The 144,179-nt window shown below is 36.0% G+C and overlaps 2 protein-coding genes across 2 annotated transcripts in view; both read left to right on the forward strand.

Annotated features, from left to right (window-relative positions):
• Positions 1 to 27,416: 27,416 nt before the first annotated feature.
• LOC114360920 (lachesin) lies at positions 27,417 to 101,627 on the forward strand. The gene is made up of 11 exons (XM_028315788.1): positions 27,417 to 27,551; positions 52,582 to 52,734; positions 56,615 to 56,721; positions 70,760 to 70,967; positions 77,545 to 77,706; positions 81,825 to 81,953; positions 87,890 to 88,064; positions 90,260 to 90,369; positions 91,618 to 91,680; positions 98,420 to 98,569; positions 101,551 to 101,627. Exons 2-11 carry the CDS (start codon positions 52,662 to 52,664, stop codon positions 101,625 to 101,627), a joined length of 1,254 nt encoding a protein of 417 aa, XP_028171589.1. The 5' UTR covers positions 27,417 to 27,551; positions 52,582 to 52,661.
• A 38,592-nt stretch (positions 101,628 to 140,219) lies between these two features.
• Positions 140,220 to 144,179, forward strand: part of LOC114360918 (alpha-adducin-like) — a 9,542-nt gene continuing 5,582 nt past the window's right edge. The window contains exons 1-3 of the mRNA XM_028315784.1: positions 140,220 to 140,358; positions 142,776 to 142,938; positions 143,801 to 143,896. Coding sequence (XP_028171585.1) covers positions 142,782 to 142,938; positions 143,801 to 143,896 — 253 coding nt within the window. The 5' untranslated portion in view covers positions 140,220 to 140,358; positions 142,776 to 142,781. The remainder of the gene's footprint in view (positions 140,359 to 142,775; positions 142,939 to 143,800; positions 143,897 to 144,179) is intronic.

A 144,179-nucleotide genomic window follows, 5' to 3' on the forward strand; every position in this document is an offset into this window, starting at 1 on the left:
TTGGATCAAATGGAATAATTATAACCATTACGGAACAAAATTAACTCCACAATGGAAACGAGGTCGCAACACCATACAAACCCTATTAAGGGCGAAGCTATTACCAAAAGTCGAATGGACTTATGGACATTCGAGTCACATTCCAGGGCTATGTGATTTGAATATAATGACTCCTCAGCCTCCCTTTTAAACCGCAGGCCGTCTGGATCCTAATGATTAAGAAGATCAAAATGTAGAAGAAATTTTGGGACAAAATTGTTATTGTATAGGTACATTTAGAAACTTTACGAGTATAATTTTTGTCTTTTATTCCTAGCTTTTTGCAATGCTTTCTCTAAACACATTCTATATCTTATTTATTTGTTACATGGTTCTATTTATATCATCCTGAGTAAGTAAAAGAATAATAGAAATCTATGTCATGGTTTATGTGGGTGACCGATAAGATCTTCAAACTTGTGTGCGTACTACGTTAAACCAACGTAAAAATATGCGTACGTATTAATAATAAAAGATTTTTGACGATAAATGGTTAAGTAACACCAAAACTATAACCAAACCGGCTACCGGCGTCGTCACATAAAAAAAACTTCTCCATCTACTTACGCGTACGACAACAACAAAAAAATCCGTCAAAACAAAACAAAACACTCCATAAAAATTGACCCAAAGATTTCCAGGCAAACTCACTGCAACTATTCACTCGTGTACACGACTCGATATCACTCAGTCACGATCCTGCCTCGGGAAGGCACGCGACCGCCCCCGGCGAAGGGTGCGATGCCACTGCCGACTGTGGGCACCCCGCAGCCCTCACTCCAAAAATGCACATATTAAAAGCAAAAAAATGCCAGGAGGAACGCGAGAAGTGTTGCCAGCGCCATAATTACTTGTGCCTTAGCTAGACAGGCATAGTGCTCGTATATTTACAGTACACGTTAAATATCCGTGTCCTTAAGTCAACGCAGCATGAGCTAGATTCGAATGGGAGATTTTTGACTGTTACTATAATTCTTCAATATGGACATTGGCACAAATAAAGACGTCATCAACGTACATTAATTTATCAAATTAACTTGTAATTTGAAAAAATCCAATGGAGACAGCTGTTTCAAAAAAAGTGTTTCTTCCCCATTTTAAGCCAAACGATATTGTGTTTGAAACCACAACATGTTTTTTCATTACACGTCCCATTCTTCACGAAAATTGACAATAAAGACACCGCGTTTTCAGCAAAAGGTCGACATAAAAAGCTTATTGCAAATAAAATGCTCGTTGATATCGATGTACACGCGAGGTCACAATGGAACGGAACTGGAATGCGCTACCTGTGGAACTCCAGGACCATTAATAAACAACCCATCGGATTATCCCCATTCAAACTAGGATAAGAAACTTGGAGCAGCGTAATTAATCTTATCGAAAGGAATTCGCGTATTTCCAGTTGACTCTTCCCGCTTGTTTATCAAGAGGTATATTTTTCGGGGACACTCGAGATTTTCACCATTCAACGCACTCAAATATTTACCCGAGCGGTTTCATATTCAATACACTCGGTTTACTGGCATTCAAATATACGAATTTATTCGGTTTCCAAAACTAAAGCTAAAAGGCTCGAATAAAAATTGAAGGTTTACCTCAAGTCGGGGTTTTGCTCCAATAAAATTGTGGGCACTACACGATGCAAGTTCGCTTTGTATTCTGAATTTGCTTCACGTAAACGAACTTCATTCGCAAAATAAAGAGAGGATGTGATTTTTGCTTGTATAATACCGACCGTTGATACAGCAGGCATTCTGTTTGTAAACTCACAAGTATTTTGTCGTACACGCTTGAAAAATATTTTGTCTCGTCGTTTAAAGTTTTATAAATTCCACAAATGCTTGTAAGCAAGTTTTACAGTGACAAAAAACAAAATGTGTGTTTTTTGTTTTCGTGCGGATTTTAAAAACACGTTTTTACTCAACCAGTAAAATGTGATGTCTTTTAGACATTTAAATGAATTACGACTTTAGTGTCCTAATTAAACGAGGATCAATTACCTACAAAATCAATGAGACAGTATGTTTGTCTCACATGGGAAACGAACCCAGAACCTCTTAAGTCAATGGGATCCCAACTCTCAAACCACGGAGGCGAATGACTGCTCCGATAAACTTTGATAAACGTTCTGTATGTACAGACGACGACACCAATGTAGGCACTGGTACCTTATCCAGTTGTGTTAAGTGCTAATTTGCAACAAAAAGTTAAAACAGCCCGATTTATTCTGTACAATGGAAAAAAATCGATTTATTCAATCGGTTAGGTGACGTCGAAAGGAAATGAATACGTTTCTGAAAACGCCAATCTAAAGGTGTCCCACTTTGTGCAAGCCCTGAATGGGAGTAGCAAAGGACGAGAGCCCACTCCCGATCGTAAATCAGATACCTTTACAACAGCTGTTGATTGTAAAAACAACTTTATCACTGGTGAAGAAAGTGCAGTATCGGATTGGGAATAAGACACTGTATCTTTCGTGGGCACAAGAATGTGCTATTGAGAAAGGGCGCTCGAAGATAAGGCCTTTATCGATGCATAAAGTGTGTTATTATGAACTTTGACGGACGCTTTTGGACGGCGAGGGAAGAATGTGTGCTTTATTCGCCGGAGCATTTGTGGCATCCCTTTATTTGCACCTGTCTAAAATTTTGTTCGGAATACGTTTGTGGGTTGTAAAGTTACGTAGGTGTATGTTTTATTGAGTAGCTTTAGTAAAATGAGGTAATAAGAAATGGTATCTAATAATTATGGAACAATAAAACTTGAACCATTTAATGTGTGTTTAGAGACAGGGAGAATTTGATTAAAAATACTTTTAAAAATGTGTTTTTCGGTAACGAAATTTTGTAAATTAAGAACTTATAACATGGTGACACCAGTATTGTTGGCCTCAGTTGTTGAAATATTATAGAAGAATATTGAAGAGTCAAAATAAAAATAGGTATCAAACGTTGAGCTTTCATTTCCTACGAGAAAGACAAATGATATCAAATTCAAGACAGGCCTTACACGGCATAAATTTAAAATGTTACCTGCATAACAGATTTCAAGAAACTCAATGTAGAAAGCTGGAAAATTACCTGAAAAGAAAAATATTCTTACATTAATAAAAGGAATGTTTAATAAACAGCGTGCCGTTTCATAAAATGCACGGAATTCAAAAGCAGCACTTGTAAATAGAGCAAAACGTGCGGATTTTATATTAAGCACATTCCAACATGTTTGAGTAATTCGTGTAATTAATTCCGAGATGCTGCGAGATAACCGGGGTATTTAGCTAAAGGTTGGGAGTTACTGAGACCATTTGATTCGACGATTGGAATAGAAATGTCAGTTATGCTGGGTTATGAGATTGGAGACAAGAAAGGCGACCCTTGTCTCTGTGTACAGTGTAAATGTATGCAGTAGTCCAACTGCGAGTGGCAATGGGACATGATAGTGTTTTTCGCCACATTTCAGAGGTGTTATACTTAAGTAGAGAGTTGTAGTTTTTCGATTCAGCACTCTTGGAAAAAATTGCGATACATAAACTTTGCCAATTTGGGATAGACTGGATCACAGTTATTTTATGTTGTCAGACATCTATCTATATGGCACCAGAGCCGGGGTTATTTAGTTTTTATCACAACCTTATAGGGTTTGATTTCAAATCATAATACTGTTGAGATGTCATCAAAAGAAAACAATGTAGGTGAGGGTTATTAAAGGATAACGTTAAATAGATTTGTACACCTGTTGCTGTCGTTACAACTTTAGTAAATGTCCCTACTGCATGAGTTTCTACAGCAGTTCTTGCGACATTTCTGACATTATGGCTAAGTGCAGACACGACTGTTCTACAATGCCCAATTATGATAATCCAGTAATACTAGATAGGGACATTGTTTATGTGCATGCCACTTCCCATTGTTAGGATTGTGAATGGGTTATGTTAATCTGTAGGCTCTCAACAGTGAGGATCTGGGGGCACGGCAGTGCCCCCGCCAAGTCGAGCGTTTATCATACCNCTGTTACGAGTAAAGGCTCTATAGTCATCTTTAGAATGAAGTGACTCGTTTTCTTTGTTTAGTGGTAGGTACGATTGACCAAAAATGCAACTTAGGCACATTTTTTATTTAGATTTCATTACTATGACACTACTTGGCATGGTCTCCAATAGCAATTTACGAGAAAGTAAGAATTTCAGATATTTGTATTTCAATTAAAGGACATTGGGANCGGCCGGCATATTTGTTTTTAATACTCGTCAATGAGTTATTATTGACAATTTAATAGATGTTTCTATTCTAAAGTACTTTTAGGATGTTGTTTGTCGGGTTTAAAATGAGAAAATAAAATAGTACATAAGAATTTTGAAAACGGTAATGATATTATTTAAATTAAAAAATGTAAGATCATATTTTTACGCAGTTTCACCGACTAAATTATATTTTTTAGAACTCGTGTTTTGTATGGTTGGGGTGGATTCTGTCGAAATCATACAACGTCTAATAGGACTGTGTGATACGTCGTTTGTAAAATTGTACGACTGGTCACTGAATTAAGTTCCCCAAATAGGTTTTATCCGAGGTTTATTCACCGCCTAAAGGTCAAACCGTTTTGGAATATCCGGATCCGTCATCCGTACAAAACTAAACACGGTGGCATTTTGTTTAATAAGTAGTATGCAAGTATGTAGGATTTTAAGTCAGATTTACTGGTGTGAGTGTAGTTACCGATAGTGCTTAGTAAAATTAGTGTTACAGACTAGATGACACATTTTAAGTGCCAGTGGCATTTAGAATTTCCAATTCTTACCAAGCCATACAATAACCACACTGGACACAGATCTGTGTCAGTCAGTGGATATCATCTGAATGAAACTTTTGAGAGTAAAAAGTGACAGTTTAGATGTCAATATTCTGAATGATATAGTCACACTGACGCACAGTAGTTTGATATTAAAAAAAGGTGGACATACGATCGAAAGTCATAATTTCACCGAAACAAAAATTGTTTTGGATAGCATTTTGAATGCTGATCAACATTTGTCATTAGGCATTTTTCGATAAAACGAGCCTTTCATGCTTAAAAAAAATATGTCAAGAAAATTTGTATGGAGAAAAATCTTTTTTATTTTTTTTCTGGCTACTGTTGCAAACTGTAGCGGTCAAACCTTATGTAGTCGTAAGTACCTATGGTGCCTAACATTACTACATAAATACTTTTTGCGGGCACGCGCGGCCAAGCGAGTAATGGACATGCAAAATTTTAAATATTTTTATTTATTCATTATTGATTTTAATGCACTTAAAGTAATTATTAATAGATAAATATACTTAGTCTAACTTACTACAGCCCCCTATTACCTCATTTCACGCTAAAACCTTTCNTAAACATAAAAGAAATGCTGATAATAATATTTTACACGTTAACTTCAGATGATTTTTTTCGTGTCTTCTTCTGTGGATATCAGTAGTGCTGGTGAGGTGTCTCCTTTTCGGACAAAAATTCTTCCGTTTTTTGTCCAGGCGTAAAGGTACTGCTTGGATTTGGCTGTCTCCTTTGCGTTTTTCAAGAGTTGCTTGTTATAAATTGTTAGATGTTCATTTATGTAAATGGGACTTGGATCACCGGTTGCCAAATTGAGGTCTGCTGTAGTCATCCGGCGCTTACGCGACGCAGATATCAGGTTATCTAAATATATAAAAGGAGAAACTGACTGACTGACTGACAGATCAACGCACAGCCTAAACGGCTAAACGTAGGCACTTGAAATTTGGAAGGGACGTAGCTTAGGTACCGTAGAGGTGCACTAAGAAAGGAATTCCCGAAATTCCCACGGGAACGGGAATTAGCGGGAAAAAAGGAATTCACGCGTACGAAGTCGCGGGCGGCCGCTAGTCTTTCAATAATCGTGTACTCATCTTTGCGATTACAACTCTAGGCCGGCCATGAATCTTGACTCTTGGCGACACTCGATTGGCTTGCAATATATCTTGGGTCTCGATGGTGACGCCGAGCAATTTTCCCATGTCTAAAATGATGCTTTTTAGGTTTTCATTAATGTTCTCGGGGAGGCCCAGAATTTCTACATTTAGAAGGCGTTCAGTCTGCTCTTTATAATTGAGTGCCGCTTGCATGTCCAAATTCTGTCTTTTCAAACCAGCAATTTCCTTCTTCATACTGTCCATGTCCTTTTTTGTGGTTGTGAATGTTCGGATATCCTTCTTCAAATTTTCCTGTTCAGCAGAGTTGAATTGCGCTGATTCTTTCAGAGAAGTCACTTCTTTTTCCAAATTATCTTGCTTTATGTGTAAATCCTGGACAGCCGTTTTTATGTTTAGGTATTCATTTCGGATGAGATTTATGTCAGATTTCATTTATGTATAAGGATGAAATCTCTCTAACAAACTTGATAAATCAAATGAAAGGAAAACCATGAAATCTTGAGTTATTTTCATCATGTACAGAAAATTGTATGGTATGGTAGGGAATTTTCTAAAAATTTTCAAAAATCTTTGAATGCAGTTATCTTTCTTTTCAAAAATAAAGGAATGTTTTCTTTCAGTAAAATTTTCTATCTACAGTATTAAGAGTACTTTCCCTCCAGATGGCATTACAAAATTCCACCCTGTATAGGAATTAATGTGGTTAAAATAATGCCTTTTTCTAGGACACGGACCAGAAAATATTAATGTATGGATATACGTTGTTCTAGCCCGCGCTCATAAAACTGTCGCTGGCATACATAAAACAGTACCTCGTAGACGGCATGTAACAGACGGACTTTGTATGTATGTCTTTGCTACGTATCTCCGTAGCCTAAGCGTCGTAGTCCGTAGCTGCTACAAGCACATCATTATAAACATGTTGTTACTTATGAGTATGTAGTGCATACCTACTGAATTACTGATGCCTTGCAATAGTTGCAATGAAGTTAAACATGTCCGGTATTAACTGCTATACCTGACATGATAGACTGTATCAAAAATTAATAAAAAACTTATAGACAAACATATTGTATAAAAACAATAAAATTTTTTTTTGGGCTATAAATAATGTAGCTAATAAAACACGACTATAACTTAAATTGTTTTTGTGTACAAAGACTCATAAAAACTCCTAAATGTGAGAAAGGTAGTTGGTTTTGTTCCCTTCATGATCTCTGGATAATATCTAACAGTATTTTGCGAAATTTTAAACAAATTAATATGGAAACAATGCTCGTAGAACAAATCTGCGTCGTAGCACTCGTAGCACTCGTAGCTCACGCAGCCGTAGCAATCAAAATTCTGTACATCGCCGGCGCTCGCCATTGAAATTAATTATCGCCGCATTTTTGGGTTCACACTAAATGTTGGTTTGATCGAGGTAATTCCACCGGAATAATGATTCCACGGAAATTCACAATTGACTAATGGATAGTAGATAATAGTTATTTTGTTTGGCTGCGGTGTTATTTTACAGCTGTGCTCACGTCGTGTGAATTAGTAAATTGTATGGAATTTATTCTTGTTAATTTGCGGTTCAAAGGCACATTTTGCTGCATAAAAGAACGAACTCAATATAAATATATGCGTTAGTTTTTACCCCTGTATTTACCTTTTCATAGCACGTTTAAATCCAAATAAAAGTAATTAACAAAAATTACGAGCGTATCAATTCATCAATGTTTCATGCTACACAATTTGCGCTACATTTTATTTTTGAAATTCGTAGTTATGAATTAATATAGCTGAATGGGTCGTATAATTACCACTGGGTGGATATGGCTTTTCAAAATTTCTGTTTATTGAGCAACTACATTTAAATTTTAATTACCGTTAATAATGGACGTCTGTCGAAGTCCGGCCAAGCAATTATGCTCCATAATAATTAGGCCAATTTTCAATACTGAGTGGTGAACTACGTCACCAGGGGCGGGAGTCCAATAACCACTCACGCGATATCGGTAAGTGAATAAAATTGAAAGTAAGTCGTACTAATCAAATTTCCTGCCATTTAATGAAAAGTGCGAGTAAGAGTCGGGATTAATTCTTTAAATGGATTTGGAGATTGGAGATCCTTGAAGTCTACGAAGCTACGGATAATGTTTCAACGTAAGAAATTATTGCACAATCAACTCATAATTAGCTATGATAGAGCCAGAAGAAAGATTTTTTTTTAATTTTGTCAACAAATGCAGCAAGCAAATACTGTCGTGCTCTTGATATGAAGCAATGCTTGATAGGTACAGTTACCGAACCCGTGTTCACATACAAAACGAACAATTTCACAGTGTGCGAACATTCCAATCCAGGCTCGACCAAAGACCGGCGTATCACACGGCTGAGGAAACAAACTGAGACACTTTAGCGAGCCGAATACAAAGAGGCATTCGAAACGATCTCCATCTTAGTTAAGAGGCCGACACTCGAAACGCGTTCGTCAATGCACACTCGAGTTATTGCTTTCGAAATGAGCGCTTCCCTGAAACCGCCAATATGAGACTTGAGGGCCGGTTTTGAATCCAAATGGCATCGCAATACATCGAATGCTTACCAATAACCTTCTAAGTTTCTTTAGAAGAAAGACAGAAATGTATTGCAAAAGTATGTCGAGGGTCGCGTTCAATGAAGCGTTCCAGTCCACTGACGTTCAAGCACCGCCTGAGAGGTGCACAGTGTAAGTGCAGGCATGCATTATGCAAGCCGACGCGTCGATAGAATTACAGTCCGACTATAGTAGGCATCATAAACTTAGTTTAGTTTCGCTAATGTTTAGCAACGGTTTAACTGAGCGTTAGGAACTTGCGAGACTCCGTCTGGCGCTGTTGACAATTATTGAGCATTACTTTCAGAAATTCGATTCGGTTGTATTGGCTCGAGGAACAGTTTGTGAGGTCACACGTTTATTAGATATTTTCAACCGATCAATTAAATACTTATAATAATGCAATCATATTGATAAGGAAATCTTGGTTCTTTAAGTTGATGATATAATAAATCAGCAAAAAAAAGACTGCCAATTAGTATTTTTTAATTTTATAAAGGAGACATCTTAAAATCACATAGGACATCTCATAAACTGATGCGGCGCGCAAAAGGATTATAGCACCATACATTACCGGAAATCCCGACTTCACACAAACGATAATTGAATTTTAAAATTAGGCTTCCGTTAATTTACGACCTAAAATCCACCGCACGTCAGCAACGTAACGCTGAAATTACCTTAAAATGGAAATTCCTATCAAGCTCGTCAATCAAGCTCATTACACATTAAATTTAAACACACAGCGCAACGCCATACATCTATGGCATACATCACGGTAGCATTGGACTTCCGCTAGTTGCTGAACCAATACTACCGGTTCCACGGCTGGACATCTCGGTGATTTAAAACTTTGTGACGTATCCATTGCTGTGCATGTTCTTTATAATTTTCAAACAGCTCATGTTCACGAGTCGATGGATGATGACTTGTGAGATAGACGTGACATGTGTCTGGTGTTTTAGTATGTGTATCAGGTAATGCCAGTGATTCATGGCGCGGTGGACGCTGGCGCTCGCTCGACTCATCAATATCGGAAAACGGTGCGCGTTTGATATCGCCGTTATTACACGTACACGCTGTATCGATGGCATTCGGAAGAATGTGGGATTTGGACAGGTTGGGCTGCGAGCTTTTTGGCATATTAATAACCTGATTACAGGAATGTCGTTGCACTTTTTAATACGAAAATATTTTTGATATGTATTGTTTGTGGCTAGGTTCTTGGAATAGCCACAGTCATACCTTAATTTACGCATTTGTTTAGATTTCATTTCGGTATTAATTTTACTGCACTGTCTGTCAAAACCAGTTAAATTTTTCTTGAAGGTTAAAAATTGATTTATTAAGAAAAGTTAGCAAATAAATAAAATCCTTTGGAACTAATCAGCTTTTAGTAAATAAACTTTAAAATAACTAATATTAACTTTAATTTATTCCAACCTGTCTACGTTCCCTTGAATTTATTTACCCAATCAACTTATGCGACTGTTATTTACCCGCGCTCTGACGGGGTAATTAAACGCAGTAATTAGTTCGAGATTAATCTAACGATTTCAGATAGTAAATCACTTGCTATGATTTCGCCGACAAGATTAATATTCCTCCCCATTCATGACTTATTTTGGAGATAAACCGGGCTATGATATGTATGTCAGTTTGCAGTTGATTAACACCTAGTTATTAGTGAGTTTAATTTGTGTACTCGTATATCAATCAAAATACTTGTATATTAGAGCACCTTCGGCTTGATCATCATTTAAGTGATTGGGAAATCTTATGCACTATACAGGAATAGCTAAAGGCACTTAGCACTCGACTTTAAATTAAGTTGAAGTGAACCGTGACCGCGATCGCAAAGAATTAAAACTTTATAATTTTCATTAGCAAAGTCTTCTTTTCCGTGGAACTTGCGATTTCTATGTGGTTCCTGCCTGACAAAGTTACCTACTAAATTATAATTGTCACGAAATTTTGTTTTCTGTAATACGATAACTCTGTAAGTCACATGTTCATTAAAATATTGCTCATTGTTGCTCACCGTAAAAGCACTTGACCTGCGTAAAGTCTACTTACATTTTCCATATTTTTCTGAGTGCCAGCCATGCTTTTATAAGTTTAGAGATTTCAATATTGACTGAAAATGGTAGTTCTCGTAGTAGTTTTCGCGCCATAAAATTAACTAGCAATAGCACACTTTGAAACAATGTAGCGTGGTCCGGCCTAAGTTGCCAGCTAGCGCTAGCCCAAGATTAGTATAGCACTGCCCGGGCGCAGTCGTACATTAAAAAGCTATTAGCGCCCGCTTGGCGGCTGATGAACTTGCCAACTGTTGTTTGCGCTTAAAAACCGACATAAACTTCCAGCCTTTGAATAACATTACTTTTTAAATTAAATTATTTATTATGTAAGGACGACAGCATGTCAAGCTATAGACGATAGCATCATAATGATCTTAGAGCTCTGAGACGGAAGTTTATCTTCTGTTTGCAGGATCGCACACTGAAAATTGTATGACAACTGCGTTGGAATAAAAATGACAGTCAATTTATTACCAACAGAGTGTGCGGTCTTGCAAACGAACGACAAACGCCCGTCTCAAAACGTGTATAAATATTTTAAAGGAGATAAAAACAATCCCAACTATCCCAACTAATATTATAAATGCGAAAGTAACTCTGTCTGTCTGTCTGTCTGTCTGTCTGTCTGTCTGTCTGTCTGTCTGTCTGTCTGTTACGCTTTCCCGCTTAAACCTCGCAACCGATTTTGATGAAATTTGGCATAGAGATAGTTTGAGTCCCGGGAAAGAACATAGGATAGTTTTTATCCCGGTTTTTGAAACAGGGACGCGCGCGATAAAGTTTTTCTGTGACAGACAAAATTCCACGCGGGCGAAGCCGCGGGCGGAAAGCTAGTTTTACAAAAAAAATGAATAATTAATATAATAAATAAATAATAAATTCTATAGTATAGTCTAATGTGCTGTCAACTGTACCTATACATATAAAAGAAAATAGATCCAAGAATTTGCCAATTTCCTATCCCCAAATCAAGTATTACGAGATAACGATTTTTTTATAAAATTACGCCCGAACTCATCACCGCGGCACCGGTGAAATTTGAACCCGCAACCGAAATGGCTACAGTTTATAGACCGGAACACGGAGTACTAAGCCGACGTCAACGCCGTGATCGTTAAACGTCAATATCCTAACGAGATCGAAGCAGAAATGAACGTGAAACAAGCTCTTGTCCGACATGCATGCATCCATTGGATGCATGACATTGTTTGCTGGAAGGCAGTTAGTGAATAGAGTTCAAAAATATTGGTCAATCAAAAATACCTACCTCTATTTGTTTAGACAAATTAAATTAGTTCAAGTCAAATAAGTTTTAGAACTTGAAAGTTACTAGAAACAGCAAAACTCTATGACTTCGTTCCGTTACACACCACGTTTTATAAGTTCCATAATACCTTGCACAGAAGAAAATAGAAATATGTTTCTTTTTAACAAACATCGCCGCTACAAGTGTTCAGTTTGTCCCCATTACGTACGCCCTCGAAGTGGCAGTCGCTATGAAATTCAATTCACGTCCAAAATTCAATATTATTGGCAATCGACGGGTTACAGCGTCGCCATTGTGTTCGATTGTTCTTTTTAAGGTCCGCCTCGAATGGTTGGTGCCACAGCACATGTGGGCTAAGAAAGTTCAAGCTGTAATCGCTCGACTTGAGATTATGATAGGAATTTACAAACATAAAACGTGGATATTTAATTTTTAGCGTTGAGTTGCATCTCAATTATAATTTTCAAATAAAACGTGGAATTCAGCAAATGGCAGTTATCTGCAGGTAGAATATAGTGCCTTATAAAATTCAAGTTATCTAATTTTTTCAGGAAGCTCCAAATAAGCTTTCAGGCGCTTTACCAATGAATCTGTTGACACTTTTTTTAATTAAAATGTTGGCCTAACGCACCTTAGGAGAATGCAAGAAGTAAGATTATTCTATAACAATACATTGCCATGAGCGAGCCTACTTCAGTTCCTTGCGGTGTTGTATGCTTTGTTCAGCCAACTATTATCCAGTAAAGTCTGGGAAAGTAACAATTTTAGTGTACAGCACTAAAATTTTCAGTTTTTGCGCTACATCCAGTGAATAAAAGCGTATTTTTGGAATTCATGCAATTTTGATTGAGTCTCTTGTCTTTACCGTCAAGATGGATGAAACTAGATTTTTATAGAGCCTGTTTTTTAGTTTAAAATAATAAAACAGACAGACATCTTATTTTTGTTTTATTTCAATTATGATTTAAAAAAATACAGTCAATACTGAAAAGTCATTTGACTTTCTATACATAGAGATTAGGTGTTAAAAACGAACGCAAATAAAAGGTGGATTTGAACCAAAATTCAACACCTTTCATTGTTGATGTCCGTTTATTTATGCACAACGCACACAAAATGAACACAATGGCGTTAAGACCATAATAAATTTCCTATCGATTCACGAATTGAATAAAGATAATATTATAATGCCAAGACGACAGACGACGATAATGTTAGATACCTACAGCAAAAAAAGTATTTCAGTACAATAATATTATGTGTGCTAATATTATAATAACAGTCTACCAGAATACCACATTCAAGAACACTCAAATGAAACTTGAAGTTACGCACGAGTTTTTTTTTCATAATTTTATTTCGCAGCGGTGGTTTGGACGCATTTGCCGCGCGGGCGGGCGCCGACAGCCGCCAAAATGGATGAAATTAATAAACGAAAGCGAAACGAATAAAAATGCAATACAATAGCAGTGCATGAAATGTTTTATTCGAGCCAACGGTTGTTATTTTGATGGAACTGGAAGAGTGGACGAAATAAATTCTTTTTTATGTACACACGGAATTAAATTTGTAAGTGCATTTCCCAATTTTGTGTTGTACAGGTACACTGTACTATGCTCGTTTAATTTTCATGACCCTTTTATACAGGCGACTGATCCTTTGATCTTTTAAATCCTTTATTTTTCCCATTAACATAATAATTGACATTTAATTTATTATTAAAGTTGTGGAAAGATGTTCTGTTAAATGCTCATCTTTTAACCTTCTTTTTCGATTCACTAAAATTTAAGCTTTGTGGAACAGCTTCCCCAACATCACGATCGCTGAAGGCAACTTAAAACAAAATCCATTTTTCTACTAATATCTAACTCTTGCTGCCACATTTCAAGTAACATTTAACCCAGATACTCCTGAAACTTTTTATCCTTGTCAATTTTTATAAATTTTTAGTATGTTTCTAAATAGAGGTCAAGTATCCACAGAAAAATATTAGAAAAATTCTTGGTCAACTGGAAAAGCCGGAAAATGGGTGGTGTTTTAACACCTGGTCGGAGAATGGACTACTACTACGAGAAAAAATTATACTATGATTTTGTTAGGTTTAAGAGTTAAAAACGAGTTGTAAGTTATACACATTTATTTAAAAAATACCAAAATCTTATTCAGAGGAGGTAGGAGGATGGTGGAGACATAAATCATAACCCAGGATACTTTAGTACGTGGCGCATTTTTTCTTGCAAATTTTATATGTCAGTTGCATGTAGTACTCGTAAGTACAGTAGTACATACATAGGGATGTAAGCTCCGTTGACCCTGGTTGTGGCGCCATTCTTCATAAATATTGTTTCGAGTATAACTGCTTTGCCATGTATATTTTAGACATTTTGGCACGAACTTTAACAGAAGGTACTTGCACTATATTGCATTGTTGTAATAATTGTGATTGCGGTAGGTACTTTCATGGCAGAAGAACTAGCTGCATTGGAGGCATCATTAGATTCATTTCGTCTTACTTTAAAAAAATCAGAAAGTGGGATGTTATCCTCTTTGTCTGAAGAAGACTTGTCTTACTGTACTTTTGCCTCGGCTCTAAGTTGAGAATCTGGAAATTCACGAAAAATAGCAATAGAAAACTTACACGCTATAAGTAACTGTAGTTAGATAAACGGAAGAAGGCTAACCTGGAAGATTTTGTAAGGTAACGTGGTCTTCTTCACCAGAATCTTCATCTGTTGCTTCTGCATTAGCATTTTCTGGTGGTAAAATTGCTATGTAATTCGGTATCTGATCATCGTCGTCAATGTTTTCTAATATTTCCACTATTCCGTGAAGTCTCAGCGGTCTTTTATATCGTGGCCTAAACTTTTAATGAATATACAAGTTAGACGTCGATTATGCGACCAGGTGTTAAAACACCGATCGTAATTTTGTCATAAAAAGTCTCAAAAATGTAAAGCTTTTCAAAAACATAAGTTTATAGTTTTGTAGCTAACAGTAGTACCTAAAATAATAACTAGTATAATCTGAGGTATTACTAGCAAGTTTATGAAATATCTTAGCTTTTATAAGACGTTTTTGCACAAAACTAAATAACAGAATTCAAAATAGTAAAATACTAACAAAATAAAGCAAATATGCGATATCGAACATACTCAATTATAGCTTGATTCGTAATGAAGAGAAAATACAAGGAATAGTACCTAAATAAATTCTCGATATTTTTATAATTTGTCTGAGGATATTCCGAACTACTTTTTAGCGGTGTTATAACACCTGGTAGGAGTAAGTGGGTTAAACAGAGAAATTCCCTACCAATTTCGTTATTTGGCCACCGTTTAGCGGTGTTAATCTCGCAACCGGCTCGCACTCCAGGTCGCTGCGGCTTGCGGCGGGCGCCTGTGACCGCTGACACTCGCTTATACCTTTACGGAGCTTTAGGCTGATAGATATGTTTTAAAGGTAACACAAAACACCTTTGTAAATGCTATTTAAGGTCTTGTAATTTGTACACATTGCTTTTACATGTAATAATTACTTTTTAAATTTTGTCAAGTTCGAGGTAAAACTCATAATTATCATGCACAAATAGAATAGAATAGAATAGAAAACTTTTTATTTGCAAGAAAGATGTACAATCAGGCAAGACATAGATACAAACAGAGAAACACAAATCGCAACAAAATTAATAATGAGTGTAATAGCCATAGTATGAGGCTGATAATTAAAAGCCAATAATAATTTCATAGTGTCAGGCATGATTAACCCAGTAACTTAGTTTATAAAAGCGTCTATGCATAAGAGCCTCTATGATAAAACAAATGCCATCATTACGCAATATTATTATTTCCGCTAAACACAAACGTGCAAAATTATAGGACAATGGCATACTGACACAAATTTAAGCACACTAAGTTTGTTATTAAATTGAACAACATTTAGATGTGGCGTCAAAAGCTCACTGGCTGCGGCTTGCGGCGGGTGCTGGCGACGACCGCCGACACGCGCTCAAATAAAGCTCTCAGGAGCTTTAGTTTCATAGCGCACGAGCATATACGTGTTAGGCGCATTGTTATTGACAGTTTATTAGAAGGAAACAGGCACGTTCCTTTCATCCGTCAACTGTGTAAAGAGTGTGAACCAATTAAATAGGTACCTACCAAATGTTTGGTTTCGTTTTAGGCTGAGATAGGTCATGACTTTATTGTGTCTTACTTTAAAAAACATAACCCTTCTTCTGGCGTAGTCGTGTCAAAAAGAAAGCCTAACAGTTTTCATACGGATTCTAAACTTTTTGAAAATATTCTATCACCTTTATTCATCAGAGAGAGTGTACGAGGGCGGCACTGAAAATTTCGGGAATCAAGGAAGTGAAACAACATTACTATTTAAAATGTATTTATTGCTTTTTTTAAATATTCTCCGCGAAATTTGACACATTTTGCCATACACAAAACCAATCATTAAAGCAACCATTCCATTCGGAAGTTTGGGTCTCCAAAATGGCCGTTTTGTGGGCGTCCACAGCTTTTCAGGTGATGAAAATCTCTGACCACGCAATTTATTCTTTATTTTAGGGAAAGTATAGAAATCATTAGGGCTTAGGTCGGGGCTGTACGGTGGATGGTCTAATATTTCTATGTTTTCTTGCTCTAAAAACTCCTTTGTCCTGTGCGCGGTGTGAGAACTCGCATTGTCGTAATGGAGGATGATGCGGCGGTTGCAGTTCTCTTTACGGAGTTCAGAAACGACCTGTGGCAAACAAATGCTAGCATACCATTCTGCATTAACCGTTCGTTGTCCCCCAAGAGGAATAGTCGCAACATGGCCGGTTTTGGAGACAAACGTGGCCACCATTTTTTATGCAACACTCCGTGAACGAACAATTTTTGTTGGCTTTAACTCATTTTCGAACACCCAAACTCGTGACTGGTTTTTTGTTTCGGGTTCGTACGCGTATATCCAGGATTCGTCACCTGATACGATGTTGTATACAGCATTTGAGGATCCTGCATGTAATCTTCCGAGAGTTCTGACGCACCAAGTAACGCGAGCCGCTTTTTGCTCTTCACAGAGCGAATGCGGTATCCATCGGGAAAACAACTTTTTTACACCTAATTGTTCATGCAAGATTATTTGTATTTGACTCATGCCAATGTCTAAAGTTGCCTGAATTTCGCGGTATGTCACATGTCGATCTTCTTCAATCAGCTTACGCACAGCATCGACGTTTTCTTGGGTGACTGCAGTTTTTGGACGACCTTGACGGGGATCATCACTGAGCTTGACACGTCCACGTTGAAATTCAGCAAACCAGCGATAAATTGTGGTTTTGGATGGGGCTTCATTACCAAATGCAGAAATCATCCGGTCAACACACTGTTTTTGTGTTAAACCACTCCGAATGTCATAATAAATCATCGCTCTTGAATTTTCTCGAGTCAATTCCATTTTCTCAACGACTAAACAAGTTTCACAAGACCTTGTGATAAGACCGAGAATCTTTTTTGAAATAAATAAATGGTATTCAATTTTTAAAACCCAGGAGTTTGCAATTAAAAAGATTTTAATATGATAGGAACAGTGGAAATATTCCATTCCCGATACTTTTAGTGCAGCCCTCGTAGAATTCTAATGGTTAAAGTATTTTTCAAATTAGTCCAGTAGTTTCTGAGATTTTAAAATTCAAACAATCAAATCATTCCTCTATAAAATATTAGTCAAAAAGAAAACTATCATCATCGTTAGCTAATCAAACATTAATTGTGTAGTAAAGTAAGAGCAAAGCAACAGTCTAAATAACAAGAGCAGCAGTCTATTAACATCTCCATTCAATGTGTACAACAGAGTGACACGTTGCGGCGTCAATCTAGTCACGACTCACGGGCCGCAGTCCCGTTGCGGCTGCGGCGGACGCGGTGACCATCGCTAACACTCGCTCAAATAAAGCTTTTACGGAGCTTTAGGCAGGTAGTCAGGAAATTTTAAGAGGGAATGATCAAAAATCTTAAATTCTTAAGGTGTGTTGTCAGTTTAAAAGCTAAGAATTTTCTGTTTAAATCTAATGCGGTAATTATGTTAGACTGTTTTTTAGGTTGGTACTTAATTCTGGTTCTAATAAATACGTTAATTATTTTATTATTATTTTTTAAAGACTTGCGTGTTCATAAATTTTGTCAAAGTGCTACTTATTTGCTAACACAAAAATACAATTTAATAACTGGGTATCAATTCACACCATTATGCCTTTGAAAAAATTGAAATTTCAGCAAATTAATTATATTTACATTATTTCCAACGTACATTATGTTACCATTGGGTTACGTACGGGAAAGCCTTTATTTACTAAAGTGCACACATTTTTTGTGTCTCCTAGCCCTTTTATCGACGAAGATGGCGGCGCTGCACGAGACAGCTCGCAAGTAAGCCTTTCAGGCTCCACTGTGTGTCGTTTACTCACTTGCAGCTTATCTGGATTAAAAGCATTAATTCAAAGCTTTCGTAGCTTCCGAAGCTGGTTGCAATCAAAGCATTTTAGATTTAATCACAAACATAATTATTTTTATTTAACACTTAGTCTATGAATAACCACATTGCTAAAATCATCCGTTTTGTTATTGTGTGACATTTACTCTCAGTCTATTTTGTTCCATCGTTCAGTGAATGAAGTCCACTGATCTATGTATCGATTGCTTTATCACTTTCTTATGAATATTATTTTCCTTCTCTTTTATGTAGGTATCCAACTTAAATCTGCTTAAATTATTTTTATAGTATTTTAGGTAGAATTTCATCGTAATGAAAGAAATTTCGAAAGTAATGAAAAATACTTTTTCTAATCTTGTCAAAGAGGTAAAACTACTGGTTTACTTTTTATGAAAACGAGGATGCTAGAAAACTTATTAGAACCATCAAACATTGTTAACTGTAACTTAATTCAGCATGGTTTGTTTGCCGTGAGTTAAATCAACGACAACGTTGTTTCTACACACATTACTTAAATATAAATAAATATCCACACGTCAAGGCTGTCTGGCGAAGTTAAAGTAATAATGTTATACAGCCTACACGTAATATGTTTTATCTGGAAATTATTATTACTGTATAGACCGTGCGTAAACAAATGATAATTTACATTTCCATGAAAGGTATACGTGTGATAAAACCGCCAATTTTATGTAGGAAATTTATTTATTTTGGTTCTTATTTTTAGATATTAGAATATGAATGGATTATTTGATATAAAGGAGCCAAACCATCTCGTTTCTACGTTGATATTTTTTTTATATCAGTTGACGAAAACTGCTATGTATCAGTGATGTCTGAAATTCACAGCATCTATTAATTTATCATAGCAAGTCACCTGTTTGATTGAACCTACCGCTCTGCTGTGTTTGAGACTTTTTACTATCGGTTGTGTAATGTGTATGTGCCACTAAAAGTTTTTATTTCTACATAATTTTTGGTACAATTTTAATCGCAGTCGAAATGTCAAGTCGACTGTGCTTACTAATTACTTTGCACGGTATAAAAATAACAGGCTTCGGATTACTTATCTCAAAATAAACTTGCATTTTTTAACTCTATTTTACAATTTTCATTCATTATGGTTGTTAATCATTACATTTGAAACACGTAAAATGCTATAGTGTTACACCAAAAAATTTCACGTTACGTTGTCATTTTAAAATAATGATACAATTTTAAGTCGCTACATATTTAGCTAAGAATTTCTTTGTAGCATCTATATGAGCACTCAACTCACAACAAGTCTCCCAATGGGGCGTGCCGAAGAAAATACAGTTTTCCCCTGCTCAAGACTCAATGCACTTTAAGCAGACATTAAACTTTATCTTAATAGAATAAGGTTTCCATTCAGTAACATGTATTGGACCGTACCCGTAGGTCCGAGCGGTCGACTGGGAATGACTAATAGTGGTACTGCATCTCCAAGGAAACCTTTTGTAGTTTACTTTTAGTTTTCTCAAATGCTGCATGCGTTGGATGTGAATATGTGGATATTTTTACTTTTAGAAATATTTTTCCTCATGAAAATGCAAAAAGCGAAAGATATTGTCATTTTCATGTTGAGGAAGGCTCATACATCAATGGACTGTCATAGACATCATGAAATGTTTTTTTATTACATCTTGTTAATTAATGACAAGCCACATATAATAATTGTAGCGTTAATTTTGGATTTAAATGTCATATAGACATTAAAAAACGAGAATTACAAAAATACATAATTTGTTTATTTATTTAATAGGACTATCAGACAACACATCTTATTAAACAAAGACAGACTAGATACAATTTTAATGCAAACGATTGTATTCTAATTGTTTGGCTTCAATTTCATAAGAGGCTAGAGACCCAGTTACGTTCTGTATCGGTAACTTAAAATTAACTTACTGCACCTCCCCGTAACCTAATTAGGTAACCAAATGAGTAGTATACCATACTGCAATATGCAGGCAGGCAGCGTCCCGTGGGGCCCATGCGGGCTGTGCACAGTTGCGGAATGCAGGAATGAGAATTATGACTGCTGCTGTACGCAAATTGGGCTTCGAGGGTGAATGATATTCGGAGGCTAGGTAAAGCCGATATCTACCATCTGATTGGTATAAGTCCTTCTTCTATCTTCTTTTTCTAAGCCTGGAAAATATGTGGTACAAAGAGGAGTAACGAATCTCTAGCTAAGCAGTGAGAGAAAAATAGAGAAACACGGGTCTCCACGCGTCCTTTTATATGAGTTACATGTACTCACGGCTTGACGTTTCGGTTTTGTTTCTCTATTTTAGTTGAAATGGAACGCGAAAGTTTTAAACAGTGAGAGGTTGTCAAGTAATCTACATCCCTCGCATACTTTGCTTGTATTTTTCACTTCAATTAGTTAATGTATTATCTTGCTATCCTATTGAAAGGTTCTTTAATTAATGAAAAGGTACTCTTCCTATTAAAAACATCTTAGTAGTAGGCAATTTAGGACTACACTTTAAGACTAAAACTTAACTGAAGACGAATCAAAACTCTGAACTACCTATTTACCTACTTTAAACTTTCTACAACTTTTAAGACAGTTCAAATCTATTCCTAGAAATGTGACTACTCAACTTCTACTAGCTGGGCGTTTTGTCGCTAAGCGTTTCAATTTAGGTAAACCAAAGGTAATATTGTTTTTGTCGACCCATGAAAATATATTTTAGAGATTTTTTCTCCGGTGCTTTTGTTCATTCATAGATAAACTGAAAAAAGTACAATGATAACAAATGAAAGAATAATACATATCATTAATTGAGTCGTCTAGTTTCAAAACCCGCTAAAACGCTCCTGCAACTAATTTCTGTTTATATCTCTAAATGATGCTACTGCAATTTTCTCATCATACTGTTCAATCATTTTCGATCAAAATACACTAAAAGACTACTAAACTAGCACTTAAAATTAAGTTTGTGTTACAAACTCCGCTAAAACGCCGTCCGTTTCTTTCAAAACCCTCTAAAAGTTGATTGACCAATGGTAGCACGGTATTTTGGTCACGTGACTGCGAAATCAGTATGGAGATTTTTTTATAACGTGGTTGCTTCATAATTTGCTCTTATCAAATCCCGCTAAAATATAACATGTCCGTTTCAAATCCCATTAAAACCGAATGTTCGTAACAAAATACGCCAAAATGAAAATAGTTTTCATTATAATTCAAATTATATTTAATTTAAAGATAAATAGCAATTACTGTTAGTATTGCCAGATGACAATAATAATTCGTATCATTTTTTTTTTGCCTAAGGCCAAAGCTATATGGATAAGCGGTTTTTTTTAATTTCTCGAAATCTTATCAAAATCGTTTTAGCGGGATTTGAAACTAGACCCCTCAATTACGTTACACCAAGTGCACATACTTGCTTTATAATAACCCTTTGCTGCCCCGGGTTGATAGGCACCTATACTCATACAGGTTAATGATTCCCTAAATCGTCTAAAAACGATTTGCTGTAGCCAAAAAAAAAACATATAATCACGTCGCCAGACATTCGGTTGTAAAGAATGACCTTGTTCGGAACTTGTAAACAAACTGTCAGTAAAGAGTCGATTCGTGTTGCACCCGAACAATGCCGTCCCGCGGGACCCGGCGTGGATGCGGTAGCTCCGCGGGCGTGGTCAATGGCGAGATAAATAGTAATTATATTGCTGATGGGATTGCTGTTGGTTAAATAAAAGAGCGACTGACAACTGGTTTGATAGCTTGTATTGATTACAAGACCTCATCTTCTGAAGTATTGGTGAGACGAATTAGTGTTACAACGCCGATTAACACTATAGTTTTTTTTTTCATAATAATAGCAGACTTATAGTCAGGAAATATAAATGAACTAAACGTCTTAATTAAACTTGCCTAAAAATATTTAAATAAAAAATATTAATAAAGTAATAATCTAACGGCGTGCGTGGCTATTCTGACGATTTTATCCTGAAAAATATATAATAATTAAATCATTTAATACCAAAACAAACAATTACCCAGGCTGGTAGCACTATCTTACATTAACTTAGACAAACGTCAAAAATCTGTCAAACTCCATACAAAAAACACTAGTTATCGTTTCGTTACGGTCAAAGTTAGGTTCAGCCTAAGTGTTTGATATTCAGAAGTTAACCGGCCATGACAGTCACAGATGAAATAAAGAGTTTTCTTTCTAATATTTCCTTGACAAGCACATCGTTATCTTTTAAATAAAAGTTACTGTTAACTTTAATTAAATTATCCAGTTATAGTAAGCAGAGCGGGAACAATACTACCCTGCGGGAAGCGGTGCCTTTAGTAACTCGCCCCCGGGACGCGACCGATAGACCAGTGATATAAATAATCACACTGTTGGGACTTCACTAGCGGGATAAACAAATGTTTTGCATATCTAAATCATACAGAAGGTCATTGGTGAACGTATTTTACAGGCTCGAGAGTAGAATTATTATTACTCCAGCGTATAATATTATCCGTACAGCATAGATCTGTATTTTCGAAAGAGTTCAATTATGTACTAATAAAATATCTCGAAAGAGTAATCATTAACAAGTTCGATATTAAATAAGCCGGTCTGAAAAGAACTATAATTTTGTCGAGAAGAAACGTTAAGCGTTAGTGAGTTCTAATCAGATAAAGGTTCCGATCTCAGTGGTTACATTCCACACGAAGGAAATTATAAGACAATCGCCAGTAACTTTCCAAATTGGTTCTCCTTTCCCCAAAACAAAATGTAGGAGAAAGCCCTTAAAATTACAAGGCATAGAAAGTTCTCATGAAAATATTACAAGTTTTATTTATGCTAACGCTACGCCTATTGTAATACAAAAGATACATTTGCAAATCTCTGACTACCGGACTCTTTCAATCAAAACACAGACAGTTTGAAACTGGAACCAACTGGCCCAAACTAGTTTCGAATAATATTTATCCTCTATCTGAGAACAGGAGTGAGCTGGCAAGAAGTTTGCGGTCGTACCAAAATCGCCACTGTAAATTGAACTTTATTTTGTAAAGCGTAGGCTGAAATGTAGAGAGTTGGCTAGATTTTTTGCTTTATTCAGACGTGTGAATTGTTTCGTTGATAAGCTCCAAGCAGTACCCTGCTCTATTTTGAGAGGAATAAGGTCGAAGTGAATAGCATAAGAGAGAGTGAGTAGGGGATTCCTCGAATACCTCCCGTCACGCGGTGTCGGTTTACAAAGGCTTCTGAGTTAGATTTAGTTATTTTTAGGATTTTCCGTAGACAACTTTGCGGTTTGACGCGACGAGTGCGAGAAAGTTGGGCTTAAAAATACGTTAGCAAACAGAACCGGGGTAAGAGTGAGGGTAGTTTTGCGAGGCGATTTATAGGTTTTAGGCTCAGTAAACACATCTAAATTTGACTTTACACGACACTTTAAGCAGTTGTACCTATTGACATAGGTAAGGAGATGTCAACAAAAAAAGGCTCAATAAAATTGAACTTAGAGCTAGGTATACATTCATGTAAAATTTTATCAAAGTCAAACATAATTACCTTCTTTTTACTTGACCTTTTCCCTTACATCAAAAATGTTCCCAAGCTCTACTAACCTTTTACATGTACACTGTATGAACTATTAATTTCGGTAGCTATTTACAACTAAAGCTTCCTTCAAGCTCCCGTAAGTTCGTAAGCCACTGTGTTACACCATGAACCGTCTTCACAGTTCTTTTGAAAGCCTTTTGACGTCTTATCTTTTGACACGCGCCTTTTGAACCAGCAGCCTAATGTCATTACTAGGCTAATACGAATTTGATGGTCTGTCCATACGATACAGTCTAAGATAGCTATTTGTATGCTCATAAGTATGATCCCGTTGAATAAATTGTGAGGATTTCTTAAAGAAAACTGTCTTCAATTCAATAACTAGCTAGTAGCTATAATCCATGGCGACAGCTACCAAATAATTTCCTATGGAAGTTATAATATGTACAGTAATCTGTTAAATATTCTAGAATGTCAATGAATCGCTTATTGCCGTTGGTATTGAATGCTAATTGCTCAATTAATATTGGTTTCAAATGTCGTTACTACTCGTATGGGGGTTAATCAGCGAGCTAATTATTGCTGGTAATTAAGGCTTACCGTTTATCACTGACTTAGACCAGTGGCTATCCTAAAAATTATCAAATTAAATACATAATTGTTTTGTATTACTAAATCATTAGATAACAGAGGCTTTTTTCGATGTCTTACATGTTTCAGTCGAACTTACCTTGAATGAAATGAATGAAAATTTAGTACTACAATTTTTATTGGTTCCAAACTATTCATCACTTCTAAATATTTTCTAAGATTAGTTAAATACTATTAAAATTTATTTCACATACGAAACTGACAAAATAGGATTATACAAAACTGAAATGGCACAATTCAGACTAACAACAGCTAGGAATCTAGGATTTAATTCACTCCATCTCTCTTTCTCTCATTGGTTCACCATTCCTTCAGTTTCCATGTGCAAGAAGTCCATTTAATAGCATCTGGTTTTAATCTTTATCCGTAATAACGACTGTCTACCTGTGTATCGTGAGATGACTCAAGGAATAAATTTCAAAAGATATCGGCCTGAATGTCATATCTCTTTTATGCGCGTTTTATATCCTTTTAAGATCCCATATAAAGGTATTTATGTCATGCGATAGTTTATATTGAAAAGCGAAGAGCAACCTATTTATCAATAGAACGTTTTATATTAGTTTCCACGAGGAAAAGTAAAAAAGTCAAAGGAATTATAAATAGACCTTATTACATTAAGGATTTTGTAATTCTATTAAGTTAAAGCCCACGGAGTCGAATCGATAACTTAGTGTTATAGTAACTAACAGAGTCTAACTAAAATACGAGTATAAGGTTGGATCCAAAAATATTCTTCGTTATGGGTCGATACTAACCTTTATATTATTATTCTAGTCAAAGAAGGTAGCTAGCATATAATTATATAATTATAAAGCTTTTCTTGCATCAACGGTAACAGAATTTTTGATAGAAAACATAATTATGTGCTTACGTAAGTTCTTGCTATTCTATTGGAATAATTAATTAGATAATTTAGTAATTACCAGTGCACGCACAGTTGTTAAAAGTCGCCGTACATTTTATCATCTCCATAAACTATACCATTAATTAACCCCTTTAATTAAACAGCACATAATAACCATCCAAATTCCAATCAGAGGCAATGAATGGCAAATCTGAGCGGTGGAATGTAGAATGGCTCGGTTCCGATTTGTACATTAATACAGAGAATCAATCTAATTTGTCAATGAAAGTCAGGAGCAGGCGCTGGGTTAGTGAGAAGCGGCTAAGATGTTGCTGTGCAATACTTCTTGCATTTGCTTAGTGAAATAACAATAAATATTGCAGAGAAAGTTAAAGGTTCTTAAACTCTGATTAGAGTCAATGATAGAGTCACTTTAGGTGAAAACGTTATTAGTTACTGTAAGTGGAAGATCAATTTTCTTTCGACCTCTTGTGGCTGAAATGATAAATATGATGATGATTCTTTGTTAAATAAGCTACTAATTGTATTATTATCTACTTTTAGCCTGCATCATTTTATTTCATTTCTTAAGCAAGCCAAAATATTATGACCTGATTTTGACAATAATTTAGTTAAAACCGCAAGTACACGACTGTCTTCATTTTCCCAGAGGCATATTTGTTTCAACATTATTAAGTAATTCACTTTGGTACAAATAGCAAAATCATCTAAATGTATTTTTTACGAACATTTTTCCTGAAATTCTGAGAACTTTTTGCCGAATCTCGAGCAACATTTTACCGCCATCCAAACCAAATCGGAAGCAATTAACGTCAAATCAGTAATATCGGCCGATACACTTGCTTACGAATTCCAGGTTTTATTCAGGGGCTACTTCCAAAGCGCGAGATTGGATCGGGATTACGAATAAAGTATTCACTCCGGCACAATCGGGCTGCCCCAGGGTGCTATACTAGGTCCGGGCTTATTCAATCTTTATAATTAAGCGGCGAGCAATCAAGGATCTGTGGCGGTGTGGAGTTAGGTTTAGGTTACATTCGGATCGTTCTACTTACTATTTTATGCTAAGTTCCAGTTGCTGTATTTTTATTGTGTACCGTTTTGTCAATTTTAAAATACTAAAGACAATTGCCATAGTTTATCCCAAACAATTTCCCGATAAACATAATGACACAAATTCTAAGAAAAAAGAAATTTATTTTGACCTTTTGATATAAATATATTATTTAATCTACGTCTACTAATATTTTTTAGAGCTGAAATAAAGCAGTTATATTATTTGCATTTTGTCTAAAAAGCAGGTGGAATACAAACGGTTAATAATTATAGTGTTGATAAAAACACATTCATACATGAAACACAATGACCTACATTGCTTTGTATCATTATGTTTTTGTTTAATACTTATCAGTGTAAGCGTTTAAAAAACATGACTGTATTTTTTTGTTAAAAGTTTTATCGATCAACCGTATTTTTTTGTAACTTTTCAAAGTTTTGTGGAATAAGTTTGTTGTGACAACAACTTTTCTACTTTTACCACCAAAGTCACATTTCATAGCGAAAAAGTACCTCGCGGCTGAAAGCGAAAAAAAATAATCGGATTCAAACGCAGTGTCAACCTGCGCTGTAACATCTTGACCCCAACCCCAAAACGCTGCAAGTTAACGCTCCATCAGCCCGATGCAGCATCCACTGCAAGAGTTGAACGACCTACGCATGCGCCGTACCCCCATCTTTTTCGGTCTAAATAGCCAAAGGCTGTCTTAGTGCGCGTTCATTTCGTCTAACTGCGATCAAATTTCGATCTTACTATGTAACAAACTGGATCCTTTTGGAGGTGCGTTCGGTGGCAGCGGGCGGACCGAGCGTCAGTACCTCGCCGGCCCTCGCGAGTCGCGCGCGTTCTATCCCGCCGCCATTTTTTTTTTGCCCGCGAAAAGTTGGAAACTTTCGTCGAGCGTTCGGAATTCGAATGTGGCTTTGGAGTTCGATGCTGTTTTGTTTTTTATGAGAAAAACTATTGTTAAATAGGATTGTGCGTGGAAACGGACAGTGTTGCAGACGGATTTGATGTTGATCCCTTTGTGTCAGGGGTAAGCGTTGTTTTAATTTTCTACATTAGTTGAAGGGTAGTTTATAAAAAAGTTACATAAAACTGTTACGAAATGAAGATTATTCACAAAATCTACTGTTCAAAAATATCAAGCTGGTAATCAGATGAATACTTACCTACTTGCGAAATTTGAAATTCGCAAAACAATAATTGAATATTGTTTTTCAGTGATGAAAACCACTATTAATATTATCGGACAGCAGGGAACATTTTATCACAATTGTTGCATTGTTATTTTTCTCTTTATACGTTCAACATTTACTCGTATGTAGACTTTAATTAAAATACTATCATCGTTATGAAATACGCTATTTTGTCTTTATTTAAATGCATTCTCCTATAAAAAAATTGACGATGAAATAGGAATGCGGATTTTTTGCAATTAACACGTAAAAATAAATAGAAACTCAATTTGTACATTAATTTCTTTTGACTAGTAAGATCGTCGTTCTGTCTCCTTCCTAAAGTTGCTGTGCCCTAACTGGGTCCACATTGTATAACTGCCTAAATTGTAAGACCTATAAATGTGAATGCTAATGTGGTTATGCAATAAAAGTATTGAGTATTGAGTATTGAGAAATTACCGATTAAAAAAATATTTCTTTGTAGGTAACGTAAAATTAAAATGTATTTCATAATCTGTCAAGGAAAAAACGATAAGATTGTTATTATCACGGTTTTTAAAAAGAAGACTTGCGTGATAAAGTATTTCTGTGACAAACCGGCACAAGCGGCAAAATATTTGTCAAAGAAAATTATGTGTCAAAGTTTGTAGTCCTTATTAAAACTCATAAAACTCATTTATTTTTGCAACTAGGCTTTTAAAAGGCACTTTTACACGTCCCAGTATTAACCCTACTATTTTTCAGTAACCAAGTCTATTGGCGGCACAGAATATTTTATCACGCATGATAAAGGTATCAAAAATCACGTAAAGTTGACAATAAAACAAAATAACATGACCGCGATATGTCAGCATCGGACAGTCGAACCACGGTAATACTATCTATACAGTATTCCAACTCGGCCATATTTTTGAAATAAATGTCAACAGCCGCGCGGTACGTCACGGCATGACAACATGCGATAGGGCTGCCCACCTACAGTACCCATTCTATTTACATCTGTCTACTTAAAATTTCTATCTAGTTTTGCGATTGTAATTTTTTTTTATTTATACAAACAAAATACTTTGTGAATGGAATAGGATAAAAATGCGTGTTGTTTTGTGTTAGTAGATTTAATTTAAAAAAATATACTAAAATAATTTTGGATCTACTAATCATAATGAGTACTTAATGACCTGTTACTTTAATTTCAGGCGGATGAAGTCGTGGGCAAAAGCTGGTTTAATACAATATAATTTTTATTTCAAATCAAACTGACTGAAAATGACCATTTTTGACTGTCAATAACTTGTTTTTTACAAATTTGACCGTAAATGACGGTAGTCAAATTCAATCACCTTAGTCATTTTCAACACTAGCTAGGCCATCGACGTCCGTTCGGCACGTTCGCGACACCCCTAACCCTAACTTTTGGATTTCGACCGCGTCCCGAGATTTGAAATTCGAAGGAAAGCTCGCGTTTCGTCGGTTTATATGAAGTTATAATACTGTATGATATTATTACCGTGGTCGAACCAATTCACGTACTTTAAAAATTGATTCCGACGTAATCAGGCTCGCATTGAGTCGGCAAATCGGCTCATTCGTGTGAAGTATTGCGAATTACCATACTTAAGTGAAAATCAATTCAATTATTCATGAAGGTAAGAACCATTTTCGAGTGTTTACTTTCCCACTTACCATAAGTGGGAAAGTGTGTGAAAGGAATCTTAAAATTTGAATAAAATTAGGAGTAAAATAATAGTTCGAAGTGTATTTTTGTCTTGTGCATCTTTACGGGATTAAAAAAGTTTCCATCACTAGGTCAAACTATTACGGTTTACCTATAATTTAACTGAGCCTGCAGCACAATGCCCGATAAATGAAGCTCCGTGTGAGTAAATAAAGCCTTATAGTACATAGAGTATCATCATACAGAAGGAATTGTTTTGACAATTTAATTCTCTTTAAAATATTAAAACACATGGCCAATGATATTTTATCTCACAAATTGGTATGGCATATTTTATTTACCGTGCTTAATGGCGTATAATTATAGTAGCCCCACAGAAAATGTTTTAATTGTGGAGTTCCAATGAAACGAGGCCGCTTTATTTGAATACGTGGGTTTATTCCATGAAGATCTTTTCACGTTGTGTTAATAATTAAATTATTATCATTTTTGAATTATTTAAACTTCAATTAAAATGTATTATAAAAGCCTTACCTGCTTATAAAGTCCCGTTTAATTTTATTTGATCCTTTTATTCAATATAACTTGTTATACAATTTAACTTGTTATAGGTTGAAATTACAATAGCCACACAGCAAATTATAAAGAAGTTTTTACCTTTGACATTAAAATATGCTCAAATACAATTTATCTACCAGCAAAATATGTCTCGTGAAAAAGCTATCGAATCTTTACGCAAAATCGTACGATTAAAGCGTTACCGCTAAATCACGTATTATCGGCGACGCCACTTATCGGCGCGGTCAGCCGGAAACCGGCAAACGCCGCGGTATTCGCCTTAAACAGGTCACATTTCGTCTTAATACCTCGGAATAAGTGCTATTTTGTGATCATTCAAAGATCATATTTGTTATTCTATCATTCATTATGGTTTTGGAAAGCGCAAAAGGGTAATTAAACCTTCATAAAACATTTTATAAAGTATCGAAACGAGCTAATTAAATAAATAACGTAAATAAATATACAACTTGTCATTATATTGCTACGCACGACGCTATGGTGCTACGGCGCTACACCATGCTACACTGCTACGGGCTACACTGCTACGGCATACTATGAGGTTGTCAAGTTGAAGTCCATGCTACGAGAAATAATTCGATCAGGATAAAAAGATATTGAAAACGTGGGCCAGCTTAAAAATTAATAAAAGCTTTTTTAGGGTTCCGTAGTCCTGACAAGGAACCCTTATTTAGTACGTCACGTCACAATCCAGAATTACATCAATTTTAATCATTTTTTTCCGTTCACTTTGCCTCTCAACCCTAACAATACATGAGATATGTCAAAAACAGGCTCGGGCATAAATAATTATGTCGGAGAATAGACGCGCAGTGACTTCTTGTTTAAATTTGATTAATACAGGAAATTATACGAGGGCAGATTTAATTAGTTCACATTTTATTAAGTAGGAAGTAAATACGAAACTTTTGAAAATGTGTACAACTACAACTATGTGAAACTTGTCACTTCCCATTAAAAATATTGATGCCGTGTAACCTTTACATAGACATGTTGTATAATTCTATTTTAGTGCCCCCACAATTTCTTATTATATAATAGTTTGGTAAGAGCAAATTTACATAGAAATTGACTTCTTGTTTGTTTTCTACCACATAGATTCAAAATAGAAAACTTTAACCTCCTGGGGCCCAGGAATTATTTTTATCGTGAATTCATATGAAAACTATCCAAATAGTATTAATAATTGATATAATTATCTTAAAAAATAAAATAAAAATTTTTATCTGGAAAACGGCAATTTTCTCAATGTCATATATTTACGACATCGGTTCCCAATGTCAACGACTTTTTTATTTCATGTACAGGATGTCCCGAAATAAATTGCACAAAATTAATCCTAGTTAAGTTTCTTGACTACCTACAACGAATTTGAATCGATTTTTGAAATATATTGAGATGCCAAAAATTTTTTGTACATATTTTTAATTTTTTTTCTGCCTGTACTTACTTTTTTTTATGCAGTGGATCCAAATATTGATATTTTTTAAGTACCTTTTCGTTAAAATGTAGCTAGATAGATTCTTTATCAAGTTTTATGTCATTTTTGGGCAATAACATTGCATCTCTATTTTTTTTTAAATAGTATTTCAAAATTTTATTGCATTTCATATGGATGACCCAAATTAAAAAATCCTCGTGATAAAAAAATGCATCACACCAATGTGTAATTAACATTAAGTGATGTAGATAAGGTCAATAGCAATAAAAAAAAAAATAAAAAACAATTTGATTAAGTGCCTAATGAAATTATATTAATTTCATAAAAAAAATCAAAGTGACTTGAGGTGTTGATAATACTTCTGGGCCGACTTTACCAGTAAAATCGAGTTTTGAGTGTTCTTATATGTTATATTCGCTTATATCTACCTAAACAAATAAGAAAATAATATCAGATTGTATGCTATTTAATAGAAAATGTATAATGTCATACAGGTATTACACTGGGCTCTGACAGTTTACACTAGTAATTGGGACCTCATGTAATACCTGTATGACATTCAGATTTCACCATGGTTTTCGTAGTTTTCATACGTATTTCCACAATCAGTGATACTCAGATAATAAAACAGTTCAAATCCCAAAACGAATAATAACAAAGGCTTATAGAAATCGTTCATATGTATTTTAGTAAAAATTTCATTATTACTAACCACTTGTTCCCGGTCGCGGCGCCGTCGCTAGTTCAATTAAAGATAAAAACATACAAATGTCACTTCACTAGCCAATCACAGCTAAGAATGATGGACAGATGCACCATCTAACTAACTAACGTAAAAGTTCTGGTAAATTTCAACAGATAGCGTTGATTTATATTTTTTTGTTTTATGTAATAAATATATGACGCCAGGCCCCAGGAGGATAATTAGAATGAAATAACTCATTTTCAGTGTATAATATTATTATAGTATTAAAACCTGAACTTAAGCTGTCAAAAGTTGGATAACCAAACTTGTACGCCATTAATCACATCTTCTGTCAATAATAAAATAAATCAGTGTATTGGACATTTTTTCTAAATAATAATTACTCAATAAAGCGTAAATAAAAACTGGCAAAAGTTGAATTGAGCAAACTAATACGCATTTAGCCTAAACCACGGCTGTCATTAGCACCCTTCCACAACAAGCGCAGACAATAGCGTCTTATTTGCTGACGAGCGGGGACCGTGGCTTGGTGTGTACCCTGCAAACCCTACTCGATACAACCACACAATCTGTCCTTTTCACTCATGTCAGTCTTTCTCTTTTCATGGGCTATAAGCTCAAAGTCCTGGCTGTATGAGTTTGAATCATGATAAGTGTCATAGACATCATCGGGATCAAGTGATTTGCTTATAAAGTCCGGAGTCCTATTATTTTTGAACAATCAGGATGATTGGGAGACTCTTTTTACCATGTATAGTGATGCAATGCTCTAGCCATACTTCTACAAAATAATATTAATAAATGAAAAGTATTTTTATTTTATTTAAATAGGCACAGGTTACATTTTGCGTTACAAAATAATAAAAGCAAGATGTGTTAACAATAAAAGTAAAAAAGCAATATGTAGGTATTATCAATAACAGTGGGTCCCAAACTAAGAATAGCCTGTATCTTGGTGTCCCAAAAATAAAGAACCTTTGATCTGCAACAGTCCAGTTTTCTACTTTAACCCACTTCGCCACTGAGAGAGGCGTTAGTGACGTTTCCGATTTCCACTCCCACTCCAAAATCTGGCAAGTGCACATGTGGTCATATCTTAGTGTTTATTTTCTGTAAATTACTCACGACAGTCTTAAGTACAAACATCCCATCAGAGTCTCAGTTACAGTACACTTTAATAAGAGAAACGACTAAACTTAAATACGTGTGGAAATAGGCTTACAGAGTGGGGCCGACTGAACAACGTTTGCGCGAACTGTTTACCCGTTATGAATAAGCATTGAAAGGGTCGGATTGTAGTTGTTAATGAATAGATGTTGAACAATATGTGGTATTCTGGAGAATATAACGCTGGATGGATGAGTTCTATGCGATAGATTACCTAAAGCTCCTGTTAGCACTGAACAAAACATTCTACACTAATTTATGTGGTAATACGCAGACAATAGGCAGGTTTCTTTTTAAGGACATAATCCTGTCGCCAGACGACGAAATAGTGTGTAATCGTATTCTCAAAATGGACACCATAATTCTTGGCCTAATGTTCTAACTTAATCGAGCAGTTAATTATTATTATTTTGTACACCAAAATACTAGTAATCGAATAATGAGAGTTACCGAACAATATTTTATGAGCCCTAAAATATCCGAACTATCGTGCCGTCAATAATTTAGTGACATCAAAATATTGATTATAGATTAAAACTAAATTACTGATCAATTAAGACAGATTAAAACTAACAAAGCGGAACCTCCGTTATGTCTTTTATCATTGAAGTGGCAATTATTATCATAAAACACTCTATTTTACCATTAATTCATTGTAACATCATGACAATGACAGAACGTGGGCAGAAGCCACCTATTTAAGTATATCCTTTGAGAAATGTAATGCCTACATAATAAGTACATATTATGTTGCCTAAAAGGTTAACTTCTTAATACAAAGGTTATAAATATTTTATTTTATTTAGTAGTGATACACATGACCTCATATATTCTTAAATAACACCCCCGTAAGGTAATCGGATATATTTATACCCACAAGAGAGTCAAAGCAAACTTTTAAGTCTAACATAAAAAATCTTCTTAACGGCAGAAACATTTTTTATTACTCCTACGACTTTAATAGTCGGGAAACGTGTATTGTACTTAGTCTCAAATGCCTTTCCAAGACAGAATATTTTAGGTAAAATTCGTTGACTATTTAAGTCAAAGTTTTAGGCTGTTTTGTTAATTAGCCGTAGCCTAACGGTTACTAAGCTGGATTATTTTAAAAAACGGAATAATTTGTATTGTTGATAAAGAATTTTGTAAGCTTCTTGAAATTGTAGCTAGAAATAGTGACTTTGTTCTTCTGATTGTGTGTCGATTCGATGGATCTTTTGTGGGGGAAGAAAGATGTATACTTACTTATTACTTTATATATTTATTTTACAAAAACTTGAGGTTAAACTATAATATAAAATTAACACCAATTTGGGTTATATAGTAATATTTAATTACAATTTAACTTATATCAAGGAATTATACGGTTCTAGAGACGTTTTCCTGAAAATTATAATTGGTTATATAAAAAAAACGAATTTTCTTCAAAGTCATAATTTCTTTTTGTAACATTTATCTATTAAATAGTGCATACAACATGCGGTATATGAGTAAGCGCATTTGACAACTGACTATTTTGAATAACTCAAAGTTGAGTACCTATTTCAGCGTTTACAAACCTGTGTCTGTGTACAAAACAAAAACCACGATATTTGAATGTTTCCCCAAAAAAGTTGGAACGGTTTCCTGTAAAATAATACCAGGCAATCTGTACTCCACAACCCGGCTATGAAACGGCTTGCGCTGGGAATGTCTATGTTAAACGAGAATTAGAGATACTCGTAGCTTTCAAAATGTAATACCTACCTAGAAACTTGATTCTTTACGTGCGATTAAAACGTAGTTTTATTAACATGAAGTCTGTCAGAATAAAGATTTTAGAGGTTTAAAGAATATTTCAGTGGTAATCATCTGACCCTAAGCGGATATGAGTCCGTGGTAACAATTGATTTCTATTGTGTCTTGATTCATTCGTACCTACTTGAAGGGCTACATAAATAAATAAGTACTCTTTATTTTAGTAAAATGAAACATTTTCGTTTTACTTTAATTCACCGCAAAATATGATGTGTACCCAGACCATCTTTAAACTTAGATACGTGCACAAGATTTGCATGAGTTGTATTTGTTGTTTTTTTAATTAAATGTACAGAAAGACACGCAAGTGAACATAACAGGTTTAGATTTAAGAGCTATACGGAACCCTATAAAATTAACGCCTTTTAAAAATAAATCGGGAGAAAACCGGCGTGCTAACTTAATCAGCCCAGCTTCTAATAAGCAAACTTAATAAAAAGTAGACTTGTCCGCTGACCGATGACAAAAACTCTGTTTCGCAGTAGAACATGAAAATTACCTCTCATTGTGACTTGATAGAAATTAAATTTAGCTAACAAGCCCCTTTCATTGTCCTCTTAAAATATATCAAAACGAAACTAGGCTTCTGGGAAGAAAAGATAAGGTGTGTTTTGCTTTGTGCAGACTAATTATGTAATTTATTCTTTTTCTGGCTGTGCCGAAGTATTCTTGGAAATTTTTAGCGATTAGTGTAAGCTAGAGCAGGCCAAGTTAAAGCGATAAGCTTAATTCCAAGAACAAGACAAAAATAATAATTATTAAGTATTTCAATAGTATTTTTCTATTTTGATTCCCGCCTGACGTGTGGGTTCGCATACCAGACTACAACACCAACTATTTACTTTGTTTGGGGTCAAATCGCGCTGAGGGCTAATTGCGATGAGAACGAGCGTTTTATAATGGGTTAGTACCAATTCACACCAGTTAAATGAAATAGAATTAAAGCTAGTACTTAACACATTTTTATCTGTTCTTAAGAAAAACTGGAATACCTGAAATATGGATTTGGATATAAAATTGTATTTTCACAGAACATGCATGTCGATTTCATATAAAACTCTTCTTACTGCTAAACAGGATAATCTCAAAGAGAAACTTTGAGAAAACCTAGAAAACAAGCGCAGTAGTGCAGGGACGATTCCCACTTCCCACCTCCCGTCTCCGTGATAGGGAGTCTAAGTGCAAAACTTAAAGTATAGAGCGGAACATTCTGGATCTGTTCAAAGAACGCACACGGGGAAATGTTGTCGTTCGATTCAGGGTGCTGTAATAAGAGCAACTACAACAAGGAAATATAAACAGAACGTATGAAAAGTCCATAAACAAAACAAAACAAACTAACAAACAAAATAAACTTTCATATTTGCTGTCGTCTATCCGACTGCTCGTTACTTTGCCTCCTGTCACATAAAAAAAAATCAGTTTTGTAGGGTAACGTAGTCAACATGGCATCATTGTCAGAATGAAATCATATTTTTTGTAGAGACTAAATATTTTTCACTTAAAAATCCCTTTAAGATGTGCAAACCATTAAACTTTGGAAGTAACCCCTTTAAGAGATTTTGCTATCTGATGGGGTCGAGACCGAGAGATTGAAAATCACTGCCTTACTGTGCGGAGGGCACATTTTCACCATAGCTTTATAAACGAAATTGTATACTTTTTGTCGCAAGTAAGTACTTACGTTGACAAACGACGCACGAAAGGTGTGTTATTTCCCACCATTTCAGCTTCATAAGGTTCTAGCCTTCAGCTTATGCTACATACAATCTAGATCTGACTGTAATTATCTTAACGACACTTACCTATATCAGAATGTTCTATTAAAAAAATTCAACATTTTAATTGCCATAAAACAAAAGTGGGTGTAACTATTAGCTTTGAAGGATTTTTCTTTCTATTCCCTTATCGCATCACATGTATTATATTCTTAGAATCAAAACAAATTCCAAGTCCACAATCAAGCAAAATGGAAACCCAGTTTCTTTCAATCGTGTTCGAATCAAACTCGGTCGTTTTGTAATAGAAAGGAGACTTTTCAATGAAGTAAACTAGAGGGTAGGCCCTGAGAGTCTCTGGGTCTGAAAGACCCGAATAATGCGCGAGTGTGATTCGAGAGATCCCAGATTGAATAGAAGACGTGATACTTTTTTCAAACTTGTCACAGCGCACGGTGATCAATAATGAGATATTAGGTGGATAATATTCAAATTTGACATTGTGAGGGTAGTTAAAACAAATCATCGCGATGTGATTGGGAGTCCTTACCTCATATTCTTGTTGAATATGAACGTTTAAAGGTAAGTCATTACTGAGATACCAGCTTGTAAATGCAGTGCTCTCGCTAATTTGTACTGATTTGTTCTATTTACTTCCTGTTTTCGCGCACAGTTATCTGTTTGGTTTGACTTATACAGTGCATTATTGCGTATTATGAAATATGGTGCACATTAATGAAGGTATATACTTCATTTTCTATAACACTTAGTAACTGTTAATTGTTATAGTAATTTGGAAAAAATATTCAAAACTTAGCTTAAGAGCGTTTACGCCGTTTGGCGCAAAAACAGTACTTTTTCAACTCGTTACAATCATTAACCAGTAATACTACAAATATGTTATAGGCATAAATAGTTAGGCAATTTCATCGTCTAAATAGTTAATTCAGAAAATATTGCGATTAGTTTAGCATTTAAGAATTCTATCAAGATAAGTCCACACAGGTTTTGTAAATTTCCACTTTAGCGTCAGTTTACAAGCTGAAATTTTTATAAAAATACTGTGAAAACGATTTAACAAACATTTATATCCTATAGCATAGATCCTTGGGCAAATAGTTATCTGAGAAAATTTTTAGATTTAAGCATTTTACAATAAGAAATCACAAATTAAAAGAACGTGAAATACCCAAAAATCAAAGTGATTTTTTCACCAATATTCTTCCTTTATTCAACACAAAAATAGCTTAATATAATAGAAGAATATCTTATCTAAAATATTTACTTTGAAATTTAAAATAATTCATTGTAATTTTTTTTCTATGAGTATTTGAAAACTACTATAAATCGCCGCGCACGAATCGTTCAAATTCAGTCCGCCTCGAGGCGTTCCAGAGTGAGGTCACGTCGCTCGGTGCTCTGCTGACATGTGTCACGCGTACGTTGATCTTTGACAGGTAGCTGGACTTTTATAGTGTATCCGCAAAATCTTGGTGGTAGATTTTGCGATCACGTGGTAATTAAAATATTTTATTGTTATTTTTCATTACAGTCTATTTTTACTACAAATTCTATTTCAGACGTAATGAAAAATAAAATTAAGTTATTTTTAGCGATGAAACGAAAACGAATGACGAAAATTTGGAACAGCAAGTTATGTATGTATACCTACTAATATTATAAAGAGGAATAATACTAATAATTTATTTGCCATAAATAGGTGGTTACAGAATAGTTAATAGGAATGCTCTGCCAGCAGGGTCCCACCTAGTTGTAGGGGGAACATACACAACATATTACAGTCGGAAAATCTTTGCGGTAGGTACCTCGGATTGTAGTTAGTTGGACAAATAGTTATTGTGCTTAGCAGCCAAGATGAAACTTCATTCAGTCGGAAAACGTAGGGCTGCCTCAGCACTTCATAACATTTCATCATCATCTCCTGAATTTACTGTTAAGTCACGAGGCAGTCTACAGAATTATATTTCGTATTCGACAAAATAGGCACTAGCACTTTTTACCCAATCGAAATTAACTAGTCTTTAATTGATTCTTTTATTGAACTAAGGGCATCATGGGGGGGTCCCCATACTTAGAACTGAAACTCAAAAATATTTTTTTCATCAAATCCATACGTGTGGGGTATCTCTGGATAGGTCTTCAAAAATGATATTGAGGTTTCTAATATCATTTTTTTCTAAACTGAATAGTTTGCGCGAGAGATTCTTCCAAAGTGATAAAATGAGAATTTTAAAGTCTACTACTTTCCTCATGAACGCGTAGAGGTATTAAATTGAAATTCATATTAAATAATCAGGTCCATAGTACCTTTAAGCTGTAACAAAATCAAAGTTATATACCTACAGGTTTGTACGGAACCCTCGGTGCGCGAGTCCGACTCGCACTTGGCCGGTTTTTTAAGATTGTAGTCTCAAATACATTATTTTAATAAAGAAATATTTATTTACTTAATGATATTTTCAATAACATTATTAGATAATTGTAATTTCAGATTAAAATATTTTTGTCATCCTAAATTCTGATTATTGATCACTGTGCAGCGATTTTAAAATGTTTGTGTTTATCTTTTAACTTTTTCTAAACTTTGTTCTGCGTGATATTTCAACTTCTTTTTTCTTCTATAAATGAAAAGTTTCGTGTTATTGTTTGACCCTTGAGAGTGTTATTTTACGAGCATCTGTAATAATGTATTTTCTTTCAATATCATAATTATTAAATATACACTCAGCGGCTCGGAATTTGGCCCAAGCCTAAACAACCAGATATGAGGCCAAATAGGTGTTGTATACCTAAGTTTCGTGTGACATGTTAACAGAACATTTGTTTTTGTTAATTTAAGAGGCTAGATTAATAAAAATATGCGTCTGTTTAACTTTTTTGACTCTAGAAACTCATTTCGTTGTTGGAGCGTAAAGAGTACGGGTAAGTTTAAATTCGATATTAAATGTTGTAAGGGTTTGGCGTTTTGTGTTTTGTTTTTAAATTAATCTTAGGGTTATTCTCGTTTCCATAATTTGAGAATAATGTCCATTACTTCAGCTCAAGTTGCTCAAATAGTGCTGCTTAGAAGTCAAGGGCGTATACAGCGGGAGATGGCTGAAACTTTCAATTTATGGCGTACAAACTTAAGATACACGTTAAAAAGGCATGACCATACCGCCTTTTACACAAGAAGACCAAGAAGTGGGGAATTAAGGTGTAAATCAGCGCGCGATGACCCGATTATCGTGCTTGCAATATCAAGAAATCGGGTTCTCACTACGTTTGAGATACGCCAGCGTTTACAAACAACAAGCCTAGTGAATGTTAGTGAGTACACAATAAGAAGAAGGATGGAGGATCATAACCTGCATACTCGAAGACCAGCTCGAGGACCAGAACTTCTCCGATACCTTCGCGAAGTGCGACTTACGTTTTCTAGAGAACATGCAAATTGTACGTTAGACTAATGGAGTAAACTCTTTATGAAAACTGTCTGTTTGCGTAGAAACTCTTCTCCACACCTTCTCTATACACTTTCACGGCCGTCTGGAGCTCTTAAGGTGACTCTGCAATCATCGATCCATAGAACTTTACTCCATTAGCCTTGCGCCCAATTTGCATGTTCTCTAGAAAACGTAAGTCGCACTTCGCGGAGGTATCGGAGAAGTTCTGGTCCTCGAGCTGGTCTTCGAGTATGCAGGTTATAATCCTCCATCCTTCTTCTTATTGTGTGCTCACTAACATTTACTGGGCTTGCTGTTTGTAAACGCTGGCGTATCTCAAACGTAGTGAGAACCCGATTTCTTGATATTGCAAGCACGATTATCGGGTCATCGCAAGCTGATTTACTCCTTAATTCCCCACTTCTTGGTCTTCTTGTGTAAAAGGCGATCTGGTCATGCCTTTTTAACGTATATCTTAAGTTTGTACGCTATAAATTCAAAGTTTCAGCCATCTCCCGCTGCATACACCCTTGACTTCTAAGCAACACTATTTGAGCAACTTGAGCTGAAGTAATGGACATTATTCTCAAATTATGGAAACGAGAATAACCCTAAGATTAATTTAGAAACAAAAAACAAAACGCCAAACCCTTACAACATTTAATATCTAATTTAAACTTAACCGTACTCTTTACGCTCCAACAACGAAATGCGTTTCTAGAGTCAAAAAAGTTAAACAGACGCATTTTTTTATTAATCTAGCCTCTTAAATTAACAAAAACAAATGTTCTGTTAACATGTCACACGAAACTTAGGTATACAACACCTATTTGGCCTCATATCTGGTTGTTTAGGCTTGGGCTAAATTCCGTGCCGCTGAGTGTATTATCATTATAATGATACAATTAGAACAAGTAATAAGTTACCAATTTCAATATAACTCTACGTCATTGCATAATTGATACGTAATAACGAGAGTTGGCGTAGTCTTAATTCCTAAAGGAACATGTAGATCTTTTGTTTGCGTGTGTGTGATTGAACCGCACTTAACATTTGTTGTGTGGGCGTTTCAAATGTCAGATGAATCCAAGGGAATACACCCAAGCATGATGAGGATAATTTCCATTTTACGTGTAATTTCAAACGCAACCTCTAACAACTCAGGCTGAAATTGTGTAGCACTGTGTCCAAATCCAAACTAAAGGAGGGCATTATCGGACTGTACCTGTAGTCACAATGACGCAAACTAGAGGGCCGGCCCTCCGCTCATGGGCCTCCAGGGAGCGAGCCATTGAATAATACTCGAGTAAGATTTGCGAGGGTTCCGCCGGCGATTTGGACTTGCTATTGGATGGGAGACGTGACATTTTGTGAACAACTTTCTAAATGCAATTACACACAACTTTTGTAAACATGTAAAATTGCATACGAATATTATACTCTTATGTTATATTACTTTGAATATTTAAAAAAAATGTGTACTATTTTGTTTTAGTATGACTAAAACAAAATAGTAGGCACAAATTTTTGTGTGCCTACCGAACATTAATTTCATTTGATTACTCTTTTGAAATGAATTATACTCATATATGAGTTTTATACTCAACGTAAAAGCAACTTGAAAGAAATCCTAAATATTATTTCAACTTTTCAAATGTAATCCAATTTCAATCATGTTTTTTCAAAGACAAATGCAATATTTTAAACTCAACCGAAACTGATCGGTATCAAAGTATTAAAATTTCCAGCGAATTTCAATAGAAAGAAATATCGGTTTTAAGCACTCTTAAATATTTTAATCCCATAGATGATTTAGTACAAGAATAACAGATTTCTAAGTTCGGAATTCGAGGCAAAGTTCGATTAATCTTACCCTTAACTACCACAAAATTAACTTGGGAACTTGGAAGACGCCTCGATGCTGTAGGTACATTGAAATTCGTAAAAGCAAACATTTCTCAGTGGCTTAATTAACCGACGAAATTAGTTATTGTTATGAAAAAGTAACAAAAGGGAGCAACTTTGCAACCGGCGTGGAGTGTTGAGTTAGCTCCGAGAGTGGTCCAAGTGACGAACATTGCACTACGTCATCGCTCTGTAGAATATCATAATTTCTTTATCAATTCATCATTATCATTTTTAGCCACAGGACGTCCACTGCTGAACATAGGCCTCTCCCAATGATTTCCAGATTGGTCGGTTGGTAGCGGCCTGCATCCAACGCCTTCCTGCTACTTTTATGAGGTCATCTGTCCACCTTGTGGGTTAACATCAATAAAATTTCAATGATATTACTTTTATTTTGCTGTTAAATACTGAATATGTGATAGTTTTAACTGAAACAAAAAGGACCAATGTAGATGGCCCTTGCAAACTTGGTTAAAGTTAAGTACTCGTATCACATCATAGCATCACAGCATAGTGTAGTTTGCCTAGTTTCACCCATACTCTGTACCTACATGCAATATCAGCAGAGTACTGGACTGGTTTGTTAACTAGTTTTGCTTAATCACCATTCTAACTAGCCCTAGCTCTCACAAATAAAAGTGGCATTTCCAAATTTTAAACTAAGTTTGAGACGTGTGCGTTACTTAATGAAGCACGTTATTTATTCATTTAATTCTCTCAGTGAACGTCACATCCTTCACCTTACGCCAGCTTGAAGGAAATTACACTGAAGCACAGAACTTGTTTTAATTCAAACAACGCAAGCAACTCTCGTCTTTATCAACAATCACGAGGGAATCAGTTTTGCCTGAAGGCCCTGAAGCCGATGTACAGTTGAACTATCTTCCCGTTTATCTTTAGCAGTTTGAATTAAATACTGCATTTGTGCAGTTTACTGTTACAGCTTCATATTTTGTGCTGAGAGCTAGTTTGAACAAATTACTCAATTCAAAATTCATCAAGGATTTTATTTATTTACCAAATAATGCAATTTTGTTCCGAAATGAGCCATGTTACAACTAAATTAAGATGCACGTAGAAGGAAATGTAAACAACGCCATCCACAATAATGTAGTTGCATATCTCGCCGAGCCCTAAGGCCGTGGCTTATTAGGTGGCGGGGCTTGATTAAACGCTGCAACCGCTCCGAGGCCTCAGGTGTAATTACACCACTCACCCTGTATGGATATGAGTCGGAAGCCACGACAAAATAATAATATTTAATCTAAATTCCAAGTTAAGCCATCCTGGGTTTTCACTAGATGGAATTTTATTACAGAAACTAAGTAGGTCTATCTTATATACTTTAGTTTTTAGTTATAATAAATGTAATTAATCCATTTGTACGTTTTATGATCAAATTCTGCAACTCAGCTAAAAGCATTAGAGTCACGTTCAACATTGAATGTGCCGAAAAAAATTATAGAGGCCGATTTACCAATCGCCAGTCTACTATCTCCATACTTAAGTGTGAGTCATTAAAAGCTATGAATTATTTATAAGGATATTTTGCAGTAATGAGTGAGATGAAAATCTCTTTTCAATTGTACCTGTCTGGTGCAACAAACAACAACGCCTATTTACGAAACATGCCCGTGAAATAACTCGATACATACCAACTGCCGTTTCCAATCGAGTATGCAAACGGCTACAACCTAATCCGAGCCCATAAAGTGTAAAGCCGCGACACAGGAATTTTTAGTCAATTTCTCGTTTGACACAATTGAATTTGTACGAAGCAAATCGGGTTTCAGAGCACGAGCGAGGGTGACTTCCGAGACGGGCCGAAGTCACAGGCAAAGGTCCTTTGAATTTGAGTTGAGAATCAAGATAGACTTTGAAGTTCTGCGGTCGGAAGCCATGGTGCTTTTAAATGTATGTCTTCGGATATGGAATGGAAATTGATATATTTTGGTCTCGATCAGTCATCAACAGAAACGGTCTCTTCTTATTACGTATATCGACACAAATAAACGCGTTCTTGGATTTGCCCTATCTATAAGGCATCAGAGTCGGCTCTAAGATTTTATTATTCTCTACATTATTTCAGACTCAAGATGATTTAAATGCCTTCATTAAATTGTATAGTTCAAAATTCAATTATTTTTAAGCGGAACACGCTATGATCCTAGTATTTTTTTTTATATCTACAACGAGGTAGCTCTTGGCCTGTATCTCATCTGATGGTAAGTGATGATCACGCCGAAGGTGGAAGCAAGCTTCATCCGGAATCATCAACCACGGAGGTACTGGCTATCTTACCTCTAACTGCCGGAACACAACAATGCATTTTTTTTTATATCGCATAACTTTGCAGTTACATTGAGCTGTCGTTACGCTGATTGGACCACGACACGCTTATAACAGCTAATGTAATTGAAGTGGGACTCTTACCTATCGTATACATAATGCAGTATTGAAGATTCGCAGTGCATCATCTTACCCCTTGGACCACAGGCCAAAACTTTTGTCTTCTCCGAAGTCGCGGCCTCAGATCAGTCGTTTGAGGCTACTTAAGTCTTTGAGACGGGCTCTTTGTGGCCAAAGGCCAATCACGGGAATATGAGGGTTTGGTGCTATTGGCCATTACAGCGGGATGTAGGGACTAGTAGAGATTAATCTGATCAGAAAAAGGTCCACAGCTACTCAGAGGGTAATGAAATAAACATGTGTTGTAAGTTGTTTGAGTGGTGTTCTTGAATCTTCTTTGGTCGAAGTTAGTCTTGGCGACTTAGAAAGGGCTATGGTCTCATCGATTATTAAGTATTTCGGTATAAGCCGTCCTTAATTCCATAAGTCGCTTCGAGAAGATTATTAAATAGAACTTTATTTTCTCTTAATGAAGGTGAAACAAAAATAAATCTTTTGTACATTTTATTTTGGCTACATGATTTTAATTGAAACCTTAGGTTCTGATTGGATATGATGTAGACAGGACAGTTATTTCCATAGCATTGGGGGAAAATACATAAAAAGCGTTTAGTATGTAAAGTAGTAAAGATTGGCGGATAGACTCGTTAGTTATCGTCAACCCTATAAAAGAAGGTGAAAAATGTGTGGCTTCATCAATATTTACCTCTGAATATTTGCAGTTCCTTCGCTGCAAAACATTTCGACTCGACAATAATGAAAAATTACTAGCTATGTCCGACTGGAATCAACTTTTCCTTGATTTTGAGCTTTACTCTCGAAAACATTTAGTTCAATTTCCATTGCATTGCTTTGGAATCGAGGGTGAAAATATTTTTATCGGTCCCAATATTTATAATGGTTATTAGGCTTGATGTTCGGCTTAATCGGCGCTTTACAGTGATAACGCTTATCGTTAATTGACTTCGACGACGTGCAAGTGTTTATTGATGGCTTTCGAAGTAATGTTCTGCCGATAGCGAGTTATGGAGCTTTTGTAGCAATTAAGATCGTCAGTCATGTTTCTTTTAAAAGATTTCGAAAAAGTACTAACAACTTCTCATTGTCATATTTAGATATCCCCCATTCGTTTACAAGTTGTTATGTATAGTTTTTTTAACCTTATGATTTAAGTCTACCTAGAGTTAAGATTCATAGATGAAAACAATTTTTACATTATTGCTTTTCTACCAGCCGTAAAAAATGCTCCATACGTAATTCTCAGTAAAGTTTTGATTCCATCGTCGATACTTGTTGACAGAGATTGAGTTCAACTCGCGTGCTCTGCCAAAATAATCCCCACTAGGGTGCGGACACATGCGGAGCAGAACACGCAATTTAACCTCAATCTATACAAAGAAAATTACCTATTAATTTTCCGTTGTTGAAAGCCGCAGATTCGTTACTAATTTTATTACAAGATTAATTAGATCTAAAGATACGGATAACAAGTAGCACCACAGCTTACCTATATCCAAATACCTTTTGCGTGAGAACGCCGCCAGTGGTCTTTGTACCGTAAGTAGTCTGAGCCGGTGTTACCTACTCCCAAACAACCGGAACCATTGTCGGTTTTATCTAGAAGAGAACTTAAGAGGATTTGGGCAACCCGTGAAATGGACATTGATACAGTACAGTCGAGATAAAATTGTATACAGGGTAGAGCCGAGAATGCGATAAATAAAACTTTGTATGTGGAAAACTCCAAAACAAAAAAACCAGGACACCCTTTCTACCTAACTTAGCACATTTGTGAGATGACTGACAAAAAACTTGGCACAGATTGGGAACGATAAATCATATTTTTTATGCGAAAAATAAATGAATAATTTTCCACGAATTAGCTTCCCACCTTATTACGACTCACTCTAGTATAGAATAAACAGGGAAAAAATATATTTACCTTAATTAATGAAAAGCGATGATCATAGGAAAACATACAAATTCATCAACAAGTTGGGATTATTTTTCCTTAATTTAATTTACCAAGAATATAATAATAAATATTTAATTGAAAAAGTTACGTAGGTAATTAAAATTTAAAGAAATATTAATGTACGAGTTTAGCAAGGCACCTGTGGGCGATAAAACTTTCCATCGGTAACATAAATATGGCGAACTTTTATACATACTTTAACCCTCCAGTCTCTCAGGGAATAATATTCCTTAAGTCCGCTTTTATTCTCATCTGAAACTCTTTTTGTACCTACGTATTCTTTCTAATATTTTTTTCCTAAAGCAATTATTGATTAGCTGAAAAATAAAATTAATGAAAGCTAACAGTTTTTTTTTTGCAAAATATAACTGACGCTTTCAAAAGATCAAGCCAAAACAAAAATCTCCGGAAGCCTTTTAAATTAACTCGTTCAAAATCATAAAGAAAAATTGAATCTAAGAGCGATTGGCGAATCGAGCCGCGGGCAGAAGTACATAAAGCGGAATGGTCAGTAGATTCCGCGGAATCTCCTCAAATAAATCTAGGAAAAATATGTAGCGAGCAACGAGCAGAAATAAAAATAAAGAATTTATTTTTGAGGATAGGATTTACGCTGTAAGTGAATACTTCCTGCGTTTAAAGGAGAGCTTTTTACAGTAACTACAGCAGATAGAGTATGGTGAAGTTTATGTGGAAAATGTCATCAAGCTCTTAATATTAACACATCTTTATTTTTGCTTTTAAACCACAAATGTTGTGGCCAGTTTAAATGATTCTTTTAAAATTGTAATAAGGTAGGTAGGGGAGAGTTCGGTATATTGTACCGCCGGGTAAATTGTACCACCCTCATATTTCGTAAAGTATTTATTGAATGTCTGTAATTGCAACACTCAGCGATACACAACTAAATTCAATTAATATCGGCCATGTGGTTTTTGCCGTGACAATTAACACGTGTGTTTTATTTTGAAAAGTATTTTTTCATTGTTTTCAAGTAACTTTTGACAATACATGTTTAGTTTATAATTTTGTTAAATTTAATCACAGGGTGTTTCTAATATATTATTTAGAAGCGTAAATTAGTGTGGATTACAATTATTTGAAACATTTTTCGGTATTTATAAGCTATATTTTTTACCGATTTTTTAAAAGCACTATCACCTAGTCGGCTAAATTGTACCACATCAAGTTGTATGGAACTTTACCAAAGGATTTTGAAATTTTTTTTAGTAAACCATATTTTGTAANTTGTCTATGTTATTAACTACTGTTCCTTTTCGTTTCCTAATTTGTTAAGAATGTATCGTATAATATTTTGCCATAGTTTTTTTATAGGCTTGAAATTTATTGAAATCCAATTTAGTAACCCTGTGGTACAAATTATCGAACCGATTGGCTAAATTGGACCGAAGCTCTGAACTCGTACTTTGTTGATTTGTGCTAAATATACAACAATCATATTAATTAATACTTATGAAATAGTAAGTTGAATAATGTATCTTTTATTATATACCATGGACATTAGCAAAAACAAAAGAAAACTATGTGTAAAATGGGATTGAAAAAAACTGGTCCAAATTAGCGGACTCTCCCTTATGATTTGGTATCCAAGTTTTCAATTTTTATTTTCCTTAATTATTATTTTCCTGTTAGACAGACCTTTTCATTGTTTTTCTTTTGTGTTCTATTGACTTCCGATATGCGTAGGTTTATTACAGGAAATCAAAGTCTAAAGAAATTAAGCATTGTTTAAACCTTCTTGACGTAACTTCTTTTTTTACCTACGTACCTACATACTTGGTATCGTTTAAAGTTTAACTTGTTTTCTAACAAAAAACTAACGAACAAAGTTCTTCAGTCTTTATAAAAAAGCATTCTATCTAAAGCGAAGTATATTTGCGCAGATTTCTTTCAACCCATTCAAAACCGCGGACCAAAGAACCAACATGAATCGGGGCTCCGGTTTCCGATATGAATATAACTTGAGGTCATAATGAGATTGGAAAATATTAAACCCGCGTAATAAGGGCCGTGACTGGGAACATTTTTGCCTCATCTTCTTATATTAAACGGTTGAACCGGAGGGTGCGCGGCGTGATGATTGAGAGCAAATAAAGTATAAATTGAACTAGTGTTGTGGGGATTGAGCTCAATTATTTATGATATCGATAGCTATACGATTAGCTTTGAGGTAAAATATGTTAATTTTTATTTAGCATAGCCAACAGTTGTTTATTTTTCATAGTGATTTGTAAATTGACTTCCTGACGGTAACACTTTGATAGAGTTTAGGTGTATCGTAATTATGTAATACTCTATAATTACGATAAAATGACCAAAACTAATAACTCCTTAAGTGTTTGAACTGGAAACGTTTAAATATCGATCATAGACAATAACATTGCTGACTTTGAAAGTGTAATAATACAGATAAACAAGTTAGGATTTTAGTCACGTTTGAAGTAACCAATTGATTACGTCAAGAGTAACTCTTAAGACTCTACAGTTTAAAGGTTCAATTTATGTTACTAACTGTCGTAGAGTTCCAATCTTATGAGTAGGTACAGCTAAGCATATCGACAACGAGTTTCCCATCCCTAAATCGAAGGGATTGAATTATTTGCAAGGGATGGGACGTTAATTTCGTAGACGTGGTGAGTGTAAAGGAATGCCGTAATCAATTTGTTTGTCTTTTGGATTAAGCTATTTGGGATTTGGGTGAAGGTAACAAGTATATTGACAGGTTTTGTGTATGAGGGTATTGCGGGTTTCTATCCAACTTATTTATTTGGAGATCCAATTGACTTTCACATGTCCCAAAAATAAATAAGGTGAAAATTCAATTTAATTTTGATCGGAGCTAGCACGCTGACCCTAGTCAGAAATGATGGACAGTAAACCAAATAAAAAATAATGTCCAACTGTGAGGTTTGAAGCCTGTCTTTTTTAAGGATTTTCTTTTAAGCTTTTTATTGTACAGTGAAACTGCGATTAACGTGATTCTATGACGTAGTATCAGAAAGTTATTAATTTATTAATGGATCAATGTGCCAATTTCTGATCTATTCCATCTGGAAATCCAAGATCTCTGGAAAACAAGGAAAAGATTATACTTTATTACACACCCACATGAACTAGGTTGAATACCGCTGGTTTTAAGCTCTTTTCAGCTCTCAAGTTAAACATAGGAAGAATTTAATTTCAGTTCAGTTTTGAGTATATTAATTAATTGCGTAAAAGTGACAAAACCCCACTGGCGATAATTACATGTGTTTCGTAAAACGATATTAACAGGAGTTTTAATTAATGTACGCCTTTGGATCATTTTGATGTCGCTTATATTTGCAAAATACGTAATTGAATAAGAAAATGACTACGTAAGTCTGTAAATCACGACATTTCCACCTTTAAGTACCCGTAATGATTTTAATATTAGTTGACAAAGGTATTGATACTACAAAGCCCACAATTTGTCTCAAAGCGTTCTAGTCAAAGCATCAAACAACTAGCGAAAATATTAATTTCTCAAACACCAAACAAAGAACGTTAAAAAGCATTCAACATCAGCCTGTTCAGATCCGCCATTCTTTTTTCAACAATTACGCCGTGCAAATAAAGACGTTCCAGCAATATTCACGGAAGAAAGACGCATAAAAAATTATCATCGCCTCTCCCCGCGGCTCGGGCCAAATAAAAAGTAAGTCGCGAGTAATTTTTTTACAAGGCTTACACATAGCGGCAATAAAGGCGACGCGAGGAGGCCGCTTGTACGGCGTTTTATATCTCACTCCTGGGAAGGGCGCGGTCCAGTGCAAGCGGTGCGGTGGGGTGGTAAAATATTATGTCACACAGGCTAAAGAGGGTCAATGGGAACGGTTTCTGCAGTCTTTGTTTTGTTTTCGACCAAAAACGCACTATTTGTAATCGCAACCTAGTATTTTTTTATAGTTTGTAAAAGGATCGTTGTGATTGTTGAATAATTTAACTAAAATAGAAGACAACAAAATAAAATTAGGATCACCTACATTTCAAAAGTACCTATGTAATCGTTAATTCATAAATATAATATAATACTTATTGCTTCTCATGTTATCTAAAAACGAAGTTAGTGAGATTAAAGTAGGGACTTTTACTGCCGAGTTCAATTTGTCGTCTCTATCATAATTTAAGAAAAAAATATAACACGCAATAACCAACATTACCGAGATGCTAATTAAAAACAAAATCGCTTCCACTGTACGCGTTCCCTCTCGGGCGCTGCTCTGCCTGTGACACCGGGAATGAAAGTTAAATGTCGCCGGGAAATAATGCGGGCGACGTGACCGCGTGACGGAGGAATTGCAGCGGGGCGCCGATGCGGGATACACCCCAAAAATACGGCCGTTTCCAGCTGACGGCGCCATTTCAATTTGAAATATTATTTATAATTTTTAATAAAAACGCGCGCAATCACCGGCGAATACCTTTTGGTAGATAAGGGCTGCACATTTTTGATGATATCGATAAGATGATGAGATGCAAATTATATTATAGGTACTTACTTATTTACTTGCATTAATAATGTTGATTTACAGCCGCGGGTTGTTGAAAGTTGTTTAGATTGTGTACATTAAAATAATGTAAAAAGTCTCATGAATAAAACAATCCGCAAAAGTACAGACAGTAGGCATCGAACTTTTAAGTGTTATGAAAGTTTTGTTATCTGCCAACGCTTTTTGTGCTGAAGCAAGATGCGAATCAAAGTTCGCACACGGCGTACACAAATCCGCTATGAATATTCATTGAAAACACTGATATTTCGGCAGTTTGTGCGCTGTAATTATTGATATACGGCAAACATATCGATGTTCGCGCAGTTTGTTTCTGATTAATTATTCCTGAATGAATCCACTCGGTTTATCGCGAGCCGATAAAACTCATAAAACACAGCCACGATACTATCATTTCGAGTTTGGGTACATCGTATTTCAGAATATATTACTTTTATATCTGAAAAAATCGTCGAATATACGCACGGCTAAGCTTTTTCCTGGGAATTGACATTTGAAAGTAAATCAAAATACGAGGAAAGACAAAAGAGGCGTCATCGTAAATGTTTTCGGCTTCAATGTATTTAAAGGGCGTAGGTATGTACTTTGTATTATAAGAGGTAACTATTTTTTATTTCTAGGTATTTTCTCCACGCTGTTACCGTAAGATCTAAATATAAAATTCCATAAACCCCTGCCATACTAAGCTGCGAGAGGCTCGTATAACAACTAACAATAACATTGTTCTATACAGAGTGTCCCAGAATGGGTGAATCAAACTGATAGGGGAGGTAGCTCTACTAATGTACTATCCCAAAAAAAAATGAAAAAAAAAATAAAGCGCATAAGAAAACAAAATTTTTTTTTTGAAAAAGTGAAAATAAATCAGCTTTGCCTAAGTATCTGGCTATAATTGCTGCGTTTGGAGTTTATTTGTACTTTTTTCTTACTAATATTAATTGTATGTACATGATCGATTCGTTTATCTGTAAACAAACTTTTGAAAATATTGACTAGATTTCGAGTTTATTTGCACTTAATTAAAAAAAAATCTGACTTAAAAATTTTTTTTCATATTTTTTTTGGATAGTACATTAGTAGAGCTACCTCCCCTATCAGTTTGATTCACCCATTCTGGGACACCCTGTATAATCGGTGCTTGAAACCATCTTTCCAAGAAGTGTACGTACATTTAGAAAGTTATCTATTCAAAACAACCACCTTGAGGTGACTTATTTGTATGACCTGAGGCAATTGTTTTTTTAACAATTTAAAAGGCAGTGGGAATATAGTTCCCACAAAATGATTGATCATCCTACTAGGTGGACCGACGATCTGGTAAAGGTCGCGGGAAGAGCCTAGATGCGGGCAGCGCAGGACCGTTCAGTGTGGAAAACCTTGGAGAGGCCTTTGTCCAGCAGTGGACGTCGTTTGGCTGAAACGAATGATTGATCATAATCGCTTGTCTTGAGGTCTAAGAACAATGAAAAATTGGAATCTGTGTCTTGATAAAGTATTATTATTGTTTGTTTCAGGCACTAGATGGCAGTTCAACTGGAACTGCCGTACCTACCGTCGTCGGGCATTGACTGGTGATGCGGCGAGCGCTGGAACGATGAGCGGGAGACGAGGCCCTTGCAAGAGCTTCGCGATCAGCATCATACAAATAGTCACTATCATCTGCCAAGGTCTGTACTAATTAAGCATTAGTATACACTAATAGAATAGGCACTACACACACAGTCTTATTCATTATCATCATAACTTCAATGAATCAACATTCGACAGCACCTATTTAAATAATACATATCATAATTATGGTGGTATAGGGTTTATTTTCTTTACCTTTACAAGACCATACGATATGAAACTTAATAATTAACTCCTGCTCTAGATTCTTCACTAACTTGGGACTTGTCAATGTAAAATAAAAGATTAATGACGTCATCCCACTCCTAATGACATTCCCACATCGCAAAGAGCAAACAAAGACAATAAACTCATCAAGTTAGGTGGCGAGTGTCAGAAATGGAACTGTTGATAGATTCAGTAAGTTGGTAATTACAGCGAAACTTTTCAAATAAAACGCCATTCAAACGGCGCTTCTTAATGAAGATAATATTTAGGACGGGACCCGACTCGGTTAATTAAATCTAAGAATAAGAAATAGCCAGCCACATGATACAGTTTAATGTTATGACGTTAATAAAATTGATATGAATTTGGAGCTGATGTGATAATTATGTGAAATCTGTATCAAGCTCTCACAACCTTAGTTATTTAAATATTCATCCTTCAGCTGTTAATAATGGGCATTCCATATTTATTATTTATTACCGTTCTTATACTCGTAACTCTCATTCCATAGCTACTTGACTATTCTTTCATTCTCTTATACATCGAAAAATCAGAAAAAAAAACAGGTACTTAGTTTAATTAACATTTAATTGAATCCCTCTATTCTTAACCCCTTTTTGAGTCGTCCCGCAAAATATTGATTAAGCTCTACCAAATTAACTCCAGAACGGAATCCAGTGTTCTAGCATCAATCATGGCGCCGAGTCGCCTCTGCTCCCCGAGGGTGGGGATTCGCCATAAATAAATTAAACGAGTGTTGTGGAGTATTTGTTACCCTAATGTATTTTGTAAGGGTTAATTTTAGATTCTGATGTAATTGAGTCATGAATTTGTAATTATTTAATTAAAGTTAGTTAAAATACGTGTAATGATGCACACGCAAGTATTAATTAGTAAATACTCACTTAGTAACTGTCCTCTCATTAGGTTGTCTGGAAGAGATCGCTTCATAGCGATAAGACCGCCTAATTGTACCTTATGTGTTCCTTTTCTTTCTGTTTTTTTATCTGGTGTGCAATAAAGAGTATTTATTATTATTATGTTTTTCTGCTATATTTTATAGGCACGGTTTCCACTGGAATCCGGTTTAATGTCGTTCACGGGCCGAAGCCAAGCGAGCGACATTTTCTTGTGGCTTATTGGGTTAATTCGCTCTGAAGGAATTTGCGAACTATCCTAATAATATGCGAACACTGCATTACTTTTTAGGAAACGTAATTATTTATTTAATATAACTTGTAATAAGCATTTCAATAGTAAAATAAAAAACATTGGATAGTTTTTGATTCGTAGACTAAGTGCCATGGAGATACACGCACTAGAGTGGGCTAATACCTACTAAATAAATAGTAATAAGTGCTAAACCCTATAGCAATGACTAGAATAAAACAAACCAAATGTAGATATAAATCCCAAATAATATTTGTCTAACAATATCGTATCACTGACAACTGCAAACAATCTGCTTATAAATACAAATTACACAATCCATGAGACGTTTTGTATTGTAATCTTTCGTCGAGAAATTTTCTTATTTCTATTTGAATAAAACGGATATTATTCCTTGGATCTATTGACAAGATCTTGCTGTCGTCTTTTTACCGAGAATATTGTAATATCCTTGTCCGATATTGTAACTTCGGGTTTTTAATAATTGCTACAAGTTTCTTTGTAAGCAGATCTCAGATTTGCCTATCTTGGATCTGCCCAGGAAAGGTTACAATTGTGACTACTTGTTGCTATTTCTTATAAGAGATACCAGGAATTCTTTATATTAAATTCCGCACGCATGAATTGAGTAATGTTAAGGAATCATTCAATTAAAGAACAGAGTCAAGGTTTAATGTTTTATTTGTTTAGATTTTTTATCATTAGGCACATCAAATACCTACCTCATTTGAAAGGCCTTGAAGCCTGGAAGTAAGAAAAATGTTAGTAAAGAACTTCGTAGATGTAGTTACTAAGTTACCTAATACCAATAAAATAAGAATAAAATTTTAGTTCCACACTTCAGGATTTAAAGTTCAATTATTCTGGTTCTGTAAAAGAAAAAATAGAAATAGGATTACTTTGTTGTCCAGCCCTCTTGTCTGTCAAGACCCTTTTTCTCCGGAATGCGTGGAGGTACCGAGTTGAAATTAATGTCAAATATTCAGGTCTGCAATCCCTTGGAACACTGAAAAAATGAAAATAGTTCGTGGAACAGAAAATTGTATAAATTATTATAACTAGTCCTCACGAAAACTTTTTGCGTCAAATATCATTTCCTACGTTATCGCGACGCTATAATATTGTGGTGGTTTATTATGAAACAACGAGATAGGCTGAAGCATCGCTATCTTTAAGGGAACATCAAAAGAGCGCCTGAACCCAATCTTCGAGCTTGTCAAGAAATTCTACAGAAAATTCGTGCTTAATCATCAAAAAGATTAATGGTTTTCATCATTACCACACACTGAACGCTCGGAGTTATCAACAGTTGAAACGCAAACTTGTAATAAACAATGTTCGCCGTCAACAACTCATGCGGCGCCGCAACTTTCCTCTTGATTAAAAATGTCAATCTTCCCTTCTAAGTTATTTTTCGACAAAATTGTTTTTTGTTTTGACTGCACCGTCTTTATTAGACAAGTTCTTATTCAATCTCGTGCTCTTGAGTTTAATGTTGATTTTATTAAAACTTCAATTCAACAATCTACACTTTATGCTTTATTGCAGAATTCCCGTTCACACTGTAGGTGGAAAGTTTCTGAAGAACTTCATTATTTTATCTCGCTTCTATTTCCAGACAGTGTTTTAAATAAAACTTTTCTTTTGAGATTATTTTGTGCAAAATATTTCTCTCGTATTTATTTTAATTCTCAAGACAGTTTTGATAAGTAGATATTGCTCTACAATTTCTGAGGTCACTTAACCTGACTGGTGTTAAAATTTAATTTTAGATAAAGTACAAACAAAACATTATAGCGGGCCTCTCTAGAAAAAGCTTTCATAGGGTTTCTGGTATCTATTAGTTACTGGAATTTATCTTATACCTAGATGGATGAGAGAGATAAGGAATTTATTTATTTTAATCATAATTAAGGACCGTAATATTTTATTATAACCTTTTAATCTTTTACTTCACTGAGTAATCAGTCTGCTACTACGATAACCTTTCTTGGAACGGTAAAGCCAAAAATAGGACCATTATACTGGCTGTTACTATAAAAGATATCGCGTATACAAAGGTAAATAGTACTCAGTGAGGTATTTTAGAAGCATTTTATTGTTGTCGTATTTACAAATTCTTATCTATACTGAAATCTTCATTACTGAGCCACTTAGTTAAATACTATCATAAAATCTATATTTTGTCTGAACTAAGAATGTTTGCTTGATATATTCAAATATTATTCACTAAATTATTACTCAATGTTTCTTTAGTAATAATTTAAATTCAATTTGGATGTTTTAATAGATATAACTCACTTGAATATATGCTAAAGTTATTGTAGATAACGATATTCTTAACGTTTGTTTTTATCTTGATATCAAAAAACAATAATAAAATATGAATTTTCACTTGGCTGCTTCACGAGATACTTTTTCAGTGCATTTTTTTTTAATAAAGACTGGTATTTTTAATCAAAATTTCTGAGGTTTTAAAAGATTAAATAAAGATTTAAATTAAACGACATACAAAACTTACCTAAATATTTTTGTCTACAGTGCTGACGGAGGAGCCGCGGTTCGCCGAGCCCATCCCCAACGTGACGGTGGCGTTGGGGCGGGATGCCAGCCTCCCCTGCGTCGTCGAACACCTTGGCACTTATAAGGTAAGCTTATAGAGAAAGGCCTCCATCCAAAAATCCAGATAGTATTTATGGGAGTTTCTTACCAACTTTTAATACGAGTAGGTCATGATTGGCCAAATTTTTTAATGTAAAATGTTAATAGTTCTATTCCATGTACATTTACTAGCGAACATTTCATGGGTCAAATGTCAGTTGGGCGAAAAGTAAGATGTCAAAAGATTATGTCGGTCAAACGTTCATTGGCGTGCCGTTCTCTTGGCGAACGCTTCATGGGTAAAGTGTTCTTTGGGCAAAAAGTTAAAAATCATGTTGGTGAGTAGTTCATTGATCAATCGATTGTTGGTGAACGGTTTCACAATCAGATTTCCACCACGATCGATTCTACGCTACCCATATGCAGGTGCTTCCCGCGCCCTTCACCAGATCATTGGTCCACCGAATGGGAAGCCTATAGTGTAGGTTTGACTGAAAAACACTCACTTTCTTTAATTTTACTTAGAATTTCATATTGAGTTATTAATCTGAAGGTCGTCTATGTATGAAACAAATGATTAAGCAAAATTTCGTAACTTTCTCAATAAATATTAAGTTGTTAACTTCTATCAGTAAAATAGTTGTGAACTCTATATTTTATTTATGGACTAGCTCCAAGTTAAGGGCACTATGTCTATATTTATTGTTAGCGTATTCGTATTTTAATGTTTGCCGAACGTCTCGACGGCCCGAACCAATACAGAGTCAGAGTCGAGGTGATACAAACTTGCTAATTATAAATACTCAATGAGGTACTTGTAGTTAAGTGGCAGAGCCTTGGTGTTACAATATTGAAGGGAATCCAACCTATCTTATCAAGTGCCATATTTTGCAATATTTCCATGCTTAGTGCAGTCAGATACTTTGAGTTCAGCAGTTTGATATATTGAGAGGTATTTTCGTATGCCACAGTTAAATTAAAATTTAATATTTAAAATTTTGTCTGTAATATTCCTAACACACTGTTATTGCGTCTGAAGCTAATATTTTCTTTATGTAAATCACAAAATTTTCATATCTCCAAATAATTCTGTCTTCAGTTTAACCATCTGTGTTCTTGATATTACAACTCGAGGTAAGAACTTCTATTATAAAGCAACTGCTGTACTGAATTAAGTTTAGAATGTTCAGTCAGTACCTACAGAATATTCTTATAAGAATTAGTTGTGGAATCTAAAGATACTGTGAAAATACTATTTTCAGGTATGTGAGGACTGCTGCAATGATTCAAGCACATTGTGCTGTAAGAAGCTGAAAAATGTTTCACTTTTGAGAAAAACACTTGAAGTAAAAATGTTCTTTAATTAAATATTATTTTTAATTTGCCATCCTAGACTGCATCCCACTTAACATCAGGTGCGATTGTGGTCAAATATTTGCCTTGTCATGCATAAAAAAAACCTTTAACCTACGTTCTGCCATCTGGTTATGGGGTCTTTGTCGATAATTGCATGAGTTTACAATGTTAAAGGCCATTACTCACACATCATTGAAACCCATAGTCCTCGCCTCTCCAAATCAATCAAAAGGAAGCTATCAGTGCGCCCCATTCTTCGGAATGTACCCGTCACCCGTCCGGAGTTGTCCCCGGGGAAATCTGTAACGCTACGGTCTCGCCCCACTCGTCCCACTCGCCCCACTCGTCCCACTTGCCCCGCGCACGTGATCACGGGAACGCAAATTAGGCGCAAGTAGGCGATGCATGTGTGAACACTGAATGACTGTGATGTTGCGTGGAATCGATTCGGCTATGTAAAATATTATTTAGTCAAGGGTCATGTCAATGTCTTGCATTACACGCTCATTTTCAGTTTTGAAAATTTTTTCATTTACATTTTTTCAACAGTTATAATTTTACTATCGCACACCACACGAAATAATTTCAAGAAAGAATAGCACTAGTCTTTCGCTTTCTAGCAATCAGTCACTGTAATATTCAATAGTTGAATGACAGAGATGATCTTTTTTTTTTCATAAATAGTAGAGTCCCTGTGGTAAGAAACTAAAAGATAAACATAAAAACTTTAATAAAATGATCCCAGTTATCGCTTGAAACGTTTCAATTGCCCCACAAAAGCGACTCATTTGCCCCAAAGTTGCAGTATCCAATTAACTTATTCATGAATACCCGCTCGCACCACTGCTACATTATCCTGTATGTAGATTTAAAACATTACACCTTTTTTGTTGAAATTGGTTAATAAACGTTAAATTATTAAGTTTACAGTCATTCTTTCAAAGAGTTGTTTTTAAATGAAGATTTTACAAATAAACTGATATAATAAATTAAATGATGAAATAATAACTTGAATTATATTTTTAGCTTTAATTGAAAACCACTCTTCATAACTTAGCTGTTATTTAAAGTAAGCGTAATTTCTTAAAAATATCTATTTTCACCTTGTCAAAAGTCTGGACCTGTTTTTCATTGAAAGACAATCAATATCTTATCAAGGAAGATGTCGCAGAGTAACTAAATCAAGTAACACAAAAATAACTTTTATCCACAAGGCCGTGCCTTTTATTCTTTTGACGCCCAATGTGGAGAAGTTTAGCTATTAATATCTTTTTGTGTAACGTACTGCTTTAATAAAATATAAGATCTTGCTTATTTTTTTATGTTACAAATGAGTAGGTACGTAACTCTGTTTGCCTTAAATTTTCCTAGTGTTTTAAGCAGTTTTTTTTACAAATTTTGTTTGTAATTTACATGGGATCGACCTAAAAACCATAAGCTACGTTTTGTCGCAATATAAATCTTTGGAGAGGTGAAATACGGGATGAAAGTTTGTATGGGGAACCCATCATTTCTCATGTTAGGGATAAAGTTCATATTTCTGCTTCTGGTAAGGAAAAAAAGTGTTATTGAACTTGAGTCGCTAATTATTTTCTGTGACAGACCAAATACCACACAGGGAAAACTCTAGCCTAACAGTGGCTATTTTATCAATTTGAAGAGTCATGTAAAATTCAAACTCTATTGCAAAGAGAGGCAATACAGACGACGGCACATCAAACTTAGCACTTTAATATCTTAATTAGTTGTCATTAGTCATATTTTGTTACAAAAATGTTTAGTCCGATGTGCTGTAGACTGTACCAACTCGTACATAACAATAAGCTTTGTCTGCGTTCCATCTAATATCGAGTTGCAGGATATTTCAATTGCGCATAGTTGCAGAATCAATTAAGTTATTCATGAACGCGAATATTCCCGTGACGGTAACCACAAGGTACAGTTGAAGCGAATGAAGTAGACTGACTCTACGTTAACAAAGTTTATGTTAATACTACAACTACGAAAACAATTCTACTAAATAAATACTCTTTAAAATAAAGAAATCATCGTAACCTCTCTAGTCCTGATCATTTCGTCATCCCATGGAAACCATAGTTATAGAGTTTCTTTACACAATCAACATGAAAGTAGACCATCAATATGGTATTTTGTATAACAACTTGATAAGCTACGTTTAGTAATATTTACATTCAACCTCTCTCAATTTACAACCGCCAACCAAAAATTAAGCGGCTGCAGAAAAACATAAAGCCCCGACAAGCACTCCACTTAACTTGTTTATTTATTTTCCAAATTATTCTGGAAAACATGGAAAGTATAAAAGTTTTGATTAACTTCGTCGAGGTGAATGAAATAATTGAAGAAGCCTTCAGGTGCGCTTATGAACATTTTCAGAAACTTTGTGATCTCGTCCCTTTTGTATTTTTTCTTACATTTGCTAAATTGGCTGTCATAATTTAATTCGAATGTTATGTAGGGTCATTTTGTTTTTGTATGTATAGGTTTTTAACGCGGAAAACGTCATCCGGTATTTTGAGTTCATTTACTTTATATTTAATCCTTGTCCTTGTAGAGCCAGATCATTCAAGACCTATTATACAAAAAGACAGGCTATGTTGCACTGAAGAATATTTCAGTAATTAACAGACAATCCTCTAGACTCGTTTAGTGGATTGCGAGCAAATGAGAAAAGCAGATGTGCCAGGAGGTCCCACTAACATTAAAACGATTAATGTGACTGATAAAATCTCATTATTTACTTACGCAATGCGCATTTTATGTAAATGACACATGCCCGCACTGTCATGCGATTTTAATACAAAAGTTTATATTTAGATAGTCGCTAAGAATGAAGAACATAATGACAAATTTCCTACAAGTACTTCGCAATAATGTAGCCTTGGAAGTTAGTTGCTTAACCAAAACCATTTGGAATCGGTAACAAAGGCACTTCCCAAAATTGATCTCTATTTATATTCCTCTGTTTACCTTTATCAGATATCCGGTGAGATGTATTTCGGTTTGTATATTTTAATTCAATAAACGAATTTATACAAAGCTCCAACTCCTCTCCGAGTCAAATTATCATTGAATGGACCATTCACAACTTTATTAAAATTCGCGCGATTCATTCAGACATCGGCAATTCTCATCTCATTTCGGATTCACATCAATTACGTCTTCACGTTCCCACGTTTTTACTCAATCGAGTTTGCTATTAACCCTTTCCGAATTGGATTACTTCCGAAACGAACTGTCATATTTCTCTGCAGTAATTAAGTAGGGGTGTCTGGGGAGGCGACTTCCAGCGCCTTGCAGTGTTACAATTAACTTATTCATGAATTTGCCGGGTGTCTAATTATTTATTTTATTTTATGAGCCCTATTATCTTGATACTGCCTGCTCGTAAATACTTAAGCGGTAAGTGAGAGTGCCGTGGAATTCTCGAGTGCCAAAATGAAGGGTTCGGATGCTTCATTTGTTGTTCCAGTTTACAGTCGGGATCAGAATTTCTCTTTATTACACTCTTGCACTAGAATTATTTGGCGTTTTAGATCTAAACTTTATGCCACAAATAATGTACAGAAGGATGAAGCCTTTGAAGATACTAGATGGGCAATAACCTTTTGATATACTAAGAATAAACTTGACCTGATTAAATTAACTTAAAACTGCTTCTGATAAAATCAAACCTCTTATCTGACTCCAAAAATACTTGAATCGTTTTTCAAAAGATAAAATTACTCGGAATCTATTTACTAAAAGGGCATCATTGAAAATCGATTTAATGGAGAGAAGCAAATAAAACTGGCGATATGAGCACCCGGTGGGAATGCCTCAGGGGCCGGCTCTGGGACCCTAATCAAATTTACCTTAACCCGCCCGATCGTGTGCACGGATTATATTTTTTCCTCTAAATGATTTCTATACTTGCGTAAAGTAAATTCTGGAGAAAAACCAAATGGTCACACTCCTTTTTTCGCATGAGAATAAAATCGTCGCATGAGAATAAAATCGCAATCATAATCAAAATGTAAAATTCATGAAATACGATTGTTAAATGAGAGAATATAACATTTAGATAATCTTTTGTATAAAGATTAAGAACAATGAAGAAACTGTACCTTATAATTTGTACCTATTGTTTATTATTTAATCTCTCTTTAAATGTCTTTATTAAACTGTCCCGTTGTAAAAGTTAAGGCAATTCATGAGTAAAGTTAGTCCTACTTTCAAGTTGTCTCTACACAGATTTACTGACCCGATAGAATCAAGAAATTAGTTTCCAATTTCTAATTCATTTACCATCCCCAAGTTGTGAGAGTGACAAATAGAGCAGATAACCCGAAACATCAAAGTGTACAGAATCAACCAAAATAGATCGTATAACCGCAATCGATGTACGCATCAATCGGAAATATATTACTTAATACTCAATACTCAATATGTTTATTGCTTCCTTAAGTACATTTACTTTGATGAAGTTCCCTGTTTTGCAAACTAATATCGTTCCCAAAAGCTAATATTATGTCTTGTTCAAATAGCACTATTTGTGAAATTTCATAAAGTTCAGTTTCAAGCAGCGCGGAGTGCCGTAACTTTGTTATGAAATTGTATGCGCCCAAAAATGACGGTGCGCAAGATCAGTAGGCGCGCTCGTAAACACCCACTAGCATCTGCCGTGTACGAGAGTTGAATGCACTCTTTGGAACATTTTGCTTCAGGTGCTCTACATTCGACTACATAGCTTCATCATCATCTCAGCCATACAACGTCCCCTGCTTTCGCGGATCTTATCGACATAAGATCCGCGGAAGCAGGGGCGTATGTAATCTAAAAATCCCAAGTTTTTTTATTGCAACCAATGGGCTGCGGCCTAAAGCACAGTAAAAATTGATTCTTTGTGGTACAATTGGAAATAATTATGTAACTTTTAGTAACTGATATTATGAAGATAAAACTAATCGAGGTAAACTATTTTCAAAGAAATAATATGTTTTTATCAATTAAAAAACTGCCTTCGTGAGTTACCTGCATTATCTTTCAGCTATGAGCACCCCTTTCAACGGAGTGAGCCTGCTCTCTTAAAATTAACTGCGCAAAAAATTATTCCGCGAAATACGTTTAACGTAGGCAACGGTTATTTTTAGCGGTAAACGCCCGCTTTTGAAGGGCCATTTTGGGATAGTGGTCTGTAATAAACAGGGTAAAGTTCTCTGGCGGTCGATCGAATTACATTTTATGTTCTTTAAACTTTTAATGGGTGCACGGGGACTAACTAGGAAATGCGTCCTTTTGAATATTTTAGTTAATATCAGAGGAATCAATTCAAATAAGTAATTCAGCTCAATCAGTTATACAGAAGCTCAAAGTTGCACAGCGTGCTATGGAGAGGGCTATGCTCGGTGTTTCTTTACGAGATCGAATCAGAAATGAGGAGATCCGTAAACGAACTAAAGTCGCTGACATAGCCCGACGGATCAGCAAGCTGAAGTGGCAGTGGGCAGGGCACATAGTACGCAGAACTGACGGCCGATGGGGCAGCAAGGTTCTGGAATGGAGGCCGCGTACCGGAAAACGCAACGTGGGACGTCCACCCACAAGGTGGACCGACGACCTGATAAAGGTAGCAGGAAGGCGCTGGATGCAGGCCGCTACCAACCGTGCGATGTGGAAGTCATTGGGGGATGCCTATGTTCAGCAGTGGACGTCCTGTGGCTGAAATGATGAAAATGTTGTGAATCCATTAATATTAAAGTTAGAATAGTCATGGAGCTAGTAACCAATTCCTCAATAATTGGCAAACGTTGGGCGCCAATGTCACGTTGATTGGCGCAGCCTTATGCAAAGCGTCCTCAAGCGACGCGATGCCCGCGATGCTACGTGTAATTGGCTATTTCTCACCGTCACGGTTCTCATCGTCACCTTCGTGGCGAATTTTATTTCTAACTTATTTCAACTTTTTGTAAACAAAATTTGTAGCGCTTGATGTGAAGATTGTATTCTCAGTAAATCAGTAAAATAGTGAGTCTCGTTTGGAAGATTTAACGTTTTGAATTTTTTGATGCCACGAAAGTGATTCTGTACTTCACAGCAATAATTTTTTCAAACTTTACTATTGTAAATGACTCTTATAAAACATATATTTTGTCTTATTTTCATAGATAAATAGCAATAACATAATATAAATAGGTACCTACTTAAAAACAAGATAAAATTTTACCGATTAGGTCACCTACTAAGTTACAAGATTCTACGCAATTGGTTTTAAGGGTGACACTGGTGGCATTCTGAAATGCTAAAGAAGCAAAAAACGGATTATCAGTACCTAAATAAAAAGAACTCTAACTGATTTATCACGTCCTCAGCAAAAATATATTTTTAATTTAGGCCAGATGGCCTCGTATTTTTGTTGTACAACTTTTAACTCAAACTTCAGATTAAATTTATCTTACAAACAGATACACAGTCACATATACAGACATACATACAGTCATACAGACAGACAACAAAAATACGAGGCCCTTATTTATTTATTGATGTACTGATCTCTACTTTACCACGTATAATTTATTAGTTATTAAAATATTGTAAAAACATAAACACCAGTCACTATATTTTAAAATAAACCAAAGCAAGAAATCACTTTCGTGGCCTAAAATCACCTTCGTGTATAAAACACCACGAAGGTGATGCCACGAAAGTGACGAAAATTTTAGTTTTTTATGAATTATCCTTAAATTTGAATTTAACGGTTCAAGTCGAATACTACACAAATAAGTCTAACATGTTAAGTTTTCAATGGCAAAGTTTCAATTAAATTGTTTAAATTTTAGAGGTAGAAAATATTGTTCAAGCAAGCGACGGTATGTCTATGGACAATCACAAAAAGCTACGTATTTTTTTCGCGGAGTGACGATCGACCTATCTCACCTCCCCAATGGTCGAAGCGTGACTGACGTTAACCGAATAGAACACTGTGATTGGTTCCTGGTGTTCGGTTTAACGGCAATCTTGTATTATTACTCAAAATTTTAGGTACCTAAAATCGTGTGACCAACGTATTTCGCTTTCTCAATTCAAAATAATTATAAGAAGATATTTTTTTGACTATTGTGTGGAAAGTATATTTAATTACGATGATTTTAGTATATGCTACACACAAATTGAATGAAAATTGTGAATGCAGTAACCAAATGTTTCATTGCAACCGAAGGTGTGACACGATGAGAACGCGAAAAATGACCCCGTTTTTTATCGTTTCATGTGATTTTTTCGTATTATTTTTGCTTCTATTACGATAAAATTTATTTTGTATGTAGCTAAATAGATATTTTATCATCTGATTTCAAAGGTATTGTTCTAACTTATACCGTTTATGAACTATTATTGTGTGACCATCAAATTTGAGTGTAAATGAGAAGTACCCAATTGTATTATTAGTTCAAACACGGTTTGCAGCCAATCCAGATGTAACGTCAAGTAAGTCAAGTATTAAGGGTACGCACAGGTTTATTTTATGCATCCACAAGTGATTCCTCTCAATTTATACAAATGAAAGTGAATGTATATTATACATCGGGCAATACTAAATTCGTATTTCACAATGCACCAATCCTTGCTTGTATCAGAATTTACGAGCTGTCATTTTAGTCTGACAAGACTCGATCGTATGTATCCCCCGAAAACTCGTTCAACTTTAAATAGAACCAACAAAATAATCAATAGACTGCTCAAATAGAAATGAATATTCAAGATAACCTCTGTAAGTCACGCTCAGTTACTTTCGAAGTACCTACTCGTATGTGACGTCGGTAAAGTTAGTTGCATCCATTAAGAATGAGTGTTGGGAGCAAACCAATTGGTGATATTTTATACTTTCAAAGATGTTTCGATGTTGCATTCTGCCTCATGTAATTAATTGTTCTAAGGCTTAATCATCATCTCTTTGTTTTTATTCTTAGATACCCAAGGTACAAAGTTCCACGAGATATAAAAAGAAAAAAATAAAAACGTAAAAAGGCGAGCATTATAAATTCTCGCACACGACCATTGCTCATAAACTTTGCCATCTTAATCCTGCACTTAATCACATCACAAATGGCACGTGAACAAACAACCGCGAAGTGGCATAACTCCGCGAACTTGTTCCGAGTGGCAAATCCTCGTAAGCCTCTTCCCCCTTTTTATTTGCCACCACATACTTAACGGCAATTTCGAGTGAACCCTGCCGCTTTATCCGCCGTATTAAGGTGGGCTCGCGGTGTTTTGCGATGCGCATTTTGTCAACAGCGGACACGTTGCGTGTGTCTGCGGTGTATCGGAACAGAACGTTCTTAAGCGGACCTTTTTTACTTGAAAAAGGAAAGGGTAATCCGTTGTTTCTTTGTGCATAAAATTTGAGTACACAAAATACACCAAATCTTGAAGATTTTAAAAGAAAAGAATTTTTCATCGTTTTCTGTCAGTATAATATGCTTTTTACAAATGCTTTCCGCGTCCAGAAAATCATTTGTTGCAGTACAAACATACAAACAAAACATAAAATTCATAAATAGTAAAAATATTGTGTGCAAAAATATAAATACGTATGCATGACAATACGAGTAACTTTGCAGTCCCTATCATAGCGACGAGATGCAGACACTCGTTACAATTTCATAGCGCAAGAGAATGCAGGAAAAGTTGCCAACAAAAACTGAACTGAATTTCAATTTGATTCGCTCCATATTTCATGGGGAACTTATTTTTGCTTCAAGTTATAAATTTTCTTTCAAATTTCTAATAGATCATAAGTCAGCCGGCTAATTCAGCGAGGTGGGCTTACAGCCGGCGCCGTTATTACTGGCAGGAAGCGCGAGATATAACTTATGACGTCACTTAATCACGAATCGTCGTTCCTGTTAATAGTCCTCGACTTAATAGTGGAATTGATTTATGAAAGTGAATGTAAGGTTGCTAATAGACTCGGTGTTCGCTTGATCTACGGCGTTGTCGGAGTTTCTGTGATTGGGGGCAGCGATGATTAATGGAACGATTAGTTTGTCCCACTAGTGGAACGGGCTTGATTTGAATGTGAAATTTCGTGGAACATACGTTGGTTCATTGATCAATTTGAGAGGAGGTTTTTGTGATCTTTGTGTGGCTTGTATTTTAAGATAGTGTAACTACTCACAGATATTAAAAAATATCTTGGTTAGAACGTTAGAACTAACGGTCTGGTAAACTTTATGGTTCGGATTTAATTTGTGGTACAATTTTGCTCTGATCTAGTACCACTTAATCCATTGAAATTACTAGGAGCATATAGCTACACAAACGCCACCTTAAAGTCGAAATTCAAACAGACCCGCGAGACAAACTGAGTCGCAGCACGCATCGTTGTGTCGACAAAGTCACCGGCTGTACCACACCGCAAGCCGAGTCGCTGCCGCAGTGCGCAACAGTCGATACGATGCATATTTTACGAGGCTATGAACTTTCGTCGGTATCACGAGATCAGGGGATAAGGTGGAACTCTGATTCCGCACGACTGTTACTTGGTGTGGTTTCACGGACGGTTCCGCAATGCGATTCCCGACTCTGTCGCTCCTACTCGTAAAAACCTCGAAGTGAATGAGAGATTCAAATAAACATCTTATAACCTGTTTTGAGACAAATAAATACTTTCTATTCTATTCTATTCTGTTCTAAGCTTTCAGGCCAGAGCTATTAATGTTTTAAAATGATGATCTTGAAATCTATTATGAATCCTGTAACATCGATACTGCCATGCAATGTCTCAGTATGCATCACTTCTTCTCATTTTATTACTGGCTGTAATAACTCTGGACTCTGCGATAAAATAAAAATAAATAAAATGAGTTTATTCAGTACTTACATAGGCCCTTTTCAAGGCACTTATAATACATATAACATAGGATTAAGGGCTGATTTTTCAATCTTTAGATAACTTTTAACTGAAGAATAAGTTTGGCACATTGACAGTTTCAGTATGGGAAATATGTCAAAATGACAAGGCTATTCATCAGATAAAAGATATCTGAGGATTGAAAAATCAGCCCTTATTAAGATAACTCTCGATTGTTTATTTTGATATTATGACCTAATAAGACATGCAACTGACGTGTCCAGCCCAGTCCTAGCCTTTTATAAAACAAAATAAGCCGGACTTTATCATATTTTTACTTCTTCTGCTTACACGATTTTCTTAGCGATCACATAACTTAGCATCTGAATAAGACCGCATCTCAAACGCCAGGCTATTGTGCTGGACTACCGCGATGTGTGCTAAAATTAAAAGATATTCGCGCCGAGATAAATCCGGCTCAACAAACTATCGCATAATAGATGCTCCGCGGTTGCGATCCAATTTGCCGATAGTGTGGAGTTAAATTTATATTGGAGTTTGCGTCTAATGGTTAAAACACAGTACGAATTGGTAATTCTAAAACAAATTAACTGAGAAAGAACAGATTTAGCCCTACTCCTGATTTATAAAGAGAATCCTTTAGTTATTTTAGAAGTAGGAACAAAGGTATTTTAGTTATAAATTTAATCTAAAGAAATCTGCAATCTGAAAGAACAACCGTCATAATAATGCGATACAGTTTGTAGGTATTTATGGCAATAATAAAAAAATATTTTGTTCTAAAAAAACATAATTATCCTACCGTAAATCAGAATCTAAGCAAATGTTTGAATGACGGTAATCTGACATTAATCCTTGCTATGAACATTATCATTTTTTGCAATAAAATGTCAAAAAATTTAGGACAAATTGGAACTAAGTAAGGTAAGTGCCCCCTACTTCGGTATATTAAGGATCTTACGACTTTAACATTTTATTTAAAAATAACCAAGCATGATATCAGTATGAAAGCTTTTGTATGCTAAACTTTGGTCTTTTGACAGTAAGTTAATACATAATTTATAGTTATACAGTTTGAACGTTTTTTTATATTAATTGTTCTGCGGACCTCTTGTTTGGATCCTGTTTCGTGACAAAATTTTGCTCTGTTTCTAAGTTCGTGAACTCATGTCCCCTATTTCGGGATAAGGTTTTATGCATCCAGTTAGGATATTTTAATAATGATTAAGGGTTTAATAAATTTAAAAACGATAATATAAATTTAGAATAAAATAATAATGTGAAATTGACGATATTACTTACCTGAAATATTAAAAAGAAATAATGTGAGTCTAGCTAGGTACGTACCTACGTATAATATTTTGATTTGTTTATTCGAACAATATGTGAAAATATTTATATAACCATTAGAAATGTAGGGGGGGGGGGGGAACTTATCCCCTCCCCCCTTCGTACCTATAAAATGTTGATTTGTTATTTCTAGCGATATGTGAAAATATTTATATAACCATTAGAAATGTGGGGGGGACTTACCCCACCCCCCCCTTGGTACCCATAAAATTTTGATTTGTTATTTGTAACGATAAGTATGTGAAAATATTTACACAAGCCATTAGATGCCAGGGGTGGGATTATGGGGAGGAGGGGGGGATTACCCCCCCCCCCTTTTCCTTATAATCCCACCCCTGGAGCTGTTTCAAGTGAGGGTAGCCCCCCCCCCACTGAAAATAACCCCAGATACGCCAATGACTCATAATAAAAAGTAAGTAATTAATTAATTTCTTAGGTAGCTAAGTATTAAAAACTAAAAAACACGTCGATTTCTTTGATGGTATGTGTCATAAAAGTACCTAACACCATACATTTATTATCACGAACTTGGAAAAAAGTAACAATAATACGGTTCCTTGTTTCGTGATACTGATTATTCCAAATTCCCCAAGTTAAATTCATGGATTATTGTCAAAATGTGTCAATTAACTATTATCTATCCCATGTACAATACAATTAAAGAAAGATAAATAAAACAAATCGAAATAAAACCAAAATAATGCTGGTACTACTTATGCTAATTTATCTTAAAATTGGTCATTTATGTGAACTTCAAACTCGTGTCATATAAATTCTAGTGAACGAAACATATACCGAATTTAGGTCATGAGAAACTTAAATAAATGCATTATTTGTTTCATAACTTACATTTAAATTATCATAAATAATTATTTAAAAACCAAGCATCAAAATGTTATCCATAATATCCTTGAATCGGTAGTGTCACGAAATAGGGGACACCCGAAAAATAATATGTACGCTATTTCGTGAGTCAATTAATCGCAATTTTAAAGGAATTCTACGTTTTCATATAACTTTTTTCTAAGCCAAATCAATTGTCAAGGAACACATGAAACCACCATTACAAGTTTTATTTAAATGGACGTTCCTTCGCCTTTTTATAAGCTTAAGAAGTTGGAGCGCTAACCTTACGGTGAGAGCAACCTTTACAAGCCGCAAAGATGTTTTTGGCTCTCTGAGAGTTTGAAGCTTCGTATTGCTCTCATTTTTGGCGCCACAATGTTGGTACTTGGTTTTTTAGATAGCTTAAATAATAGAGTTTTTGTAGTAATGAAGAATTTTTATAAATTATATTCCATTTGCTTATTATTTGAGCTAGAAAAAAAACTTACGAACTTACGTACTATCACGAACTAGTAGCCGTTTACCTTAGTTACCTATTGACAAAAAATATTATTTGTCTAAGGATGCTACCCTGCTGTACGTGGAATAAAGTTTTAAAGCGATTTTACATATCCCAGTATTACTTTAACCTTACCACTAAATTAACGTCTTTGCTTCAGGTGGCATGGATCCACATCGACCGGCAGATGATCCTGACGATCCACCGGCACGTGATCACGCGGCTGGCGCGCTTCAGCGTGTCGCACGATAACGCGATGACGTGGCTGCTGCACGTCAGCCAGGTGCAGCAGGAGGACCGCGGCTACTACATGTGCCAGGTCAACACCAACCCCATGATCAGCCAGGTCGGCTACCTTCAGGTCGTCGGTGAGTTCCCTTTGTTGACTAGCTTGCGCTCGCACGACAACGCATGACGTGGCTGATGACGTCAGCCAGGTGCAGCAGGACCGCGGCTACTACATGTGCCAGGTCAACACCAACCCCATGATCAGCCAGGTCGGCTACCTGCAGGTCGTTGGTGAGTTCCCTTTGTTGACTAGCTTGCGCTCGCACGACAACGTATGACATGGCTGATGACGTCAGCCAGGTGCAGCAGGACCGCGGCTATTACATGTGCCAGGTCAACACCAACCCCATGATCAGCCAGGTCAGTTACCTGCTGGTCGTCGGTGAGTTCCCTTTGTTGACTAGCTTGCGCTCGCACGACAACGCATGGCGTGGCTGCTGACGTCAGCAAGTGCAGCAGGACCGTGGCTACTACATGTGCCAGGTCAACACCAACCCCATGATCAGCCCGGTCGGCTACCTGCAGGTCGTCGGTGAGTTTTCTTTGTTGAGTAGCTTGCGCTCGCGCACGACAACGCATGGCGTGGCTGCTGACGTCAGCCAAGTGCAGCAGGACCGCGGCTACTACATGTGCCAGGTCAACACCAACCCCATGATCAGCCAGGTCGGCTACCTGCAGGTCGTCGGTGAGTTCCCTTTGTTGACTAGCTTGCGCTCGCACGACAACGCATGACGTGGCTGATGACGTCAGCCAGGTGCAGCAGGACCGCGGCTACTACATGTGCCAGGTCAACACCAACCCCATGATCAGCCAGGTCGGCTACCTGCAGGTCGTTGGTGAGTTCCCTTTGTTGACTAGCTTGCGCTCGCACGACAACGTATGACATGGCTGATGACGTCAGCCAGGTGCAGCAGGACCGCGGCTATTACATGTGCCAGGTCAACACCAACCCCATGATCAGCCAGGTCAGTTACCTGCTGGTCGTCGGTGAGTTCCCTTTGTTGACTAGCTTGCGCTCGCACGACAACGCATGGCGTGGCTGCTGACGTCAGCAAGTGCAGCAGGACCGTGGCTACTACATGTGCCAGGTCAACACCAACCCCATGATCAGCCCGGTCGGCTACCTGCAGGTCGTCGGTGAGTTTTCTTTGTTGAGTAGCTTGCGCTCGCGCACGACAACGCATGGCGTGGCTGCTGACGTCAGCCAAGTGCAGCAGGACCGCGGCTACTACATGTGCCAGGTCAACACCAACCCCATGATCAGCCAGGTCGGCTACCTGCAGGTCGTCGGTGAGTTCTCTTTGGTTGACTAGCTCACACTTGTGATTTTCCTTAACTCTTTATCTACAACGGAGAAGCTTGGCCTGCATCTTACCAGATGATCATATTATTTAAGTGATAATGATATTGTGTCCGCATAGAAAACGGAAAGCTATTAATCACTATCAAGTCGTTTAGTCTCCACTGGGGGCAGAAGACCCTCTCTATTTTACTACACTACTGTTTGCGTTTATCACGAACTCACGATAGTGGCGCTGCAACTGCACTTAGAAGCGCCCTTACTCTCACGACATCTGCCCACAGTAAGCGAGGGGTCGGTCTTTTTCTACTCGCTCGAAACCACAAGGCTAAAGTTAGAAGGTCTTGCTTAATGTAACCTATGTGTTCTGATGAGCTTTAAGTCCCGTCCAGTGGTTTTTGCGTTATGTAACCTTTTCATTTATAATATCAGTTTTTTGTTAAGTTAGATAAATATATTTGTCTATAATAATATAAAGATTATGATCCGATTAAGAAATTAGTAAATTATAATAGGTCCTACATACAGTAATGAACAAAAAGAAAGACAAATTAATCGAATCTTTCCTATAATCCAATAAATTGTAAGATCTATTGCGAGAAATGCGAAATAAAATTCCAGCAGTTAGTTTCCTTTCCTCTTTAAGAAATAACCTTATTATAGATCAAAGGTAAAGAGCAAGAATATCTGAAGTTAGATTTTTTGGTTCAAGTAATAAAGTTTAAATAGGCAAGATTATAACAATATCGTGGTGGTTCGTTCGGGTAGGTAAACTTTTAATTATACTTGTTTAATGTTTGAAGCAGTTTTATAAGCCTTTCTTATGCTTTATTTTTGTTTCTAATTAGCTTATTATAATAGTTAACTAGCTAGTAATTTACTTCAGTAACGTTCAAAACCAATTCCAAAACTAACCAATGTTTACTTTATTTCTGTGTTCTTCTTTACTTATAATCTTTCCTATTTGAAGTCTTATTTCTTCATCCTTTACCTTTGAATTTTCTCTTGATTTACTTTTGGAGACAGTACTTATAAAATACCCCGAAAATTTGAGGTTTTTAACATCACTTTCAAGTCCTTAAAAGTAACAAAAATCTGTTTTCACAAAAACGTTACCGAATTTTCCCGCATTAAAGGTCGGCGTTCAANCCTACCTATTGACAAAAAATATTATTTGTCTAAGGATGCTACCCTGCTGTACGTGGAATAAAGTTTTAAAGCGATTTTACATATCCCAGTATTACTTTAACCTTACCACTAAATTAACGTCTTTGCTTCAGGTGGCATGGATCCACATCGACCGGCAGATGATCCTGACGATCCACCGGCACGTGATCACGCGGCTGGCGCGCTTCAGCGTGTCGCACGATAACGCGATGACGTGGCTGCTGCACGTCAGCCAGGTGCAGCAGGAGGACCGCGGCTACTACATGTGCCAGGTCAACACCAACCCCATGATCAGCCAGGTCGGCTACCTTCAGGTCGTCGGTGAGTTCCCTTTGTTGAGTAGCTTGCGCTCGCACGACAACGCATGACGTGGCTGCTGACGTCGGCCAGGTGCAGCAGGACCGCGGCTATTACATGTGCCAGGTCAACACCAACCCCATGATCAGCCAGGTCGGCTACCTGCAGGTCGTCGGTGAGTTTTCTTTGTTGAGTAGCTTGCGCTCGCGCACGACAACGCATGGCGTGGCTGCTGACGTCAGCCAAGTGCAGCAGGACCGCGGCTACTACATGTGCCAGGTCAACACCAACCCCATGATCAGCCAGGTCGGCTACCTGCAGGTCGTCGGTGAGTTCTCTTTGGTTGACTAGCTCACACTTGTGATTTTCCTTAACTCTTTATCTACAACGGAGAAGCTTGGCCTGCATCTTACCAGATGATCATATTATTTAAGTGATAATGATATTGTGTCCGCATAGAAAACGGAAAGCTATTAATCACTATCAAGTCGTTTAGTCTCCACTGGGGGCAGAAGACCCTCTCTATTTTACTACACTACTGTTTGCGTTTATCACGAACTCACGATAGTGGCGCTGCAACTGCACTTAGAAGCGCCCTTACTCTCACGACATCTGCCCACAGTAAGCGAGGGGTCGGTCTTTTTCTACTCGCTCGAAACCACAAGGCTAAAGTTAGAAGGTCTTGCTTAATGTAACCTATGTGTTCTGATGAGCTTTAAGTCCCGTCCAGTGGTTTTTGCGTTATGTAACCTTTTCATTTATAATATCAGTTTTTTGTTAAGTTAGATAAATATATTTGTCTATAATAATATAAAGATTATGATCCGATTAAGAAATTAGTAAATTATAATAGGTCCTACATACAGTAATGAACAAAAAGAAAGACAAATTAATCGAATCTTTCCTATAATCCAATAAATTGTAAGATCTATTGCGAGAAATGCGAAATAAAATTCCAGCAGTTAGTTTCCTTTCCTCTTTAAGAAATAACCTTATTATAGATCAAAGGTAAAGAGCAAGAATATCTGAAGTTAGATTTTTTGGTTCAAGTAATAAAGTTTAAATAGGCAAGATTATAACAATATCGTGGTGGTTCGTTCGGGTAGGTAAACTTTTAATTATACTTGTTTAATGTTTGAAGCAGTTTTATAAGCCTTTCTTATGCTTTATTTTTGTTTCTAATTAGCTTATTATAATAGTTAACTAGCTAGTAATTTACTTCAGTAACGTTCAAAACCAATTCCAAAACTAACCAATGTTTACTTTATTTCTGTGTTCTTCTTTACTTATAATCTTTCCTATTTGAAGTCTTATTTCTTCATCCTTTACCTTTGAATTTTCTCTTGATTTACTTTTGGAGACAGTACTTATAAAATACCCCGAAAATTTGAGGTTTTTAACATCACTTTCAAGTCCTTAAAAGTAACAAAAATCTGTTTTCACAAAAACGTTACCGAATTTTCCCGCATTAAAGGTCGGCGTTCAATTTATATTTATCGAAGCAGAATTAATAACCAAGGAAATTACTACAGCAAAAAATAAAAGAGTCTATTTTGTATCGTGTTTTATTAAAGAAATTACTCGGGAACCGTAAACTGATCACTTTGCTTCGATAAATTAGTCAGGTGCCGTTATAATGGCCGGTATTAGTTAGCAGGCTCTTTGGAATTCTTCATTATAATTGACAACTTCGTTATTGAACCTAGTTGACTTAATTGTTAGGTTCTGGAAGAATATTTGATGTTTGTTCTTTTATAAATTACCTTATAAGGTTTTGAGCTAGCTTTAGCATAATTTTATGCGATGAGTGCAGATGTAATTTAAATAATACACGAACTGTGATAACTTGTAATTTGTAACCTGTTTTGAGACAAATAAATACTTTCTATCTACTTATCTATAAGATACTGACATGAATCAGTTTCAGTTATACTTGAAAAGAGTTAGGATTAGAAATATCCATACTATGTATGTATGTTTTCCACTCCTTAAGTGATGGATACGGTCGTCTTCTAAAAATTTGACTAATTGAACGAAATATAATTTTTATCATCTATTTAGGATAAGTATATTTAGGTAAATTGTCACTCCAACGTGACTCTGACGTAGAGTGGGTGTCCAATTGATAGCTGAGGAGTGTTATGATATGAAGTTAACCATCTCTTCATAAGGTTAAACTCCTTAAACATTGTTTTGTTACGAAACCTTTAAATCAGCCCCTCGCAATAAAGTTTAAAACATCAAAAGTGCGCAACACCTTGATTGATTCAAAGGGCCTTTCCAAAGAAATAAAATGGAAATAAAACCGCGTTGCAACGTGCTGAGGTTAAGGAATGGCTGAAAAGGACGGTTTATTCCCACTTAAAAGTTGGTGGGAACGCCGGCCGTATAAAGGATGCTTCCGCCGTCGGCCGGGAAGAGCCACGCCTCCGCTATTTGAGGGCAGAAATGCCTCACATACAGAAAGTGATTCCCAAGTTTACGAATTAAAAGTCAATTAGTAAAACATGATTTGAGATTATGAGATGATGATTAACATTAGTTAATGTAAAATACTTGCAATGATCTCACGAAAAGAAACATGTGTGCCAAAAAGTTAAAAATACTCTTAGTAAAAACTGTGTTAACTTCTTAGCTACTTTTATTATCACAAGTTTGGTTAATGCTCTTTAGTACCTTCTAACTAATAAAATATTTAAATAAAAGAAAACGTGAGTAAAGTGTCACTAGAAACGATTTAAAACTTTAAAAACATTTTTATGCGGTCCAGTCTATCGGAAACCTATGGATCGGTAAAAGTTTGCAAAGTTTCACCTCCCGAATGCGCCGCGCCGTCTTGGGCCTGATAGTGCCAGCCTGCAGCGAAGTTTGGGGAACAGTGGCATCGGCAGATATCGCCATCACGATCCGATTGATTCTGTTCAGTTTAATACTTTAATCCGTAAATGTCGGCTAGACGATGATTATCGACCAATTACAAATTATACGCATGTAGGTACATAACTTTTTTTTAAAGAAAAAGTAAGTACCTTTCCTGAATATTTTACTCACTCAACACTGTTACCAAACAAACGTTTATTTGAAACACGTTCGTTAATCGTCCTCCACTTACAACAATTTTTTTTTAACAGCAAGAACTGAAGTAACTAGCTCATAAGTTATTTAATTCGCTATTATGATCAAACGATAGATGTCATACTTGTGTTCTTATATTTTTTCTACCATTTTACCATCTCGAACAGAATGCTAAAACCGTTCAAAAAGAGTAAAAGTTAATATTTCTTCATCCTGCTCCACACAATCCGGTGTCACGCCACTTGGTTTAAATAAACCAATATTTTAAGCCAACACAGCTAGCTTATTCTGGCTTCCTGGCGTATTGCACTTGCATCAAAAATGCACGCAGCTCAGGAATTCCCTGCATTAGACCACTACGGGTAGAGTGGGTGTGCTAAAGAATTTTTCTATATCAAAATATGGGTTTTTAAGTTGGAAATTTACCGTTTCAGGTAAGGGGATCTTGGTGTAGATGAGTATAGAGAGCCAGTAGACTAGAGCATAGTATACGGTTCGTGGTCACAGAATGGCTGGTTCCTAATCCTATTTCAAGAAAATTAACATTGCAAGTGGTGTGGCGCATTTCTATAAGCTATTTTACTTCTGCTACAGATCAGCCTCACCCCACATCTGATAAACGCGCTTATCTGCCAAACTCTTAGTTAAATACTACTTAAGAGTATCTAGAGTATATTTCTTTCATTAATTTATTAGTGTAAATGTCATAAATTTCCAAAAGGGTATGGTGTTATGTGGAGCAGTGGAGACTGAATGACCTGATCCTGACCTGAATACTAAGTGACTTTGATAACTCACAGTTCACCTGTCTTTCGCAGTGCCCCCCAACATCCTAGATGAGGAGAGCACGCAGTCGGCGGTGGCTGTCCGCGAGAACCAGAACATCAGCCTGGTGTGCAAGGCGGACGGATTCCCCGCGCCCAAGATCATGTGGCGGCGCGAGGACGGCCAGCCCATATCCGTGGACCGGAGGAAGAAAGGTCAGCCGTTATCACATATTATTATACATTAAAGTCTTGGGCAGACCAAACGCGGGGCAGTAGCAGCGCAGTTTGAATGCGGGCCCGCAAGTAATACAAGAAACTTTTTGAAGTATGTCACACCAAATTTGAACGCGGGCCCGCGCTCCAACCGCGCCGCACTGCAACTGCCGAACGACAAACGAGGCGGCGCGGGAGCGGGACAGAAGCGGCGCGAACGCGGACCCGCGTTTTTGTATTACTATGGCGGCCATAATTATTAGCATGACACACCGGAGGCAGGGCGGTAGCAGCGCGTTGAAAGCGGTTTTCAAATATTGAAATTTTTGACAACCGCCCGCGTTGCAACTGCTTTGAAACTGCGCTGCTTTCAGTGTGCCTAAGCCGCGCTGCAACTGACCCGCACTGCTTCTGACCCGCGTTTGGTCTGTGGAAGCCTTAAGACAATTGCAAACTGTAAGAACATCAGCCTGGTGTGCAAGGCGAACGGTTCCCCGCGCCCAAGATCATGTGGCGGCGAGAGGACGGCCAGCCATATCCGTGGACCGGAGGAAGAAAGGTCAGCCGTTGTACATAATAAGTATACAATCAGATAACGCGTTCTTATTAACATGTGAACAAAAAGATAGGCAGGAGTGAGACTTTATGAACGAGTAAAGTCACGCACTAAAAATTCGGTTTCATCGCGGATCAATCTCGTTTTAAGTCATATTGGTCACCTAAATAGTGCAGGAGAAGATACTCGTAGTGTAGACTGTAGGTGTATCTTTCTCGTGTTGGATCTGTATCTTCAGGAATATCTTAAGTAGGTAAATAATTATAGAGCCAAAGCGTTGTGACAAAGCATTTCAATGTTTTGTAACTTTCCACGTTTTTCCGTATATCTAGCCAACCCTCAAAATACCGTCCAAACATACTGGATCACACTCCACAGCAGATGACGTCCCGACAATAGCCCGAACCCCTCAAAAGGATTCCGCATCAACGCAAACAAAACCGTACTTTTTCGATGCGACGAGTAATTAACCTCCGTGACATAATCGCGGCGGCTGACGGCTCCGAGGGTCACACGCAATTGAGGACAAGCACCATCCAAAACCACACGTTAATTTACCGTGTACAAGAAAATCTCTTCAAATTAAACTCCATTTTTGGGCCTTTGTCGACAGCCACCAATTGCTCGAATCGTTTAATTCGTCGGCACAACTCAGCTTTCCCGCTCCATAATTATTCTCAAACCAGATTTTTTAGGGTTCCGCAGCTTGAACATTAGAATACTAAATGTTAACAATTTTTTTTGTTCAAACCTTCACAAATATGAAGTATCAAGATAGGTTAAATTCGTAAGATAATAATTATGATTTGGTATACGTATAGATAAACACCAATGAAATCTGTGAATGAAAATTAAATGAAATCTACAACCTGCTCCTATACTTAGTCGCAAATGTGGAAAATTTCCTGTTTTACAAATGAAAGATCATTGGTTTTAAGTTACCCAAGTAACTTACCCAATGCCCTTAATTTGAAGTTGACACTGCCCCACTACCTGCAGAACCTGTAATCGCGGGCAGTCTCACACTTGCGTTTTTCCCAGCAACGAGGTTTAATCCTTCGGAAGATAGAGCGGGATTAGAACGCTTTATACTCCAGGTTTTATTATAATAGTGGACTTGGACTAGATACCTGCTACAATTTACATTTTACTCAAGAAATAAGTGCTCAGATGAGGTTTGTGAATTTTATGTGGAAAAATCTCTTTAACGGGCGCCTTTTAAGATTTTATCTCGCAAATGTGGCGGTGTGAGGACGCGGGTAACAAGAATGTAAAGCGCTTAGATTACACTAAAACGAGACGTACAATATTTTTTCATTAAATCGTTCCTGGTATTTTCAATAGCAAAATATGTGATGAAACCCATGAATAATTTAAAGTTTGTGGCAATTAATTAACACTTTTACCAGCAGCATCTTTGGTGGACTACGCATGTACGCATATTTGTGTGAGTCAATCATTTTCCTTTTTTTATATTGGGAACGCTCTCTGCAAAACTTTAATAAAACATTTCGGAATTGAAACCCCCTCAAGCATACCTGCCTTTGGATATAACCTGTTGAGTTTTACCAACGATTTAAAAGTGTAGTTGCCGCAAGAGTTTGGGAACGACTTGTACAACTTTTTTCATTTCCCCACCAGAACTAAATTTCTGTTAAAAATACATTCCGAATACTGAGCAAGGTTACTTTACGCGGATAATGATTTTTCAAAGTGCTGTTTAAGGGTAAAAAAGCTAAGTCGATAGGAGCCGGCTAAGCTGAACAGGATATAAAGCTAAAGATAAATTAAAAATACGTTATACTCGTATTATTGATTTGTAGACCTAACAACACCATAATACAACTTCTTGTACTGATGCATTATTAAAAACTAATCATTGCTTTTAAAATTTATGATCAGCTGTCGTAATTCTTGTAATTTACATAAATGGACCGCAATATTTTAAATGTAATTAAACTCTGTATTTTGTTGCAAAAAGTTGTTTCTTAAGCGCAGACTACACCGAATGCAAAGATTTTATAGCTTAGTCTGTGATAGGTACTAAATATTAATTCAGTTATCGCAGTTATTATTTCGATCCTAATAATAACTTTCCCCGACTAAACGTCCAAAAAGTGTGAAAGAAATCAATTGTTTAGCCTAGCCAATAGCTTTGCTGGTCGCGGAGAGGGTCCCACAACTCACTGGTCGTCCCCATCGACCAGTGGGTATGCGCAAAGTAAGAATAAAGGGTGTAGTGGTTTCGCTTTTAGTGTGATCTGCGCTTTATGCAAGCCCCATAAAATATTCAGGATAAAAGGCGTAACGGGCGAGAAGTCGTAAAAATTAAAAATTCGCGTCGCGTCGTTCCTCCATCAGCCGACGAGTTTGTTTACAATTACGGCCCCGGCGGACGGTGTAATGAGACTTCAGCTGGGACATATCGGCCCATTAAAACCCACTCAGTGCCTTTTGTTAACGGTTAATGCTGTATGCTTTTGTTCTGCAACTATTTCATTTATTTAAAGTCGCTGATTGCGAAAGATGTGATGACTGATTACACTAATTACTTTTCCTTAGGCAGAGAAATAAAAATACACTCTTATGTGCTTATTCTCACCAAATTACAATACATTCATGAAATTGTTCTATAGTACGTATCTTTATCCATTCGCCATTTAACCTGCAAATGTTATCACTGCGATGCACTTGTACTTTTGTTCGCAGTTTAATGTACGAACCTATTGTTACAGTGCCATCAATTGTATCGCTGTGAAAGTGCTTAATATCCCCAGGCTTTTTAATACCCGAAAGTTTCATTTACTCGTTCAGTTTTTCAGGTTTGCACACAAAGAATCAATATAATGATAAATGATTCATCCGTCCGATTTCGGCCATGGTGCCAACTTCAACTCCTCCTGCCACCCTCCTCGTCTTGGCGACGCTGCACGCTGTTGCGTCCGAAAATGGCTTACACGGCTGATCATATAAATATAATGAATAATACATGGAATAATATTCTAATTTCATCTCACATTCTGATAAATAATAAAAATTAAGTGGTAGAGTAGGATTTGCTCTGCAGAACTGACGAGTACCTTGTGGGTGGACGTAACATCTTGCCAATCTAGAAATCATTGGGGTGGTTTTTGTTCAGCGGTATACACTCGTAGCTAAAATGACGATGATGACGGGGTAGAGCAAGATATAAATAAATGCTCTGGAAAAACCACACATCCTCTGAAGATAGGCTAGTTGCCTAAAAAAATTTTTTTAGTCCGTAATGTTTAATATCAAAAAATATTGGACACATATATTTTTATTTGTCAATCTAACAAATAATTACATAGTTATGGTGCATTGAAGTTGCGCACGACGTCACAACGTGCGGCATTTTTAAGCAAGCGTTGACGTCACGGGCCTCTTCTTATGAACTTTGGGGCGCTTTATCTCTTTAAATTTTCATTAGTTTGAAAAAGTGAAAAATACGTGTAGAGTATTTTTTGATAAGTTAACTGACGGACTAATTAAAACTCTTGCTTTTTGACCCAGGCAACATCCCCATTCTGTGTTGTTCCAGTGACAGTGTACGAGGGTGATACCCTGAGCCTGCAGCGCATCAGCCGCACAGAGATGGGAGCGTACCTGTGCATCGCCACCAACGCCGTGCCGCCCTCTGTGTCCAAGCGGATCATCGTGGACGTGGAATGTGAGTAACAGCACGATAAAAAGACCACACACATTGCTGGCTGATTACTACCAACCCTATCGGTATGATGGACAGACCTACACGGTACTTACCGAGCAAGACTGCTTCTATACATGCTCTAACTCTAATGAGGGCTATCGTTTTAGCGCTCACCAGTTAGCGCCACTGTAGAGTAAGGTCCTGTCACTTGCTAGTAGCGAAGACAGTGGCACCAACTGGTGAGCGCGAAAGTGGAAAGTGGTAGGAGGACTATCGCATTTGCACTCATCAAGATGGCGCCACTGTAGAGTAAGGTCCTGTCAATCTCCAAGGGTGCCAACTGTTAAGTATAAAAACGATAGCCCTCATTCTAAGAGCCCTCGCCCACGGCGACAGCATCGCTACTAACGCGCGTTAGTCGCATTTGCAACGCACTACAGAAATGTGATGCCAACGCGCTACAGCAGCGCGACTTCATCGCTACAAAAAGTCGCCGTGGTCGAGGGCCAACGTGCAGTAGTCCATTCGTCTGACTTCTTTTTTTCAACCTACACAGTACCGTTTATTCTCAAGCTAAGAAAATATTGTACAGATGACACGGGGTTAAGCTAAATATTGCAGCATGTCAAGTGATGTAGCCTGTGTCCACAGTGTAGCACAGACAAGGTATAAAGAATATTAAAAACGTTTATGACTGTATTTTCCCATAGGTATTATACAAGTTAGTAATAGAAAACACCAACGCAATACGAAAAACTTAAAATAAAGGGACTTTTCTTGGTATGTGGTATGGTATGGTATGTAAATTAAAAATGCAGTGTTGAATTTGTACAACATTTTTTTCAAAGTCTAAACTCTGTTTTAAAATTGAATCAACTTTTTATTTATTTTTGCATTACATTATTCACTTGGTCATGAAACAGATTTTGTTTACATGGATACCGCACATAATTGAGAATGTAACATTCCCAAAGTTTATGGCGACAATTTTCGCGAACAATATTAAAGTCGTCGACGTCACGCGGCTTAGCATTCAATAGCTTCAAATATTTATTACGGCGCTGTTTACGACGTCATAATACATAATCTTTGATGTATTAGCTTTTTATGTTGACAAAGTTTGTTTATTGGGAAAGTATTTCATGAAAATGGGCTCGAGAAGACTGTAAGCTGTGGGTTTGGAATACATTATTATTATAGTGTATTAATGGAAGAATTACGTTTTATTTTACTTTAAAAAGGCTTAGGGGCTTATTTATAATATGTTTCTTAGTACACATTATTCAAGCCTAAGCCCAAATCTAACAGCACAACTGGTCACCCATCACAAAATGCTCATTTCCAAAGCAGCTTAACTTCATGATCAATTCTAACCCGTGCAAACCCCTGCGCTACCAAACGTTATGACCGGACAAATTTTGCGCCCGGCGCTGCCAGCGACACACAGCGGCATGAATAACAAACGCAGGCATTAGCGCACATTATCAGCTTGTGTGCATCGTGTTTTATGCTAATAAGGCATAGTTTTGCAGGGCATTGAATTTGGGCGTTGTTGACTGTCTAGCTTTTGGAACTTATGGCCACTTTCTTCACTGTGACTACTGTACGGTTATATCAAACTAAAACGAATGAATGAAAATGAAGTTTTTCGATTTGTGTAGCACTTCTAACACAAAACGTCAATGACAATCAAAGGATTTCCTTTTCACTAAAGCTGAATTTCGAGATGAATAGCTTAAACCTATGATTAAGATTAAAAGCAACGTTATCGATCACAATTATCCGTCCCAGCTGCAATAGCACAATTCCTGCAGCTTTATTTATTTCCAATAGCGGTCTCAAACCGCGCGCATGCACACTGAAAAAATATTATCTTTCAATTACCTTCGTCTATTTAGTCAGCTGGCCCGTAATAAGAATTGAAAATAAGGGGGCGAGCCGCGCTCAGGGACTGTAGTGTCTTTTAGATTGTGTGAAGAGGGCTTTTATTTAGCGAACAAATTAAATGAACGGCTAAAAATTTGCGGACGAATAATAATACTGTACAGCACTTTAACGTTAAGCTGAAATTACAAACAAAATGTCATATCAAGGTCTTTAATAACAAAGCACCACAACCAACGCTAAAATTTTCACAAATTACTTTACTAGCTGCTGGTATCTTTCTTAATTTATCCGAGTTGGTTTCTGGTAATTTTAATTTGTTGTCCATTTCAGTTTCTTTCCTGAACTACCAATTATAGTTGACCGTAATTATATTTTTTTTTGTTTTTATGATTTATGATTGATGGATCACCAAAGAGTCAAATAAGATGCTCTGAACATTTTGTCTTTTTTGCTGGATCAAAGCCCTAAACATATTCTCCTGACACTGGCCTGATAATTCAAAGTATAAATGAATAAATAAGTGAAATGTTGTCTCTATTTCTCTTCACACAATTGAGTTGTATGCTAAAAGGATAGGATTTACGCAAGTCTGCAACTTGAACAAAAATGAAGATGTTACTTTACATAAAATGCAAATGTCTCGTAATTTATACTGAACTGAACAAACAGCATAGTTAGTTTGAATACAATTTAAAGCGGACGATATAAATTAATAATTTTGCGTCTTTTAAAGCTGTAACGGTAGAACGGTATAGTTTTATTATGCAAAAATAATCTTAATTATATTTTCTGTCAAGGTTTTTTGTCTTTGCTGAAAAGTGATCCACAAAATATGTGTTTGTTTATTATTTTATAGTAAGAATTTAAATAACTTTTCTTATAATACGTATAGATGCCATAGATAAAGTAACAGATGCATCTGGTTTACTTTGAAACCATGGATCTACCTCAAATTGGTAGTCGTAGGACATAGTTTACTTTATTGTAGCAATGAAGAAGAAGCTCTAGCCCTAGCCTTAGCTCCAAATGGTAAAACACTTGAAGATCACAATCAGATAAAGAAAGATCCCGTCCAAAGGATACAGACTAAAAACACAAGGATCCGGTTAATCCGTCCGATCAATCAACGACCGGATAAAATAGCGGCACAGTCCACGGGAACTTGTGGCGAAGCAATTTATAAACTTTCAATAATGATGGATAGTGGGCGCCGACTCGTCACACCTTGGGAGTGGGAAATATCTTCCCACCGGTTTTTTATAAGAAAATTTAAGTTACAGAAGCAAATGGAGTACATTTTGTTAGTTCTTATTAAATGTCGTGTTCGTTACAGCTTAAAGCTCTTCTGATATCACTTTTATGCGAGTGTTTAGACAAAAGACGCTACTCCACCACTACCAAAGTGGTGTAAACGTATAGTGTATAGAGTTCACACACAAAATTGCTTTTACAAGATTATACTAACAACTTAGCTCTAAAGCTACGAGTATGTACTCGTATTTTATAAACATGGTTGTCAAACACTGTAATCTCGTAGTATCTAGCTTCCTACCAATCCAATATCAATAAATGATTTTCAAAAACGTACACCTACAATATTATCCGAATATAATGGTCCGCTAGACACTGACTAAAAATCATTCATCATACAGCTAATTTATTTCTAACTCATGTTGAGCTTTAGCTAAGTTGAATCTATTGAGTTTATATTCACACTTGAGCGTTCTTTCTCAATTGATAGATAAAACACGTTTAGCCCGTGACAGCCCTATTCCACGACCCCAACGACCCCATTCACACCTACCACAGTACTGAAGTTTAGTTCCCAGCCTCAGATCATAGAAAGAGAATAGATATGAAGTCGCGCGTAACTACAACGAGAACCAGTGCCCCCACATTTCCCCCACCACAGCTCCCACACACACATTCAACTGTGTAAAAACAAAGCGACTGAGAGTCTACGACAACATGTGCAACCGGCTTAAAAGTGCTGTGATTGGCCAGAAGGCGTGCCTTATGGCCAATCAATGGCCGCGTGACGTGACGCACACTTTGAAAAAAGCAATTAGAGAGAAGAAAGATAAAATGGAGTCGATAAGATATCGATACTTTAAATCCTGGGGGCAAGGCTCGAAATTGGTTTAAAAAATGCTTGTATGAAAACCTGTTTATTATTATACGTTATTATTATGTTCTTTAACGATTTTTGCATAAAGGAGTCAGTTCCATTTTGTATGGACGAAAAACTCAGAATCAATTATTGGGACTAAATGAAGTTACCTTATATTAATTTACCCCAACCAAAGCTCAATGTCGTTATCGATGGAGTATAGAAGTTATAGACTGACAAAGTTTGTATGAAAAGTCATGGGTTAAGTAGGTACTTGCGATTTTTACCAGTATTTACAATATTGGTAATATATTATTATTTACTTTAATAATAATAACAGGATCACTGTAATTATTATTAACTACTATCGCGCATTAACTTTTTAATTATGGCGAAATTCGTACCGCCTATGTTTATCAAAAATAATGCCTATATTAGGCTTTCAACTAGCTCTTATAGTAATTACATAGTTGACAGTTACTAATCCCTTCTACTATTGTTATTGTTTTTGTAAAAACTTAAAAATCGCAAGCAACTCATGATTTTTTCATTCAAAATTAGAAAATAGAAAATAATAATTTACTTCTATTTATCGATAATAGGAAACCGTATTAGAACACGAGCCCTGCACTATGTTACGACCGGCACATGCGGCCGTACTGTGTATTTTCACGCGTCAGTGGATATCGGAAGAAATAAAATACATTGCGCAGTAGTTACGCATGACATAAAGTGGTTGCTAACTAAATCGTCAATGTACAACGTGTTTGAATTTTTATCACCACTAATTTCGATATCGCAGTAAATGTCACGGCACTGAATTCGTTCGTAAAAATGTTTAGTTTTTTTTATTTATAAGCAAAATACCAATGGATTTGCAATACTTACATGTGGTAAATGACTTCATTGTTCCTGTAGTTCTTCGTTTCACTTATGTTATTGCACGTTACGACGCATTATCCAACAATATCGGAGAACATTTCCTCAGTACGACTGAATCGCGACTAACCTGGCGTCGCGGGCGATGTTCGTTTCTGGGCATATCGCGGAGACACGCGCCACGCCCCCGTTTCACATCTATTCCCTTCTATGATCTGAGTTCCCAGCTAATTCTTATTCGCAGTTTAATACCTATCCCGGAACTAATACGGGTAACCGGATCCTCCGCAGTCTCGCGATGTACAATGTATACGGTATTAGCGGCGCAACTTTAAAGTTTGCCTGCCGGATATAAATTAATGTTTGTTCTTGAGACAAAGATAAAGAATTGTGCTGTAATATTCCCTTGTTATGGCTTTATGGAAGTTGTTGGGTGTTAGTCTTTGTTTGGAAGTTTTCACGCTGCATTTTGTGTAAAGATAAGAAAAAGAAAATTCGTGTACCTACAAAATCTATCGATATTCTTTCTTTTTCTTTTCTTGTCTTGTGTGGTATACATTATACAATAAAGTGTGTTATAACGATCGCCTCACGCAGTTATAAAGTGTTTATTTGATGGTCATCTTTGATTCCATTTATTTATTTTAGGAAGACCAGCCCTTACTCATGATTGTAGTATTTTACACTAAAGAACACCAAATCTATATATATATATATAAAAGAAAGTCGTGTTAGTTACTCCACTTATAACTCAAGAACGGCTGAACCGATTTAGCTGAAAATTATCAGGGAGGTAGTTTAGATCCAGGAGAAGGACATAGGATACTTTTTATCCCGTTCGAAATAAAAAAAAGTCTGCTTATTTATTGCCATTAAGGCGGAACAAAGTTCGCCGGGTCAGCTAGTAACCTCATAAAGGTGGTGTTACACACATACAAAATATGGTGTTACAAGCTTTTCTTTAGTTAACCTGTTCTAATAATTGCAGTGTCTTTCAAAATTTGACCCATGAAGCTCCACGAGCCATCTGCGTAAAATACGTAAGTCGACAAAATCTCTAAAACATCCCTCTTCATTGCAGTTTCCCCAATGATTTGGGTCCCGAACCAGCTGGTGGGGGCGCCGGCCGGGACCGACGTGACTGTGGACTGCCACACAGAAGCGCATCCCAGAGCCATCTCCTACTGGGTGTACGACAACGTCATGGTACTGCCCACCAAGAAGTACGCCATCAACACCGAGGAGAACTCTTATAGGTAAGTTCTGGAACATTTCAAAATAAATACAGTCTTGAAGGGAAATATTAGCAAATATGATATACCCTCGGACCCTGGGATATAGAATCCATTACAATAACATTCATCAGTAGGTATTTCGTGTCCGTTTCGTTTTTGTTTTCACTCCTCAATAACATTACTACTAGTTTTACGACTGTCCAGCTTTGAAGTCTGAGTCATATTACACCGTTGCCGACATGTCCCTTATACACTATAAACTTTGTAGCGACTTGTACGAGAGTATGTACTGGTAGTAAGTACAGAGAGGCACTAAAACTAAAAGTACACAAGTGAGGAAATTACGTTAGATACCTGCTTTGTTTACTATATGACATAAGTCACCGAAGGCTACAGTAGTTGAAGACACTCCATGATTCCAATAAATCATTTCACTGTGACAAACTCTACTATGATCAGGATCTAATAGCTTGACTTTCAACATTCTACAAATCTATTTGTCGATGAACCCTATTAGTGATTTAAGTAGTCAAACAATTCTGAAACGTCAGGTGGGAAAAATCAGAACTAATAACTCAGTACCTACTCATAGTAGCACCCTCCTGTCAATGTCATATCTGGGACACTTTAGTGATGTACAAAATATTATACAAGCATCACAAAAGAATGAAAGAGCCAAATCTATAAAATAATTTTGCATAGTAGGGCCTGGCCAGACATTCCGATGCGGAGCTGTTAATAATTCGGGCGTCGGTAAATCTGCAGGACGAGCCTGTTGGCCCCGCACGATTAATTGTTGCGGCGGAAGGGGTAATTGATGGTTTCGACAACCGACGAAGAAATTTACTGGGGCACCGTCTAAGAATTATGATGACGATTTTAATTTGATTGCAAAATGTTTCAATTGAAATTTCTAGCATCACTTTTAACAAGATTCAGAATGTCAGTAATACTCTGATCGTCTTCTTGTAAGCTCTGGTTTGAGAAGTTATCTAGGCTGTTACATCAAACTTGTGAGTCTAAGGGTCAATTAACTAACCGTGAGATTGATTCAGTTTGATCAGCTTTCAAGTTTTTTAGACTGACGAGGGTTCTCACCAATATGTTTGCTACTTTCAATATTAAAAGATGAGAAAACATCTATCGGGGCATCGAATCAATCATATTTTATATTTTATATCTACGTTTTAGTTATGTTATAATGATTATTTTAAACGCTTAAATTACTTTTTACAAAGTAGGTCCGCTGCAGCAAAAACTATTAGGAAGTGAGAAATGTCCCGCCAGCCCGCCATACGTCCTGGCCACCGCGGCATAATGAGGTGGGCATCAGTCACTTCAAGTTCTGATTTTTGCCTGCGCTATTTTTTGCGTGCAGAACTTCAACTGCAATTTTGATATACAAAACCTTTTAACATTTGTTACTTAATTAATAACTCTAAAAGCTTTACACAAAACAGTATGTCATTTTCGTTACACATTCGGATATTTTTAAGTAATAGTAAAATTTAACAGACTACTTGAACTATGAAGCAGATATTGATTACAATTCGAAAAGAAAATGTGCTAGTAGTGATAATAAAATTAATATAGGTACCAAGTTTTGATGAAAATAAGATTTGAATTTTTTACTCGTGAACAAAGAGAACTATGATGTGTTTATCGATAAATCGGTTTTGGTCCCAAATATACCCACTTATTCCCGTCCCACCATGGGCTGATCAATTATTCACGTCGCTGACGAGTGAACGCGGACGTTTGGCGGCCTTTTTGTTTGGATTTCCACTAATGTGTTTTGTTTTGTGTAATATTTCTCGATAAAGCAGGTGAATCGAGAATTAGGGCAGGGTTTACGGCTGGATTTTCAAAGTTTTTAAGCCGATTTGTGGCATTGTTCTATTCTGATTAAAATAAGTAGATAATGTTGGATGTGGGACGTACCGTAACATACATAAATGTTTATACCTATCTAGAATGACTAATTAATGATAAGATTTTAAACTTTCGTGTTCCATTTCAACTAAAATAGTAAGACACGGGTCTTAACGCGACGCTTATTATTGAGTTACATTATGTACTCACGGCTTGACGTTTCGGCTGCGATGCTGCAGCCGTGTCGTGGTAGTGGTAGTGTAACAAATGACAATATGAGGGTAGTTACTTACTATTTTACTTAATGATAAAGCAGGAAAATAACAAAACTATTTGTTCTCCAGAGCACACATGAAACTCACTGTGCGGAACCTCCAGAGTGGTGACTTCGGGAACTACAGGTGCATTTCCAAAAACTCCCTCGGGGAGACCGAGGGGTCCATCAGGCTTTACGGTAAGTGGATTGTTGGTAAACATCCAAAGTAAGGGCACTCTAATGCAGAAAAAGTTTTGGATTCGTCTTCTGATGGGGTCGAGCCCGAAAATTTGCTTATCTATACACTTCAGTCTCGTTGTGGAGTGGTGAATATTGGATGAACGTATAGTAATAGAAAGGTTGGTGGATATAGGAACTGAATTATTATAATAAAGATGATTAATTATTATAGTAAAAAAGATTAATAGGTTTTACTGTGTGTATTGCATATAAAACTTTTATGGTATAACAACTGGCACAATAATAACGTATGGAAAAAAACTTAAAGGTTTATTTTATTTTAAAAAAAAACCATTTCGTAAAAAGAGAAAAATATTGAAAAACCATTCAGTCCATGTTTTTTCATTATAATTTCAAATATCACGTCAAATTGTATTATTTATACCGACTCACAAAAAAAGAAAATACCTTTAAATATTAGAGGTCGTCGGGCGTGTAAACAGCTGTTGATTCACAAAAAAACGGTGGGGAAAAATTACTTTTATAGTCAATGCATTGGATTTCACTAGGTAATTACCAAGTATTTTATGAGGTAGCACATACCTTTACCATATAATTATTTAAAATAACAAGGCACTAATCGTGTGTCTGGAAATTCGTATACGTTTAATTTAGTGTCTGCTTGCTTTTAAAATAAACTACAAAACAAGCAGACTACTAAAAAAGTTATAATCAACTTGTTGAGTGTTTCGATGCTACCGTAAAACTTTTTTAGTATTTTAGTAAAATATTTAAAGCTTGTAAGCAAGGGATGCATCTCTAAAAATTCCCGGAGACGCGACGTTCAGTTTACGGCGGGTTTGATGTGTGCGCGCAAATTAACACCTGTGACAGGAATATTCCTGTTCGGGAACTTTGTGATTAAACAGGGTAATCCGAACGTAAGGCTGCTTTTGCTATATTGGTACAGAATTAAAGTGGTTATCTCCACTTTGTTATATTTTTGTGAAAAAATATCGCAGAAGAAAATAAAGTTTTCTAGAGCTGAGTATCAGGAGTAGATATTTGCATAGAATGTAGAATATAATAACTTGACAAAGCAAAAATTGTAAACTGATACTATTTTGCAGTATGAAAAGGAATTAATGAATATAGTGGTTTTTATAAACTTGCGAAAAGTGAAACCTGCAGCCGCTCGTTAAATTTTATGTAGACATCCTTTACAGATAACAGGCGTGGTGTTACAATTTTTTTATTTTGTTTCAGAAATACCGATGCCCTCCACGTCTCCGAAGGCCACTGAAATGAAAAGCAACGCTCACAAAGAAAGTGAGTACGAAAATATTCATTATTTTATTCATAATCTAGCCTTTTATGCTTGACAATTCGATACTCTTCACACCCATTTACTACATTATATCATATACAACAAATTCAGATCCAGTAGGCTTTCTCAAACGTAAAATAAAAAGCTATTAGTGAGACAGACAAAACCAGAGTGAATTGAAGCGTACCTAAGCTTGGTAATGCATACCTTTTCGACAGTTTATCGCCTCGCATAGGCTAATAAATAAATAGGTGCATACATCGAGGTACTTACATGAAAACGTTTCGCTTTAATAACGCTAGCGAGTGTGTGGTTAAATTAAGGTGTGTGTGAGATTTGTCAACAAATTGGGTATATACTTACAAATTAAGATGACATTAAAGCATGACAGCACCAGTATACTTAGGTATTTTCTTATTGTATTAAAAACATGACTAGCTTACTTTGACGAGAATCAGTTTTGTCAAAGTAGGATCGTGATAATAAACATCTTTCAACAATAAAAAACAACAACAACAATTAATTAATATAATGTAGGCGAGAGCAACGCGTAAATCGTTAGCGCCACGGTCTCTCTGAAATTCAATAATAAATGACCAAATTAAAAAAAATAACTTGTGAGCCTACCGTGCTCGGATTTTGTATTAGATATGCTACGCACTTATCTTACACCCACACAAGCCCACGTAAGCTCAAATCAAAATATTACGACTGTTCTCGCATACACCAGTTTCACGGCTAGCGATATTGTTTTAAGTAGAATCTATTATTTTAGGCAGCAAACATACAGGAGCCCGTCTTGTCATTCAATCTTATTACACCAATTCTACGAAGAGTGTCTCATTTTGCGTATAAATTGTTTATTTATGAGAATAAATATGTTTATTTTTTTACTAGGAGTATCTGTGCATAACTTTTATTTATAGGTAGGTAATAACAGTGTCGTGAACTTGTCTATTAATTTCAGGCGAATAATCGTCGTAAGATATAATGTGGATGCTCAGATCATAGAAAGTGTGGATGTTAGAAGCATTTAATTATTGTTACATTTAATCAGTTACGTGACATACAAGTTAAAATAAGAAGTTCATGTTTGAAGGTGAGGCTAATGAAAGGACAATGTCATATCAAGCTTAGTATGTATTACGAGTGTCGTAACAAAAGTAAATAATCTTATATTATGCTGGAGATTGTACTAAGTACAATAGATACCTGAGGCAGGTTCTCACATCGTTGGAGCGACTTAGATGCTGAATAAAGGCATTCGATAGATCTGTACGAATGTGCCTCTCATTGTTCACTGCAGTAGGTACCCAAGACTAAATTTACAGACGACGGCACATCAATCGAAACACTAGCATCTTATTTGATTGTCATAGATGCTATTTTGCAAGGAAAATGCGCAGGCTGGTGTGCTTCGACTGTAGTAAATTAGCAATGGCGTCGCGGAGTTTCTTGAAGTGAAACGTCTCGGTCTTCATAATTTATGTGTAATTTCAGTTGCGCGAAATTGGAATTCCAACATTACTTACTTTACATTTTAAAGCCTTAAATACTAGGAGACATAATATTATCTGAGTTATACTGAATAATTAAAAAATAAAAAGACCTCATAAAGGTAGCGGGAAGGCGCTGGATGCAGGCGACCACCAACCGGCCATTATGGAAATCATTGGGGGAGGCCTTTGTTCAACGATGGACGTCCTGTGGCTGAAATGATAATGATGATGATGATACTGAATCATTGAAAAGTATGTGTCTAAACAATTTTAAAAGCCTTGATCTAAAAAACTGGTAGCATTTACTCGTCTTGACTGAAATCCATACGCCCAGGCCCGGCATAATTAAACTTTAACGTCCCAGTCCCCTTAGCCGATCGTATTCAGTTCTTTTACGTGCCGTTTTAAAATGTATTTCGTGTCGACTTTTCGATTCTTTGGCAGATGAATTAGGAATAAGTGGAGAACTTAGTATTATTCGCTTGCATTTACAATAGATGGGCAAATCAAAGAAACTCACTCAAAGAAATACCTTGGTCGAAATTGTATGTAACGAGTAAATAAACTCGTCATCAATCATGATTTGCGATAGTTACTGACCATAATAAGTTTATATTTTGTTCTGTGATTGATTAGTCTAACTAATCCTAAATTCTTTAGAAATTTCCATCGATGTAAACAAACACTTGTGCACACAATTACACTATATAATTACTCACGTTTTCTTAATATCATACACATTATTTCACAAGCTCATGAAACCAACTTTATTCTCATGATGAAACAAATATGAAATCTTACATTGAAAACAAAATATTTTAACAAAATATTTGGATGGTGAAAATTTGTGCTACATGTTAAAATGTCAAATAGACATTTGACGTTTAAATTTAGGTCCTATCTCTGGAAAATCTGTAAGTCATAGACAATATTCATAGATAATAATCTGTAAATTTAATCGATTTTATTTCATTTACCAATTAATTTGATAATATTAATTTAAAATAAAATATAAACGAGGTTATATTCAACAATGTATTTTTTCTTCATTGAATGCAACAACACACTTTGCGAAGAAGTGATGAATTCAGCTTTATTAAACAGACGAGTGTCACATAAAAAAGGCCTTTCGACCACTTTTCGACTGGTTTACGATTTTATTGTGCACTTTGTCTACTCTAGACCCACAGTATAATTTAAATTATATTTCCTAAACAAATAAAAAAGGGAAAATTAAATTTTCTTTGATTAAGACGATCCTATTTTGACGATCACATTACTGATCTCAACATCAATGAGAAAAGGGATTGATCTTAATAATTATACAAACGATCTTTGAAAATCTAATAATCGTCTGTTGCAGTCCGTAAATGACATTTACAGAATTGCGATTAACGAGAGATTTTGTCGCATCACTAGTAGATCAACTGACATAGACTAAAAATTCGTCAATATCAGTTGGCCATATTTGTTTACATTTAGGGAAATTTCTAAAGAACTAAGGTATAAATATCAGTGAAAGACCTGAACCTATACTTGATTGAATCTAGTTTTTATCGTCATTTTGTAATTATGGTCCATATTCTATTTAGCGCCCGCGGTGGTCAGTCTGTTCGAGATTTGATAAATCAGCAATGGATTCAAACCTTTTGCATTATTAGTAATGGTTTTGCACATGGATTAATCTTAAACGATTACCTTTAATTCAGTTACAAGCCATTAATGGCTAAATTAAGCGAAATACAGACATTGCATGCATTCGAGCTTAACGTTGCGCTGAGCCCGCCTCTGTCTATTAATCTTAGCAATAATCTTGTTCACTGATGCGTAATTTTAATTAAATTAACATTTCATAACATCTAATATATTAGATATTTAGCTTAATACATAAAATAGCTTCTCAATTAGTCCTTACTTACAGCATTATTAGGCAAAAGATTTTTTATGGACGTTTACAGAATAATAACTTACTCAGCATGAATTTCATCAATAATATTTTCGTCGTTCATACATAAAATCTGCAACATCCCCATTTATCAATAAATAAATTCATTTTCATTCGTAAATCACTAATTTTTTGTCAATGCAAAGGAAGACAAGATCAAATGAGGCGTCTGCCGTTTCGTCTGTTATATTTTCTAACAGTTCAACTTATTGAACTTGACGTTTTCTTGCTTTCATTAAGTCAAAAATCGCACCATGCATTTTCTGACATACGTCCAACGAACATAGGCTGTGTTGCAAGTCAAATTTGGTCTCGTGCAAGCTCAATTCGGCCATTCGCTCGAGCATGGTTATCAAAGATATCTAAAAATACAAGAAACAAATTGTTTAGAACAAAAATTGTATACTTAACAGCCTGGACATTTGCGGTTACGTACCTACGATTTATCAGTCTCATTAAACTTTTAATGTCAGTCGATCACAACCTTCGCAGGTTTTGCCGGTTTTAAAACAAAAATGTAGTGTGTGATTTGCTGCCGACATTGACGTCATATAGCTTTAAACCACATCCCATCGGCTCGCATATTATTATCAATGAGGCTTGTTGCAGGCGTGAGCCGCGCGAAGGCTAGCCGGGCGGTGTGGTGCGCGCGAATAACTGAACTAAACGTTTGAGGCTTTTCAAATATACACTATATTTACCTATATCTGATTTAGCTAACTAAAATGTCTTAAGAGTCTTATTAAATAAGATAATGCGCAAGTAAAACATGATGCTTCGACGATCTCGTTAAACGATATTATTTATAAGTAGACCACAACCTTCGTGAGTGACACATTTGCTCCTTTTGACTCATTAACGATTAATGCGATTTCAATACTTCATTATTCAGTCAGCTGCTAAAAGCGCGCCAAAACGTATGAGTCAACTGAAAAATCGTTGGGTACACCGTACGGGTGTACCGTACCAAATTCAGAAGAGTATGTCTAGTAATAGGTATACAGGGTGTTAGGTAAATGGGTATATGAGCCGACACTAGCACATGTTAACATGGTCATATAAATGGTATGGTGAAGGCAGAAAATTGATATCTTCATTTTAATTATTTTAATTTTCATACAAATCGGATTTTATAAAATTTATTTTGTATGAAAATTAAGAAAAAAAAATGATGATATCAAATTTCTGACTTCACCATACCATTTATATGACCATGTTAACATGGGCTAGTGTCGGCTCATATACCCATTTACGTAACACCCTGTAGACGATAGCACATCAAACTAAACACTGCAGTGACTTAAATAGTTGTAATAGAGGCGAGCTTGCCATAAAAATGTGCTTGCCACAAAAATGTATAATTCTGATGTATTGCGTTGTCGTCATATTAATAGATCTCATTTAGCTTTAAGCCACATTAAAACCACAACATTCGCGTCGGCTCGCATCATCAATGAGGCGTGTTGCAGGCGTGCGCCGCGCGAACGCGAGCCGGGCGGTGGTGCGCGCCGAGCCCGGCACGGAGCGCCCGAGCGTGGTGCGCGCGAATATCTGAACTAAACGTTTCAGACTTTTCAAATATACACTATACAGTGTGAGTCACGTTAAAGTGTACATATGAAAATAGATGAAACTAGACCTATTTTTATCGACAAAAAAGAGGTCAAAATTTTTTTGAGATTTTTTTTTAATTTTTTATAGATTTTTTTTTTTTCTAATTACTTATTGTAAAGAAAACGTAATAACTTTTAAAGTAAGCGATATATCCTGAGAAAATAAATACAGTAATAATGCTTAATAACAGGCGATACTAAAAAAATACATAAAATACACAAAAAAGGCCCATAAATAATAAAAAATGATACTTTTTGAAAAAAATCTGCTTTTAAATTCGTGTTTTTTTTTTGTTATTTGATAAATTTCCCCAAAAAATGCCCCTATAACCGGTGGTTTTTATTACTTAGTATTATTATCTATCGTATTACCTTCGTAAAACCAAAAATCGCATGTCTCTATCCCTATCACAACGTTTGCAATGATCGATTGAACTAAGCCTCTTCGGGCGCGCCGTTCAACGCTTCGTTAACAACGAAACTGAAAATGGCTCTAGATTTGTAATTTTGATAAAGACAAGTTAGATTTCAAATAAAAACAAAAGATTTCGAAGTAAAATAAGCATTTTAGTTAAAATTAAAATTGTCTCTACCTGTAGCGGAGAATAATGTTGTGGCAGGCCTTTGTTCAAACGATCATAGCAAATGTTGTAATAGGGATAGAGACATGCAATTTGTGGTTTTACAAAGATAATACGATAACGAATAATACAAAGTAATAAAAACCACCTGTTGATGGGGCATTTTTTGGAGAAATTTATCAAATAACCAAAAAAACACGAATTTAAAAGCACATTTTTTTTCAAAAAGTATCATTTTTTATTATTTGTTGGCATTTTTTGTGTATTTTATGTATTTTTTTAATATTGCTTGTTATTTAGCATTATTACTGTTTTTATTTTATCAGGATATACCGCTTAATTTAAAAGTTATTACGTTTTCTTTACAATAAGTAATTGGAAGAAAAAAAATTCTATAAAAAATTAAAAAAAAATCTCAAAAAATTTTTGACCTCCTTTTTGTTGATAAAAAGAGGTCTAGTTTCATTTATTTTCATATGTACACTTTAACGTGACTCACACTGTATTTACCTATATCTAATCTAGCTAAGTAAAATGTCTTATGAGTCTTATTAAATAAGATAATGCGCAAGTAAATTATGATGCTTCGACGATCTCGTCCAACGATATTATTTTTATGTAGACCACAAACTTCGTGAGTGACATATTTGCTCCTTTTAACTCATTAACGATTAAATGCGATTTTAATACTTCATTATTTTAGTTTAGAGGAGCCTGTCTAGTAGTAGGTAGGTACAGACGATAGCACATCAAGCTAAACACGGCAGTCTCATAATAATATGTACGAATAGTAATAGGGGTTTTGTAACAAAAATAATATACATTACTGGTGTGCTGTCGTCATACATAGATCTCATTTAGAGTAGGCGCACACCGTTGATTTTTAGTTGGCCGATAGCTGTGCCCGATTTCAAATTGTATGAAGAATCGGCCAAATCGAATCGGCGTAGTGTGCGCACTCCCATACATGCCCATACTGATCAACTGCCCGACTAAACTATCGGCCGACGAAAAATCAACGGTGTGCGCCTACTCTTAGCTTTTAGCCACATTGAAATTACATAGTTCGCATCGGCTCGCATCATGAATGAGGCGTGTTGCAGGCGTGCGCCGCGCGAACGCGAGCCGGGCGGTGGTGCGAGCCGAGCCCGGCACCGAGCGCCCGAGCGTGGTGCGCGCGCAGCTCGACCGCGCGCCCGAGCGCGACGCCGCGCACCACGTCTACCGCCCGCCGCACCCGCACCACGTCTCAGGTACGAAGGGAAACCACATTCGATGTCCAAATGATACTGCACAATAGGGTAGTTGACACATGCCCGTTTTCACCATCAATTCCTAGTTTTTAAGTGACCCCTGTGAAAACAAAATTCCTGTTTAGTGTTACCATAGGTCACTTAAAAATTAGGGATTAATGATGAAAACGGGCAACAGTGTTTTTTGGAAACTGATAGTCAGGCCGCAGGTAGAAGCGAGCTTCACCCGGAATCCTGAACTACAGAGGAACTGGCTATCTTACCACTAACTGCAGGGACACAAATTACTGTTAACATTGTTGTTACGGCGACCGACTGGGGTCTTCTTCTTTTTTTGTTTATGGCGAGGTCTAGGGTGTTACAGCCTACAGAGTGACCTCCACATTGAATTCCGCCAAAGTCACGTCAACACGGTTAAAAAATTATAGCCAGAACAAAATAGTTTAGAGAACGCACATCTTGCATTAATTCGAAGTGATGACTAGTCAATTGACTTACTTTTTATGAGCTGTCAAAATGCCATTTAAAGATTTTATTAGGGCCACGAAAATATGACGTCACGACGTTTGCAATTTTTTATTGCGATCTTAGGCTTTTTGTATGATGGTGTCAACTACCCTATTGCGGCTTATGGACCTTTCATTTCTTTTATTTTGTTCAAGGGTAATTAATAATGTGTTAAAATATGGACACAAAATGTGGTTTCTTCTATATGCTTTATCATTTTATCGTCGCATTTTTTAAAATGACAAACATACGCAAACACGATCTGCATGTTTTTGGTGTTTTATAAACTGTGTGTTTTTAGATTGCAGCTTCCGTTTATGATTTATTTTATGCGTCAAATCATTTTGTTTTTACCAAGCACGATTTTATCTGTGATTTTTTTTATTTACTACCATTACTGTCATGTTTTTATGACGATATAGCTAAATAGGTCCTGACTGAAACGCAAGTTACTCACAAAAATACGGAAAAAGAAAAAATCATTTTGATGATTTGAAATAAAGTCAGCTTCACGGAAAAACCTAAAATTGCTTTTGGAGTCGAAACAACGCACACGCTTTTATTGTTATTGCTCCATTACCATTTACCCTCACGCACATCTCTCTCATTTACATCAAATATTCTTCACTTTTGTTTCGCTAATCCCGCTTTTACCGCTGAATTTTACAATAAACCTAATCCAAGTTAAATCTTCGGCTAACCCTAACCTAATTACGTGCTATTAAAGATCCAAAACTTAATTCTTAATACATAAAGTTCATAATGCGGCGCACAAAGACGAAAGCCGCGGCTTTGCTAGCTTTGTATTCTTTGTAACAATATACTGCATTATTAAAACCGTCTCTTTCCCCTCTGATGGTAAAAAATAAATGTACTCCAACTCTGTGAAATGGGTTGAGCGCGGAATATGTGACGACGCCGGTCGCGCCGCGGTCTTAGCGATCAGCTTTTACCGCGATGGAAAAAGCCGTGGGTATTTTAATGTTTTAAGGTTTTAAATACACTTTAAAGTCTTGGATGAGACAGCTTCAATAGTACAATTTTCGACTGTCTATGGTTTTAAATAGGTACTGGAAGGGAAAAAATGTTAATGAGATGGACACGAGTATTCATACCCGGATATTTTATTATTCTTATACTTAATAACATTATCCTAAGACCTTGACACCATAGTGCACACAAACTAATTGAAATATGTAATTGAACTTTAAACTCATTCAATATTATACACGTTGCTAGATAAAATTCTAGTTAGGGCGAAAGCCTTTTACAGATAACGAAATCCACTCAGGGTGAGAAAAATTTCAACCTGTTTCCGGAACGAGCGGTATAATTTTATACGAGGCCATATTGGTTACTTCACTGCCCGAACGAGCATTCAGAACTACCCATTTGACCTCATGGCAAATTTTCTTGGAAAGCTACCAAGACAGCGATGCTGTATTTCTGAAATCACGTTAAATAACGCAAGACCGATGCTCTGAATTCAGAAACAGGTAACATTGTCCCCGGTCTCCCGGGTCGGACCAGCGTGCGGTCGAGACCCGACCGGGTCGTCTCAATGTACCCAAGCTCCAAATACAGATTAAACATTCAACGGTTCACATACACACACTTAACTCTCATAAATATTCAACGCAGACCGCGTACAATCAATTCTTGAAGCTCCGGTTCGTGGAAAAAGTGTTTGAACAGCCAAATAATATGATATCAAATAGAGACCAGGGAGCGCCTTTGAATAAATATTAGGCGATATGAAACTCGAGTGTGCGCTCCAACTATTTGCCTACCCTTATCTACAAGTTTTATTGATCTGCAAATTAAACTAGCGGAATAAATGTGTCATCGGACGAAATAGATTCGCGGGTCCTTTGTTTACGAAGCCGTAAGCCGCTGATACTCTTATCTAGTACAATATAAACAAAAATACCGACGATGCTTTTAGAAGGAGGAATTGTGTATTCGAGAGCCGGCGAGCATCGGAGCGGGAATGATAACGGCCCGTTTACCTCACCACGGCCCAATGATTTTTGCGGCTTCTTATTGGAACGGTGAAATAAAAAGTCGAATAGTGACTTGTACTCGATATTTATGTATTGTACCGGTTGAGAGAACAGCCGCGCCGCTCACTCTATTACTGTCTTTTGTTGTTTTATCTTCTCACTTCACGAGTGCTTCCTTATTTTTGCGAATCTGTCTATTGCTTCTTTCTTGCCTGTAGCATTTTTTAATTTAAAATAGTCATGCAAAGTAGTCATTTGTTTTATTTTGCGCATTCATTCATTACTCTCGAAGCTTGCTCGCGGCTTTATTGCTTATTCTCGTCGTTTATCTTTCAGTGGCATCTCATTTGTTAAACTAAACTACCTTTATTGCACAATGCCATTTATTCTTACAATAGTTTAATTGCACAAGTTTCGTTGTAATTAGTCGATGTGGATTTATTATTAATGCGAGTTTTCTGTTTGTTATAGGTGCAAAAACACTTCATTGTTGGAGGCAACCGTTTCTGGCTATTGTAATTCTTGTTCAAATGGATCTTATAGTCTGATTTTATTCCTAGACGATCAGTTGTAGTAAGATTTTTGGTACGTTCATTAATTCTGTCTTCCATTTGTGTTGTCACCTCTCAGAGATTAATTTATATATCGTTCAAAGTCGATTCTTTTGTACGCGTAACACCTAGAAATATATTCTCCGTTGGTAATGTTGTGGCCGTAATCTTTAAATGAAACATATCATCCAAAATTTCTTGTGTCATATCCTGTAGGTATGTGAAGAAAGATAGAGAGTGAGATTTTATAATATATAAATGGACGACATCCTGTTGGCCATCCAAAGTAAAATACGATAGGTTGTAAGCCAAATCCCTGAATGCTATAGCCATTCCTCTTCCTTTAATTTGTTCGCCTACTTTTATAAGGGATATAAATTATTTTTTATAACTCTTACCTTACGACCTAGTTATGGCGTCCTCTTACTATAAATAAAGTACAATGATTACGTAAAATCTTCGGGCTTACCGTGAATCTTTACAATAGTTTTAGATATTAATTCATGATCCTCGTTAACCTGTTTGCGAATTCCTACTCCATTTCCATTTCAAATTACAACATAACATACTCAATGTGCATTGTCCTTCCAAAGTTAGAGTAGCATAAAATCATACATATATTCATTGTGCTGCCGCGCTTTGCTAGAATGGCCCCATGAACTAAATGTGCCAAATATCTTAATGTTTCCGGTTTAATATGCGAGGTTACGTTTGTTATGTACCTGATCCCAGCGTCAAAGAGCGCTCCCACGTAATGACTCGTTACACATAACGACGCTTCATTTGGGACGTGATTGCGTCTCAAACAATGAAACTAGTTTTCATTTTCTAGTCAACGTTCGAATTAGGTGTTAATTTAACAAAACAACTAAAATTATCTTAGAGTTATCTATTAACCAGGCTTGCCCCTCACGCTTGTTGGTTACTTGTAAATATAAATTATTGCACAATAATAAAAAGGATAAATTTTAACGATATACCTTTATACTAATGTATGTTAATTAATCGACCTAAATAGTTAATGTATAAAATTGTATCTTTTATTATGAATAAGAGATTTATCACTAGGTTATTTGCGTTCAGCATGATTGTACAGATTGTGATTTTGGAGATGTAAATAATGAGGATATTAAATAAATTAGTATAAAATGAGATTGGAGTTTGTTTGAGACTTGTGTTAAATGAAGCGATGGGTGAATTTACGATAAGCGTTTTAAAAATAATTAGACAGAGTTCGAGGCGGGTCGGCGAGGAGCCGACAATCTTATCTCCCATTTCGCTTACCCCTGACAGACATTATCGCACCAGAGAATCGATGGTACTCTTTAATTGATTCCCCACTTCCAGTCCGTCCAACAATCGCTTCTTTGTCTTTTTCTAATCGAAATTCAGCGCGGGTAGGGCCAACGGATTTTTCTTAAAAAGAAAACGCGCCCAATAGAAGCGAGGAAAATAAATAACACCATTTAAAATGGCGAGAAACACCAAGTGGCGGAAGATATATTTAGTAATGACTTCGAGGGCGCTAGGAAAGGAATTCAATGGGTGGTTCATTATCACGTGCAATATTCTAACATTTGCTAAGAATATGAGATTCTAATTAATAGCGGTTTTTTATGATAATTAGTAAGAATATTATGTTTATCAAGGGTCCTAATATTCACCATCTACTGCAGTAGTTAACTCCAGGATAACCTTACGATAACGTATACACTGTTAACATATTGTATTTCGACAGGATTATTATATTATAAGCTTTTGCATGAACTCGAACACAATTGTTAATCTCAAGCACTAACCACAGTATCGTCCACATCCACAATCTGGAATCCTAATCCCCTCACAAATACAGTGTTACAGGAACTCTGTTGATTCCTTCATTTCGTCTTGGCCTTTAGAGGATTTTGTTCTATTATGATGTCTCTGTATGGTGTTATTGGAAAACCCTATGTATATTGTATTCTAGCTTGTCTAGTTGTATTGTCTTGCGCTATTGTTTTTGTTTTTGTCGTACGCAAAAACAATAGACCGTCGAATTCGAAATAACAATGCTTTAAGGATGCATTTAGGTTTCTGCCTCTCTGTAGGACATCTGGGATGTTTGGTGAGGTAAAGGTAGACTGTTTACTGTATGGGTTAGCATTCTGTGTGAAGGGAGTGACGTTGAAGACGAATCTTAACAAAGAACGGTGAATTATTTTATTAAAGTAAGTAAACGTTTACAAAATCTAAGTGTTACTCGAAAATGGGGTACCTACACTCCGTAGTAAAAAACATACACCCACAGCTATATTGGCTACTAGCTAATTAATTTGTAAACATAATCATTTTTTGTATAATACGACTACTTATCAGGATTTGAACTTTACCTATTACTTTGTACCTTACAAGATAAGATTTTTTTTCAGGTTTGATGTTTACAAATTGTAGGTTATACATTTAATGTCCTATTTATTGAAATTCTGCCTATCAATAAATTTTCCTCCACTTCACCACGGTATTAATTCAGGAACAGTGGTCTGTCTGGACTCCTGGAGTGCTTGGAGTCAAAGCGCAACTTCCGAAGCGATTGGCCGAAGGCGAACTCCGCAAAACTGCGGGCAAATAGCCGTTACGCCTCGCTTTGACGAATTATTGCCGAGTGTTGGCTTTGGCAACTATTGACTAAATTCAATGTAGACTTTGTTCACGTTTATGTTTTGGTTTTCAGAGCCGTATATTTAAGTTTTAATAAATAAGACGGAGCAACAGTTACAGCTTAAATTAAAATGGGCCAGTGCTTTTTCTCAGCACTGGCCCATTTATTGTCCCGAAGCAGTGGTAGGGTTAATATTGGGACGTGTAAAAGTGCTTTCTAAAAGCTATTTGCAAAAATAAATGAATTTTATGAATCTTAAATTTTAAATAAATGTCGAAAAAAGTTTACTGCCGCGCGCTTTCATACTATATCTACCTATAGGTAGCTCTTTCTCTCAAAGTAAAAAATATTCGACATTAATACTTCACCCGCTTAAAGCTGAAAGAGCTAGAGTTTGTTTAAAACAGTTTCCAATTATCTGCATTTACATTTTGCCCGTTAAGAGAATCAAGCAAAAACCTAATGAAATATCGAGCGGGTCCCGGGCTCCATCGACGCTGCATTTCGTAGCCCTTTGCAGTTCGGCCATTTGCAGCCCGACCGCGTCTCAGCGTTTAATTGACGGCACGGACCACACAGAAGGCTCCGCTAAATTACTTGCGTTTAGTTACTGTTAACATTATTGGGTCAGGTATTTGATATTTTCTTACTCTAGCATTGAAAAGCCTTTTGCTCGACGTGGAGGGTTGTGTCCAATGAAACGGGCACATCTTTTAGATTTAATATTTGAATGTAGCAGAGCAAATGACGTGAAAATGTACGGCAGACATGGAATTAAATTTCTTGTATTGTATATTTGCTTTGTGTAGCCTACAATCACGTCTGTGAAAGGTTGCAGGAATACATTTGATTAAAATGTTCTTGCTTAAATATCATAGCCTCATGAATCCCCTAACCGGTGCATAATAGTAGAGTGTACCATAACGTTACCATAAAATTTGACAATCGAAGTACATTCACGCGCCGCACCCTCGCGTAAAGGCTTTAAGCCTCACCTCCACTTAGGTTGATTGACTTTGGTTTGGTTGTTGTTGGAAACAGTTGGAATCAGACGTTGTAGACATAATACGTAATATTGTACTGCAAACTGAATGAAGTATGGTTCTACATTATTTTATAAATGCATTTCTACGCTACAGTCCGACCCAGGGGTATACGATGTTTGATTTCAATTATACATTCTTCTTATTGAACTTTTCTTATGAAACGGCTAAAATAATCCAAGTGCCGCAAAGGAGTTTGAGAAGAATAATGACCGATCTAAGCAAGTAAAATTGTTCTGTAAAATAAAATTTATTTTACTGTTACTAGCAGCATGAATTGAGTATGGACCGCACGTTTTACCACATCTAACGAGTCTCAAAATAAAATCACTTGGTTTTGTTGGGGATCCGAGTTGGATTCGTCTAAGGGATGGAAGACGAACAATAGAAAATGATAATAGTCGAAAGATACACTTAGCATCAACAAACGACCTTCCGGTTTTCTCAGGACGCAGCAAAAGGCCGATTGACATCTTGAGACTGCTTATTCTGTAAGTATTGGTAAGTGTTCCGAAAAATTAAAGCAGAATGAAGAGCAATCGCTCTTTGGGTGACCTTGAGCCTTCTTATGAGGCCCATAGTAAGCGTACACCATCACTGGCAACACACACACGCGAGCGTGCTATGCTCGGAGTTTCCCTGCGTGATCGAATCAGAAATGAGGAGATCCGTAGGAGAACCAGAGTGATTGACATAGCCCGCAGAATCGCTAAAATCAAGTGGCAGTGGGCGGGGCACATAGCTCGAAGAGCTGATGGCCGCTGGGGCAGGAAAGTTCTTGAGTGGCGACCACGAGCTAGAAGACGCAGCGTGGGCAGGCCTCCCACTAGGTGGACCGACGATCTGGTGAAGGTCGCGGGAGGTGCCTGGATGCGAGCGGCGCAGGACCGGTCTTTGTGGAAATCCTTGGGGGAGGCCTTTGTCCAGCAGTGGACGTCTTTCGGCTGAAACGAACGAAGAGCAATAATGGTGTTGTATTGTATCTTACCTGAAATTATTTACTATAGTTTGAGCGCTTCACTCAGTCAGAGATATGGAAGCGGCACGGGAGGGGTGATATAATCTGAAGTGGATAATTTTTGTATTATTATTCCATTTTCTTCCGTAAAATTTGAATTTTTGACGAATGTGATATATTCATTGGAAATAAGAGAAGCTAAAAATGTTTTAAGATAATTAATTTTAAGGCAATCCAATATCATCTTGTAAATTTTTTTAATAGAATTCTAAGTTGAATTTTTTATCGTGGTTTTTACTTTTCTTAAACTTTGGCAGCTCGTAACTAGCTATCCAATCATAATCTGGATATTAAATCTATTTTATTTGACTAAAGACATATTCGACTAAAGACGTGTTGATATTAATATCAAATAAAAGAGCGGTAGAAAACACGTGAGAAAAAAAAGCACTCATTGTGTCAAATTTCGGAAAAAAAAAATCAATTAAAAAAAAATCAATTAGAACTAGTATTCTTAAAATGACCTTACCTATACATACACCCACGAAGTTTGTCTCACCTTCCGCCAAACACTCTGTATAATAAACTCTATAGAAACTCTTTTCTTTTAGTGTAGACACTGTTTAAATGTATAAGTCCACTATTGCATGCCGTGGCAACCTATAATTAAGGCAGCACTTAGATTAAGTTTAAATACACTGTAAATATTGATTGTCTTCTAGTGTATGTCTTGTTGGTTGTCTTATTAAATAAACTAAATAAATAATGGTGTCAAAGCAGTAAAAACGACGTACCGTGTGAACCGGGTGCGCTCCGCGACACGTCGCGCGGGACACTTGTATAATTTCACGCGCAGTTGCGCCGCTTATCTGGACAGGGCTTAGGGCGCTGCGAGGGTACTTACTAAAATATTTTATGATAGATATTTTTTTTCCTAAAATACGACCGGACCTGAAGCTCGTAAGCGTGATGGAGCAGTATTGAGAAGGTTTTACGAACCATCTAGTAAATTTTTATGGCATTACTCTGTTGTTTTTCTAAATAAAAATAATAAGTAAACTATTTGAAACTAAGAACAATGTAACTTTTTATGCAGTAGGTACCTACCTACATGAGTTGATGAACTTTAAACATAAACTTCACGAATGCAAACTAGTTCCGTCTCCTTTTTGCGAGTGTTCCACTGATGATGTCAGTCATGAGCAGTCTGCCCATCATATCTTGTGGGAGTGTGATCTTTGGAAACATGAACGTGATATAATGCTTAATTCAATACAACATACATCTGTTTCCGCAATTTATTACACCGATCTTGTCGCGACAAGGAAAAATTTCCGTGCTTTTAAGCGATTTTGTGAAAAATATTATTGGCAGGTAGTTGCTAATTGCTCATAAGATAGGCCCCCTTAATTTAATTTATTGTCCGTGGTGCATAATCTTTTCTTAAAGGTTTTAAACCTTTGTTTGTCACCTGTCATCCGCTTTGCAATGGAGGGAAGTCGAACCTCAATTTCGAACTCCTCCTATGTTCTTCTGATTAATTTCGTTGCGGGTCCAATGACAGTTTAACTTTCCCCCGGGACAAACTTGACCTTCATTGGTTGGGTTTTTGTGGCGGTCAAGCTGTAGATCCTGGCTACACAGGAGTTGCAGTGGTGGGAACGAGAGGTGGGAATAGTCCCTACCTACATGAGTTTTTTGACGTTTCAGATGTAGCAAAATAATAATAAATGTAGAAACAAAAAAAATGCATTTAAGAGTCAAATATTTAATGGAAAGCAAAGAAAGTAGTAATATTTTATTTTGTTTCTGTAATATTCAGCTTGCCGTAAGATTTTTATTAATTAAGGCAGGGTTGCACCATCTTACTTTAACTTTGACAAAGGTAAAAAATCTGTCAAACTCCATACAAATAACACCAGTTATCGTTAAAGTTACGTTAGGTGGTGCAACTCAGCCTAAGTAACAAAAATAATGTGTCATGTCTTGGAATTAATTATATTATTGCTTCAACGACACGATAAGTAAGTAGATAAGTAGTGTTAATTCCAAGCACATGAAAACAGGTCTAACCTAAAAAAAACCTGACCTAACATAACTACCTACTTACTAGCTGATCTGTCCTGCGATTTTGTACGCGTGAAAATAGTGTGATTATTTTTCCCGTAAAAATATTTTTAGTTTAGACCAGTAGTTCCTGAGATTCAAGTCGACACGATAAGAAGAAGAAGGAGTTACTGAGATTAGCGCATTCAAGCAGACAAACTCTCCTCTCTCGATAATATAGATATTGGATTCGTTCCTATGAAAAGCCCCACCCGAACACCCAATTTGCAGGTAATCTGTAAATCTTCGAAATTAACTCTGCTTACATAATAAGTTCACAATTTACACCCCTAAAATTAGGCTTAAATTAAATCCAAACCGAATTATCGCCGTAAGAGAAACATTCAGTTTAATTAACTGTACGGCGGCACAATGGTGTTGACTCCTAACTGATTTACTTGGCAGATAATCGCAGATCCTCGGCGACCGCAACTTTGCGCTAGACGATAGTTCAGTGCTGTTTACACTTTGCGACTGATTCCATACTAGTCCATAAGATAGAAACGTGCGCATTGAATAGACATTTTCTATAAAGTACGCCCGTTCAATGAATTTTAAGCTCTTACTACTACAACTATGTAGGCCAATAGTTTTGTTGGCTTGCACGAGTATTAGGAATTGGTACCAAATCAACCTATACCAAATCGGTGTAAGTAATAAACGCACTTTCATACAAATATCTACTGATTTTTGTAGCCCGGCTTAAACTATCGAGTGAAAGTCTGTAGTCGGCGGAAAAAGAGTGGAAAAGACTATTTTCTCCTCATTGAATGATAAAAGACTATAGTAGGTACCCACTTGACTCTGTTCAGTTATAATACACTAGCTGACCCGGCGAACTTTGTTCCGCCTTAATGGCAATAAGTAAGCAGACTTTTTTTATTTCGAACGGGATAAAAAGTATCCTATGTCCTTCTCCTGGCTCTAAACTACCTCCCTGACAATTTTCAGCTAAATTGGTTCAGCCGTTCTTGAGTTATAAGTGGAGTAACTAACACGACTTTCTTTTATACAGTGTGTCCGGGCATGTAGTGATCAAACTTTACAGGCGTAATCTATGAACAATTTTATCGATGAAAATACTTCAAATTTGGGGCTTGACCCATTTCTCGAAAAATTACATCGATTTAAGTTTTTAATTTTTAGTTTACACCTCTTCTTTAAAAAACAAGTGAAAGCGTGGGTAGCTTAACATTAATAGGCAAATATCTTATATCATGCGATAGCCAATAAAATTATCTATTAGTAGAAGAAGAAAACAGACACAAATTTCATACATTTTATGGGAGTAAGAATGGATTGAATTAGAAAAATACATTACTTTTTTCACTTCTTTTTCAGTTATTTTCCAACACAAGAAAAACCAGGTCGTTAAGGTATGTTTTATTTACATTGTATTATTAGTATTTGAGCTATTCTACAAAACGAATGTAAATTTATTAGTCTACGTCTATTAGTTTCGACGTAATTGTTGAACAAAGATACCCCTTCCCAGCGGTTTCCATAGCGCACGCGACATGCGAAAATGCACTGCCTGAAAGAATCACACAACCTATTCCGATTACTATGGAAACCGCTGGGAAGGGGTATCTTTGTTCAACAATTACGTCGAAACTAATAGACGTAGACTAATAAATTTACATTCGTTTTGTAGGATAGCTCAAATACTAATAATACAATGTAAATAAAACATACCTTAACGACCTGGTTTTTCTTGTGTTGGAAAATAACTGAAAAAGAAGTGAAAAAAGTAATGTATTTTTCTAATTCAATCCATTCTTACTCCCATAAAATGTACGAAATTTGTGTCTGTTTTCTTCTTCTAATAATAGATAATTTTATTGGCTATCGCATGATATACAATATTTGCATATTAATGTTAAGCTACCCACGCTTTCACTTATTTTTTAAAGAAGAGGTGTAAACTAAAAAATAAAAACTTAAATCGATGTAATTTTTCGAGAAATGGGTCAGGCCCCAAATTTGAAGTATTTTTATCGATAAAATTGTCCCTAGATTTTGCCCTTAAAGTTTGATCACTACAAGCCCGGACACACTGTATAATAAAATATAAAATATATAGATTTTAAAATTATTATTGTAAATACATTCATCAGTTGTCAGTCGTCTCTTTTTACAGGTTTTGGATAGACATGTACCCTAGACTGCATCTAGAGAGAAGTTAAGTGTAACACCAGGTGCGATACGGTCAAATACCTGCCTTGTCTTGCATAAAAAAAAAGATATCTGGTAGACAAAACCAGCAGTCACCACCGCAACTACATTTATTAAACACGATTACGTCTTTAAGTCGGAATCAAGCAATTTTTTTTTTCAATAAAACACTGAAATCCCAACTAGTCCCAACTATCCCAACTAATATTATAAATGCGAAAGTAACTCTGTCTGTCTGTCTGTCTGTCTGTCTGTCTGTCTGTCTGTCTGTCTGTTACGCTTTCCCGCTTAAACCTCGCAACCGATTTTGATGAAATTTGGCATAGAGATAGTTTGAGTCCCGGGAAAGAACATAGGACAGTTTTTATCCCGGTTTTTGAAACAGGGACGCGCGCGATAAAGTTTTTCTGTGACAGACAAAATTCCACGCGGGCGAAGCCGCGGGCGGAAAGCTAGTGTAAAATAAAGCTAAGGTTTTGAACCTGAATTATGAGAAAATGTTTTCAACAGTCGGATCAAAATCGAATCGCGTCATGTAAATGACCAATCCGTTATGCAAACTTGAGCAGCAAATGCTCGCCGTTGTTGCTCTACCATTGATTTGTGGGACTTTACAAAGTACACGTTACTTAGTTTCACTTGTTTACCGATTTTGATATTCGTAATACGCAACCAACAGCGTGATCCAGCTTTTGGGTCTAAACTTTTTAAACAATTTATTGATTTAGATTTTATATATCTCTGGAAAATTTCACACAGCGCCATCTAGCCCCAAAGTAAGCAACTAATATGCTTGTGTTAAGGGTACTAGCTTGACGGATAGTACCCATATATACTACATAATGGTATACTTTTTTTTTAAATACATACATAATAGGTTCTGGAATGGAGGCCGCGTACCGGAAAAGGCAGCGTGGGACTTTCACCCACAAGGTGGACCGATGACATCTTAAAGGTAGCATGGAAAACATTGGGGGAGGCCTATGCTCAGAGTCAGCAGTGAACATCAGAGTGAAATTAATGATGATGATGATGATGACATACATAATATAGTAACAATTAAAGGCCGGGAATCAAACTCGGGACCTCTCGGCATTAGTAGTCCGTTCCGAACCACTACACCAAACGACCGAAATAATTCATAAATATATTTTTTACTAATAGCCTTAAGATGATACGTACCTACATAAGATTTTAACATATCAAAGCTACGGGACTAAGCTTAATCGCGACGTTTAATAATATGACAGACATCTAGGTAGTTTTAGTAAGTGATTAGAAAAGTAAGAAAATGTTTATTATGAGATTTGCAGAAATAACTAGTTCATTACGCTTATGAGGAAAGAGAGAGCAGCTGATCTCCAACGTGTTAACAGATTAAAAAGAAATGAGTAACTATTTTGTAAAATTATTACTAATGGCGTTGTACTAGTACTTACCTGAATATTTTCTTAATTTACCTAATAATTAAAAGTTTACATTATATTATTTAGGAATAGATTACTATATCTAACCTTAGTAACCTAGGTATTAAAAAAAAATATCTGATGGGTCAGATGCATTTTTAAATATTTACATTAGGATTAATTATTAATATTTTATAAGATTGATCCATCTCAAATTGTCTACTCTTTATTAAGGTAACCACTTACACGTTTGAATACCTTGACTCCAAGCCATCTAGCCAAGTTCCCAAACCCCAGAGCGAACTACATAATAAAGAGTACATTTGGCTACAAAACACTCCGCCTGTTTGTGTTTATCTCGCACACACGATAAATCCATTTGAAAAAGTGACTAAAAACACAATATAACAAAGTGGGGGTAACCAATTCATTGTTTTGGCTATGAAGACACATCGCGCGCTCTGTAGCGCATAGCCGTGACAAGGGTGGAACCCTTTTTCTTCATAATACATGAACACTTTCGGTGTAATATTTCATATTTAAAAGCAATATCATATTTTTCCCTTCGGGGAGGTGTTTTTTATTTTGCACGATACAGAGTCCGCTCACGATCGCGCAATCTTGTGGCTGCGTCAATTTCGCGTTGCTCCTGAAACACTTTGACAGGTTATTGTTTTTTATTTACTTTATTTTTGGTAAAACGTTTATTATTATGAGTTACTTCTGAAAGGCTAAGCTACTTCTTTCTTTCTTCAAATGAAACTGTTACATAAAAATAATAGATTGACATTTAAAAAACTAACAAATCCCTTTTTAGTCATGTTAAAGATACACTTAAATTTAGGCAGCATAACAGCTAGAAAAGTAATGTTTAAGAAGGTTTTGATTTCTTTGTTTACTCTTTACATATATTTATTCCGATGTTCTTAACATACAGGTAGAGTCACACGACTTTTAATAATCACTACACGAGTTTTAAAGTTGAAACAAAAACAATTATTCGCTATGAAATATTTTCCAAAGCAAATCCTAAAACGGGCGATAACGCGTCAAAAGCTAACCTCAATTTCATTTTCATTTCGTGACCACAGTTCCACTTTAACATTTATTTAGCGGCACAAAAATGTGACACGGAGTAAAACCAAAAAATGAATGCGTCAGCATATTTGTTCGTACTGTCTGTACACCTGCTGATCGTGAAGGTTCAGTGTGCGGCCTTGATCATCAAGAAGAACCGCCCTGTAATAAGAATCAGTGATCTTTCCAAGAAGTCGAGGAAGCCTCCGTGTGGGCCGGTCCCGTTCCCAGACTTCAGCTGTGAAGAAGTCACCACTTGCATCACAGTGACCACCAGCGACGATGGGAAGAGAAAAACCAAAGCAGACGAGCCTTTGCACGAAAAGTATGAGACGACGTGTATGATGATAGAGCTGATGAAACGCGCTTTACGGATGGGTCCCAACAACATTACGCGACAAGGACCCCTGACAACAAGCACTATGGCACCCTTCGCAGGGGGCACTACTCCCGAGGCGTTAGACACAAGCACAGTAGATAATAAATGCAGAAATATGGCCAATTGCCGTGAGTGGAACTGGAAGAAATAGGAATCGATGACATAACAGACAGCAAATGTTACATTCAGGAAAATAAATAATTTAAGAGCCTCACACTACTACCTACTTAGTACAGCTCACGGAATAGAAGTAAATAAGTGTGATTTTTAATCAATAATTTTTTCTCGTCACTTTTTGGATATTTGAACTAAAAATACATAGCGTATACTTTTTCCTTTGGAGAGATGTAGTGTTTTATTATTTTGGACTACTTAAATTGCTCGATTAAGCCCGGTTTCCACCAAGGCTTAGAGGAGCGGAGAAATGTTTTGAATAACCAATCAAATTTCAATCTGTGAATATCATTCAATCTGAATGAAATTTAAAATTCAAAGCATTTCTCCGCACTGCTCCGCTCCACACTTGGTGGAAAGCGGGCTTTATTCTTGTGTTACTGTCGAAATACTTAGGCCACTTTCACATTACGTCGTCAGCCGCGCGACAGCTTCACTTCGCCCGCGTGAATTTCTTCAATCTTGCACAGAAAGTCTTTATTATTTTTTTCTCTCTTTATTTGGGACAACAAACAGTTACATTGATGGTTAATGTACTAAATCTTAATAAGTTAAAAATTGAGTAACAATGTTATCGCGTGCGTATCCCCCTTCCAAAAACTGGAATTAAATTATCCTAAGTTTTTCCCTGGATCTCAAACCATCTCCACACCTCATCCCCTCTCCTCTTAAATTAAATCAGTAATTTGCAACTTGCAACACCAATACACTAACAATGCTCGCAGCTTCAGTTGGTCTAAAAAATTCAGAAACTGAAAATGGGAATACAAACTTTTCTATCAAACAGTTTTATTTATTACACATAGTACCTACAGTACTTAATAGGTACATGTTTTTGTGGATTCATCATCATCATCATCATCATCATTTCAGCCACAGGACGTCCACTGCTGAACATAGGCCTCCCCCAATACTTTCCATGTTGATCGATTGGTAGCTGATTTGTGGATTAAAGCTCCATAAATATGATGTAATTTTAAGAAATTTGGGGCCTATTACAAATACGGGCGTTGAACACTTGGTCAAATTGACATTTAGTAGGGAATTCTAAATACGTGATTTACGTCTGTGTATTTTTTTTATTAATATGACCGAGACGAGGTAAGTGTAGCGATCCTATTGATTCTTTACAAACATTAGTAAGGAGTATTGAGTATCCGTCGCAAATTTCCATTGCAAATGCACCCTTATCAGTTGCCTTGTTACATCTATCGGCAACAGTGTTAACTGCCCATTGCCGGTCATGTCGTCTCGTTCTATCTGCCCGTTCATTAACTCAAACTACAGGTTAAGATATTCTAATTAATAAATTAATAAATTAATTTTAACAAAAAGATCAGAACCTGACTTGGTGACAGTGGGACCACCTCGGGAGTATACCCTATCGAACAAAATTGGAAATTGGTTCATAAAAATGACGGAGTTCTGCGGTAACAGCAGGAGAATCTCCTCTTTTTTAAGTTGGTTAAAAAACGAATGAGTCTCCGTCGCCATCGCCTACAAGTGATGTGAATTAGTGGTATATTTAACAGATTGTCGATAAAATAAAATATTCAAGATTAAAAAACAATATTGATAAATTAAAGTCTTTATCGAGGAAATAAATGTGAATATAACCTCTCTCAATAACACCAAACAATTGCATGTACGGATCGTAGATCAGAGAGTAGAAAGGTGACAGAGTTGTCATAGACGAAATAAAAAATAAAAATACGGTCAAGCGTGAGCCGCATGTATAAGGCGATAAATTTCAAAAAGGTTTAACAAATCTTTTAGGTCATAATTATTATTATAGCCTGACCAGGAACATAAAAACCCTGGCATAGAGGCGCGTCAATTGCATTTGATAGTGCAACACTGGGTACAGTCGTACCTGTATTAAATTAATAGGCTAACTTTATGTATCAGGATTCAGGATTATGGGCTAATTTAATATTTTCATAAATTAACAAAAAATATTATATTATAGGTCGACTGGTTTCAATAAATTAAATGAAACCATCAATCGAGCAAGTAGGATTTTATTATTATTCATCAATAATCAAATTCTGAACTTGAATATTCAACTACAATGTCTGCTCATGAAAGCTCAAACTCGGTACTTCTTTCCCAATTCCATAAAATTCAACACTTACAAAGTGACAAAAAACTTTAAAATAGGTAGTTGAAACAAACCACAGCTAATTTTCATAGTTGACTGTACTATACGATAAACATGTCAGTCAATTTGACAACCTTTGTCGGAAACATTATTCAATGAAAATATTGTCCGAACCCTTAGTATTTCTCTTCGACAAATACTTTAACACATTGTGAACCACTTTTCTTTCACGACTATAAAAAGATTTTAGCAATTTAATTCACAAAATCAATTGCGCACATTTAAAATAAAGTTTGTTTACACTTTGACAACAATAGACTGACATACAAGGTGACATGTCAATGAAGTTTTCAGTTACTGTTGCCATTAAAAGAAATTAGTACCATTAATTTTCCGCAACATGGCGAGGGTTTTTATGTTCCTGGTCAGGCTATACTGACGGGATTGCTAGATAGGATAGACCGATAATATCTGCCCATAACATCTCACCCGCAAGTTTCCTCAGTTACTCAGAGACCATGGCGCTTGCAACAGTGCCGAAATATTGGAAACTCAAAATTATGGTAAGGTAGCAATCCTGTTAGTAATAATAATTATGTTAGTGACCATGAAAGTTTAAAACAATATAATATTTTAAGGCAATTTTTATTTACTGATTACCTCTGTAAATATGACAAGAATGCAAAGTAACACCGTGTATAATAACATAATTATGCATGCACCTTATACTTAAGTTTTTGTCGTCCAAACAATTTCAAGTGTATATGCACCATTCTGACATTCAGCTTGTATATAAGCCGTCGTTTCAGGCTCGGTGCCTTCTGAATATGGTGCCACGGTACTGAACGTCGCTCCTTGTCGAGCGACAATGGCTTTCATCATGTCAATCAACATACACTTAGTTTGATATTGCTCTTGCTTATCTGCTTTGGTCTTGGAACCCATCCCATCATCTGTCGCAGGTACAGTGACGCAAGTGGTAAATCCTTCACAGCTGGACTTCAAGAACGAGCCCGGCCCGCACGGAGGCTTTGACTCGGCAGCATGATCACTGCCACTAATAACTGACCGGTTTTCTATAGCTAAAGAAAATGATTTTTCTGTTATAATCAGAATGTGGACAGACAAAATACAAAAAAATAAAGCCCAATTCATTTTTAAGTTTTACTCCGTATCACATTTTGTGTTGAAATCATTTTTGTAATTGCCCGTGTATAACACTCATACGATTTGCTTTGAAAACTATTTCATAGCGAGTAATTGGTTACTTTCAATTAAAAAAAACTAAACTAAAAAACTTTTGTTGTCGAAATCTAGAGGATTGTAATAATCCTAGGAAGATTTAGGTTAGCTGATAGATTAATCACGTTTGTTGTATGAGAGCCGCACTTAAATATTTGTTTTATATTATACTAGCGGCCACCCGCGACTTCGTACGCGTGGATCCCGTTTTATCCCCTTAGGGATGCCTACGTCATAACATCTACCTGCATGCCAAATTTCAGCCCGATCCGTCCAGTGTTTTGGGCTGTGCGTTTAGAGTAGGCGCACACTGTTGATTTTTCGTCGGCCGATAGTTTAGTCGGGCAGTTGATCAGTATGGGCATGTATGGGAGTGCGCACACTACGCCGCTTCGGTTTGGCCACTTCGGTTTGGCCAACTAAAAATCAACGGTGTGCGCCTACTCTTATAGATCACTATGAAATACATTCTGTGAAAATTTCAACTGTCTAGTTATCACGGTTCATCAGAATCGGATAGATACAGCCTGGTGACAGACAGACGGGCAGCTTAGTCTCAGTTTGGTCCCTTTTTAACCTTTTGGGAACGAAATGATATTATGGCATGTGCTGACGTTGCTATGGAAAAAAAAAACATTTTTTTGACATATTAATTATCTATATATATAAAAATGAAACCCGTTTCGCGTTGTCACGGCATCACGTGTGAACGGCTGAACCGATTTCGATAATTCTTTTTTTTAAATGTTTGTGGAAGTCCAAGGATGGTTCTTACGGAAAAAAATATTAAGAAAATCTCTACGCTAAGGCGGTACGAAGTTCGCCGGGTCAGCTAGTATTCTATAAAAATGAATCGCAAAATGTGTCGCAACAGCGCCTGGACCAATTTTACCAATCCTTTTTTTTAAATGTTCCTTGAAGTCCAAGGATGGTTTTTACGGCGAAAAAAATTCAAATAATTTCCGGGAAAACCCCGAGCGAAGCCGCGGGCGGAAAACTATAATTTATAAAAAAAATTGATGTCGTGGACTTTGTTTTAACATACTTCAAAAACGGCGTTTAAAAAATCCGACTTTAAAAATTAAACTGACTCCAAGAAAGTACACTAAAAAGTAGAAAAATAATTATTTTACATATTTATTTCATTGGGATAACTATTATGACCATGATTGATATTATCGGCACTGACTGTGCCAGTCTGCGAAATGCCAAGCTCAAGAAACGTACTTTTACCGGCATCGACTCCAAAAATATCAATCAGTTCGTCTTAATAAATAAGTAATTAGTAATTATTTTTTACATCATAGTGCATGATTTTTGGAGTCGCTTTATGTTTTTATTAAAATTAATTTTTAGTTCTTGTATTGATGGTTCCTTATATTTTCGTACTCAAATCAATTTAAGTTTGCTACGCTGGTGACGTGTTTTAGGCTCACATTTCTCCGAATGTTTTTCCCTTAACAACCACACGCCAATCACTTCACTTGACCGACACGTCAGGTTTGTGTGGTCTAAGGAATAAGTACATGCGATACATATTATTTCACTTAGGCCCAGAACACACTGTGAAACGCAATTGCAACGAAACTGCAACAACTGTTTCTGCCATAGATTCAGTTGAGAGACCACACATGACGCGACCAGTTTGAAACCGGTTTGAAATGGTCGCGTCATGTGTGGTCTCTCCTTACGCAGAGCATAGGATAGAATTGCTCGATCAATATTAAAACGACAACATAGGAAGTGGAAAGATTTTTTGCATTGTATCTGCTATAGGAATGTCATCTTATACAAGTATCTGTAAAATCGAAAGGTCACTGATTGACTGACTCACTCACTCATCACGAAATCTCAGTAACTACAAGTGCTAGGAGTCTCTAATTTTGCATGGGGTTTCCTTTTAGAACGTAGGTGCTCACTTAGACGGGATTTTGCAAAATTAAACCCCTAAGGGGGCAAAAAGGGGGCTGAAAGTTTGTATTAAAGTCCTCTGTCTTGAAGTAAAAGACTTGAAATTTACAATTAATGCTCTCTCGATTTTGTAGAGGTGTACTAATCCTTAGAGTAATAAAATGTATGCTTTATAGATGTTAAGAACGGATTTTATGAAACTTCTACCCTAAAGGGGTAAAACGGGGTCCACGCGTACGAAGTCGCGGGCGACGGCTAGTATTTAAAAAAATCTTATGAAACCGCGGTCGCTGATAGCCAGTGTTCCCGGATTATTCTTCAACTTGCACCACCCAATGTTTATGAGGAAATCTTTTCAGTAACGCGACGCGAAACAGACGTGTTCGGGAAGTCATTATTCCCTCGGGACGCCTCAAGTGGCTATTATTATGATCACTACGCGCACGCAGTTTCATATAGTGATAAATTGTTTCCTTAATAGGATGTTAAATGACGTACATCACTTAATGCACGACTATTAACCAGATTAGTATTAATTTGATTTGTAAATGAATGAAAGAGAGAGCCTTTCTTACGTAAACATAAACGTACCTAAGTAATGTGCAGTGATTTTGAAATAAGCAAAAATTCTTAAGTATGTATTTATTTATTTATACTTCTTGCCCATAAACTCTATAGTCTATACAGTGGCGGACTTTTAAAATAACTTGAAAAATCGAACTGCTTATGGTGGGAATCTAACCCCCGACTAAGTATGTGGACTAGGAGTTGGTGCTTAGCGCTGATGTGCTGTTGTACAACCGATTTTTAAAGCACTTTAAGAAAAGTCAATGAAAAACGTGTGTAGTCTACATGTATGTACCTATCTATCAGTTTTCAGGTGGTCAATTTCCAGTGAGACTAATTATTAAATTCTTAACTTTTTACCAAAATACTGCAATGTATGCAGTTTCATACACAATTTTATTTGTAGGTACCTGTTCAAAGAAAGAATAAAATTAAATGTTATATTAAAAATACTGAAACTAATACACTCAGCGGCACGGAATTTGGCCCAAGCCTAAACAACCAGATATGAGGCCAAATAGGTATTGTATACATAAGTTTCGTGTGACATGTTAACAGAACATTTGTTTTTGTTAATTTAAGAGGCTAGATTAATAAAAAATGCGTCTGTTTAACTTTTTTGACTCTAGAAACGCATTTCGTTGTTGGAGCGTAAAGAGTACAGGTGAGTTTAAATTAGATATTAAATGTTGTAAGGGTTTGGCGTTTTGTTTTTTGTTTCTAAATTAATCTTAGGGTTATTCTCGTTTCCATAATTTGAGAATAATGTCCATTACTTCAGCTCAAGTTGCTCAAATAGTGTTGCTTAGAAGTCAAGGGCGTATGCAGCGGGAGATGGTTAAAACTTTGAATTTATAGCGTACAAACTTAAGATACACGTTAAAAAGGCATGACCAGATCGCCTTTTACACAAGAAGACCAAGAAGTGGGGAATTAAGGAGTAAATCAGCTCGCGATGACCCGATAATCGTGCTTGCAATATCAAGAAATCGGGTACTCACTACGTCTGAGATACGCCAGCGTTTACAAACAGCAAGCCCAGTGAATGTTAGTGAGCACACAATAAGAAGAAGGATGGAGGATCATAACCTGCATACTCGAAGACCAGCTCGAGGACCAGAACTTCTCCGATACCTCCGCGAAGTGCGAATTACGTTTTCTAGAGAACATGCAAATTGGGCGCAAGGCTATTGGAGTAAAGTTCTATGGATCGATGATTGCAGAGTCACTTTAAGAGCTCCAGACGGCCGTGGAAGTGTATAGAGAAGGTGCGGAGAAGAGTTTCTACGCAAACAGACAGTTTTCATAAAGAGTTTACTCCATTAGTCTAACGTACAATTTGCATGTTCTCTAGAAAACGTAAGTCGCACTTCGCGAAGGTATCGGAGAAGTTCTGGTCCTCGAGCTGGTCTTCGAGTATGCAGGTTATGATCCTCCATCCTTCTTCTTATTGTCTACTCACTGACATTCACTAGGCTTATTGTTTGTAAACGCTGGCGTATCTCAAATGTAGTGAGAACCCGATTTCTTGATATTGCAAGCACGATAATCGGGTCATCGCGCGCTGATTTACACCTTAATTCCCCACTTCATGGTCTTCTTGTGTAAAAGGCGGTATGGTCATGCCTTTTTAACGTGTATCTTAAGTTTGTACGCCATAAATTAAAAGTTTCAGCCATCTCCCGCTGTATACGCCCTTGACTTCTAAGCAGCACTATTTGAGCAACTTGAGCTGAAGTAATGGACATTATTCTCAAATTATGGAAACGAGAATAACCCTAAGATTAATTTAAAAACAAAAAACAAAACGCCAAACCCTTACAACATTTAATATCGAATTTAAACTTACCCGTACTCTTTACGCTCCAACAACGAAATGCGTTTCTAGAGTCAAAAAAGTTAAACAGACGCATTTTTTTATTAATCTAGCCTCTTACATTAACAAAAACAAATGTTCTGTTAACATGTCACACGAAACTTAGGTATACAACACCTATTTGGCCTCATATCTGGTTGTTTAGGCTTGGGCCAAATTCCGTGCCGCTGAGTGTATATGTCTTACTTACGAGAATTTAATGAAGTTACAGTTAAAATATGGCAACAAAATTGTCCCTTCAAGTATCAAACATTTATTATTATTAAAACATCCACCTTCAACTTTAAGTTAGAGGTCCCTTAACAGTGGAAATACAAAATAAAAATCTTGAAAGTCTTTCTGCGAAAATAAGATACCATGGACTTACTCTGTCGGAGTGGTATGAAAATAAAAATTGCGTATCTAAAACATTTGTCAAGTTAATACCCATGAAGTGTTATTCCGTAATACATTTTACTAAGTAAGACGGAGACGGGTTGACACGCCCGCAGTCACCTTACGTTAGGAAACAAATCGTTCCAGTGTAATATTTTCGGCAAACTGTAAACAGTGTCCCACCTTGGCTATATATTTATTCCAACAGACATAAAAACCGGGGGCTCGGGACGTGCGCAGGAATATGAAGAAAGGGGATTTACCCTTGTCAAGAGCCCGACGGCCGGCGTAATAACTGGGAGCAACCGGGATGAAAGCAACTCTAAGATACACACTAGATACAACGCTGATAATGTGCCAGCGAAAGGACAAAAGTTTTTGGCTGCTCTTTAACAGGAAAATTCACCTGCCAGAATAAGTCTATTGAAATAACCGTAATCTGATACACAATTATTTATTTATTTAAATAATTATGGTCACTGTACCTGTCCCTGTAAGCAGATTACAATAATTCATGACATAATGTATAATCATCATATTTTCAGCCACATAGGCCTTGGTTTAATTTCTATATTGGTTGGTAGCGGCCTGCATCCAGCGCCTTCCTGCTACCTTTATAAGGTCGTCGTCGTCGGTCCACCTTGTGGGTGAACGTCTAACGCTGCGTTTTCCGGTACGTGGCCTCCACTCCAGAATCTTACTGCTCCATCGCCCGTCAGTTTTACGTGCTAAAATACATCGTATAAAAGAAAATAGATTAATTTGCACTCCATTGTAGCTGAACACATTATGTTTTGGTCTGCCATTCATATTATGACATAATAAGCCTTTCTAATAACTGTTAATACAACTTTCTTTTACATACTATAACACAGACCTGCAAAAAAAAAATTGTTTTTGGTGCAGCTCTTTTTGTATATACGATCGATAATATAGGTAATCTACAATATATTGACATACTTCATTTCAACTCATCAGCTCCAGTTTGTCGACTACCCTCATTTTAGTTTTTTTCCCGTCTTGTTCGCAAATAGTCATTATTACAATAACATCGATAAACTTTATGTTACTATTTAGCTATGGATAGTACGTCTAGATGTTGTGTTAACGATCCTGATTAATTTTTATAAGTTTGTGGTGAATACTACTGAGATATCAGCGTGAAACTATCAAAAACATGGCGAATTTTTTGTATTTTGCTTACTTCGGTATTGAAATTCAATACAAAGGTAAGGTGTAGGTGCCTCAAATTGTATGTATAATGTGCGTTGAACATCTGCGAAGATACTAGAAAGGCACACGTAAGTTTTTGAAGCTTGGAGTGCCTATGAATCATAGGCACACTGGAAATATTGGCCATTTTCTCCATATCATAGGCTATACAGTGTGAGTCACGTTAAAGTGTACATATGAAAATAGATGAAACTAGACCTCTTTTTATCGACAAAAAAGAGGTCAAAATTTTTTTGAGATTTTTTTTTAATTTTTTATAGTTTTTTTTTTCTTCCAATTACTTTTTTTTTTTTTTTTTTTTTTTCCACAACGAGGAAGCTCTTGGCCTGTATCTCACCTTATTGTAAAGAAAACGTAATAACTTATAAACTACGCGGTACATCCTGATAAAATAAAAACAGTAATAATGCTAAATAACAGGCGATACTAAAAAAATACATAAAATACACAAAAAAGGCCAACAAATAATAAAAAATGATACTTTTTGAAAAAAATCTGCTTTTAAATTCGTGTTTTTTTGGTTATTTGATAAATTTCTCCAAAAAATGCCCCTATAATAGGTGGTTTTTATTACTTTGTATTATTCTCTATCGTATTATCTTTGTAAAACCAAAAATCGCATGTCTCTATCCCTATCACAACATTTGCTATGATCGTTTGAACAAAGGCCTGCCACAACATTATTCTCCGCTACAGGTAGAGACAATTTTAATTTTAACTAAAATGCTTATTTTACTTCGAAATCTTTTGTTTTTATTTGAAATCTAACTTGTCTTTATCAAAATTACAAATCTAGAGCCATTTTCAGTTTCGTTGTTAACGAAGCGTTGAATGGCGCGCCCGGAGAGGCTTAGTTCAAACGATCATTGCAAACGTTGTGATAGGGATAGAGACATGCGATTTTTGGTTTTACGAAGGTAATACGATAGAGAATAATACAAAGTAATAAAAACCACCTGTTATAGGGGCATTTTTTGGAGAAATTTATCAAATAACCAAAAAAACACGAATTTTTAAGCAGATTTTTTTCAAAAAGTATCATTTTTTATTATTTGTTGGCATTTTTTGTGTATTTTATGTATTTTTTTAGTATCGCCTGTTATTTAGCATTATTACTGTTTTTATTTTATCAGGATATACCGCTTAGTTTAAAAGTTATTACGTTTTCTTTACAATAAGTAATTGGAAGAAAAAAAATTCTATAAAAAATTAAAAAAAAATCTCAAAAAATTTTTGACCTCTTTTTTGTCGATAAAAATAGGTCTAGTTTCATCTATTTTCATATGTACACTTTAACGTGACTCACACTGTATAATATAATATACAGTGTGAGTCACGTTAAAGTGTACATATGAAAATAGATGAAACTAGACCTATTTTTATCGACAAAAAAGAGGTCAAAAATTTTTTGAGATTTTTTTTTAATTTTTTATAGAATTTTTTTTCTTCCAATTACTTATTGTAAAGAAAACGTAATAACTTTTAAACTAAGCGGTATATCCTGATAAAATAAAAACAGTAATAATGCTAAATAACAGGCAATACTATAAAAATACATAAAATACACAAAAAATGCCAACAAATAATAAAAAATGATACTTTTTGAAAAAAATATGCTTAAAAATTCGTGTTTTTTTGGTTATTTGATAAATTTCTCCAAAAAATGCCCCTATAACAGGTGGTTTTTATTACTTTGTATTATTCTCTATTGTATTACCTTCGTAAAACCAAAAATCGCATGTCTCTATCCCTATCACAACATTTGCAATGATCGTTTGAACTAAGCCTCTCCGGGCGCGCCATTCAACGCTTCGTTAAGAACGAAACTGAAAATGGCTCTAGATTTGTAATTTTGATAAAGACAAGTTAGATTTCAAATAAAAACAAAAGATTTTGAAGTAAAATAAGCATTTTAGTTAAAATTAAAATTGTCTCTACCTGTAGCGGACAATAATGTTGTGGCCGGCCTTTGTTCAAACGATCACAGCAAATGTTGTGATAGGGATAGAGACATGCGATTTTTGGTTTTACAAAGATAATACGATAGAGAATAATACAAAGTAATAAAAACCATCTATTATATGGGCATTTTTTGGAGAAATTTATCAAATAACCAAAAAAACACGAATTTTTAAGCAGATTTTTTTCAAAAAGTATCATTTTTTATTATTTGTTGGCATTTTTTGTGTATTTTATGTATTTTTTTAGTATCGCCTGTTATTTAGCATTATTACTGTTTTTATTTTATCAGGATATACCGCTTAGTTTAAAAGTTATTACGTTTTCTTTATAATAAGTAATAGGAAGAAAAAAAATTCTATAAAAAATTAAAAAAAAATCTAAAAAAAATTTTGACCTCTTTTTTGTCGATAAAAATAGGTCTAGTTTCATCTTTTTTCATATGTACACTTTAACGTGACTCACACTGTATATATTATATATGTATATGGAGAAAATGGCCAATATTTCCAGTTAATTTAACAGAAATTTCCAAGTTTAAGTACTGAAAAACTAAAAGCAGGTATATTTGATGGACTTCAAATAACTGTATTAATAAAAGACTCCACTAAATTTAAGATTTCTATGAACGATGCGGAATGGTTTGCGTGGAAATCTTTTGTAGCAGTTGTACAAAATTTCCTGGGAAAGCATAAGGCTGACAACTATGTAGAATTAGTATAGGATGTGCTGGTTCAATTCAAAGATTTAGGCTGTTATATAGGTATAAAATTACACTATTTTAACAGTAAACTATATCAATTCCAACAAAATTTAGGAGTACTAAGCGAAGAACAAGGAAAACGTTTTCACCAAGACATAAAAACAATGGAAAATAGTTACCAAGGAAGATGGGACGCTCATATGATGACCGACTACTGTTGAGAATCATGCGAGATTGCCCAAGTAAGTTTCATTCGAAAAAATCATTCAAAAGACAATTTCTTGATGTTTAATGCTAATAAAAATACATATTTATTGTGAAAATTGTTTTTTTAGTTATCTCGGGAACTAGAGCTGATAGAGAAAAACTGATTACATTTTTGATATTGCCATGCAAGACATACTTAAAATCAGGTCTTAAATCCCCGGCACCAAAATGGCTGTAGGCCAGTGTAATATGAGAAAGTTAAAAACCTTAAATTCCTTGCTAACAGTGTAAGCTGTCCACATTAAAAACACTAAATTGTTGTACCTAGTTATGTACCTATAGTGTGACATAAAAAATATAAATAAATGAGGGCACAACTATCGTTCACATAGCAACCCTGATAGCGCTACTAGATTAATATTGATGCTTGATTTTTTTTAAATATAAAAATTATTAAATATCTATTATTTTATTTCAGTAGTATGTAGGTAGGATAGCATAAAACAGACATTGTACACATAACTTATCTTTATTAACCTTTTGAGCGCCACTGTCTTCTATAAAAGACAATAATCTAACCACAAACGTAATCTTTCTAATATCTTACTTCTTACCTCTTACTAATATTATAAACGCAAAAGTTTGTGTGGATGTCTGGATGTTTGTTACTTTTTAACGGAAAAACTACTGAACGGATTTGACACTTTACAGTATTATTGTTATATACCCAGAATAACATATAGGCTATAATTTATGACGATCTGTGATAAACTAAGATTCACGCGGGTGAAGCCGCGGGCAAAAGCTAGTAAAACAAAAATAAAATTAACTAGAGTAAAATAAGCCCACTATCTGTTCACAACTTAAACAAAAGTGGCTGTGAATTATAATAAAATTCATTATACAAAGTTATAAACATAATTTACTACCTATAGGGTAAGTCCAGGATAGATGCCCCACTTTTTGAAACAGCTCTGTAACTCAGTCAGTAAGTTTTTATCAACAATTTGACCTTAGTATCTGTAAACTTTGGTCTTTCGTCTATGATATTACTATAATTATTTTAGTTTAAGTTATACCGATTCTGAGGTATGATTGCTTCAAAGGATAGATGCCTGATGCAGGGATAGATGACTCGTTAATACAGTTTTTGAATTCTAAGGATCAAATGCTTTTTGAAATCAAACAAGCCAAGTATTATTATTTAAGATTGTTTGTTATTAAATGAATTAAATATGAAATTTAATATTTTTTATTAAAAATAGTACATAGTACATCCACCCGAAGTCGGGAAAAGAGGTAATTCGACCTATTTATTACTTTCCTAAGGTTAGCCGTACTACATTCTTTTTTTCTACTTACTTGCTACTTTGAAAATTATAAATAACTTGAAAAAATCGAACTGCCTAAGGCGGGAATTGAACCCACGACCTTCCGCTTGCCGGGCGACTGCTCTTCCAACTGAGCTACTTAGACACTGGATGAACCCGTCGAAATTGTCAAGTTTAATACGCTGTTACAGCCAGCGTTTGTTTCATCAATGTTAAGTATACCTACCCTACATCTAACAGAAATATTGTTGCAAATATTTAACTGTCAGTTAAGATGAAACAGCTGTTTTACATAGTTATTAAATTTTTAGCGTTTGGAGTCGCATCTCAAACTAATTTGAAAATTATAAATAACTTGAAAAAATCGAACTGCCTAAGGCGGGAATTGAACCCACGACTTTTTCATTTCAATTCCCGCCTTAGGCAGTTCGATTTTTTCAAGTTATTTATAATTTTCAAATTAGTTTGAGATGCGACTCCAAACGCTAAAAATTTAATAACTACTTGCTACTTGTGACAAAAAGAGCAGGTTAGGATAGATGCCCCTAGGAGCATGGGACATGGCCCTAAGGGCATCTATACCCAAAAAAAATTAGGCAACTATCCTTTTAGCATAGGATAGGTGCCTTTTTTAATAAAAAATATAATAACACTAAAAATTGAATTAAACTTAGCTATCCCGTGTAATTTATAAGATAGTCTATCAAATTATATAAAAATCTGCTTCATTTTACTGCTGACAAAAAAATTATCCATTAAAAGATACTTACCAATTTTATTTCGACGCTCGCTAAGGTTTGGCTGCGGAAGATTTTTGCTCTCACTGGCTAAACGAACGCACTCTTTGATGGTTTGCGAGGCGAAAAGTGGTACGGGGAGGTCCCTTTCTATTATACATACTATAACTTTATGCTAAGTTGCTTGTAACATAGTGTACTTAAAATCGCGGCACCTCTCCCACTGGGGCATGTATCCTGGAATTACCCTACCATATTCTACCTCTTAACACTTACAATGTTAGAATAATTAACAACGATATATAACCAACATACCATAGTTATTAAAGATCCGGCTTGAAGTTCTGTCAAACATCGCAAGATAATCTTATAAGATTGCATCACGAAAACCGCAATGGATAGACTTAATAATGATGATACTGTTTAAAAACTTAACAACCCAGAAATAAAGAAATATCACATAAAACAACAATTTAATTCAATTTAAAACAGTGTTTACCAATCACTTCACACATACATAGATATAATAATCAATGTTGCTAGGAAATAAGTGTATCAGTACCAAAATAATTAATTTCTGCTCTTTTATAACGCACTGTACAAACTATACATGTTACATTTTAATAATACTTTGGCAAAGAAAAGAGTTGTAAGTTAAAACATTGGTCAATGAGTATATCATGATTAATTAATATTTTTTTATAACAATAAACAATAATAATATGTAGGTAGGTACATACTTTTTATGATATTTATCATTTAACGAGTTGATCGCGTGTCTTCACCTAACGTTTCGTAGTGAAAAAGTTATGTAACAAATTAATAAAACATTGTTTAGGTCGCGCCTTGGAATTAATCTTGTGGAATAGTAAACTTTGAATCGAAATAATTATGGTGACAGAAATGTTTGTAAGTTGTTGTAAATATTTCTTAAGTTGCATGTGATTTCTGAATATTTTGTTAAAAACATCATTTATTAACATCAATACCAGACAAGGAATCTGCTTCTGTAAAGTATTTTCACTGACAAAATTACATCAATTTAATATTGTTATTATTGTTCAACACAATAATTCCAAAAAGGTAAATGAGACGCATAGTACGTATGTCCTGTACATATTGACTGACCTGACTTTGCAATCAGCCTATTCAAAATTTTAGGAGCGACTTAATCGATTTACTTAAAAACATTTTTTTTTTCATATTTAAGTATGCGATTTCAAAATTGGCACAAGTGGATAATTTGCTTCGTTCATAAAAAAAAACGTTTACTCAGTTACCTGCAAAGCTAAATAGAAGCACCCACGAATTAGATTTTCAATATTTTTTTTTTCACGAAAAATACCACGATTAAAAATAATTAAGATTATTCTATCGAGCTTATTAAAAAAATATACTGATTACAAAATTAGCCGTGTGGTGACGGCAGAGTAGAATACATTTGTCACCAACCCCTACTCTTCCCGCGGGTGTCGTAAGAGGCGACTTAGGGACTACACATCAAACAGAGAATGGGCAGCAGCGCTCTCTGAAAAACATCAATATTTTAAACTGCGATCTCCAACCCGCCTGCCAAGCGTGGAGATTATGGCAAAACCCTCCACTATAGTGGAGGAGGCTCATAGTCCAGCAGTGGACTGTAAAGGGCTGTTGATGATGATTGATGATGATGATGATGTGTACGCTTGCCTTTGAAATTATTTTACCTGAGGAATGCAGATGTGAGGGACGTAACAAACTATTTCATTGTATAAAAAATAAATGTATTGTCCTTCTAAACAATAATTTTACACGATTTCAATAATATTTACAATGAAAATAGTTTGAAAATTATAATGCTAACTAATACTAATACTCTTAACGCCAAAAATTAAATATAATGATAAAATAGTTCATCATCATTTCAGCCACAGTACGTCCACTGCTGAACATAATAATAGTTATTTATGTAGTGTTAATTGGATTTAAATGTGAAAACACAATATCCAGCTTATAAACAATAATACCTATAACTTGTAACGACGAATACATTATTGAACACATACTAATAAAGTAAAAAAATATAAAGTACGTGATGCAATCAAAACACCTATCAATATTTTTGTTGATATCCTTATACTCAACTATCTTAGCAAGAACGCCTGGAAGTAATTTAACAATAAATACAAACAAAACAAAGGTCGAGGAAACGGCAAAAGTAAAACATATTACAAAACTTCGAAGGCGCAATAAGCAATGCGATTATTTGTATGAGGACTGTGAAACTGAAATAGATGCGCATAAAGAAGCTAGTTTTGAAAAAAACTATGAAGATAACAATAAACGATATGAAGATTTTCTCGATAATGAGCAGGAGGAATACATAAATAACAAAAGTAATAAACATAAAGAAAAATTACATTTACCCACCAAATTGGCAAAATCTTTAGAAGATTTTAGTTATTTGGAAGATACAAACAACACCACCGCGCCGGATTATGAAAATGAACCTAGTAAGGATTTTTGTAAAATGTATCTAGCATAATTTAAGAATACTTTCCTATTTTGTCACGCATTTATTATCCCTATAAAGATTATACCTATAATGGGTTGTATAACTATATTATATAAACACCTTTGATTGCGGCCAGTTCATCAGCACTACTTATTTAATGGTAAGAATAGTCCTGTTCGTACAATGGCCGGTACTGGGCCCTCGTTCCTGGACTCCGTACCTCCTGAAGGTGAACCTGGGCCCCGTTGCGCTAATTTGTAATGTCTCCAATTCATTCGCGTTTCATCTCTAATCCACACTCCAGTTACGCTCCGTTTTCATTCCAGCGGATGTGCAATTCGGTATCGCGGAAAAGTTCACGCGCAGACAAAGACGAAACGATGGATTTAAGTACTTTCCATTAAAAGTCCGAACACCTTATTTTTTTCACTAAAACATAGCATAATAATGTTCGTGAAGCTTTGTGGCGCAGTTGCGTTTCGTTTACATTACAACTTCGTTTGAATTTATTAGCGGTCAAAGCGACACCGATACGAATTTGTGCAAACAGCTGATTTTTGTTCGTCGTCCAGTAGCGTTGTAGTTGAAAATATTTAGCGCAATCGGGGCGCTTGGCTGTTCTGCAGGTTGGTCGGTTCTGGTTTCGTAACTGCCAATTTTGGTGTCATTGGGTTGTCACTTTATCTTTATTTTATTTTTTCATTATAAAGGAAAAAAAAATAAAACCGACTCCAAAAAACCTACACTAAAAAGTAGAAAAATAATTACTAATTTCCTACTTATTTATTAGGACGAATTAATATTTATGTAGGTATACCATGATTGATACTTCTGGAGTCGGTGCCAAGATTATGAAACATGTAAAATTTGCCTGCACCGACTCCAAAAGTATCAATCATGGTATACCTACATAAATATTAATTCGTCCTAATAAATAAGTAGGAAATTAGTAATTATTTTTCTACTTTTTAGTGTAGGTTTTTTGGAGTCGGTTTTATTTTTTTTTATAAAATTTTACTTATTTATTGCTTTTTAGTTAACTAATTATTACCTTGATGTTACCACTGAAGGTAGGCAGTACATTGAGACCATATTCTTCATGTCTAGTGTAAAATAATATTCCCTACAAAATACAGGTTACCATATAGGAAACCTAAAAAGACCTTAAACCGTCAGCCCACCTTAAAAACATGAAAGAATACAACTATTGGTCTATTTGTACTTATAATATTTAAAGAATTATCCTCCAACTCCTAAGCATTAAGGAGTTGTACCTACCATGACCAATTCATCATGATGAGATGATGAATATCTGATGTAAACACTTGAATAACTTTAGAAACTATACTTATCTATAAAATTAAAAGAATTATCCTCCAACTCCTAAGCATTAAGGAGTTTTACCTTCTATCATCAGCTCATCAATATGAGATGATGATTTCCAGGAGCAAATACTTGAAAAACTTAAGAAAAAGTTTGAAAAACGATATACGTGCCTATAAAATTTGAGGGTTGCCCTCGATTTCCCTAGGATCCCATCATCAGATCCTGACTTGGTGACAATGGGACCACCTCAGAAGTGTACCCTATCGAACAAAAAAAGAATTTTGAAAATCGGTCCACAATAAATTGACGGAGTAATCGGTGAACATACATAGAAAAAAAAATACATACAGTCGAACATATTATAACCTCCTCCTTTTTTGAAGTCGGTTAACAAACAGCATGAGTTGATACATGTGAACTTAAATAAAAACAGTAATACGAATAACTATCCCGCTCTTGGTGTAGCTATTATACATCTACACCAGATAGTTACTACTATGATTTTCTTCTGACCGCAGCGAGTCTTTAGTATAGGGCTATCAATATCTGACTGATGAACATAAGGCGAGCTCTTGAATTCATCACTAAGAGCATGAGCGTAGTTTTACAAGAAGAAAGAAAATATTGTTATTAATCTGAAAATTACCTATGTATGTTTTATGCTTAATTTGGTTGGTAGTTTTGCTTTACACTGAACTAGACAGCGTTATCTAAAAATAAAAATAAAATGTTTTATTTAAAGTTTCAGCCAAACCATTGGACAATAAGCAAGAAGTAGCTGCGACCCAAAGCACTGCTAAGATTTTTCTATCTTCGCCGACCCCGGACGTAGAGCCGACGCTCCCGGTGGAGATCGGCCTCTGCAACAACTACGCCAAGTGTCGTATCTTTCCAGGTTACAGCACTCCCTACGTAAAAACATGAACCTCCAAATACTTGATTGCAAATTAAACAATGTTATTACGTTGCAGTTTTAATAGCACTCAATCATTATTATCTTTATATCGTAATCTTAATAAACTATCTTAATAATTATGTTGCAAGGTTTGCCAAATTTTTATGGTAGAAAAATATAACTATAGGATTATTAAGAATTTTATCGTAATTATTTTGATCGTAGTTTTTTATTTATTCGAAAAAGTCCCTTTAAAATGTAATGTTCGAGCGCCTCCATCTTACTTCACCTATATGGAATACTCGTAGAGATCCATGATACGGTAATACTATCTATACTATTAGTATGTCCATGATCCAGTACATACCTAATAATTTATACAGTGTGTCCGGGCATGTCGTGATCAAACTTTAAACCCAGGCGCTGACCACTGACTTTTAGTCGGATCGGTGTAATGTGCGCACTTTCATAAATGTCCATACTGATTAACTGCCCGACTAAACTATCGGCGGAAAAAAATCGGTGGTCTGCGCCTAGGCTAAGGGCATGCGTGATGTATGGACAATTTTATCGATAAAAATCTTCAAATCTGGGGCTTGACCCATTTCTCACAAAATTACGAGTATAAGGATTTAAGTTTTTAATTTTTAGTATTCTCCTCTTTCTTCAAAAACAAGTGATAGTGGGCACCATCACACTAACTAAGCAAATATTTTATACTAGCTTTTTCCCGCGGCTTCACCCGCGTGAAATAGGTATAGTTTGTCACAGATCATTATAAATTATAGCATATAATATATGTTATTCTGGGTTTTAAACAATAACATTGTAGTTACATCAAAAATTTTGACATCCATACAAACATTCGCATTTATAATACTATAGTGGGATCATGCGATAGCTAATAAAAATATACAGGGTGTTTCTTGTAAGGTGTCAAGCCGAAGGCAGGTGATAGGTGAAGACTAGACCTATCGATTTCACCCCCATGTATGTTCTACGATTTTTCATAGTTTAGAAGTTATCGTCAATTTTGTGATTTTTTCAAATTGTATGACCCAGTAGGCTTTAAATTTTTTTATCTTTTTTTTGGGTCGACTTTTCTCAGATTTCTTTTTTTTGACAGATTCCCTATTAATTGCAGATTTTTGAAAAAAATAATCAACTTCCTATCTTTGATGCAAGATACAAAATTTTTGCTAGAAACATAAAAAATATGCTATTAGCGGAACATTCTAAAATTTTCAACTTAAAAGTTAAAAAAAAAGAAGAAATTCCATAGGTTCAAAATAATTTTAAAAACTGCGCAGTTTTCTGAACTTTCATAATAACACAAAAAAACATGTACTTAATAGGCCATTATTTTCTGTAATCGCTCCACTAATGTGGTAAGTCGGAGATTCCGTTACATGTTTTTGACTTTCTTAGGACTAACTAATGATTGCAATTCTCTAAGTTTACGTTTTTTTTTAACTTTTAAGTTGAAAATTTTAGAATGTTCCGCTAAAAGCAAATTTTTTATGTTTCTAGCAAAAATTTTGTATCTTGCATCAAAGATAGGAAGTTGATTATTTTTTTCAAAAATCTGCAATTAATAGGGAATCTGTCAAAAAAAAGAAATCTGAGAAAAGTTGACCCAAAAAAAAGATAAAAAAATTTAAAGCCTACTAGGTCATACAATTTGAAAAAATCACAAAATTAACGATAACTTCTAAACTATGAAAGATCGTAAAACATACATGGGGGTGAAATCGATAGGTCTAGTCCTCACCTATCACCTGCCTTCGGCTTGACACCTTACAAGAAACACCCTGTATATTGGTAGAAGTACCAGACACAAGTCTCATACATTTTTCTTAAAATGAATGGATTTAAATAGAAAAAAAAAACCTTTTCACTTCTTATTCAGTTATTTTAAAATACAAGATAAACCAGGTTGTTAAAGTATGTTTTATTTGCATTGTATTATTAGTTTTTGAGCTATTATACAAAATGAAAAGCAAAGTGACAAATAGATAAGTTTTGACTAGTCTAGTAGTTAACAAAGGAGTAACTGGTGACCGGGTTCTTAAGATCAAAGATCACAGAGGGAATTAATATTATTGAATCAATTCTTTTCGAAAGCACACAGCCCCAGTTCATTAAAATTCCGTGACAAAGCACAGACACTGATTCCCGCATTTATTTGAAGGAAAAAGAAGTAAGCCTTTTACGGCAATTAACAAAAGAACTTTGTAATTAACTTTCATTTGCATAAGATTCGAGTTGACTAATTGCCATGAATTAAAAAGGTGTGGTTTAGGGAGTTTATACATTTTAATATTATACTTCATACTCAGAAAGTTAAGTTAGTTATTCATTCTCAGAAAGTTAAAAACATAAACCTACATAAAAGCTCAATTAAAATAAAACAAAGGTATATATTGAATACGGTAGTGTACATGTATTGACTTTCATATTTGTGGTCAGTTCGCAACACGGTTTAACCGATCTCTTTCGACTTCCCTTCGAAAACCAAGGAACCTTAGGTACAGACAGTACCGTTCATAATTTCGTTTGTCTGCCTGCTTATGCTGTAGAACAGCCCACCAACTAAGTACAGTTTGTATTTTAATATTAAATGAATGTATAGGCTGAAATCTATTTTATTGTAAAATAATAAGCGCGACGATAAACGATATTATAAATAAATACGTTGCTAATACCTATTATGGTACGTTCTCAAATGGAAAACGACATTTAGACTGATCATTGCACATCATGATGTGATGAGGCAGCTTCTGAACCTCTGGTGTCTGGTGATTATAGAACCAAACTTTTGTACTGCTTGTTTGTTTTGAATACCAATGATCTCTATTTTCTACATCAGCATCAAATTTCAATGTCACAGCTAAAAAAATACATCGGCAATATTATTATTATTTTCTACTATCAACATTATAAAGTATGCTCCTTTAACATTTTCTTCATAAATTTTTTAGAGAAATATGTTTACCTTTGTCATCATAATATGCTGAAGGATCAAACATATTATCATCGAAATTACTTAAATTTTCCAACGAATCTAGTACATTTAACGTTTCCTTATTTTTTTCTTTCATTTCAATTTGTTCAGGGTTTGGTTGAAGTTCCGTGGTTTCTTTCTGAGTGCCTGTGTCCTCATTATTCATTTTAGTTTCACCAAAATCCAGTAATTCATCACTATCACAATTCTCATACAGGATATCGCAAAGGTAGGGTGGTGATCTTTGCCTTCGTATTTTGTAAATTACTGGCACTGCTTGTGTGGTTTGTTTTCTTCTGTAAGGCTTCGTTAAAATAACGCTACAAAATAATAAAATCAAATACATTGAGGATTTCACAATTGACATTACTTGACGTGGCCGTTTTATCACACAAAATTTAGAGACATCTGAATATTGAAAATGGTTTTAATTTGATTTTACAAACTTTTCTATAATATATAAAAAAACATTGAAGTACTAATACAGATAGTTATCGCTATAATTTTTGCTTAGCGTTATTTTTTTATACGAGTAATAACGAGTTTAGGTATTGCGAGTGGTCACCTGAGGTTTGGTTTTCAAATAGTTAAACAATATTACATTGTTTGATTCACGCCTTGAAATTAATTTTATCGAATAGTAGATGAACGGAAAATCGAAATATAGTAAAGAAATGGGAAGCTGTTCTTTATTCTCCAGTGATCTATTAAAACATACTAAGTAGATAAATATTAGATAATTATTGCAAAATCGTAATTACTGCGATAAAACAACAACTGTATCTACAGACAGATCGATTTCTTTTCACCAGACAAAAGCATCTAAGATTTCACCAGATAAAATTATCTTTTACGTAAATGTTAGTTTTTTCAAACTGTGTGAACTACCCCCCGGCAGAACAGCAAGCGCCGTAGTTCGCGAGTATGGGGGCCAAAGTTCGGCAACTCATGACGCCGTTCATAATTGCCTATCAGATACTGCAAGTTGGCTGCAACTTTTAATCGACTTCACACAAGGAACAGCCTCATTGAAATTAGGGCTTTGTTGAAATAGTTACAGCGAGGAATCCGCTTTTGATAAAATGCTGCATTTTGTTTAACATTTTACATGCGCGTATACAGTTGCTAGTCGCACCTAAATACTTTTATTTAACTTGGGGAATATATCCCTCCATTTTTATTTACTCGCCATTACTATTAGCCTAGGCGCAGACCATCGATTTTTCGTCGGCCGATAGTTTAGTCGGGCAGTAGATCAGTATAGGGTCCATATTGGCTCACCTAAAGTTATTTACCCGAAATTGTTCTTCCTAACGATTTTAAATCCGAATGATCACTCTTCCTAAAATTTTTCATCCTAAAGTTTTCATTCATACTATTTGTAGTGCTACCGGCGATGTTCATAACACTCATGTTTCCGAAAATTTTAATTAATAATATCATTTATGTAAATATATTTAAACTCCTACTGTTTTTTATCATAACACTTTTATCCCTAAACATTACCATAATATTTTCACTCATACCATAGAATAATAATAAATACTACGTACAGAAGTACGTTCTTCGCGAATAAAACGTAAGGCCACAGTTCTAACCTAACCTAAACCAATAATAATGAATAGGACCGATTCGTTTCTGGAACTTGACTGAATGACTGGAGCGGGACTCTGGCTTCGCTCGCTCGGCTCGTGCGTTGTGGTCACAGTTCTAACCTAACCTAAACCAATAATTATGAATAGGACCGATTCGTTTCTGGAACTTGACTGAATGACTGGAGCGGGACTCTGGCTTCGCTCGCTCGGCTCGTGCGTTGTGGTCACAGTTCTAACCTAACCTAAACCAATAATTATGAATAGGACCGATTCGTTTCTGGAACTTGACTGAATGACTGGAGCGGGACTCTGGCTTCGCTCGCTCGGCTGGTGCGTTGTGGTCACAGTTCTAACCTAACCTAAACCAATAATTATGAATAGGACCGATTCGTTTCTGGAACTTGACTGAATGAATGGAGCGGGACTAAAGTATACGTGCTAATGCCAACAAACTTGAACTTTAATATATTGTTAAAGAAAGAAATCTAAACAAAAAAGATATGACTTTGAATAATAGTGTAAAATATGGTTATGTTTAGAAAATCTAGGAGAACAAATAAAAGTGTAATAGATGTTTATTGCTAATGACATTATGAAGTTGAATGATTCGGAATTATGAACATTAGAGACAGAGTAGTTAGGAATTGTGATTGTTAGGATAAAAAATTTTAGGAAGAACATTTTCGGACTTCCAATTTTCGGAGTTGAAAATTTAGGTGAACTTTGGCGCACCCTCAGTATAGGCATGTATGGAAGTGCGCACATTACACCGATTCGATTTGGCCGATTCTTCATACAATTTAAAATCGGGCACAACTATCGACCAACTAAAAATCGGTGGTCTTAAACCCACTAATAGTATATGGTACATTGGTACCTATCATGTTCTTCTAATGATTTCAATTGCTTTTTTTTAATACGGATACGTTTTTAAACCTCTCGGCACTCTCATCAAATAATAATTACATTTTGAAAAGAAAATTATAAATCGCACCCGTTCAAATTACTCTCACCATAAGTACCTCGCATTCCGCTTATCTTTATTTCAGGAAACAGGAATAATATGGCACAAAGAGACACAATTATCCCCAAATTGTCTTCGGAAGCGTGGGATTACTTCCAGAGATGCGCGATACCGCGCCTTATCGCGGCTGAAAAAAGGGACGGAATTATGACGTAATTGTTTTGTGCAGGTCATTTTAGATAATTTTGATATTAGGTTGGCGAAATGTGCCGCTTTATTTCTGTATTTTTTTTCTGTAAAATCATGTAAATCTCTTATCTAAACAGTTATTTCATCTACTGATTGGCATGGGCTGATTCAATATTATTTGCAATTATAATTTCATTTTTTTGTGTCAAATTGTGTGTTGGCGGAGGTCTTTGTCCAGCAGCGGACGTCTTTCGGCTGGAACGAACGAACGAAGTGTCACATTACAATTTTAAACTGAAAGAACTAAAAACATTCGTCTTTCGCTGGTTCAATAAAGGAAACCATAAAGCCAATCGGATAAGCCAAGGAACAGAGACAAACATTACGGCGTGTAGAGCGCGGTAATGTCAAAGCAATACTTACGGGCGCTGGTCACGCACGCCTGTCTGCGCTCGCTCGCCTGCCGCGTTCACTACTCACTACTACTAGGAATTAGGATGTACTTATTACAGGATTAAATGCACATCTGCTTACTAAGAATAGATTTGGGACCAAAGAAAGATTCTATATTGAAAAAGACGCTTTTAAAATTATTAAAAATAAAGACTAGATGAACATTGATGATTTAAAAGTACAATCATCAAACAACCTACTTTAATACTCCTACTCGTATCTTATGTTTTTGGGAAAGCAGCTAAAAATAGGTAGATTTATATTCAGATACACTGGAATTATACATATGCCGCGTAAACTACTAGGCGAAAAGTAGTAAACTGAATAAAAAGCTTTCTTATCATCAACCGAACTGAGAACCTCCTCCTCTTAAAGTCGGTTAAAAATAATAAAATAATGTAATGTTGTAACACAGTTGCAAGAGAAATGCAAGCGCATCCAAACGCAGCACCGACATGACACGTGCGCCGCTCGCGGGAACTTACTTGCAATGTGTCTTACACGGAATGAAATTTTATTCTCATTGTTAGCTCCAACTTACTGCTCGGGATCTGCGTGCCGCAATGCACTTCGGATTCGTACAAATTGAGTTTAATAATTAAAGTTCTGTTGGTTTGGGTCGGAAACTTGTTCAGGTAATTTGCGTTTCTGGATATACTTGATTTATATCTTGAGCTGTAGTTTTGATAGAGATAACGTGCTAACAAAGGATGATGTGCATATTGGGCGTTAAACCAACAGAAACAAAAAGTATACTAAATTAAAGCTTAATACTAGTACTTCATTTCATAGTATGACAACAACCCTGAAATACGCCGGGATACGGAGATAGAGGTCGTTGAATATGCAAAGTTTCCATAGTATTTCACATACACACTATTAATAAAAACATTATTAGGTCAATTACATTGCTTTTATCGATCATATTGAGAGTATTGTATCATATCTTACTATCGATTCTATCGATTTAGTAAGTATGTATACCGAATAAATTATAATCGATTGCAATAATCGATTATATTGCTAAAAATAAGGAATTGAATTAACAATCAAATGATAGTAATGATGGTAATCAGCAAAATCGATTAATCGAATTGTTAATCGATAAATCGTTTTTTGGCAATTCGATTAATAATCGATCCGTGATCGATTATGTGACAACACAANAAACCGAACAGAAAAATCTGCCCCCATTGGGAATCGAACCCGGGACCTCTGCTTCTGAAGCAGGTGGTCTTACCACTAGACTACAGAGGCGGTTAGTTCTTGAAAGTTTCCGCTAGGGGCGCTGTACAATTCATACATTTAATGTAATTTTTTTACGCGCTCACTAGTGACATTTGATGTAAACTCACACTACGTCCCCTGATGATGGAAAAAGTTGGTTTTTAATAGGTTTCTTTGTATTAATCCAAATTACTTTTTTTAAACTCTCAAATGTCAATATTCTATCTATAAAATAACTATCTAAATAACAGATTAAAGAGAATCGTCGAGCCGACAAGATAAGCGCTGGGCCTCAGTCGCATATCCTCGAGGGAGTCACTTGGGACGAAGCTAGCAAGCTGGTGGGAGAAGACGCTGCCAACACGCACACTGGGGACCACGTGGTGAGCCATAGACTATAGGTTACACGCCCATAGACCATAGACAAAACACGTCCAAAGTCAACACAGCCCAAACACGCCTATAAAAGGCACTAAACATCCATACTAAACTCGTACTATAGACAATACATATCCATGGACAAAGCTCAGAATACAGAACAAACCAGAAGGAGTGTTCGATAACATTTCTACGCGGCAACTTGTGTCCAAAATACTTCCCCTCCCGCGCCCCTCTACCCCCTTTAGTGTTACTAGCGCCGTGTGACACCCCCATTTTCGGGGTAAAATTATGTAATTTTTTAATGAGATGTTAAACAAGTAAAAAATAAGTAAGTGAAATAAGTACACACGGCCACAGTATTAACTATCCATTTCCGTTTTTGCTCTCGCTCTCATCAAATGGTGATTCTTTGCGATAGAACGAGACGACATGACTGGCCATAGGCATAGATAGTACCTACCTACCTATGAATTTAATTTTTACTCCGAAGTAACTAAGTGTAGATGATTATTTATTTCTATTAAATAGTGTAATATACTACATGTAGGTATAATATGTTATTTAAAAGTCAATTACAAAATTCGAATATAAATTTTAGAATGCCAAGTAAAACAAAAAAGAAACTTAAGGTTCTTTATTATGTAAACATATCGACAACAAAACATTTGTTTACGGCGCAGTAGTGCTTTTAGTTTAACTTTTCTTGGAGTCAAAAACAGAATCCAAATCAATAACATCACCAATACTTGAATTTGATTGCGAGGCAACTCTGGCTGTGTATCCTGAAAGAAAATCAGAGTAAGTATGTAAGCAATAATTAATTACTTAAAATTATTATTAAATATACAAATATTGCTGCTGCTGGTCTGTTGATACCAATGCCTTACTTTTGAATAAATGGGAAAGTATGAAATTCACGATAGTAATTTATTATCTCCTCATTAGTTAGGGAGTAATATTATAAATTAATTCAAATATTAAAATCAAATTAAAATCAAAAATATTTATTCAGTTTAGACCACAAGTGGCACTTAAAATTTAATTAATCAGGTTGTCATATTGTCATGGATGAAAATACACTAAAAACTAATTAAAACAAAAAGGATGGGGAAAATATTCCATTATTCTGTGGTAACGCTAACAAAATTAACGCGCGAATTTTTTATAGACAAATGTAATTCAATATAAAAAAGTAGGGTAAAATATTCCGTTGACTTGTGGCAACACTTACAAAATACAACCGTGATATTTTTTGAAAATTATTATTTAATTAAAATGAATTGGAAATGTGCTACTTACGGATAAAACATGATCCCATGCACTTTCTTCGTAATTCTAGTAGCATTCTTACATGTTGGAACGGCACAAGACGGCATAATTTAATTTTAAAGTGTCAATCTGACGGATATGTAAACAATGCGCGCGCCGGCCATTGACTAATTGCTCTAAAGTCAAATTAGTGCGTTTTGGAGTAATTTATATGAATACACATTTACGCCCGTTGACGGTTTCTGGTTTGTTCCGTATTCTGAGGGACAAAGCTAGATCATAGACAGTAGACCAGAATGAGTCACGTGGTACAAGATAAAGATTACGCGCCCATAGACTACTGCCACACCCATAGACCTATTTACATACAAACACGCCCTCAAAGACAGTCCATATTCATAGACAATACACGGGCATAGACTAAACACACTTCAAAGACTATTCACTCGTATACCAAAGACAATTCAGCAAACAGTACACATCTATAGACTAAACTAGTCTATAGAGAATACACGCCCAAAGAGAACACAAGCCTAAAAAATATCGTATACGCCCATAAAAGGTACTAAACATCCATATTATAATAAACGCGTACTATAGACAATAGACACATAGACAATACATATCCATAGACAAAGCTCGTTTATAGACAATACACGTCCATAGACAATATACGTCCATATCGACAACACAAACCTCATAAAATCACAAACACCATAGTTGCTAAGGTGATCCACGTCCATAGACTAAACAAGTACCATAACACTACACAATACACATTCAATGGACATTCAAAGAATAAGCTAGTACATAGACAAATTAGACTGTGCATGTTGTAAAAGTGCTTTTTTAAAGCCTAATTGCATAAATAAATGAGTTTTTTTGTTAATTGACAGACAAAACGCGCGTAATTATATTGCTGTCGCGATTGTGCGACTGGCACCCGAAGTGAGTGTGCGAGCGCGATAGCAACATAATTACGCGCGAGCGATAAGGATGGGTAGCTAGGGGTCATTGGACAAAATACTACGTGCTCACGGACCAGACTATAGTATTTTTTCTCTATGTGTATTTCATCCAAAGTCCGCTACATTTTGAACTCTATCACCATGGCATAAGGTTAAAAATCAACTGTTTTTTCTCCCTTCAGGTGCTAATGGGCGCAGCATCCAAAGGCATCATCCAACGAGGGTACCAGCACAATGCGACCGTCTACAGCGCGCCGTACGCTCGCAACCCGTTCGACCACGTGACCGACCGGGAGATCGACGAGTACCGCCGCGTGGTGGAGCGCAAGCAGCGCGGCAACGAGTGTGAGTATCACGTGACACGGAGCTAGTATCTAATATCACGTGACCAATAACTAGTACAAAGCGGCAACGAGTGTGAGTATCATATAATAACACGTGACACGGAACTAGTATCTGATATCACGTGACCAGTACTGCACTAGTGAGTGCTCGACGAGTGACGCGAGACTAGTGTCTTAAATATCGTGTTACTTAGAACTAGTACAAAATATCACGTGACCAGAGAGCAAGCAGCGACCAGTGGGTGACCCTAATACTAAGTGACACGGACCTAGTATCTAATATCACTCGCACCTAGTATCAAATAGCACGTGACCGGAGCTAGTATCTAATATCACGTGACTAGTACTGCACTAGTAAGCTACTATCGACGCAGACCTAGTATGTATTATTACGTGATTAGGAACCGTGACCATGACCTAGTGTCTTATATCACGTGACCCGGACCTAGTATCTAATATCACGTGACCATTACCTAGTGTCTTATATCACGTGACCCTGAATTAGTATCTAATATCACGTGACCCCTAGTGAGTGTTCTTAGACACTGGGGGACAAAATATGACGTGACCAACAACATTACGTAGTAAGTACTTTAGTGACTCAGATATTAGTCGCTCCGAACTTAGTATCGTATGATCCGGTCCTCGTATCTAGCATCACGTGACCCTCTAGCTTGGGGGAGGCCTTTGTCCAGCAGTGGACGTCATTTGTCTGAAACGACCGAACGATGTGCCTATTCACTCTCGCTTTGAAAAGGCCCGGATTATAGTGTTCAGTTGCTAGAAAGTGATCCAGATCGGGATTTAGTACCAAAAATCACGTGACCCGAACCTAGTATAATATTTGTATTTATTATTTTCAGACGACACCGACCTGTCTGAATCTGAGGCGATTAGCGCGGCGCAAATCACATCGCCCGCCAGCGCTCCTTCGGAGACCGAGGAGGAGTCCAGGGATGGTAAGTACACTACACTAGGTGGACCGACGACCAAGTGGTAGAGGGCGGGCACATAGCTTTTAGAGCCGATGACCGTTGCACAGTGATTCGAGTAGAACAAGCTAGCTGGACAATATTATTTTTTTACTTTAATGGGTTTATTAGCGTGTATTAAACACGCATTACTTACTTTTTTGTGCAATTTAAGATTAATAATTAGGCTTGTTATTATAATTATTATTGTAGGTTTGAAAAAAAAAATTTTTTTTGGTAATAAAATATTTATTTCCTAAAATCAAGAGAA

The sequence above is a fragment of the Ostrinia furnacalis genome, unplaced genomic scaffold (genome assembly GCF_004193835.3).
Source record: "Ostrinia furnacalis isolate ACB-3 unplaced genomic scaffold, ASM419383v2 OfSCF5278, whole genome shotgun sequence".
Classification (NCBI taxonomy): Eukaryota; Metazoa; Arthropoda; class Insecta; order Lepidoptera; family Crambidae; genus Ostrinia; species Ostrinia furnacalis.

Excerpts from the sequence above, each read along its gene's own strand:
- LOC114360920 (XM_028315788.1), top strand. The coding sequence starts at position 52,662 with ATGAGCGGGAGACGAGGCCCTTGCAAGAGCTTCGCGATCAGCATCATA. Across the intron at positions 52,735-56,614 it reads AGTCACTATCATCTGCCAAG|TGCTGACGGAGGAGCCGCGG; the intron begins GTCTGTACTAAT and ends TTTTGTCTACAG. Across the intron at positions 56,722-70,759 it reads AACACCTTGGCACTTATAAG|GTGGCATGGATCCACATCGA; the intron begins GTAAGCTTATAG and ends TCTTTGCTTCAG.